This window comes from Bacillus rossius, chromosome 8 (genome assembly GCF_032445375.1).
Source record: "Bacillus rossius redtenbacheri isolate Brsri chromosome 8, Brsri_v3, whole genome shotgun sequence".
NCBI lineage: Eukaryota > Metazoa > Arthropoda > Insecta > Phasmatodea > Bacillidae > Bacillus > Bacillus rossius.
Window position 1 is genome coordinate 42,166,475 of NC_086336.1, and position 144,179 is coordinate 42,310,653.

General features: G+C 36.0%; 3 protein-coding genes across 4 annotated transcripts; 1 reads left to right on the forward strand and 2 right to left on the reverse strand.

The window, feature by feature from the left end:
* Nucleotides 1-583: 583 nt before the first annotated feature.
* On the reverse strand, nucleotides 584-63,204 carry LOC134534794 (endoplasmic reticulum transmembrane helix translocase). 2 transcript variants are annotated; one of them, XM_063373382.1, is made up of 21 exons: nucleotides 62,927-63,204; nucleotides 58,725-58,814; nucleotides 55,337-55,527; nucleotides 53,965-54,193; nucleotides 52,116-52,269; nucleotides 51,082-51,234; nucleotides 50,039-50,221; nucleotides 46,120-46,257; nucleotides 41,543-41,663; nucleotides 40,283-40,437; nucleotides 39,979-40,154; nucleotides 29,669-29,905; nucleotides 26,054-26,266; nucleotides 23,521-23,710; nucleotides 17,386-17,510; nucleotides 11,508-11,646; nucleotides 10,136-10,332; nucleotides 7,299-7,441; nucleotides 6,868-6,997; nucleotides 5,995-6,138; nucleotides 584-873 (listed from the first exon to the last, which is right to left on the reverse strand). In XM_063373382.1, the coding sequence occupies exons 1-21, from the start codon at nucleotides 63,182-63,184 to the stop codon at nucleotides 766-768; spliced, it is 3,474 nt and encodes a 1,157-aa protein (XP_063229452.1). In that variant the 5' UTR covers nucleotides 63,185-63,204; the 3' UTR covers nucleotides 584-765. The 2 variants fall into 2 exon arrangements, with proteins under 2 accessions (XP_063229452.1, XP_063229451.1); XM_063373381.1 differs by having other exon boundaries at nucleotides 11,508-11,649; nucleotides 62,927-63,194.
* LOC134534795 (uncharacterized) lies at nucleotides 31,240-38,630 on the reverse strand. The gene is made up of 5 exons (XM_063373383.1): nucleotides 35,514-38,630; nucleotides 35,150-35,320; nucleotides 34,781-34,870; nucleotides 34,366-34,476; nucleotides 31,240-34,271 (listed from the first exon to the last, which is right to left on the reverse strand). The coding sequence occupies exons 1-5, from the start codon at nucleotides 35,643-35,645 to the stop codon at nucleotides 32,484-32,486; spliced, it is 2,292 nt and encodes a 763-aa protein (XP_063229453.1). The 5' UTR covers nucleotides 35,646-38,630; the 3' UTR covers nucleotides 31,240-32,483.
* Nucleotides 63,205-66,289: 3,085 nt separating the features above from the next.
* LOC134534797 (RNA-binding protein NOB1) lies at nucleotides 66,290-85,139 on the forward strand. Its single transcript, XM_063373385.1, has 7 exons — nucleotides 66,290-66,472; nucleotides 67,426-67,558; nucleotides 69,696-69,910; nucleotides 72,004-72,447; nucleotides 74,270-74,509; nucleotides 81,808-81,943; nucleotides 84,941-85,139. The coding sequence occupies exons 1-7, from the start codon at nucleotides 66,407-66,409 to the stop codon at nucleotides 85,072-85,074; spliced, it is 1,368 nt and encodes a 455-aa protein (XP_063229455.1). The 5' UTR covers nucleotides 66,290-66,406; the 3' UTR covers nucleotides 85,075-85,139.
* The last annotated feature ends 59,040 nt before the right edge of the window (nucleotides 85,140-144,179 follow it).

The window sequence follows — 144,179 nt, forward strand, 5'->3', positions numbered from 1 at the left end:
TATTTCAACACTCTTCTGCAAACTGATTTACAGAGCCATACAATTTGAGATAATCGTAGTTCAGTAAGAGATACCATAGTAGAATTTGTTTGTATTGCAACTGCACACTCATTAGTCATTATGTTGACATAAGAGTTATTTTTAAGCAACTGTAGATTATAAAAATGGTCTGTTTACTTCAACCCACCTCTTCAAAATTACCTCTTGATGTGCATAGGTTTTTCTCTCTAAAAATAATTTCTTTAAAAATATTTTTACAAAAAAAAATTCTAGGTAATTGTTTTGTATAAAAAGGTTTAAACTTTTTACATGCACTTATGCCATTACTAAACATTGGTTTATCAAGACAAATGAAATTAGGTTTAATTTTTTGGTACTTAAATACATAGGAAATTTCCTTGCATTGCCCAAAAATACTTTACTGCACAGTCTGATAGCTGGTTAAAATACATAAATGTGAAGTTGCAATTTAAGTAATAAAAGAAAATGATAACATAGAAACGAAAGCATGTAAGATTGAACAGTTGGCTGCTAAGTTTAAATGCACTCGAATAAAATCAAATAAATTAAAACAATTAAAAACTTCATTTGGCACTCAACCAACCTTGTTTAACCAACATTCACAACTTATCACAAAATAGCTTTATACAGACTAGGAATAAAGTAAACATACATCATTAATATAAACTGCCATAACGCAGTAAATAATTTACGTTACTGCACAACACACCAAATAAAGTTGTCTTTGACCCATTCAGTAGCACCTTACTTTATCTGTAATTTCCCTTCCCCTAACAACCACAAACACACCCGATCAACGACGAATGATAAAAAGAAGTCCGCAAATAATACTTGCACTAGAAGAATTCGGAACTGAAACAGAAACAAAAAAACTTACTTAAAAACTAACTTGGAAAAATCAGAAAGTTCACTAGGCATAAAGTTAAAAACAGCGTAAGCACTATCCCCACTCCACATCATTGCCAAATCATTCAGATGCAAAATCTTGCATCTTTACGAGCTTAGGAACGTAGTTGTTAGTTTTGCTAATTGTTTACTTAAATGACAACCACTTCCCTGTTAGTTCAAATTACTGAACCACAATTAGCAGTGCACAGATGATTGCAGCATTAGTTTCTAACAAACTTTTGCCCATAAATGGTCCACTTAAGCTCGGAATCAGAATTGGGCCTGCAGAATCCTCGAATCCCACCAAATCTCCAGTATTTGAAAGATTTGAAATTCAAAGAAAAAGAGTCTAAAAAAAATTATATTGGAGTATGTGGAGTAAATTAAAAAATTCTACATTGGCAACTCTAAGTTCACTAGGCTTATTTTTGTTTATCTTTGTATTTATTCTCTTACCATTCCTTAAAATATTGTACTTTTAATATACATGTATTAAGTAAATAAAAATAACAGTACATGTCATGTACAGCTCTAGAAAACTTAGTTCATGAAATAAACAAAGATGTATTATGGACCCCAACATATAGTGAAATTTGCAGAAAACCAAAAAATTTGGCCGTTTTTAAAGTTTTCACAAAATTTCTCAACATTTTTGAGTAAACACTAAGTCTGGAAAAAAAAATACACACACATCTGTTTCTGCAAGTTAATCAAACCCATTTCTTAAAATGTCATGCAGGTAATAAATAGATCTTTCAAAAATGAAAAAAAGATTTCAGTAATGAAGCATTACACTACATCTCGAATGTAGTACGTATTTTTTACCTACTACTGCATCCATCAATTTTACTTATACATGCCACAAACGTGATAATACGTTTCTCTTTGTGCTGTGTGTATGACACAAAGTTCATATCTTTGATTATTTAGTGAAAAAGCAGGATGGCTTTTTTTATAGGAGAAACTGTTACACATTTTATATCTACACCTACCTAGTTTTACGTAACTTTCCTTTTATTACTCGTCATGACACAATTATTATTTTTTTTTAAGTGAGGAAAAACTGTTTTCTGGTAAACATCTAAACAAATGAAAAATAACACAGTAATAACCTACTGGCTTGTTTGTTGTATTAAAAGTTTTAGAAACTTTATAGGTTAATTCAAGAAATAATTGTTAATGGCATGTGAAATGTTACGATGTGTTGAATGCAATTTTAGCCCCATCCTTATGTTTTCATTTACGTATAACATCTAGAAATGTACACAGAGTGTAGGTTCTGTCCTGTTTAAAGCAAAGACTTGAGTTACTGCTTTATTTGGTACCTGCCACTTGTCTTAATGATTCAAAAGTAAAGTTATTTAATTTTTTTGTTTGAATTTTGGAAGTTATAGAGATATTAAGTATATTTATTTTTAGTTAGTTTTTAAACCCCAAAACTGTTTTTATGAAATAAAAAATTTGGTAGTTCTGAAGAACAGTCTTGTTTCTGTGGGAAAAACCTTCAAAAGTTTTTTTTTTTTTAAATCAATTTCCAGGCATGTTTTTCAATCATTTATGAGGACATAGTGATACTCTGATACTTCAAGCAGTTTGTCATTTCATCAAATGGTTAAGTTAGGTATAAATTATAAGTATAATACAGTGATATTGTGATATAGGTTTGCTACATTAAAATATTGTAAAATCATTATAAATTACCAATTTAAAAAGTAGCTAGCTAACAACATCAACAACCAACTAGTGCTATGAAGAAGCATTTGATGTCAGTAAACATCCCCTCCCCCCCATTTTTGACCCTTGGGACCTAGATTTGGATTCAAGGGATGGATTAGAGAAAATTTGGATTCAACCAATCATTACTTTTAATATGTAACATGGAAATAGAAAACTCCCAAGCTAAATTATTTCAAAATATAAAATAAGATTAACGCATTCAGTTTTCTTTTTTTTACACTACACTAACATACCAAACTGAATAAAGATTTAGGCAATTTTACATAACAATTTTCAAATATTTTGGCGTGTTTACTATTTATTATTTTTAGGTCTAGGGGATGAATAAGGAAAAATTGTAGTAAAATTACTGGATAATATAGCGCAATCTAGCTAATCTGAACATTCTGGAATCAAGTTCTGATAGCCATTCCTGTTCACAACTGCGTAACACTGAACTTAAATATTGCTTTTTTAAAACCTGAACCAATTTATAACATAATTTAATACTCTCTTGAAAGACAAAAGCAAAAAGAATTAAAAATTTTTTGTTAAATTTAGCTATAATGCATGTAGTATTGCAACATTTTACTATGCTACAGTAGAACCCCGATTTTGCGAACACGGATTTAACGAAAACAGCGATTTAACGTAAAGGTTTTAAGGAACCATCAAAAAACACCAATTTATTACAATAATAATATATATTTCCAAAAAATTAAAGTAAATTGTAACGGAAACTTATTAAAAAATACACTCTGTGGTGTCAGTAATAGAATGGAGGTACTATATATTAATATGTGCCTTTGCATCATCTGTCCAAACACGAAAAAATAAAAAAAAATTGTTTAAATTGCTTAAAAACTCCGGGTGCTGTAACTGAATTGCGTAGGTGCGTGCCTTTGCGCGCGCCTGGATAGATAGACTGTCCGCGACACATGACGTCATGAAGGGTTTCTTTGTCCGCATCCCCCTCCCCCTCCCTTACAATGGCTTGACTCACCACGTTATCTTCCAATCACGCCCGCATAGTAACAGTGCTAGCAAATAATCACACGTTTCCAAATATTCCCTTTCCCATCCTCCAGGACACACCAATACGTCATTATCATTATTCTCAGTAAGAGCTTTGTGCGCGGTGTTTAGTTTTTGGAATACATTTTTTATAAGTGCTGTTCGGACTTAGATTTTTTTGCTTTTCTTCTTGGATTTTGACTACAGATTGCGATTGGAATTGACTACACTGCCTGTTGACGACCTGCTTAGCTTTTTTATTGATACAGTAGAATCCCACTGATGTGACCACTCACGGTTTCAGGAAAAACGGACTTATAAACGAAATGGTCGCAATAGAGATTTCAGGGCCAATTTTTACACCCCCCCCCCCCCCTCCCCATTATATCCAAATATATAAAATACTCGCGCTAAATGAATTCGCGTCACGCGAGTTCGGCTATGCTAGCCGGCTGGTTATTTTCGTTCAAAACGTGTCGAAGGAACTTGTGTGGATCAGGTAGAAAACATTCGGCTATAAACGAAAGATATAAGAACAATACTATCCTGAAATGCTGTGACACGTTTTTGGAGTAGATAATCACAACGACAGACCGACAGGATGCGCTCCCGCCTTGCCGTCAGAGATGTTTATTTTGACAGCTCAAGCAATTATCTTTTACACGTCCCTTCGCAGCGTAAAAAAAAAAAAAAAAAAAAAAAAAGAAAGATACACGTTGGAATGCAGATGGAAAAGTAACTATGCATTAAATTTAATATATTTACAGCCCTGCTAAATTTTTCTATTCAATAAAATTCGAGGTATTAGTGATTTTTCAGCAGAAACTGCTGTGTGACTAATAAACAAATTGTATCATAATAACTTAAACTTATAAAGTATTTATTAACAGCGAAGGACAATCGTATAAGCCCATAAAAATATTTACTTAACCGAGAATGGACTATACAACCTGGCTTTTGTCGCACGCGTTGTGGGAGGGGAGGAGGATGCTGACAGTTTCTCACGCAGAAGGTTGAAATAAGGGAGGGAATGTGTTGAAATGTTAGTTGGTAAAAGGGGAGGGGGTGTTTTTACATGGTTTGTGGCTCTGGGAGGGATGAGCCTTGAAGAATTAGCAGGGGATGGGAGGTAAGCGTCGCGTCACGTCACGTATGACGTCAAGCCACCGCTACCGCCAGCCTGGCCGGACGAGTTTCTTACGCTCTCGCAGAAGCTACCACAGTGGCTTTTCGTGCGTGCGGGCGGGTAAGATAACATGACAGCTGAGACTGCTTTTCGTGCATCGGCGGGATTCTACTGTACATGAATTTATTTACTGTGTTTGGATATCGGCTTTGTTACGTTTTTTTGACGATTCGTTTATGTTACTGGTATTAGAATTGGACAAAACTGGGATAGGGCGGTGGAGCATTTATTTTTTTTCCGCTAAGCTCGCGTCTATTGGCTGGCTGCTGATGGAAGGTCATGAGTCTGGGCGGAGCGTTGAGTGAGTTATAATGCGCATGCGCAGCTCTGCGAACAGAGAGAGCCCGCCGGCGGCTACGCCGCGCCGTAACAACAGCTGACCGAGTACAATTAATTACCTTTCTCCGCGTACGGCGCGCTATTGACGGTAAATTTCCATCAATTTGCGGCCATTTTTTTTTTTTTAATTTTTACTGTGACGCAGTGTGTATGTAGCTCGTATTTGTTATAAACGGTGCAGGTTGCGACTGTATTTTAATAAACTTTAACGTAGTTCTTACACTTTTCATAATTTTTTTTTGCCTAATTTTTCACGGTTTCTGAAAATCTGTACGTACGAACCGGGGGCCGTACGAGCGAGATCAAAAACGTTGAAGATGGAAAGTTGACAAAGTCTGAGATAGCACGGCAGCACAAGATATCGGCGTCGACCCTGTCTACGATATGGAAACGTAGGGACGCGATTATGAGTGCGGGGGTCATTGAAAATCGGTAAATCGGAATTAAAGAAACATCGATTTAGAGTAAACATTTTCGGTAACCATAGCACTTCGTTAAATCGGGGTTCTACTGTAGTTGTTAAATGTTTTTTTTGTTTAAAAAATGTTTTTTGTTTAAAAAGATAGAGATTTTCAAAGAGGTTAATACTAACAGCAACAGATTCCACACAAGATACACTCAGAAAAAATAAGTAATTGTATTTGCAACCTGCAGAATTTTAAAAATAATTTACTGCAGTTATTGAATGTCAGGGTTGACCAGACTCACTGAAAATATCTTTACTTAAACTGAGATAAATTCATAGGAAAAATAAAACTCACAAAAACAATTAAAAAGTATTAAATCTAAGCCAACAGAAAAAAATGCAGCTAGAACATGAGTATGCTCACCTCAGTGGGAAAGTTGACTATCTCAAACTGATATGCCATGTCGGGGAAAATGCCCATGGCGAGTGCTAAGATGGCTCCTGCAGAACCTACGATACTGTACAGCAACGCCTTGTTCTCCATCAAACTCTCCATGTAAGGATGGCCCTGCAAAAAAATGATTAGTAAAATCATCAAAACCACCCTCTCGTAAACTGATGGAAACCAAAACACACTCCTTTCCTGGGGTTCCCAAGTTCTATGACAAATCTCCTGAGTTTCAAAAAATTTAAAAAAAAATTCTTTTAAATGAACTTGTTCATTCTATAAAAGTCCAAGTCAAATTACACCAATCCATCAGTATAGATTAATCAGTAAAATATGGGCCACCCATAATCTTACAATCATTTAAACTTCAACAGATATTAAATCATCTAGATGGTGGGGAAAAAAACTAAATAATAAAACATTTTGAAGTTTGATTCAAAGCTAATAATGGCACGTTATATAGAGGAGAGAAAGCGAGTGTTACAAAGCAGGGAGTATTTCCTTTGCATTTTTACAGTTATACACTACCGACTACCACATCGTAAATTGATAAAAATTCAGTCTGGCTTCCCTTACAGATGACAAGACGTCAAAGCTATTAAATTTTTTTTTTCTTTCAGTTATACATACAACAGGATGTTGTGACCATCATTCAAATTAACATCTATTTAAAGTAATCACATTGCAATACTATAAAAAAAAAAATACCTCACATACAGAGCAAAAATATTCATGTAAAGCTTTATAACGCTTTGTCACCCAACTGAAATAAACCCATCTACGAAGAGTACTACTCGTATGTAGTTGTGAAAAAAAAAAAAACGAATGACCCCCGTGGAGGGGACTCACCCTGTAGTTTATGGCGAAGGTGGCAACCTGCAAGGCCATGGATATTATGTACACCGTGCTGTTGAGCAGACTGGGTGCGAAGGCAGACTCTTCTTCCTTGTCTGTGCTCGATGTTGTCGCTGGCTCCACCCTTGCAGAAAACATTGCACCAATTACAAAAAACCCGAAACTGCCATTTCTGCTCTCACGATTCTAATTAGTAGTCTCCATTAGGGTTTTTTTCTTTCTGTTGCTCAAACTATTTCTAAATGAAGTTAGTTTATATTTGATTTTCATCAAACAGCCACATGGGATTCTTTTAAATGCATATTAAACTTAATGTTTGACTTTGAATTCTAAATAAATTTTTTCCTTTTTAAGTTTCAAAAAAAAAACTTTTAAAGAACAAGTAACCATGAACTCGCAATTGCAATCCCAAACAGCACACTCACTTAGGTGGAGACCTAGCGGAGGCCGCTTGCACCAAGTAGATGAGGCAGGCAAAGTGGACAGCAAACTGCAGCATGACCGTCAGCACGGTGTACACGTTAAATATGTTGGGGAGCGGCCGCTGACGAGACAGAGTCTTAAGGGGCTGAAAAAAAAAAAAAACGCACCACACAACAATTCTAGCTGGATGGACAGTGAATTTTGGCTAGGAAAAATGTCGAGCCGGGGTGGGGGGGGGGGGGGGGGGGGGTTGGGGGGAATATTCCATGGTAACCGAGATGGGATGGAGAATAACATAGTTACGTATTTCAAAATTGGACACAGTATTTTAGCTGGGTGGGATCCTTATTTCTCACCGGGAAGGGGAATGGGAATGTATCTTTACTGAAACTTTGGGAGGGAAATTCCTTCTTTCGGTATCCTGATTTTACTGCGGTACAATACATATCCAGATGCCAAATAGTTTTTAGCAATCTATTTTTTTGTCATTATTTTGAAGATAAAATGTTGTCCTTTTTATTTACATAATAGGCCAAAATTGAGTAATAATACATTGATAGAGGCAGGTAATTTTCAAAGACTGTAAAATACCACTTATTTAATTTAAAAATAACTACAAAATTAAAACAAAAAGACTTATTTGCAAATTGTGAAAAAATTTGATAATTTTTACACTTAAAAAAAAACCACATTCAGGTCCATGCTCTAGCTCAGCTTAAGCATAGTATTTGAATACAACGAATGGCACGTGACCCTAATTCAAGCAAATGTTTTCATGGGCTGATATGTACTTGCTGAAGCAGAAAACAAGCTTGGATTGTCACGCACACTTTCCAGTCATTGTAGTTCTATCAACTTCCGCTAGATGCCATTTGTTGCACTGTTTTACATTTGAAATGGCTTCGGGGGTGCTGCATCACACCAGGGGAATGATCAGGATTTTGCTGCGGTTTAAAAGACAAAAATACGGTGCAAGAGTGATGAATTTTATGAACAGGAATAATTTATTGCTTCTTCTTGTTCAGAAGCTGACAATTGTAGTTCTGATTCTTTGTATGAACTATCATCTGAATATTCCGATACATCAAGTTTGCGTGTAATTATTCAAAACCTACAAAATGTGATTGAAACACATTTTACCGAAGTCTAAACATACATATATTTTGAACATAATCTTACCAGGAATGATTGAATTTTATATCAGAAATGATTTTGCAAAAAGAAGAAAACATATGAGAAGTTTCTTTTTCAGGGAACCTGACCTGTTATTGACTTATAAACAAAACTGGTGTTGATCACCTTTATCAATTACTATGCTACAATCCCTTTCAAAGAGTTAATAAAATGGCGGAAAATTTTTTGATGTCAATCATAAATTCATTCATTTTGTTCAAAAAACCCAGGGCTAATGGCAACAAAACTAGTTTGGAAAGCTTCATGAAAGCTCTTGGGAACCAGTGGCGACACATGGCACTGACGACACAGACGTTCAATCATCATCCTCATCTACGGATCGATTGCTTGCAATTTTCCAAAGAAAATTCCGCCAACCGATACTGTAAAGTATGTTCCGATGTGTGCAAAGCCAAAAGTGGTAAATGACTGAGGAAGGAAACTTGTAAAGACTGTGGTTTTGCACTGTGCATGCCAGATTGCTTCCAAAAGTTCCATAATAAGTCAAATTTTTCATAAACATACAAAACTAAAATTATTTGCTTATTCAAATCTTATACTGAGGTAATTATTTGTAAATATGTGATGAACAATAACTGAAATGGATTTAAAAAATATCTTCATTACATTGAATATCATGCATGTGAAATTTTTTTATTTATGTAAAACTTAATCATAAAATTATGATTTAAATATTATTACAAAGTGAAAAACCATAAAACAAAGCCTAGTATTCTGTGATTTAAACCAGTCATAAACAGTAGACTCTAATGTGTTAACTCAGGTTATTCACTCGTTTTAGTTATTTACGAAGTTCACGTACCCATTCAACAATATTACAAACACGGTTTTGTGACAATAGTGAAGTAAGTTTAATTATATTTGTTGTGCGTTTCAAATGCTAGATGAATGCTTTATTACAATCAGAACTGTGAATATTTTTTACACCACTATAAACAGCAAAGTTGAAAATTTTGAGTTTATGATCACGTGCCTGTAATGTATAACATTTGCAGTGTTTTCTTAAAAAATAGGTTACTAACAAAAATGTTGGCATGTGGACATGGATTGTTCCACAATAAAATCAGGATAAAGGAAAAATGAATTTCCCTCACAAAGTTTCAGTACACCTAGATACATTCCCATTCTCCCCTCCCACAAAAAATAAGGATCCAGCCCAGCTATAGTACTAATATTAATAACGCATAACAATGTTTGCAGGCCTAACTAAAAAAAATGCAAAGGTTGTTATTCTCAATCAATGATAGTAAAAAGCTTCACTTATTTGTATTATTTTGTAAAATTTTTGTTTTTTTCTTAATGTTAATTTAATGACGAGGTATTATCATCCCAATCCGTGGTTTACTATAGATGTATCCATATTGCCAGCCATATATTCAATCCTGCCATATTTTTCCAATCGTTATTTGACTACCGAGATTTCAGCTTATTCCTAGGTTTAGTTTTTTTTTGTTGTTATTTGTTTTCTATTTTGTTTATGTTTTATTACTGTCATTACCTAGTTAAATTGGTTGACTCATGAACAGAAAGCTAAAACAACCATTAAAATAGTTTTCTTGTACGAGTAAAACCAACCAACACACAACAGGAAGCATTCACCAGCAGGCAAACGGAAAGCTGAGCCACGGTGTGCACGCGAACTGACCTTGGACCTGGAGATGAAGAGGAAGCACGCTGCCAGCAGGAGGCCTTGCAGCGTCGCCTGCACGTCGCTGAACTTGATGCCGTCCAGGTAGAGGACGGACTGGCTGTAGGCCAAGATCAGGGCGTTCAAGGCCAGGATTTTGAACATCTGCAGCGTCGTTACGAGCGTGCACCTGCCCTGCTTGATGATGTGGCATACTGTGGATCACGGGTCACCAAATACACATACATAATGTCAAATAAAGGCAACAGAGATACGACAGTAACTGTTGTTGATGGGCTGGACGAAACTTTAAATGTTCTAAACCTCCAATACCACTGAATCACTAGCATATGAAAGTCTTGATAGTCAACTAAATAGATCCTAAGGAAAATATTGGAGGAAATAAAACAAATTCACTGAGACAATAAGATTAAAAGGTCTAATTGTGATTTTCTTCAAAACAATCATACACCTTTTGCCTACGATATTGTACTTATAATATATAACTCTTTGTGATTCAAATTTAAGTGTCTGATGAAAAAAAAACTGGCATTTAACTGACTGAATAATTAAATCATCAATTACAATTCATAAATGTTGTGCATCATATCCATCCATCCCATTTTACAGGAATACCTCTAATATAAGAGGCCTGTTTGGTACTTAGTGTGAACTCTTGTATATAGAACTGTGTTGTGAGTTGACTTTGTGGCACTTGTACCGGGCCAAGTGATAGACACAGATTAAATCACCCGCGCCCCAGCTTTTTACAGTTGGCACCATGTTGGAACACTGCAAGTGTTGGCGTCCATAAACCATGAGAGTGGCATCCCTGCAGTGAGAAACAAAAAAACCGTCTTCGTTTCGATCGGCATGATGGCGGTAGGTCGCAATGGTGCGGGCTGATGCTATCGTGTAATTTATGTTGCATCGTCGGTTTAAACCATCTCGATACAGTCCACATGTTTGTCAACATTAACAAGGCTTTTAAATTTAGTATGCCCAAACATATAAGATGCTCTCGAAAGTATGATCTCAATTGAAGGAAGACTTTATACAGGAAGGGGATCTTGAATACAAGACCACCTTAAGTAAGGCACACAATTATAAATTACAACCTTGACTTTGAGACATTGACTTAAGGTATCTTAAATAAAAGTTATGATTTTAGTTTAATTTTGCACTAAGGTTAAGTTCAAGTAATTTGTTTACTTTGCATCTCAGTTTCAATAAATCCTATATATTTGATTAAAATGTTACACCATAAATAACAATGCTATTAATTCATTATTTTTTGCATTTTGTACAGAAAAGCACTTTCTGCACAAACCTACCACTGTTAACATGTGGACATTTGAGTACAATATTCTCAAGTAATGTTTTCACTCACTGCACATGATGGAGGACAGTTTGGAGGTGAAGGGAGCGGCAATGCTGGCATCCCCGAGCTTCACCACCTGTGCTTGGTCTTGTTCATCCATGTCCTTGAGGAGTTTCTGAAGGTGACTGTGAGCCGAGTTCGCTGTATTCTGCTGAACATACCGCCACCACTCCCCTCACAAACATTTACATTTGAACAGCAAAGATGTGCACTATAGACTATACAAACCAAGAACACATTTGCAATACAGTAGACTCCCGACTATACGGGGTAATGACTGTCAATGAGTCAATGGGTAACTGAAAAACACGATAAAAGCAATGTAAAAAAAAAGAGATTGCCATTTTTTCATCCCGATTATCTAGACAAACACTGTAATTACCCGTCCCTTAAATTAACACAGTAATTCATTCCAGTAAAACAGAGCGCTAATGAAAAAAGCGCTAGTCACATACGTTTTTTTTCTCCATAAGAGAGTATTTTAATCAAAACAATTTGTTTTCCAAATAGGTTAAGTGTGATTGCTGACTACCATTTAAATCAAGACACTACTCCCGTTAAAATTAATTTACAGTACTAATATATCTAAATTAGTAGTGTGCGGGATCCGAATTTCGGGAAAAGTTTCAGGAGGGCATTGCTTTTTTTCCCTTCGGGAGGGAATAATATTTTTCCCGGTATTTTTGGGAATAAAATTATGTTTTGAGTTACAAAAAATTTGTGACAACGGCCCGTTTGGCCTACAATAAAAGGAAACACAAAGAGATTGCCTTGTTACGGTTTAATAAAGATAACATGTTTATTAATGAAATTATTTTTTAATGACAACATATATCCATGGGAAAAAAATCCCGGAAAATGATATACATCACGATCTTCTAACCTTACATAACTTACTTAAATAAGCAGTCGGACTGAAACGCAACGCTGAACGAGACATTAATAGTTTGCCGCATTATTGGCAAATTCAGTGTATATTGCACATTTCGTAATTTTATATTTGTATTAATGTTTCTGTTTATGTACCGGAATGAAATCGTATTACAACGTCTGAAATTGTTTCATCAAAAAATCAAGACAAAAAAAGTGACGTAATTATCAGGGACAGCTGCAATTGGCCAGTGCATCACAGCCCACAGGAAATGGCAGCACCATCAGTTTTTTTTCCCTGTGAGATGTAAATGGTGAAAATAAGATTAAATCAAACAATTTACTATTCTGATGTTTATTTGAGGTCCACAATATTAAGGGAAATTTACATGGGCACGTAGTAATACAAAATTATGGTAATATATTTTGTCATTTAGTTCACGTTACCGTTACATGTTGGTTGTTTTGTAAACATGGCTGAAGAAAAGACGCGTATTTGGAACTACTTTGCTAGAAGCAATGATAAACTTAGTGCTAAATGCAAGACATGCAATAAAACTCTGAAAAAAAGCTATGGCAGCACATCAGGTCTCATAAGGCACTTGACTCAACATCCAACTGTAAAGTTGGAATATGATACACGCATACACAGCAAGAATTGTTAAGTTCACGGCGCGTTACGGCAAATTCTTCACAACCAGGTCCATCAAAACAACAACAGATTGAAGATACCTTCCATAGATACCATCTGCCAGAAACATAGTATCGGCAAAGAGAGAATCTTTATCCACTCAACACGTGGAAGAACTGGTTTTCTTACATGAAAACAGAGCATTATATCTGTTTTCTAATGGTGCTGTTGTGGTAAAAACACTCCAAAACTTATAAATCTACCTACTGGCATCCTATATAGCTTATGATTTTTTTTCCCGATTTTTCCAGATTTCAATTTGATTTTCCCTCCTGAAATTTTCCCGAGGCTAAATTTCCTTTCCCACACACCCCTAATCTAAATACTTTTGAAGTACATTTAAATAAATGTTGAATAACATTTAGAGATTAAACAACCTAAAATTAAACTTTAAAATTCACGTACTGCATTGTTTAAATAATAGGGATAGAGCATATCATTTTTTCCCCCCTATGTGGGCACTACCAATACTAACATTTCTGAGTTACAAAATAATAATGTTATTGATATAGAATATATATTTCAGTTATAATAAGAATTTAAAAAGCATAAGCTTAGCATTTTCTATTATTAGAAAAAATTATTTAACTTGTTAACGTGATTTCCGACACTGTTGTTTACTACATGCATCTCTGCCATGATTTTCCACTAGCATATCCAATTGGCACGAGATAAACTAGTCCTGAAAGCTTCTGGCTTTTCTCTCCAGAGGTTCTGCTGACATGCAGGATGGATGAATATAAACGTTTGCTGAACACTTGCAAAATATTGTTTATTCATAACATTATTAATTCATTGCATTATATTTAATGCTACAAAAGTACCATTACCATTGTGCACGCACAGAAATAAAAAGCCAAAATTATTTTTGTTTTTATGGTTTATGAAAGTGAAATATGGCACGGTTAATCAGCAAACCGGATAACCCGCACCCGGATAATTGGGAGTTGACTGTATACAGCTATATCACCTAATCTCCTACAAGTTACAAAATGTTTATGTATGTAATACTTATACTTCAATAGTATAATGACAAACATTTAAACATAAATAAAACCCTCAACATCTAAAAACTGGCACAGTTTTTACTTCTAAAACACAATCTACTTTCTTAATATACTATACATTATCAGCAGTTTGAGTTCTGTGTACAGATGGAGTGATTGAAACTCATCAGATTCGACAAATTCATCAATTCACATGGACATGATTCGAAGTAGGATTCGTATCAACATTCGTTTTTATTTTAATAAATAAAATTGTGTTCACACTGCATTTGTATAAGAATGATTATGATATGCAAAATCATTGCACACTATTACATTAGAAATGATTACAAGTAAATTGTATGCTTAAAAAGCTAACCCTGAAGATATTCCAGCTTGAGGAGATGCTGTAAAAATATTACTCCTTTGGTATATAAACCCATCTCAACAGTGAATAGCTAGAGGTACCATATGAAATATCATTTTACCACCATGTGTTTTATACGTGTTTCATCCTATTCCTTTGTTTACATATAATTTAGTTCATTTATAATATTATCTTTGAAAGATTTGTGCAATGGGAGTGCATGACTTGATGTAGGCTTTTGGACATACGCCATTGCTTATAATATAAAAACACATACATTGTGTATTTTATGTCCTGTTTATGCCAGATGAAAGGAGATGGCTAGCTTCTTTATTTAGTACTTACCCACGCGACTGCATGTTTTAACAATAACTGTTAGTTTGTAAGTTGAATTTTAAGAGTCAAAGAGAAGTAGAACTAATTAATCAAGACATGTTTGGGAACAGTTTTTGTTAATTGCTATAAAAAAAATTGGTACGGTTTAAAGGATATGCTATAGAATACAAATTTTAAGAAATAAGGGAAAAAATGAACATTAGTACTATCTTTTAGAAAAAAAACCCATTAACTATTTAAAAATCTTATTTACATTTTACACAGATGTTTTATCCTTTTTATTTTTATGCCAAATGCTTTGCACAGATTTTGCCTTATTTTAACATTGCTTTTGGTCAGTTTTATTTTAACATTTTTTTTTTTTTTTGCAATCTCTACTGGTTATCAATCTCACAACACACAATAAGCTTGCATAGCAGTTTTAGATGTTAGAGTTCAGATTCGAGATTCGGTAATCTTAGATAAGGATTCACGTATGGATTCGGACACTGGAAAAATTGGATTTGTCCCATCCCTAGTTCTGAAGGCTTTCGAAATGTTAGAATGAATAGAATTGAAATGAGTTAAAATGTAAGAATTAGTGTGAGTTATCAACATCAATAACACATGTCTGCATAAAAATTGTAAGTACATACGTACCGTAACATGGACATTAACACAAAAAAATTTCTATGTTGTAGTGTTTGCCCCCACTACCATCACTTCTAAACTGCTCTGCTCTCTGATAGTCCTACAGGCTGCAACATGCTTTTCCCCCTACCGATTTTGAGTGGTTGGTATATAGAATGTACTACAAACTTAAAAATTTACCATTGTGACAATTCAGGAGTTGTGTATATGTAGAAAATGATCTAGATTTTGATATAACAAAAGTTTGCATACACCTCAGTAAATACACACCTATCAAATAAGATGCCTTGTGGTTGCCACTTTCTAGGAACTGGGCTCAAGCAAGTTGCAAGTAGCTGACTACTGCACGAACGACAAGTTTACTTATTGCCACTAAATATTCTCAATATTTTAACTTATGTTTTCCAAATTACTGCACATTAAATTGAACACAGTATTTAGCTAATCAAGTATGTTTTACCTTTTTTGGTAGAGCTTTCAGCAGATGTACCTGTGATATTAAATCACTACCTAGGTTTCCAAAAATCTAATCTGACAATTTAAGACTATAACAACCATAGGCTGTAAACTTATTCTTTGGCAACTGTACTTCCATAGGCATCTAGACTTACTGAAAATTTTAAAAGAATAGAATAAAAAGGTAACAGAGGGTGTTTAAATTAAAAAAAAATCAGACAAATATAATAAACATACTGACTAATCTGGTGAGCTACAAACAAAGCTTGACATTCTTTTTAAGAAAGCGTTAACACACACAAAAATAATTGAATTAGGCACTCCCGATTATGCAACAAAACTTGTAACAACCTTCAACACAAATACACTAATTTCATAAACCTCATTAACTTACCTAAATAAACAGCACATAATTTTTCATAAAATGTGTGTTTTTTTTTAAAACGTGTCAATACTGCATACCATGAATTACATCAAGCTTAATGATTGGCAAAATTGCGGTTACTTATCAGATGGAGAATAAAAAATTATGTTTGTGAAAGTGTATGTGTATATCTATGAGAAAGACATTGCAATGGTTAATGAAGGCTTGTGATTTCGATCAGCTATGGTTGTTGAAATATGTATTTAAATGGTTAAATGGTTGTCATGGTAAGTGGCATACATGACTGGAAGGAAAAAATAATGTAAGTTTTTGAATGAAGGTGGTATTGCAATTAAATTTTATACGAAAGGTGAGAATTTTCTTGCGTGAGATACTTCAATTTTACAATTTATTAATTTATACACTTCATAACATATACCATTTGATTATGGTTATTTATGGCCATATGTTAACAGATACAGTTCAGTAAATAAATCAGCTGCGGTCAGTAGCGATATGTTATCATTCACAATTTATTAATTAATATAATATTTATATTTAATGCCAGATATCTTAAGAGATATGTATTTCTGTATTTAACTACATAAAGTATATGACTAGAAATATTTATACATTTAATGGTACTCTTGTTGGAAGAATAAAAAGTGCTGAAAAGACTACTGACAGATATCCATCAGGCAATCAATAAAAAATAACGTCACTTAGGTAATAAAACAAAACTTGCTTTTAATAAAAGAAATGTAATTACTAGAGACCTGCAAAATTCGCGAATTCATTTCGTGATATGCTACAATTCAAATAATTATACCTTAGCGCTGCTTCTGCAATTGGTTCACTGTTAATCTGGAGTAATGAGGGCCAATTAGAGACCCTCGCTCAAAGAAGTGTCGAATCACAGACACTCAGTCGAGACGACTCACAAGTCAGCAGCCAATGAACAGGTGGCATTTGACCGAGTGTGTATAGTGTAGTAGAGTCTATCCTGGAGGTCATTGAACCCGCAAATTTTGCAGGTCTCTAGTATATACGTACCGCATTAAGTGGCGAAAAGGACAGTACGTACTTGAATTTCACCATGGCAAACAATTTCCATGCATGTATTGTATCAAAAACATTTCTTATCATTCTGATAAGATTTGCTAAGCATGCTAATATCATCAACTTGCCTGCCTTGCATTTGCATGGGAATTCAACTGAGGCGGCCGGGTACGTTCTCGCTCTGGCCGCTCATGTCTCTCTACTTTTTTCTTCTCAGGCAGTTTCTCTGGTGCATTAGAAAGAATGGCAACACCTACAAGAAATAAAACAGGTATGGAACTTAAGAGAACACCAGTTGTTATAAAAAATAAGGTTTAAGCACAGAGGCTTGAGACGATGGGGCCACCAAGATTGTAGTGTTGTAGAGGGCTCCGAATCACTTGGGCACTCAGTGCTCATGAAACTGAGTCATGGCGGGAGTGCTGGGATTGGACACACCCTTGCTACAGATTAGTGAATATGCCCACAGAGTACACCTAGTGTTTAAAAATTTTGTTTTAAAACAAAACACTGTTATAGTTACTGTGTTTCATCACATAATCGTTGCACTGGGAATTTAGGGCGCCTTAATTTGGAGAGAGAAAAATCACGCATAAATGTTGACATGATGTTTTTGGTCCCGCTGTTAGATTCCGAGCGCTTTGTGTAGGTGTACTAGAGTCTCGTTATAGCGAGGTGTCACGGTTCCAGGTTTGATCCTCGCTATAACCGTGTCCTCGCTATAACCGAATTGGACAGATTTTGGCCCCCCAAAAATAAAAATAAACTGAAAATACCGTATTTACTTGCATATAGGTCACCGTCGCAGATAGGTCGCACCCATAATTTGTGGTCTTGAATTTGGTATTTAAGATTCCCCCCATATAGGTCGCACCCGTAATTCATTACACATACGCATTGCACCACAGTAAAAAAAATTTAAAAAAAGGGCCGCAAATTGATGGAAATTTACCGTCAATAGCACGCCGTGCGCAGAGAAAGGTCATTGTACTCAATCAGCTGCTGTTACAGCGCGCCGGCTGGCTCTCTTTGTTCACTGAGCTGCGCATGCGCAGTATACCTCACTCAACGCTCCGCCCAGAATCGTGACCTTCCATCAGCAGCCAGCCAATAGATGGGAGCTTAGCGGAAAAAAATATAAGCTCCACCTCCCGTGTACCAGTTTTGTCCAGTTCTAATACCAGTTTATTGGTATACGCACCAGTTTTCTCGCTGCCGTGACATTTTCAAGTTTACGTTCATCTTGATGTCTTGATACCAATAATTAATTAATTACGATCCCCAGAAATATTGTTAGTTTAAAAAATATGCGTCAACTGTACAATACTTCCGAAATTATAAAATAGGAAAAATACGTATAAAACAGTTACCAAGACTCCGCTCATTTTATCTTGTGAAGTTTGTCTCGTACCAGTATTTCGGCTAAGTTGTGACATAAATACAGTATCAGAACTTAACAATCAGCCTCGTTTATACATTCGTGAGTTTACGTTTTTCCCTCGTGAATTTTAGATTGTCTCCTGCTATAATTACTCGGACTTTTACACGCCTAGGCTTAAATTATTACATGTTTAGAAATAAAAGCAACTTTTCATGTTATAAAATATGTATATTTTGCAATTTTAAATGTTCATTGCAGACTAAAAACGTTACGTCTTTTACGATGTTTTTAGGCCTACTAGCTAATCTTATCTACTCTTAAAGTACCCACGGTATTTTCTGGTTGTTTAAGGTTGTTACGTGACGTAAATAGCGGGATGAATTCGATTTTTGAGACGTAATTTGCGTGAAAGTTATTGTATTGGACTAAATGGGAACTAAACGGGACCTGAAGAATATAGTGCAAATAACGGGAAAACGTAAATAACGGTAACGTAAATAAGGGGTTTTGCTGTATGTGTACATTGTAAATAAATTTGCCTATACCTATATAAACTTCTTTTTCGCACTTTAAAGCAAAATATTGCAAAAAAAATTCCTCAAAATTTTTTTAAATTTTTATAGGTCGCACTTCATTTTGCCCCCATCAAAACTGGTAAAATTGCCGCGACCTACATGCGAGTAAATATGGTAGCATAAAAATTGTGTTTAAATGTGTATAGTTGGAAAATAACAGGTTATATTAACAAAATCTTAATTTCTGTGAGCAGATGTGTGAATTCTCTTTAAAACGATACCCCACAAGTACGGATACGATCACCGATTGCGTCAAAATAACCAGAATACCCTAAAACTCCACGTAAGTATAGCATCTCAGTCCGCAATCGATTACTCGACTTGGCCCGCGGCCGACGCAGCGTTGTCCTGCTATCTATTGTCGACGCGGGCTGTCTGCTGATGGCCATGTTGGTTCGGGATGTTGCTAACAGGCGGCGCTAGTGTAGCGCGACGATTTAATTCCTTACAAAAAAGCAGGAGTGCGGCAACGCACGTACGCCTCAAACAAAATTGTCGCTGGAAAACTATACTTTTTTGATTTAAAGAAACCTGTCAACTTTTTTAGAAAATAAATTTGGGATTAAACTCAAACCATCACCACCCCCTTCCCGGACAGATACCCCAACAACTGACAGAAACAAAAGTTACAAGAAAACTGTTCCTAGCGATTCGGAAATAAATACAGTAGTGCCTACTATTTGTCAGATAGTAAAATAAATAACGTGACGTGTTTGTAAACGTGTCACAACTGAAATAATTCTAAACAAGTTATTAAATATTTGTGTATTATTAATGCGATCAATTAGCCTCAAGTATAAAGACGGCTCTGACTTTCTTGGCCTAACATAGTTATAAATAATGTTATTATGTATTCGTTAATGAAAATGTCCCAACAAATTAATTAAGAGCATTTAGGTATATTAAAAAAAAAGTTTTATGGCGGGAAAAAATAGATTTTGTCTATTTTCTAAATAATAAGAAATGTGTACAAATATATGTATATTCAAAGGCTTGGTTTATTCGACTCGAGCATACCTTGGCCTTGAAGCCAGCCAGTGATGCTGTGACCGTGAAGTCGCAGGCACAAATAACTAACGGAAGTTTGATAAAAGAAAGAAAGGACGGGATTCTATTTTTAAAGCCACGCACTTAGGTGGCGACTGCAAGGCTGAAGAATGTGACAGGCATCAACGGCAAGATGTCTATGGCGAGCGAGAGGGGTGGAGATAAAGCAAACAAATAACCAAAGCGCGCTTCAAGCGATCACGCCGTAAATTCCTCAAAAAGAACTCGTTATAGCCGTGCTCTCGCTATTACCGTGCTCGCTATAACGGGATTCTACTGTACGTTATTTTTTTCCATGTAAGATGTTTTCCATTAACTTCTTTTCCCGTATAAAACAAAGTATTATAAAGTTGAAATTTATTCTGTGTTCGGATATTAAAGCTTACTCATTTAATTAATAGAAATACAAAGTTGTTCCTATGTGTAAATTTTCTTTTAATGACATTCAAATGTTATAACTAGGGTTAGGCGTTTTCTGCACACCAAAGGCCAAAATTCTGCGATAATGAAACACAAATTCTGCGATAGAAAACAAGAAATTCTGTGATAATAAATGTAAAGTTCTGCAATTTATCAAAAATAGTTTATCACGTTTGAAACATGTATATACAGCCTAAAGAAGTCAGTTTTTACAACGAGCTAACAAAAACAATTTTGAATAGCTGTTTTACCCCCTCTGGCTTCTTTAAAAACGTATTTACTCAAAGACATTTTCATTTACTTTAGTGGATCACGATATATCTATATATTTATATTTTTTAATATGCCGTGTGGCCTACAACACGCGCCAACGGCCATAAGGTCATTCTTTCGTATTCGAAGCCTTGTATCGATTGATTAGTCGATTGATGCGCACATATTTCCATCGACTGTGACTACAGTCGTTTCATAAACGCCGGTAGGATCACTCGCTCAATGTGGTACTCTTCTTATAATCTTATCTTTGGATTCTCTGCAAACAAAATTTATTTTTCCGTATGTGATATTTTGGTAATTCAAACTTGAATTTTTTAACGCCATTGCAGCATTAATTATATGAAAACATATGTTTTATACAATGTTTGGAAATTATTCACTCTGCCCATAATAATTAAGATATTATTTGGGAGAACATAACCCTTGCACACATTATTACTGCACTCAAAATGGACAAAAAAGGTACAGCAAAATTGGTGATTCTGCGATGATTCTGCGATTATGCGGGACTCTTGTAATTCTGCGAAATATTCCGCGATCGCGGAATCGCGGAAAACTCCTAACTCTAGTTATAACTAGAGATGGTGATTTATAGCATTTAAAATAATAACATTTAGCATTTTGAATTTGAAATTTAGCATTTTGTAGCATTTTTAAAAACAAGATTAAGCGAATTCTCTCATTTTACATTACTGAAGAAAGGTATATTTTTAAAAAGCATTAAATAATACACATATTAATTATTAACAACCACAGAAATAAAGATCAAGCACAACTACAAAGATAGCCTATCTTGGCAGGTTTCCAAACAACTTTTTAGCACTTATGAGTGCAATAAATTGAATACTTAAAATTACAATAAATATTTTTTAGCCGTGTTTATGGTCATAGTTGATGTAGAGTGCACAAATAACGTTATTGAAACACGTTTTTTCAATTATTTTTTCCTTCGTTTTTTCAATTTTCGCCTTCTTTTATTTTCGATCATGCCAGAAACCGTTGCTTGCCGTTTTACCGACTATTTTTCTTCATCCGATTTCTCGGTGAATATTCTTTTTGCAGCCTGATGTCCCTCAGATTTAATGTGCTTTTCAAGTACATCTTTTTTTTTTCACTCCAGTCAGCGATTACATAAATTGCACATTAAAGATTAAAATATTCGTATCACTTTCGTAGAACTGTTCACTTTTGTATTCATTTATGCGATCGCGAATGGAAATTACGTTTTGTCCCATTTTTACCTCGAGAAATAACAGTATACAACACATTCACGAGTATGCACGTATTTGTAAACACACCACCTTCCACAGACTACACAACGCGGCTTTCACGTGAAACACAGCCAGAAAATGGGACTTACAACTGTTAGCGCGGCGAAGCAGAGATGTCGCAATATGGTGGCCTAAAAACTTGTACTCTGCAAGATGACGGACACTCTTCCAGCTAGTTGTTCTTTGCTTTGTTTACAATCGCGAGGCACGGATGGCCGTTCTTCATTCAATATTTACGAACAATAGTTGTTGTAAATGACAATAAGATACTTGTGCTGAATACGCCATAAAATGATGGTTTCTTTTGATACTGAACTGAAACAAAATACAATCGGTAAATAAATTGTGTAGAGTGTAGACGAATCTACGTTTTTTACCTTGATTTCGCATTTATCTCGGAATAGTCTAGATTTCGCATTTTATAGCGGAAAAAATATAATTTAGCATATTTTCGCATCTATTTCGCGAAAACGAAAAATCACCATCCCTAGTTATAAACTTTATAGCTCGCCAATTGCATGCAACACTTGCGCTCTGTCTAGTGCTGAGTAAAGTAAATTTGATAGCCTGCACTCTTTCATGGTTTGTGTGTACTATGATGATAGTTATGAGTTAGTTCCGGCTCACATCCGAGTCACTGAATTTCATTTTTCTATTTAAAGATAAACAAAATATGTTTTTGTCGCACGACTAATTAATTTAAATTGTTTGGCGTGCTTCTGTACCAGGCTTCCTTTTAAATAAACGTACTTTCCACGAATAGGTTTTGTTTTTATGAATGACTTTATTTTAAAAAAAAATGCTGATCTCGCATAAAAATCATACCCCTACTTTTTAAACTTGATTTTAGCATAAAATGTACAATGATTATGTGATTAATCACCGTGGCAGTTCATAACATACTGAATTTGTAGGCATATTCAATGCTATCACATGATTTACATAACAATAACTCTTTAGATTAAGTTATCATTAAATACAAAACAATAAACATCAATCAAAACAGTAAATAGCTTAATTACTGCTAGAATGGGTAGATAGTTGGTTGCTGACATTCAGAACACAGCCCATTCATTCCTGCTGACTGCTTGATGCATCATGTTTTTGGTCTTGCAATCCTCGGTTATAGCTCTTGGGAAGTACCATTACAAATCTCTCCACTATCACAACCTGTGCTCTTTACTGTAGAATCTGCCTTGATAGCAATGTATTGTCATTTGGTTTTCCCAGCTGGCCTAATTATTACCATATGATAGTAACGCCGGTGTCGTCAAAACGCACAAAGATACTCACCTACGTCGGCATGCTTGAGGGCCCCCACGTCGTTAGTTCCATCTCCACACATGAGGGTGGTGAAGCCCAGAGACTTCAGCGTCACTATCACCAATTCCTTCTGCTTGGGTGCCATTCGGGCAAACACAGAGATATGAGGCAGTACCTTGTTCAGCAACTGTCTGTGGTTCTCCATTAGGAACGTCAGGCCCTGTCACACACACATTTCACAACAAAGTCAATGTACTCTTACAAGTACAGTGCTGCACGTTGGAAACACTCTCCAGCAATGCCTGTGTTTAGTACCTCTACCGAGCAAACCAATACCAAATTCACCTCTCTCTAAAAATAGATCGGCCAGTTCCCATTTCTAAATTTATTGATTCCATTGAACCAAAAGAGTTACCACTAGGCTTCAGCAAATACTGTTTTTCTCATTTGAATCTAATTTTGAATTGAATATCACACTATTCACAAATATTGAATCTTTTTCTAATATAATTTGAACACAGTGAAATTTTTTTTTTCACACTTTACAGAAGACCAAGAAAAAGTAATCCAAAAAACACAAAATAAAACAGAGTAATTAATATACATAGAACAATTTCAAAAAAGGTATAAAATAAGAGGAAATTTTAAAAAAAACTAAACTGCAAGTGCATTTTCATAAACCAGTAAATTTTAAGTTTGAAATTTGTTCTGTTGATCTGGTTTCATACATAAAATATTTTTAAAATTTTTAAAATCATTATCATTAAATTTTAAAACAATGAATAATTTTGCAGTTCAAATCTAAACTTCATCTTAACATCATACATGTTACTTTTTTCTTATTATTAATTTTTTTGTGAATGTTTCGGACATGAAGTAGGCCTATATACGGTAACAAATAATTTGAAGAAAAAAAAATTCAATTTTAAAGTCGACTGTAATATCAAATTATTTATGAATATCAAAAATATCAAATTAATCATGAATATTGAATATTTTTTAAGTACTTGCAGACCCTTAAGTGTCCACGAAAATCTGTAATAAAATTCCCCTGAATTTACATGATCAAAATTATCTATTTCTCTTACTAATTTTTTTTAAAAATAATTGATCTATTTTGCAATTTTCTGGAAGCATTAAGGAAAATCCAGTCTTCACCGTCCATATATATATAGCCTTTGTACTTCCAAAAGAATATTGCATCGTGAGAATGACTATTGACTAAAATATAATCTAAAGAAGAAGAAAAAAAATTGGTTGTCTGTAAAGTCGGTTTACGGACGATAGTTTAACGTGACGTCATAACAAAACATTGATGAAATTATTGATCCAGAAGAAAATTAATTATCATATTCAGCCTGAGACTGAGCCATAATAGGTTTTTGCAACCAAACCGTTTAGGCATTAAAAATATTATATTCTTTGAGGAAGAAAATTTTTTTAAATTTTTCTATCTTTAGAATGATAAAATCTACCTATCTGCAAACTTTTATGAATAAAATTGAATAATTTTTATTGAATTATCACTATTTTGCATGGATACAAAGGAGGAGTGAAATGAAATCTACAATTTAATTGATAAATTTACTTTTATTTGCATTCATTAATTCAAATATATTTATTACTTTTGTAGTGTCGCGCGTGCCGTTTTTATTTTTACAAGTACAAAAATGAAAGTATTGCAGCAGCCGGGATTCGATCCGTCAACCTTTGAATTGGTATTCATCGATGCTAACCGCACGGCCACGAGGCCATATTGGAAACAGTTGTTTCAGATGTTATATATATGACTATTTATAAAAATGTTGTTTTGTGTTGTGGAAGTTTTAAAAACGTATGTAGTCCGCCATGTTTATTTCTTATAGTGGTAGGTGGGAAATTAATATCCGTACCAATTGTGCTGAAAATCGGTGGATGATCATTAAATTACATAATATTAATAATTCAAACGACGAAAATATGATTGAAAAGTCAAATCGATGGTTGTTCCAATCGAGTGGAAGAGAGATGCCACGCATGCGTACAATGAGCATAACAGGACACATCCGTAGTGGGACAATGTGTGTTACGGGACACTTTTTTGTGCGTGCAGCCGGCGTTCATCGATTTATTAGATGTTGTCACGTCAAAAATGCTTCCAGCCTGTGTGATGGAATGTGGACACCCTGTCCAACTAAAATCAAAGAAGTCAGATTCCATTTACCGAGGCAACAATTTTATTAATCCCTCCAATAGAGCAGAACCTCCATAAAGTGAACATCTCTACAACAAAGGTTTTGTATTTATGATCACAGCTTTACTTTGAGTATTGCTATGATAAAATTTCATGCCAAAAGGTATTGGTAAAATAAATACTATATCTTCAATTGTGGTAAAATACAAAGAGGAGACATTTACAGAAAAAGGATATAAGTACCTATTTTAAATTTAAAAAAAAATGTTTATTCCTTGCCTTTAAAAGTTTGGTGAATGGATGAAAGAAAATGAGATTCAAAATTAATAATTATCATTAGTAATCATCTAACGATTGCAGGTTATAGTAATTCTGCATCAGCAAACACACCTCTCCAGCGATGCAAAGGTCATAGTTGGACACCAGCTCGCGGTAGGACTTCCGAGGCAACACAGGCAGACGCTGAGACTGATCGATGCTCTCCCACACCCAACCTTCGCTGGCAGATTCTGTTAGGATGAGCGTGACAGGCTTCTGCGTGAACCGCAGCTCTTTGGCCACGTGGCAAGCAGTGAGTGGGTTGTCACCTGTGATCATCACAACCTTGAACACATGACACACAGTTGAGGAAACTCCCAGCCAATTGAGACAATGCAGCTACATGCACATTTTAACTAGCGTTCATTCCCTAGCAATTTTATATGCATAAAAACAAAGCAGACTCAAAAGTAAAGCAAAACTCTTTTAATAAGTTCTCTGTAGAGAAGTATATTGTACTATAACCAAGTAAAAGCTGGTGTTCACACCACACGCAAAATGGAGGGAAACGTATATGGTGAAAACTGAAAAAGTGTACACAGGCTAGAATTTAAGAAGCAGACTTAAGTTAAGTAAAGACACTATGTAATAGTTAATTAAAGATTAGAAAGATCAGCAAAGGATAGGAGGGTATAAAGAGTTGCATTAAACTTGACTGGCGAAAGCAGATTAGTTACATTACATATATTGAGCAAACCACAAAGGATAATAAGTCCAAATTAACCCAATTTTAATACACATCACACATATTTTGTGGCTTGTGTCAAAAAAGTACAGTCAAAGTTCTTTACTCTGGCATTCTTTGAATTTTAAAAATGATTTTGATCATACACCATTGCTAGTTTACACCGTGTCTCATAGAGAAAACCTGAAGAACAGACAAAGAAAAGATAATTGCATAAACATACACACAAAAATAAAATGGGCTCATATATGTGCCTTAGAAGTTTACTTACTTGGTGCAGTAAAAAACTTTTAATTTTGCATGCAAATAATTAAAAGAAATAAAATAATAATTAAATTACAAGAGTGATATTATCAGTATGGTTTGTTAAAGTATAAATTCAATCAAATTAAAAAAATTAAATAAATCTCAGTATTCAATATTAATATAAACATATGTATAGAATTAATTATTTAATTTAGTAAAATAATAAAGATAAATTTTAATTAGTAATGAAAATCAATAACCATGTTGAATGTTAATTCTAATTAATTAATTTTAATCATTTATTAAATAATAAAGTGATAATTTGTAATGTGGCAACATAACTTAAAAACACTCCCATGAATACTTCCAGGAGACTAATAAACCTTCCACAACCACTCCTTACCAGCAACAATGGAAGATAAAAAGCAACCTGACACTGTTGCACATACAGAAACATAAGCTCACACACACATATATAAATTCACTTGAAGTTTATAAGCATAATTTCTATCACTAATATTCACAATAAATAAATGTTTTCAATTATATGGACCAGCATTCAATATAAAGCACTAAAGTATAATATTTTTAAAGCACATACATATATAATGTTTATTTGTATGTAGCCTTTTTTTTCATCCTGTGAAAATTTTGTTGCTTGGTGTGCATGGATTGTAAAAATTTACTCGCGTATTTTTTTCATAACATGCATAAAGAAGTATAGCTTCAAAAACATAAAATCAGCCAATGTCAAATGTTAAATGCTTAGACAGAACAGTATCATAGCACATACGAAACCAGTGGACTGACGAGACCGTGCAACAAGAACAGTAAATTGAGGAAATACTTGGACAACACAGCGACAAACAGAGGAGCCCAAAGATGATTCAAAACAGATAACCAGGCACACAATGGCAATACAGTGATGCACATACGTCGTTTGTCCGTTCTTCAGGTTTTCTCTACAATGCACAGTGTAGTAATGTAATATATACAACATACTGTTTTAATTCAATCTTAAAATATCCTGGTGTTTTTTTGGATCAGCACATTCATCATATGGCACCGATATAGCCGCTAGTGTTTAGACTTTAGGTGCACTTGAGCATTTATTGACAATGGAGGTATTTTTTTTTAAACAGTTCAGCCAGTTCTACACTGGGCATGCAGAACTGTGCCATAGAAAATGTTTTGTAACTACACGGAAATGAGCTTTATCCAAGGAAAAGGAGAAACCGTGGGGCGAAGTGTTTATGGTAGCACGGCTCATGCATGCTGGAGATTTTGTATGAAATTAAACTGAAAACTTATTGTTTAAAATGTTTCATAATTTATAAAGACAGTGCAATACGTATTGCTAGCACTGCATATATTGTTAGTGATGATATATTAAAGAGAAAGCAGGAAAAAAGTTAAGGAAAAGTCAACATTGAGTAACATGACTTGGGATGTCATCTAGCTTGTGGTGGACAGTTTGAAAAATTTTGTTTGTGGTATTATTTTGGTTTTTATTAAAATAATTATGGTTGATTGGGTCCCACAACATCGTTGCTGGTTGTATAGATTAATCAATTTTTGAATGTTGCAGAGGTACCAGAACTAAAATCAGTCCAAATACAGCACGCACGAACAAACACTCTCCTTTGATGTACCAACACGGAGCAGATTGTGTTTGCATGTGTTCGAAATTACACAGCACTGTGTTATTCGCTTTGCTCACCTTTGTTTAGTTCTATGTAATTCTGGGCAACTGGTGTGGAACAGGCTTAACATAAAAATGTTTTTTTTTCTTATTTTTAGCCACTGTAGTATGTAATTTTTTTTATTTTTATATTTCTTGCATTTGACATTTAAAATCTATTAAAATCTCTAATCCTGCAAGGTTATTGTCCCGAACATGCCCGACTAGAGAGCCTTTTCTGTACTATTATTGCTATTTATTCTTAAACATTGTTCATAAATATTATGTTAAACAATGGAAATCAGTCAACAATAATTTGACAGGGAAAACATGGTTGCAATCCAGAACCATCAACTCAAACCTGTGCATTTTTCGACACAGATACCGTGTTATCTCGCATAATTGTAGCATATTTTATTCTAAAATCAAGTATGAAAAGTAGAGGTGCGACGATTATGCGGTAAAAATTTTTTTTGTTAGGTAAAGTTATTTATAAAAACAAAACCTGTTCATGGAAAGTACGTTTGTTTGTTTGTTTGTTTATTTAAAAAAAAAAAAAAAAAAACACCTGTGACGTGAACTAATGTGTAACTACCGCGAAAGAACGCGGGCTATCAAATGTAGTTAACTCGGCACATGACAGAGAGCGCGCGTTGCATGCAATCGGCCAGATATCGATATTCAACTACATGCGCGCTCTCTATACGGGAAGCAACATAACCAAACATGAATGATGCCAACTAGTGCTGGCTATACGTTTACAAGCGGTACACCGCGGCGACAAAGACAATGAAATAAAGGAAATAACGTTTAAAAAGTCATTAAAAGAAAATTTACATGTCAGACAACTTTGTATTTCCGTTAATTAAATAAGTAAGTGGTAATTTCCGAATAAATATTAGATTTCTACTTTAAAATACATAGTTTAATATGGAAAAGATACCTACACAAAGTGCTCGGCATCTAATAGCGGGACCAAAAACATCATGCGACGTTTACGCGAGAAGTTTTTTATCCCAATTTTGACGGCCAAAAATATAGGTGCGACGATTATGCGATAAAAGAGGGTACTCACAACGTGCGATGCGTGAAGGATCTCCCTGATGACGCTGCGCGAGTCGCTCTTCAGCGGGCAGGATATGACGACGAAGCCGGCGAACTTGAGGTCGCACTCTAGCTGCTCCCTGGTGAGCTCTCGCAGCTGCTGGGACGTCAGGCGGCCCATTTCCTTGAAGCCCAGGGCCAGCACCCGCGCCCCGCGCCGAGACATCTCCAAGTACACTGCATCGTACGTTTCAGGCACAGTGGAAAACTAGGCACATACAAACACCCCAAACCTAACACACAGGCAGTACTTACGAGGACACATGCATAGGGAACAAATCAAGGACATTTGCATTTTCTATAATAGACCAATTTCATTTTTTACACAGATTATTTCAAAGTTGCTGTTTTTATTGCTATGAATCAACCAAAATGACACTTGGGTCAATCCATATCAAATGTCCCAATTTTAATTTTTCAGGTTGCTTGACCTTTTAGAAAAAAATAATTTTGTGTGTGTGGCCTCACTAGCATATAATAATGTTACGATCGCGCTTGGCTGCAGTGCTGGCGTCGCCACGCTCGTTCGGCCTGTCTGCGCCCCCTTCCACCCGCATCCTCTCCCTGGTATCTCGTGTCATACTATCGCGCGACATCCTGACCGTCGCAGCGCGCACCTGCCTCAGATCGGGTTACTTAAAAGAGGCCGCACTGCGGAATAAAAGGACTCAGACGCCTTTATCGGCGTTCTTAGAGCAGCCACCGCGTCCTTCGAGGACTCACGACGCGTTTCTGGGCATTTCGACGGCGAAGGTCGCGAGATATCTCGGAGACATGCCCGATTGTTCTGGATGGGAACCCAAGGGCTATTTAAGGAGGTTGGGCCGACCTTCGAGTCAGTCAGTCAGTCAGTCGGTGACTGAGTGAGTTCTCCCGCGGCGGAGTTTCCGGGCGATAGTGCCGCAGGTGCGGCAGAGTGGCGAAGTCCTTGGACGAAGGTTCCAGGGCAGGGAGTGAGTGAGTTCAGTGGAGTCGGGAGTTTCCGGGCGATAGAGTCGCGGGCGCGGCGGAGTCCCGAGTGAAGTGGCGAGTGAGGCGTCGTGTGGGATCTCGGCGAAGGGTGTGACGGCGGCGGCGGAGTGCGGCGACGGAGTCCCGCGGCGGAGACCCACGAGGGGTGCTGCGGTCAGAGTTGCGCCGGAAGTGCGGCCCAGCGAGGTGTGTGAAACGAGTGACTGGGGAATTGGCATTTCTTTAAGTGTAGTTAATTATTTCCCAATTTAGAAGATTATTTGTAAGTGACAAGTAGTGGTAATAAATAAAACTGTGTGTGTGAAATAAAATCTATTAATTGGGCTATCCTTTACGAACCCCCGCAGGTAAATCGTAACAATAAGTTTAAAACCACAATAATATAATTTTACCATGCTTAGTTTATTATTGGTTGCTAGATTTACATGATCGGGTGCGGCAGTTTCGACGTTTGCAAGACTTTGGGGGAACTCCAATAAATTTTTATTGGCTGCTTCCGGAATTATGAATTAAATAGCACTGTACTGAGCATGCTTTGAAGTAACTTTATATTTAGTAAAATATATTTATTTTATTTTTTTATCTACGAAAATGGGGTACAAATATAGTCAAAATTTGGGTCAAAAATACGAGATTCAGTGGTGTGTAGTGAAAGGAATACTTCAAGTCTCAGAGTTGAAATTCACACAGGGAATTCCTTTCTACCAGTAGTCTTTGTATACCAAAAATGAAACCTGAGAAATATTTCCTTTAGTTTCTATGAGCTCGTCAACTTCCCACTTTTTGCATTTTTTACAAATTGTACACCTAAATATCTCTGGTGGGCAAACTGATAAAAATTTGGGATTATGCCAGAATGAAACTCTATATGAGGGTAAACTCCTGTAAAAATTTGGACTTTGAGATTTATCTGTGAGTGCATAAAAAACAAGTTTGAAATGTGGCAACTATGCACATTAAACTATTATAACATGCATGCGTACAGATACGCGATGTATCATATTACATATTTACAATACATGTACTTTACAATCTTAAGTGTTTAAAACTTAACCAAAAATCAGCAAGCAAAACTGTTAAGCAACACAGAAATTTCATCACAAAGAATGTTAGAAATGTTGTGTGTACGTCCCGTGGATGTTGTAAGTTCCTGTGGTGTAAGTTTCCTCAGAATTCTGTTAAATGAATGGTGTTATGCAGAAGCCATCCATGCCACAAAATTTCAAAAGAGAGAACACTAGCTTTAAAGTCACTGCTCTTTGAAATATTTTGAGACTCAACAATGAATATGAAATTTAAATTAGATTATTAGGATGAGTATATATGTTGTTCTCAAAATTATTTAATTAAAAAAAAAATAGTCCTTAATATTTTATTACAAGTAAATGTGGGTTGGTCTTTTTCTGCAAATTTGCTGAATCCCAGTAAAATATGTTCTGCAGAAAATAGTACCTATGTAATTTGTGTACATGTTTCCTGAACCATCACATATAATTTTATAAATGCCGAATCTTACATAATACACAGTTTAAACATTTAAATACGGGTTGAAGATCTTTAGTAAATGCATATTTTTATAATACTGCAAAGTAAACCAAAACTTGGCAGTTGGAATTATTTTATTCCTGTTTAATTTTTATAGTATTAAGCAAATATATTCACAAAATAATTTGGTTTACAACAAAAATTATTTGGACATAATATATTTTTTTAAAAATACTGATCTCTTGACATTGAATAGTCTAAGGAATATAAATACACATTAAGCTAGAGAACATCAAAATTATAACACGAAATACATGTTAGCTAACATTTCACTCCTGAATGTCAAAATCCAATGTATTGTTGAATCCATCTACATCATCTTCCTGAGCATCATTGGCGGCCGTAAGATTTCTATAAAAATCTACTGCATCAGCTGGAATGAGATGTTTAATGGATTCGATGTCAGCCATTTTTGCAGCTGTTATGGGTTTTCCATTTGGCCACAGTGGAATCAGCTTCCAAATATCATCAGCTTTAGGCCTTCCCCTAGTACTTTTTTTAATATTGATTACAAGTTCATCTTCACTTTTGAAATCTGTAGTGATGTACAGAAGGAATGGTTCTTCGCGCTTTAGTGTAATTTGTCTGGCATTAAGCCAACTGACTTTCCGATTGTCTTCAGACATTTTCCTATTAGTAATAGAACCTTCAATCCTTTTGGTTCCAAGAAAGTCTCCAGGGTTCATTTTGGAAACAATGAGAGGTTTCTTTTTTCTGCATGTCTTCATAACATCGATGTAATCTGCAGGTGTGTAGAGCCTTTGTTGGTGCTTGAGTGCTCTCTCAATATCTGCGAAATCCCTATCATTAGGGAGAAAGCTATGCCCAGAAACCAAGTACCTAAGTATTATCTTTTTCAATCGTGGATGATTGTGTAAAATTTCTTTCATCATAAGAACCATCTTGATATTACGGTTTTGTCCACCGCAAGAATCTGACCACAGGATTAGTGTTTCTACATCAGAATTTAATGTACTGGTGATGTGCTTGCGGAGACAAGAACCAATTTCCTGCGCTCCTCTACCTGCTTCTCCTTCTAGCCATACATAACAGTAACCATTTTCATCTTTGCCACTATGTATTCCCAAATTGTATAACCATAACTGTCGTTTATAAAACATTATACTGGTTGGGATACGAGGTAATGGTAATGTTTTCTCCATATCATAAGTGAGACATTCAATATCAGCACAGTCCTTTGCAAGTTTCATGTCACTTTTCAACATGGTTTGTGCATCAGTAGCAATTTGAAGATGATTTTGGCGCTCTTCTTTAACTTCGGCACTGTTTTCGTTGCCACACTGAATCTGGTTATGTAATGTATCACATTTGTTACACGTGTCTTTTTTTAGAGGTTTGATTTTTAGGTCAAATTTATCGTAAAATACTCTTTTGTAGGTGGCAAGGCTCACAGGGTATTCTGTTTCACTTTTGTAAGCACTGTACATCTTCTCCAGTGTCATGTCTCGTGGCAAATATTTAGAAGAAACACTGTCCCTACAATAGTGTGAGGTGTATGTTGGTACACTTTTAATATGGGCTATAACTTTCTCCAATTTGATGTCAGATGTTTTGTTCCAGCCTCCTTGCTGAACTCCTCTTTGATCATTTAAAGGTAGGCGACCATTCACTTTTTTAAGTGCCGTGTTAACCCTGCATGGAGAGATAGCTATTGTCTTGCAGAACATATTTCTACATACTCGTACTGATGATAAACGAAAAATTCTCGAAAACTGCTTCTTTTTCGGATCACGTCCATACTGTCGCTTTTTAGGGTATTCTGTTACAAGGCTCCCTATATATGTATTTTGTGCTGTGTAATCACCCAACTTCCAGAATCTGTCAAATTCCATCTTCCTCTCTTCAAGACCCACTTTCTGATTGCACTGGATAGGGCAGTGACATTCATAATCTTCAAACACTTTATGTGCTACATGCTTGTACTTGTAGTTGTAGTAGGATTGGTTGCTATTTCGTTTCCTCTTCCTTTCACTCCTAGACTGATCTTCAATTTTCCTTTTTCTTCCTCTTGACTTTCGCCCTGTTTTGCAGTTTTCCTATAAACACACAAAATAACAGAAAATTATTATTTTTAAATATTAGTCTCATGACAGTAAAGCATCTCATTATTAGAAAATAGTGCCAACCTACCTCTGGGTTTTCCCCACCACTGGAATCAAATGATGAGTCACCAGGAAAATGATGTAGATGACTTTTATTATAATCAACATCATGACTGACATTAGACTCAGTATCATTTTTCTGAAACACATAAGTAAGGTATGCATTAATATTACTTGTGACAACATAAACTGAGGTACTTTAGCATGACCTTTTGTAACTTTGCACCACCTGTTATATTTTATTTAATGTAAAAACTATAACATATCCTAAACGATACACAGAAATTTTGTTTAGCATAAAAATGTGAATTGCAAAGCTTATATAATTTAAAGGGGCTGCAAAACTTAAATCAATATTGGCTGTACATATAGTAACACCAAAATGGTGTAAATAAAATACAATCAGTAATTAATAACTTTAGTAGGTTTGGAAATAAATATACCTCTCCATTTTCATCAGCAATGGAATCTGACACATGTACAGGAAACGCATCTTCTACATGTTCAGCAGATACGGGAATGGTCTCAGTGTTCTGTAACATAAAGAAAATGTGTGCTATTGAATAATCACAGAAGAGTACTGAGCCTACGATAATCTGTTTAACTGTACATGACGTATGCTTGTAATAGATTACAAAATTATTACTTCGTAAGTTATGAAGTTATGTCCTTTTTTAAGTTTAAAACTTTTGTGAGTTTTTTAGAGACCATTCTGGGTCTTTTAAGACAGCGAATGCATTCAGTTCAACTAAATTACCGGATAATATAATTCCCGAAACCAAAGTACATAGAAACTAAGAAAATAAATTAACCTCTTGAAATTCTTCTGTTGGTGGCAATGAGGTATACACTTCTTCCTCGTGAGTGATTAGAATACCTTCTTCATTTACAACACCAGAAAAAAGTATCTCCTCTTCTTCAAGCACATTTTCAAAATGTTGGCCTACTATATGTGACTCATGTGACTCCTTGTCTGGTACTTCCTGTATAACGAAACAAACCGTTAATAACCAAATTTTTATTTTCATTAAAAAACAAAATTCTTATTTCAATTGTAACTGTTTAAAGCTATTGTACACAATGAGGTTTAATGAAGTTTAGTTACCACATTGAAAATAAAATTAATAAAAAAATTAAAACAACACAATCCCATCATGTTTAGTAAGTTATGCTTACCTGTATTATTAAATTTTCTGGTGAAATATCTTCAGGACTGTCATTACTTTGCTCAGGACTGTAATTACTTTGCTCAGCAAATGTTTTTAAGGCAAGCTGTACAAGAAATTTTCCTCTACTTTGTGCATCCATTATAACAGACCGGTTTAGACTATACAGTAAACAAACTTTCCCACCAAAAGTAAAAAAGTGCTAGCAACATTAGCAGTGCTGGCAACATTTACATGAGCCCACAAGAAATTCCATAGCACATAATTCATTTATATTACAATATTAATTAAATTATGGAAATAATAAACATAGATAAAATGGGTGTAGGTGTACTTAAATAGGCCAGTGTGTTTAGAAGAAACAAACCAAACCACTTGGATGGAATCTGAAAAATTCCAAAGATAAATAACAAGGCGAAAGAATGATCTGCAGTAACAGACCAACCCACTTGGATAGTTTCTGAAAAATTCTGAAGATAAAATAAACATGGAATTTAATCAACCAAACCACATGGATTCTTTCTGCAGAATGGCATGTGAAAGTAGTATAAGTAATTAGTTGACCAAGGAACATGGATGGTTTATGCAGAATATTACTCTACGAATGATATCAATGTGGGTTAGTTTTATCGAACACAGAAGGCAGCACAATGCAGATATGGGTTGGGTGTTTTTTGCAGAATACAGAATAAAAATTTAACTTTCAAGACATTGTTGTAACCCATTTTTTTTATTTTTGAGGGTTGGTCTCCTTCTGCATAACACCATTCAAATGGCACCCAGGTAGAATCATTAACATGTTTCTTGAATGATGTACTGGGTCCTGATGGATGGTAAAATTTTACATGGATATCCATATTTTCATTGCTGATGCCATCAACTTCAGCCAACCACCATTGTCCATCGTAGATACATGCAACTATATCACTTATGTCCACATTCAAGGGAATTGTTTTGCTGACTTGAAAGTCTTCTAAATTTTCTGCATTTGAAGTAACATAACACCTTACAGTGCTCTCATTTACAGGCACAAACCTATGGTAGCTTCTTATTCCAGTAACTCGTTTGCAGTTTTCAAATCTTTGTTCCAGCATTGTGGCAAGATTGTAGATCTCTGTGCTTGACACATATATGTAAGAAATACCAGTTATTTGAGTGCTGCAGTACTGAAACATTTCTTGAGGAGTAAGTATCTGGTTATTTGCTGTTCTTTGAAGACTTGCTCGTGAAACTTGTCGTTTTGTAGTGCCACCAACTCCATCACAGGCATTCTTACCGTGTGAAGAACCAAAAAAGTTCCATTCACATTGCAGGTCAAAATCTTTTTTATGATTGCAGACATTAATTAAATTCTTTCTGTTCTTTTTTTTTGATTGCAGGATTAGTTTCAGTAATATGTTTCAAAAGATGAACTTGAAATGTGTGAACTGCCAATGTGTTATGTTCCAAACTGTCACTGATAATGCAAACACTTTTGTGTTGAATATTTTCTCCGTTCATGTAGTAATAGACAAATGGATGTAGAGTGGCCTGTTTTTTTGCCCAATGAGCAGATTGTATTTCATCTTGAATTACAAATGTGTAATTTTCAGCAAAATCAGCTAGGACCAGGCACTCGTATTCAGTCAAATTCATCTTCCTTTCTTTCAAGAACTGAGATTGAGTTTTGCTAATATAATGATGTTTTTTCAAAGAAACTAACTTTCCTGCCAGATCTTCCATGAATTCATGTCTTGGCTTCAAAATTGTGACCATTTCTGCTCTATCAACAGTAACCCACTGTTTGTAGACAATATTGTCAGGTAAAGAATCATTTTCTTTAAGCTCAGCAAACCACTCTAAGAAAACTTCTTTTCCTGGGCATTGCTGGCATTCACCCATCATACACGAGTAGTTGTTGGAATCACACACTATCATATTGAGCAATTCTTTGTAGTGTACATTCAGCCGGGCTCCATCAATCATTAGTTTAGCATTCTGATGATAAAGACACACACATACTGTGTGTGTACCTGACGAACCTGCTAAAATGCACCACTTTGGTCTCAGCTCACAAAATTTAGACCTACCTATCTTGAATGCTGGATATTCATTCTTAAACTGTAGATACAGTTCATTTAGGTTGCTCAAAATGAGTCTTTTTTTGTTTGTGAACTTTTTCTCCATTAATTTTCGCAGCTACAAAGTCTTTTTTTCCAGAACATATACGACTATTCTCATCATCTTCATAAAACCTCTCTACTTCTTTTGCAATGTCATCAATAATTCCAACACCTTTCTTTTTTCCTAGGTGAGGTAAAATTCCTTGTTCTTTAACTAGCTTCCTTGTTGTTTTCACAACACTCTCTGTAACTTGAAATTCGTTCATTATTTTCTCGCAAGACCAAGAGTTAGGGAGAAGACTGATGATTCTTACTGTGTCTTCTTTGTTAGCTGTAAGAGTTTTAGTTCTTAATTTATTGATTAACTCATTATATTCTGATGAAGATACTCCACAACTGTCCTTATCTTGAATAACTGAATCATTTTCTACAAAACACAATCTCAACTTCTTCTTTACTTCTTCTGATACTCTCTGTGCTTTTGAACTGATTGCTAGATTTCTTTTGTTGGAACTGAGTTTTCTGATCTTAGAAGTACTTGGCGAAAGTTCCAAAATATTAAAAGCAGAGTCTAGTTTCTCTGCAACTTCTGTGATGTTAACAAATTCATCAACCTCTTCCTCATCATTTGCATTTTCTTTGGTAACAAATATCTTACTGTAGCATGTTGGGCAAAGAGATTTTCCAGGCACAAGACATAACCTCAAACTTACATCTTGAAAAGTATGCTTCAACTTAATTTCCCTGAGTCCTTTTGATATTACCTTCTTGTGAACTTGCATCGGGTCACAACAAACACGACCGAAAATATGATAATACTTGCATAGAAACTTGATCTCATGATATTTACAAACTGTCAAAATAGCCTTATTCACTCTCAACTGCAACAGATTTTTATCTTCCTCACTGAACTCACTTATCAATTTCATTTTCATTGGCACATTACCATAAACATTCTTGTGACATTCTTCTGAAGTAAAACTTCCTATTGAACAGATATCCTCCATACTTATAACCTCTCTTTTCTATGCTTATAAGTAAACACCATAAATAGGACAAATTATCCAAAGATAATACAAATACTAATTAATGTGCAGTGCTCCTTGTAGTACAGATTAATAGTGCATTATAATACGTATTGTAATATTCTAAATGTGATGATAATATGAATTTTAATTATTTATATGAAATTGGTTGATACAATTGATGTTTTTTTAATGGGTGGGTAAGTAACATAACCCTAGAGTATAAAGGCAAAATTCCACACATTAAAATTTTTTTTTCTGCATTCACAGTGCAATCTCAAAGTCCAAATTTTTACAGGAGTTTACCCTCATATAGAGCTACATTCTGGCATAATCCCAAATTTTTATCAGTTTGCCCACCAGAGATATTTAGGTGTACAATTTGTAAAAAATGCAAAAAGTGGGAAGTTGACGAGCTCATAGAAACGAAAGGAAATATTTCTCAGGTTTCATTTTTGGTATACAAAGACTACTGGTAGAAAGGAATTCCCTGTGTGAATTTCAACTCTGAGACTTGATATCTTTCTTTCACTACACACCACTGAATCTCGTATTTTTGACACAAATTTTGACTATATGTGTACTCCATTTTCGTATATAAAAAAATAAAATAAATATATTTTACTAAATATAAAGTTACTTCAGAGCATGCTCAGTACAGTGCTATTTAATTCATAATTCCGGAAGCAGCCAATAAAAATTTATTGGAGTTCCCCCAAAGTCTTGCAAACGTCAAAACTGCCGCACCCGATCAGGTAAATCTAGGAACTATTAATAAACCAAGCATGATAAAATTATATTAATGTGGTTTTGAACTTATTATATGCTAGTGAGGCCACACACAAAAAATTATTTTTTTCTAAAATGGTCAAGCAACTTGTGCTGGGATACTTGATATGGATTGACCCACTTAAATTTATCTCAATACTTATTTCACCAAAATTGTGTTATTTTGACTGTTATTCATGATACATTTTTTACAATAAAGTTCTTTGCAACAAGTATGTCTATGAAAATTATCTTGAACAATGAAAATGAATCTGCAAGCATTTGTATGCTTGAAAAATGTACCAACTCAGTAAAGTAACAAATTCAAGTTTTTTGATGTTACAATTTCTGTTTTATCAAAACTCACAATAACATATTTTGGCTAATAATAGTTCCACATATGATCATATAAGAAATGGAATGTACCAGCTAAATACAAATTTGGTGAACTAAGAGAAAGAATGGCAGAAATTAATATTGCAAGAACATGGCATCAAATTCAGAACTAAAACAAATAATGAACAATACTGAGTGAAAAAAAAAAAAATCAGACAAGATTAGAAAAAGCGTACTAAATTACCATGGACTTCAGCGTTTCTGGGGCCCCTTTCACAGTTGCAACGTACGTCGTATCTGGAGTCCCTGGAAGAGTATAGCCAGCAACTACGGACATTCTCTTAAGAGCTGAAGAGAAATGGTGGCGTTGGTATATTTTCATACCCGGTGCCTTTCCCCGCCGTGGTATAACAACATCACCTTAAAAAAAATACAAAAAGTGTTCTCAATTAAAATGTTGACTCAAACAGCACCGTGGTTTGTCAAACTAACAGAAAAAAATAAAAAAAGTCACTGTTCAATGTTGAAAGAAATGAATGTTTGCAAACCTCTGGTGAGATTCCAGTCCACTGCCATGAGCATGGCCTTCTCCAACGGATCGCCAACCAACCCATCCTCCAGTTGGGCTAGCGAATGGCAAGTTGCGAGGACCTGGACACTTTCGAGTGGAGCATCTGACAGCTGGATCACGCCCGGCTTGTCACTATAAACCATACCACAATGCATAATTACATTAGGGGCCAAAAAATTAGCATCTATTTTTGTGGAATTAGCATTTTCTTTAAGGTATTTAAAACTTTAATAATAATTCTCTAAATTGTAAAAACAAAAAAAAAAATAAGTATTTAAGTATACCATACTACCAATAGCATAAATATTTAATTTTGTACAAAAAAAAACACATTTGATTCAAGAATTTCTGTGTAAATACCCCCAAAGCCAATTTATTGTAGAAAATTCATTCTAGAATATTTCTTTAAAAAAAAAAATTAAAAAAAAAAAATTATTTTACATCAAGCTTTCTTGCAACCTTACTAAAAACTACTTCCTCATTTAGATTTTAAAAAAATTAGGGACAGTTATCACACTCAAAGTGCTGTGAGAAGTTCAGCATTAATTTCTTTGAGTTTTGTTCTCCTATTTGTTACAACATTATTGTAATGGGATAAAAGTCTCTCGATATCAACAATGTTTGTTGGTGTCGAAACAGCTTGAAGACAAGATTCACAAACGCTCCATAATCTGTAGAAACAGAATGCAAGATTCGCTCCACATCGACTTTTCCCCCTTTCTTAACAGCATTTTCAGCCAAAGTCTTAAACTCCTTGTAACCCCTGGAAATATCAGTCTGGGGTAGTTCTGAAAATCCTCTCACCTTTCTTACTCCTGCTTCTTCCTCATCTTTGTTGTACAGAATAAATTTGGGGGTTGAAGGCTTGTGCATTCAGGGTATTCAGTAATGAGTAGGTTCAAGTAAAATTATTTAACTTAAATAATTTCAGATATATTTACAGTAACACACACACTTTTTTTTTCCAAGTATTTGGCACCGCTTTTTGTGTTTTTAAGTGAATTTTAACACCACTTTTGCTAATTTTTGATGACGAAATCTGAAAATTTTTTTTTACCACTTTCAGGGAGCCCTAGTGATAACGTTACCTAGTCTAATAGTATATTTTTTTAACCAACCAATCACACAAACCTTAAAAAAAAATTATTTTACAAGTACATACAAAATAGACTGCAGATAAATAAATAATTGTATAATTTAATATAACCGGCATTTGTTAAAGTGGTAATATACTCACTGCAAACCTGTGATGCCTTCCACCACCAAGTTGTCGCTGGTGAGCGTGCCCGTCTTGTCGAAGCAGCAGACCTCCACCTTGCCAGCGAATGGGATGCGGAATGGCTCCGTGCAGAACACGGCTGTGAAACCACGTCCCACAAAATCACTAGGTGTGCAGAGTATCCTGCAAATGGCGTTGGCAAGGACTACGCCCCTCCTACGAGTACCATGTGACCGATTGCCTCAACTCTCCCACCCAGCCACACAATATATTCAAACCTCCTGCCAGCATCAATATCAATATCAGTTGCTCATTTCAAATTGAATTTGGATAAAAATATAAAAATATTCTCAAATACATAAAAATATTTCATTTTAACAATAATCTATTAACCTGAATATAGGCACAGGTTTATATTCACAAAAACAGCTCACGTTAAAACACATGAGGGCTTGGGATAGAATCTCTTCCAAAATCCAAGTATGTGGATATACACATAAAAATATTTAAAAAAATCATATAAATATGCTTTATTGTTTGGTCTGTGTGAATATTAGTTTTTTAGTTCAAATTGAATAAGAATATCAAATTATTCACGAATACGAATATCAAATTTGAATATAATAAGAATGAGAATTATAATTGTACTACAATTTTTTTCCACATTATGTAACAACTTCTGGAAAATTTGACTAAACTACTAAAGTGAAAGGCTGGTTATGATAAGTCAGCTACAATATGTACTTATTTGGAAAATGTTTGTTAAAATATTTAAATTATTTAAGAAATAATGGTTCATTAATTTAATTATGCAAATAACCTAACTTAACCTAACCAACCACCCTTATATTTTCCAAAACATGCTACTCTGCATATTGATCCAGAAAATTTTCACGAACTGCAAAATACCGTGACATTCATTGCATTGTAATCTTGAATGGTGACTTTTTTTTAAATGCTGTATTCCTAAATTAGTGTTTAAATAAGCCCATATTCATTTATTTATACCCATTATTCATTAGTTTTTATTAACAGCAGCCCGTAAAATTGTATTTATGTTCAGCAATATTATATTATAAACATTTTGGCCGAATTTCATCTGGAATCTTAAACCATTATTTACATTTTTTTATACATAGAGATGCAACGTCTTTTTCGTCATAGATACATACAGCAAGTAAGCTGCTACTGTATCAAATGGTGTGAGGTCAATTGTGACTACCTATTGATTTATATACCGTTGAAAATACGTATGAAGTTTACTTCTTTTAATGCCTATCTCAATGGAATGTCCATGTTTTGTGGTGGTGTAGTCCTTAGTTGTTGACATTTATTTTTTCTCACTTCTGGTGCAAGGGACGAAAAGAATGCATATAATATTCAGTTTTCAATTTTAAATTACAAATATGCAGTGTTTTGAATAGTTTACCTGATTTTTTATAGTTACTGTTTAGTGAGACAGAAGTGAAAAGAAAAAGAAATGAAAAAAAAATTTACTACTTGTTGCATGTTTAAAACGTTGCTAATTATGAAGTCCCGTTAAAATGCCAAAAGAAAAAACTGTATTTATAGTGCATAAATGATAATCTCAGCAGTGAACGTTGGTATATGACAAACACAAGAGGTATACTATGTCAAATATTCGTAAGCAAAGACATACAATTTGTTATTTTGAAGTGTTAGTATTAAAGGTGGAATCGAATATGAATAGTTTATTATTCGTATTCGAAAATTTGAATATTCACACAGGCCTATTTATCATCAATAAAGGTGCCAATTTGATTTATTACGTTGATTTAGCATGCCTCTTTTAATCACTTTTATTTAAAATATTGCAGTGATATCAAATGATGTATGTTTTTTTTCCTCTACAAAAGGGTGGTGAAAAAAGGGCAGGGGGTGGGGGGAAGGGGACGGCAGACGGACATTATATGGTTTCCGGATAACCAATCTAATTACCGTGTTTATTGCATAATCGTAGCACATTTTATACTAAAATCAAGTTAGACAAATAGGGGTGTAACATTTATGCGAAAAAAGCAATTTTTGTTGAGGGTAAAGTTATTCATAAAAACATAATTTATTCATGGAAAGCTATTATTTAAAAAGTAGAGAATATAAAAGCACATCAAAAAAATTAAATACAGAAGTCATGTAACAAAAATTTTTTTGTTTAACTTCAAAAAGAGGAACAAAAACAGTGACCAGAACATAAGCAGGAACTAACGCATAACTATAGTCGTACACACTAACCATGAAAGAGTGAGGGCTATCAAATGTAGTTTACTCGGCACTGTTGCATGCAATCAGCGAGCTATTGATATTGATATTCGACTATATGTATGTGCACACTCTATACGGACATCAACGTAACCAAACATGAATGATGCCAACTAGCGCTGGCTATATTTTCGCTACACAGTGATGATGAAGAATAACAGGTCTTTAGAAAATTTACAAATAAAACTTATTTCTGTTAATTAAATAAGTAACCTGTAATTCCTGAAAGAAAAAAAAATATTTTGGTAAAATCTTACATGAAAAATAAAGTTTATCTTATTGAGAAAATGGCAGGACCGAAACATTTGATCATACTGGACAGAAAATTTTATTGTGCATGTACACCTTAAACATGTATTGTAATTACTGTATTTTCCCATGATAACTATCAAACTGCCTGACAGCAACTTGAAAACAGATTGCTGTTGCTGTTGCATGGTGATTTATCACGTCAAGTTAGAAGTTTACTACCCACAAAAGCGCTCAGACTCTTAACAGCAGGTCCAAAAAAATCATGCAACATTTATGCACGAATCCCCCCCCCAATTGTGACATCCTAAAATAATGGTGCAACAATTATGCTGTAAAAAACAGTAGAAAATAATATGGCAACTTAAATTAGGGCCTATTCCATTACTTCCAACTTCCCACAAGTATACAAAAAATAGCAAATCCAAGAACAAGTTTTCGTATTTTGGTACCTAAATGGAATATACCCATAAATATCAATATCTTATGTTAGTAAGATTGTCTAGGATTTAAAATGATTATTTTTTCTTAAATGCAGCACTAAACTAAATTGTAGATGAGTTACGCTAATCAGAATTTTACTTTTAAGTTTTTTTCAGAAGCTTAGGATCACTATTGTGTCAAAAAAGTGGTGTAACATAAGCACCTCAGGTTCCAAAAAGAGAAAGAAACTCTTCTGATAGGTATTACAACCTTAAAAGTGTTATGCTAAGCCAAAAAGACTAACCAATGTGCAGCAGCATGCCAACATAAATTATGCAAAAGCAATGTGCGGTGGTGAAGGATATCAGAAAACTAGTGGGTGAAAGAAATTCCAATGTAGAGGAAAAAAAAAATTGATTTTGATTTTTCGATGGAGCAACACCAAAGTTTTGGGGTAGGCTTGTGTTTGAGGCTCGGCTCTATTCGGAAAAATACTGTAAAAGTTGGAAAATACTAGAGTTCCTTTTTTTTAATATTTGAAGTCATAATTTCATTTACAAATACTGTATCAAATATTTGTATTACACATTTCTTAATGGTTTTAAACACTTAATACAAGTATAAAAAAAATTATTCTTTTAAATTTTTACTATTTTTAGTACTTTTTTTACAGTGGTTGCAAGTAGCATAATGCTATTTGTTTGCTTGCATTGTTTGTAACTTAAAATATATTTCTGTATTACAGATTGTCCCCCAGTATGAACATTAATAGTTCTGTGGTTCACAATGCCCATGTTCAAAAAAATTCTGGGTAGTAATATCAGGCACATTAAATTATTAAAACTGGGATGAAAACATTTATACTTCCATATATATTACTCTTAAACCTCAATTTTAATCATTATACAAGATTATAAGAACCAGCTTCACTTTATTTCACATTAAATACGAACAAATATTTATTATTTCAAGTGTAAGTATTTTTAATAGAAATAAATTCTAAATAATAAACTAATCATTTTGAAATTTTAAATCTCCTATAGACCTTATTATTGCTCACAAACCGCATATTGTTCAAAGTGACAGATTTAAACAGCAAAGCAGTGGTGTCAGGAACATTGAGATTGAGATTGCTTTTTATCCTCATTCCATATGACATCACAAATTCAAAAGTTTATTGCATGTTAAATGAAGAAATTTTTTAAAACCAAGAATTAAAATTTGCCAGTTAATTAAAAAATACTACTTAAAAACATGCTTCACATATAAATACTTTCAAAAGTTTTATTAGCTTTCAATGTTTCCTGTCTAATTTTTATGTTGTAAAGCAGTTTAATTTTTTTAATTTTTTTAACAGTATGCATTTTCATCAGCACTACCAGGAATTGTAAACACCAGACGAAACATTCCAAAAGACTCATTTAAAAAAATGTGTTCACTGTACAGATATTCCACACACTAACTTCAAACGCTACAATTACAAATAATTAAATGTTTTTATGTAATTGAAAATTATTTTAAAAACTTGTGTTTGTATTCTGATCAGTAACATTTCTGAAAAACTTACTGAGGTGGTACTAATCAAAGCAGATTTATTTTGGACAGACTATACTATGAGAAGTTACTCAAGATTTCATCAGTACCTAGCTTGGACAGAGACAGCAATGATGTGTTGACAGCCAGCGACAGCTCTATGGGAAGTTCAGGTGGCACCACAGATGTCAGGATTAGAGCACACTCCAGGAACAACTTGTAACGGTTACGAGTGGGGTCCTCTGAGCCTGCAACAATATATGTAATATTCATGTAACAGACATGTTTCTACCATCACATGTCTGATACAAGCTTCTGAATTAGTAGAGTTACATGAGTGCATCTTGTTTGTTTTAAGGTTTCACATATATTAAATACACACACACACACAAATATATATATATATATATATATATATATATATATATATATATATATATATATATATATATATATACACACACACACACACACACGTATATATAAATCAATAATTTAACCCTTAACAGTCTGTATTTCTTACTGTTGCTAAGAATAATTCCAGCTTAAAAATTCAATCATGTATTTGTTTAATTAACACACACTGTTTGACTCATTCGATAATTTATAAATTTTTCTGGCTAGTTGGTAATTATTATAACTTTTTAGTACAGTAAGATACTTATTGATTTTATTCAAAAACTAGTAAAACCATGCAAGTTCCAATTAGTTTTTTTTAAGTGATGTACAATTTTATTTTGTTTATTTTTAATTTATTTTTTAGCCACAATTGTTTTTGTTTTAAAAAAAAATAAATGCATTAACACTTGGTAATAAAAATAATTAATACAGTATCATTTGAGATTGGCTTTGAATTATAAAAATTAAATTCTTATACTTCTCATTGTAAACTACATTTTCAAACTAAAAACATAGCAAGGTGGCGAACTGATAAGACATAAGACTCTTAAGTGTTAAGGATCAAAGCCTATATTCTGGTCCGGCCATCTTGGTATCAGTTTCCCGGGTTTTCTCCACATCAATTATTCACAACAGACAATGATCCCATGATCAATTTCTCAACCTGTGTTGCTGTGTTTGATCATCGGATGACTTTTTTTTGTCAAAAAGACATTAAACCCAACGTGAAGCCCTATTTCCAAGATAAACACTTATTGAAAATTAGGATTTTTTAAAACTGAAAATAATTTTCCAGGTGTTGCATGAGTTCACAGGACCTTTATTAATATTTTATATCACAGGGTTTTATATGTACACAAATATATAAAATGAGAGCAGACCATATATGTTATATTACAGTACGACCCTTTAATAATATTCTGGCCTGTAATGTTTTCCTGCATATAATGTCATATATTCTTCAAATCCTAACATTTTCCACTTTTCCTGCTTATAATGTTTTTCAAAATTCAAGCAACACATAAAACATTTTTAAAAGCTCTGTGTTCACAGGTGCATATGTTCACAGTTATGTGTCTGTTGACACCTTCGTCTTGGAAAACTAAATAACAAATCTCTCCATTCCCTGCCATTCTGGTATGTTTTCCGATGTACGTACATAGTTCTACAATATTTTAGCTTGCCAACTGTTCTGTGATGGCACAAAAAAAAAGCTTTTTATATTGCATATAAAGATTAATTTATTTAATTCATAGATAAAAACACACAAAAAGAATGCTCAAGTGGCAAAAGAATTTAACATTAGTATTTCCACTCTAAACACTATTGTTGTGAATTGTGAAACAGTTTTACAAAAATGTGCAGTCTGTAAAGACAAAGAAAGTAGAAGCTGGAAGCACCCTGAAGTTGTAGTAAAAGTGTTGCCTTGGTTAAAGCAACGAGTATACCCAGCAGTGGTTTTGACATGAAATATGTTTACACAGATTGATGAGTCGGTTAGTAAAAAATTCACACACTGAAAAATGCTAAATTGATATTTCCTGCTTATAATGTTATTATTTTCCCTTTTGCTCCGTTGAAAAACATTATAACAGGGTTCTACTGTATTCACAGAAACATACTGATTCTCAAGTTAGAAAACTAAAACCTTTCCAGAGGTAATTTCCACTTGATTTCAGTGGGACTACACCTATCCCTCACTTAGCACAACTAATTCGCTCCTAAAAATGCTCCTTTTATTCGAAATCGCGTATTCTGAAGCATTAGATTCCATAACAATTGTGCGCACAGTTGACTTGCTTAAAACTAAAGTGCGACCAACATAAGCGTGGCCTTCATGACAATCTGCGTGCTGTAATACTTCTAGTTTTGTCTCACATACTTGAACACGATGCATTATGAGTGATCAGGCACGTACAGTTACCGGCAGCTGAATGGGCAGACGTTGCTTTTGTTTGAGTGAATTCTCTGCCACTGGCTCGACTGAGTTCACGGCCCGGTTTGTGGCCAGGCGACAACGGTACGGTACGGTACGGTACGGTACGGTACGGTACGGCACGGCAGCATATGCGCGGACGTAAAAACATTTGGTCCTTTACACTCCATAGCAGCAATTTAACTTGCCATAGCTGATGTTTGTACAACAGCCGATAGCTAGGGCCTGGAAAAATTAGCATCTATTTATTACATAATTAGCATTTATGATGTTGAAAATTAGCATCTATTTTCCAGAAATTAGCATCTATTTTTGAGAAATTTGCATAAGATATTAAAGTTACATAACAATACAAGAAGTTGTAATAGTGTTTATACCCATTATGACGAATTTTAACACAAACCAAAATCATTAAACGGTATTTGTAAACAAACGTTTGACCACTAGTAATTTCAGATGGAAACAAACTGACGATTCGAGTTGACCAACTTCAGTACGCTAAATGTGCACCACAAAATGTATGATTTGTCCCTATGTAAAATATTGATCAGAAAAAAAATTTGAAGACTAAAGTGATTATCAACGAATGTAAAAAACCGCGTACTAAAATATTTGTAGTAGTTTTCAGCATTTAAAATATTTTCATTTTTATCTTTGCAAGTTCACTACGATCCCGTCAACGACCTAGATATTTTCTAGGTTGTTGGTTTCCGTGATGCGCTTCCCGGGAAATTTTGTTTTGTTAGGTTAGATACTCTTCATGAACAGGCAACACACGATGCAATGGCGAACGTAGGCGAACGTGATGTGATCTAACAAAACAAAATAACTGCGTCGATAAGTAGTGTGAACATTCTTTTCTAAACAACATTCAACGGTATCTTGAGTAAATCGTAAAGAATAAATTTACAAAATTACTTATTCTATACTATCATGCGTGATATTTGGTTAAGGAATGTTTTATAAATAAAGGTTAGGATTCGGATTTTATTCCTTCAACAAGCCTTGTCAGAAGCTATTGTTTACGGTAATTGTGTTATGGTGGCTATTTTCAAAAAAAATACTTTGAGGAATGTGTGTTCAAGCCATTTTGTTGCATTCTATAGTGGTTTTTCGCCCGATAATGGCAATTTTACCGCGATTTCGCAAATATAGCATTTATAACAACAATTAGTAAAAAATCGCATCTAACCTCAAAATTCGCAAAAAAATCGCATCTATCGCAAATTGCGAATTTTTCCGGCCCCTACCGATAGCGTATAGACAGACCTGTGCGCGCATCTCTTCCCCCCTTGTTTGTCTAACTGTATCCCAGGGCACATCTGTTGTTTACAGAAGTTGAATCAGACTTCGTGGCGTCGTGCTCGACTTTTTTTTTTTGCTTGCAGAGATTTTGTGCTAACTGAAATTTATAGACATGCTATTCAAGACTGGTGGCAGTAAAATTCACATCGTGCTAAATGAATCTGCGCGATCTGAAGACGTGCTAAGTGAGGGATAGGTGTATCTACATTAAATCTGCAACTATATAGACTGAAGCGAGTCATAAAAAAAAACAAAAGGCGAGCTAGAAAGAAAAAAAACTTCCATAAAATTGACGTTCTGAGAGTTCCAGCACTACAGGTGCTGTTTATTTCGAGACTTTGGTGAACTGCATGCACCCTTAGCCTTCTCTGCGGATCGAGCAAGCATACCTTTGATCCAGACGTAGCTGGCTGCGGCGATTGCAAACACCAGCAGGAACAGGATGAAGCCGAACGTCTCCAGGTTGTTGGCGGTGACTCTCTTCACCCCGAACAGTATCGTGCGCAAGAGCTTGCCCTGCGAGGTGTTGAACCCTCCCCGCAGCACGTACGCCACGCAGCCGTTGTCCTGCGCTGGAGCAGAACTGCACTTCAGGAAGCTGCACCCTTCTCAAGATGTGCTGCAAGGAACACTCAGACTTCTGACAGCTGAATGCTGCGACGACAGTGACGAGTCAAATCCGTTTTCGTGAAATCAGATTTTCGAAGTTGAAATCATAAAAGAGTACCTCAAACATAACCCCTTCAATACGAGTGTAGGATCAGAAATCCAATATGCAAAAAAAAACAAGATAAGAAAGAATCATTCAACCCATTAACTTGTAATTTCAAAAATAAAATTTTAAAACATACTTATATGCTTAGGACATTAAATCATTTCTTTGTGCCAAAAACAATCCCGACAGTGCTGAACATTTCCAGACCAATAGAGCTGGTGCCAGATAAAACATTCCTTTTAATGGCTTCTGTAGAGATAAATAATAACAACCTGCGTTAACTGCATATTTGCTAGTGGTGTTTTAAAATCTGAATTTTTCCTGCCTCAAATATTTGTGTTTAAATATTATTTTTTCTCAGATATTAAAATATTTCAAATACTAAATATTCGACTGGCCCACTCCTAGCAATACATAAAAGAAAAAAATATTTTTGTGCTGCACACCGCAAGCCAGATGTTACAGTAGATTACCGCTAATCCCCGTTTGTCCGAACATTGGTTCATTCAAGATTTAAAAGAGCAGGATTTTTGTTTTGGTTAACTCTACAACAGTCCATAGGTTAACAACTAAGTCTGTGCATACAGTAGTACTGAAACTGAAATTAAGCGGCAGGAAAAGTTATAATTATGAAAGAAAAAAAAGTTAAATATTATTTGTATTTTAACGTAAATTCCGCCTGATCCGGACGTGGACCATAGCAAGTGTTTCGGGTACCTCTGAGGCCGCCCGAGGTCTTGCTGGGCGGAGTGTGCTGCACCACCTTCGTGCCCCCGAACAGGACGTGCAACTTGCCGTCCAGCTCCAGGTCCAGGGTCCTGCCCAGGTCGCAGTTCTCTATCGGTTCCTTCATCTGCGGGACGGACTCCCCTGGAACACAGCGGGGCTTCTTGTGGCGTCGGCCGCCTCTTTCCGTGTGCTCCGACCGCAAGTTATACTGTTCCCGCAAGTACATTCAAATGACGACGCGTACCTACCCGATCTAATGGGTTTGATTTTATTCAGTTATTGGTTTATAAATAACAGTACATAATGATTTATAATGCTGTATGTTGATTAAATTTGATTTGTTTACATGTAGATTACACTTGCATATATGTAGAATGTAAACGATGCAACTAACAACCATCATGTTAGTTAAACAGATTGTTAATAGATGGCACCTCCCACGTGTTGGTTGAAAATGTGGTTTTTATAAAAAAAAAATTCTGTAGTAAATTTTCCAAATAAAATTATTTATTTTAAAATGTTTGTCTATTTTCCGTCAATAGTGGGGAACATAATCTTTAAAATGATTTTTGAAACATTTAAGAATTAAGGGAGATATGTAGTTGCCACAAAAAAAAACACCTTTGAGAAATAATATACGTATATGATTAACTATAGTGTTGAAACATTTAACCCTTTAAACTAGGTTTCCAGAATATCTACATATTGTAATTTTAATCATATAATTACATGTTATAAGTACAATATCTTGGAGAATGGTAACAGGATAGGTATGTAGAAAAATACTAACCTTGTAAACTTCAGAGATTATCAGTGTAGAATTTTAAAATTAACTTTAGTATCTTAAACATTTTTCTCAGAATCTTTTTCCTCAAATATTGAATCCTTCGAATACTAAAGATGTGATGGTTTTTGAAAATTAGATTGGCCCATCCCTGGTATACTTATATAAGAAAGTTACAGTACTATACATGAAACCTAAGTCACTCAACGTTCTGAATAGCTGCACGTTTGAAACTTACCTGTAAGCATGCTTTCGTCTACGATACACGGTCCTCGCAACAGCAACAGGTCACAAGGCACCAAGTTGTCGTGCTGAGACCTTGCTATCGACACAATGTCACCCGGCAGCAGTTGATCTGTGAATATAGGACGCCACCGCCGATTGCGATAAACCTGCGGCGCAAACCAGATGTTAGTTTCCATATACCTGACCACAGGGTACAAACTGCATTCCATCAATGGCAAGCCAAGCAATTTTACACTGTAACTATTAGAAATTTAGTGAAAGCTACCAGGGTTGGCTGGTTTAAACCACAAATGGTTTAAACTACAGTTTAAACCATGGTTTAAACCAAGTGGTTTTTATAAAAAACCAAAGGAACAGCAATAAAAGTCAGCTCATTAATGTTTCATGTGATTTACAGGAACAAAAAATTATATAATAATCAAGATTGTATCATTTAAATTAATTAGTGAATTGTAGACAGTGTAAAAAAAAGAAAAGAAAGAAATGAATTTATTACTTTAAAAAATTCCTATTTTGTGGGAAATCCCAGACTACTTTAAATCCCTATTCTGTGGGAAACATGCTTTCTATGGAGAATACTCTTCATGTAAGGAAATAACCTCAGTCAGAAGTGCAAATTTTCTGGACTTCAGTTCTTTGATGTTATAACTTTTTTTGTTCAACATGAGTGGCAGAAAAGGAATGTTGTATGGCTTTCATTTGAACATGCTGAGTACCAAAATAACTAACATAATACTGGTTTAAACAAAGAAGAAAAAAAACCCTCATCAAAAAAAAAGTTTTTTGACACATGTTTTTTTTACCTGGTAGATACTAATGTTAGATATAAAAATTACAACCTATTGCAACTGCTTAAATAAGACATGGTGAGACAGACCGTTGTAAAGGATTATATAACTATTCACCAAAGAAGTATACTTATAAAAGTAAAAATATTCAAAACAGGACTGAAAAAATTCTGAATAAAATAATGGATTTTAACGTTAAGCTTTAAGTGGCAATAACCAATAACTATAAACAAGATTTTATGGATATATTTTCAGGCCAATTTTGTTTGAAAACAGGAGATTTCAGTGTGATTGTTTTCATTTTATATGAAATCAGTTTATTAAAAAATAGATCATATTACTGAACAATTATGATACTTAAATGTTTCACGATAATTATTTCTCCAAAACAGTGTCATTCTGACTGATACATGATGCACTTTATTAATATAATGATTTGTAATAAGCATGTCTAACTTTTTGGAACAAAAAATAATATAAATCTGTTAAGAATTCTGTGTTTGGAAAATGTTCATGGTCATAATGTAAGAATTAGTAACTAATGATAAAACTTTTTTCCAATTTTTTTTTTATTAAATTGTGTTATCTATGCCATGCTAAATAAATTATTGCTTTCATTGAATTTAATTACGTATTTAAATGATAGGGTACTTGTCATTAAAGTTATATTTTGATTGAAAATGCAGATTAGTTTAATTATTTTGATTGCATTTTGGTGATTCATGGTTATTAACTTGAATCTGGGTGTTATATGGTATACTGACATGCTTTGTTATTTCGGTTATATCACAATTCACCATATAATCTTGTCCCTACCAATAAATAACTTACAAATACAAAATTCTATTTAATTTCTTTCCAAACACAAAATAAGCACTGGCTGGATAGTCCTTTAGTCTATTGTTTAAAGAAGTTTACACAGAATGTTAATAACCAATAACACACACACATATATATATACACATAGTATATGCTCGTTACTTAAAAAAGAGAGAGAGAGAGTGAGAAATGCTCTAGTCTATTGTTTTAAAGGAGTGTGTTCCGTTCACATGCCTGTATGGTGTATGGCTTGTTGCCCATCTTGCGTATCTCAGCCATGTTTCGCAGCTGTTGCTGCACCAGAGTGCACTCGAACAATATGAGCATGACGAGGGTGAAGAGGGAGTAGTACCAGTACTTGTCTAGACACCACAGACCCACACACAGAACTTGGAACACAAAGAACGGGGCTGTCGCTCTCTCTTTGAACAACTCCATGAACTCTGGTACTACCATGTCTAGTCTGCAAACAAAAACTCCAAACATTCACGTCAAACAATAATAACTTCCTTTACAACAAAAACTTAAGTGTGACATACATGTCAATAATAAGGTACGCACACCTTTACTAAATGATGAAAATAAATGTGTACATAAGTATTAGAATTTGTAAATAATTAGTAGGTGCAAAGTGTGAAGACTATGAAGATTATTAATTAACTTAATATAGATCACTTCTAAGCAATTATAATGATAAAAAAGTACACATATACAGAATTAACTTTTTTAAACATCACAACAAATCACCTAAATTACATAACCAAACAAACACCTACATTTTTCAATGATGAGAACCATTAAATAAATTTTTTTTTAAAAATCCAGATTTTTGACATTTTTGTTTATGATAATGTAGGTACAATAAAAATTTGATAAGCAGTCATTATCTGGACCAGGGCTGTGACAGGTAACAGAATAAACGGATAACAGACATATTTTAATAAAAATGTACAATAATGCGATTTCACTGTGAGTTTGGAATGAAAAAAGTAAATAATACATAACTATTGTATTTAATTTTACAAAAGATCAATATTGACTGCTTTAGTATGGGTTTGTGGACAATTAGTCATTTACAGCTTTATACAGTAGGAGTAGGGTCTAAAAATAATCCATGAAAAATTTTGAAGACGTCCATCTATATGTTGATACACTTTTTATTTTTTATTTTTACACAGACAGACATATAACAGATACTGGCAGTTAAAACGAGTTACGGTTAACCAAAGTTTTACTGTATAAGCAAAGGAACATGAAATCAGTAAAATTACAGCTCTCTTCTACAGCAATGAAAAACATAAGATTACAAAACTGAAATTTCAGAATATAAAAAAAAACACCAAGTGTTATCTTTTTTTATTTATACACATTTAGCAGACGTGTAGTGAAAGCCTGTTAGTGTGGCTGGCCATTGCCCAAGCCTTGGCCAGTAACCATGGACCGAGTAACAAAAAAAATGTTGACGAGGGCAGAAGTTTGTGGTGATGCCTGACCCCTTTTTTTAAATAAATAAATAAAAAGGCGGTTTGGACATATTTTGAGGCACCCCAGACTGGTTGGCTGGGCAGCGGAGGACACGGCATAGGGTGTTGCAGATACCACTCACTGGTTCCTGCTGTACTTCATGTCTGCCGCTGCAACCTCGTCATCGTCCTGGTAACCCTTCCACTCCATGTAGTCCCCGAACCTGAGGTGAATGGGGAACTGCAGGCCACTGAACCGTTTCTTGTTCTCGTCCCAGACATACTTTGTCTTTTGGAATATGAACCAAATAAGAACACTACCAGTTGCTTCGTTCTGAAATTAACCAAAGGAGAAAGAAAAAAAAAAGTCACGTTTACCCTTTCAACTTCCGCGCCGAGCCAGGTTTTTCATCTTTAAATTCCTATTACAATATTTTGTTGAGTCTGGGTTTCCAAATACCTGGAATCATGTAATACTGTTCTATTTGAAGTAATTCAAGAGATTCAAGATCCAGACTCAACAAGGGACTGAAACAGGAAATTAAAGATTATCAGACTGGCTCAATATTGGTGATCAAAGGGTTGAAAAAACACCCAACAAACAAACTCACTTTGTTACCCACATAAATTTAATATGAATAGAACCTCTATGTGCAGGCATGAACATTCCTGTTACTATGTTAAAAATTAGTTGACACAATCCATCAAATGGGGTGCATCTCTAAGCAGCGCACTCCTTTTTAACTCTGGTTTACACAGTTATTTTGAACTGGATGTTAAACTGTTTCATAGTTTTCAGTGGACCATCCAAGAATATGATAAAATTGATTTATACCTAGTTCCCGTTTAATTTAACTATAATTTGAGCATGATTTTAATTCTGTAGGTTAAACAAATTTTGATATTGCTTCAGACTTTTTTACATTAAATAACTGGTACACTACTACATTTTTTGATGACTGTTTGTAAAAGTGAAAGTTTTAAAGTAAGAGTATTATTTTTTATTATTTATTATATATTTGGTTTGTATAAAAAGGAAATGTAATTTAAAAATGTATCTGAGGTCTAATTTTGGTGCATAATGAACTCTGAAATTTCATAACGAAACTAGGGAACTCGCACTTTTGGACTCGTGGTGTGCCAAAGATTTTTGATGAAGCGGCGACAGTGGTGTGGTAGTGTCTGAAAGAACTAGCACGGCCGTGATCAAACAAGGATTCTCTCTGGAGCCACCGTGGCGTGAGGGTGTGTGAGTGCCGCACGCAAGATACCGGAGTGGGCAGCTGCCCTGCTATTACGGACAACAAACAGCAATGATCCTGAGACATGCTGCGGGCATGTCGTTTATGCAAAAGGCAACATTTTTTTAAATAAGTTATGAATAATTATTCATTTCGGGCTCTAGAGACTTTCCAGTTTCTCAGCGGAAGGGAGCACTTCACCGACAGTGGGTGTGTAAGTAGTTTATTTGATTGTAAATGGAGTTACAGGTGCCTAGAGGGCACAGCCTGTGACATCTAGAAAGCTGCGCAGAAGTTGTGCCTGGTGTACTTGGCGTGTCCAGACAAGAAGCCAGTGCAACAATGGGCAACTGTACAGGCGTCCCATTTGTCTGTTTCGCACAGTGGCGAGCTGGGTATTGCCGGCTGCAGATTTGCGGAAATGTTTCAAACGAAGAGAAAACTATAAGTTTATGAAAGAAGAACTGGCAATTAGAGTAGTAAATTGGAAGGCAAAACGATCTGCGTGTACCCTGCCCAATGCAGGTAGGGATAAGGCAAATCCAGCGAACTATGAACCAGCTTGACGTCCTGTACAGGGAAAGTTATGGAGAGGCTGGTGGGCAGGTACACGGTCGGAGTAATGAATGAGTTAGGTTGGTAGGACGATAGACAACATGGATTCAGAAGAGGGTTCTCATGTGAAACACAGATGGTGGGGTTGCTGAAAGATCTGCTGGAGGCAATGGACAGAGCGAAGCGGATTTTCTTTGAAAAGAAATTTGATAAGATACCACACAAGAGACTAATGGGGAAGCTAGAGATGTTGGTAGAGGATAAGAGGGTGGTAGGTTGGGTAGGAAACTGAGGGATAGAAGACAGTGGATGAGGGCAGGAGGAGAAAAGTTTGAAGAGGGGGAAGTAGCGTCAGGGGTGTGTGTTGGGGCCCCTGTTGTTCACTATGATGAACGATATTGGATAGGGGATGGAGGCCAGGATGAGTGTATTGGCGGATGATTGCACAGTGTACGAGGTGGTCGGGGAAGGGGTACATCTGTAAGGTGACATGAGCATAATGGAAAGATTGAAAGTGGAGAATAGGATGTCGCTGAATGTTGGAAAGACAAGGTGGTTAGATTCACGAGGAACTGGAAGGTAACATGGGAACGGTATAGCTGGAATAGGCAGGTATAAATAAGGCAGAAGAGTATAAGTATCTGGGGGAGACGCTACAAATTAGCCTGGGATGTGCGAAACAGGTTCAGAGGGTGGAGATATAAGGGGAGGAGGGGGCTGGGGCTGCTTGGCCGGACCTTACAGGAAGGAGGTTAAGAGGTCAGGCCAATGATGGATTACCGGCTGTGGTCTGGGATCCCAACCTAGTGACTGAGGTAAGAGAGCTGGTGAAGGTTCAGCGCAGAGCAGTGATGTGGGTGATGGGTACGTGGAGGGGAATGAATGGACAAGAGGGGGAAATGAAGTAGCTTATCTTCTGGATTCTAGCCGTGTCCTTGGCCTCCCTAATGGTGGCGACTCCAATGTTGACTGAAACGTCGGTGAATTATTCAACAAGGACACGGCTACAACCCAGAAGCCAAGCTACTTCAGACAATGGTCATGAAAGCCTGCAAACATGCATAGTCTGATGAAAATGATTAAGGAGTTGGGGTGGGAAGCATTACAGGGTGGAAAGGTTAGGCAGACTGTATAAGGTGATAAAGCTGGGAGCTGGGAGCAGCTGGGAACTAGGAACTCCATCATAGAGGACAGAGAAATCACAGGTGGAAGCTCCAGAGGAAATGGAGCCAAAAGGAAAGAGGAAGGCATGCTTTCCTTGTAGGGCCAGGGAGGGATTGGAATGGGCTGGAGGAAGGAATGCTGGGGGTGAGAGATGCAAGGGATCTGAGGAGACAACTAAAGGGGTGGATGGGGGAAGCAAGAGAAAGGGGAGGTCTCCTCGCCACCGAGTGAAAGCCTGATGGCAAGCGTAACATATCAATCATTCAATCAATAAAAATGTACACAATATTAACCTACCTTCATTGAATTTATGTGATGAAAAACCTATCTTAAATGCTCATGTTTGATGGTACATTTACACATATTTTTGATATGCCATGCTGGGATTAACAATGGATGGGTCTTAAATAGGGCTTAAATAATACACTTGCATTGATTAGATTTTAATAATAAATAGTTCTCGAGCCACTCAATCATTTTAAAACTAAAAAATTTTCAATTCCTTCTAGGGTTACAATATAATCAAATAAATATTAAATCATTGCAACGTCACTTAAAAAAGTTTTCTTACCTTATGATGATGGATCCGCACCAGTTCTGATGAACCATTATTAGCTGTTGGAACAACTTTGGCAACTTCTGCTTTTAATGGGTCTTTAGTCTGGAAAAGTTTACAACAGCATTACTACCAAATACTGATTCACTCCAAGCTGCAAACCAATAAAAGAAAAGAAAAAAAAAGTCAGGATGATTTAGAGTTTAGTTACAGATATAGATCTTATCTTCTTGGATTTTGTTAAATTAGCTGAAATAAACATTTAAAAAATTAAAATTTTCATCTTATACAAAACTACAAAGCAAATGATCAATCCCAAACCAGGCACATAAATGTCGTCGGGGTAAAAAACAATCAGGTATGATATAGTACTTCATATACCTACTCTTTTGTTTTGTTGGTGACTTATGGCATCACAATAGCGTAGTGTTGCTTTGTCAGAAGTATTGATTGATAGACGTAGACAAGAAGTAGGCACATGGTAAAAGTTCTATCACATATTTAAGTTTATCCCTTGATACTGATGGCATGATTATATATACATTAATCCTGTGGTAAATGATGCTTGCTATTTTGATTTATTACGTTGAAATATCCTGGACATCACAAAAGATTATGATATAAGAATGAATTATTATCGTAAGTTGAATATAAATGAAAAACATTTCCACAAGACTTGCCAATTTGTTTATATTGTGAGCATTACGTACCACAGGATCAAAATTTTCAGGATCATTCAATTCGGATCAAGGGATAAAATTTGATATGTGATATGGAACTATTACCAGATTCTGTTATAGAGAAAGGTGGGACAAGAGAAAGTTGCATAGAATGCAGAGGAGAATGAAGAGGGTAAAGTGCTTATTTCTAGTGGAATAAGACAGAACAGGCAGATGTTTGAGATTAGGGATATAAGGACATGTAGGAGGAGACAGTGAGAGAGATGTAAGGGATTTGAGATGGGTGGGCTCCTTGCCACCAGGCAGTAGCCTAATTGAAAAATAATCATAAATAGAATATGACTTAAATGCAAACCAAGGTGTGTATTTATGAAGTAGTAAACAATGGCCAACATAAAAGGAAGTTTGGCAAAGCTAACAAGTAGGTATTTAGATAACAGTTACTCTAATGCCAGTAAAATATTTGAATAGAAGATGCTAATTTAAAATGCAAGTTTCCATTAATTAATTAAGATATCTGTAATTTTAAGCATCTAAAGTGGAAGTGCATAGATTGTTCTGCAAAAGACCCAGAATTGAAGTAGCTATAGTAGAAGAGTAGCTGCAGTTGTATATGTATACTGTAGAGTCCCGAAAACTCTGCACTCGATAACCTGGCAGTCCGGAAAACTCGGGCACAGCCTGGCAGGGTGAACAAACCAAACACGCAGACCCTTTAAGGTCCGCATTCATTGTCTCGCACCACACTCCTCCACCAATGGATAAACTTTCAGTTTGGTACCGCAACCAGTCACATACCTGGATGAGCTGTGCAATTTTCAAAGAATGGTTCCATAAAGTATTTGTTAGATCAGTTGAGCAGTTTAAAATTTAAAAACCTGCCAAGGATGGCTATTCTGATTTTGTACAATGCATCTTTGCACCCAGACATTGAAGAGTTAAAAAATGGGGGCATACAAGCAATGTCACATCGTTATGCCAGCCAATGGAGCAAGGAGTTTTGGTTAGTCTCAAGAGAAGATATAGGCGCAAGCTGTTATCCAGAACTTAAAGAAAATTAACTTATTGGATATTGTTGGATGGGAGGCGGACGCCTGGAACGATTTAGTCATTAACAGTAGTTCATTCCTGGCTAAAACTCCTTGATCAAGAGGGAAATGAGTTTGTTGAACATGGTGATGCAGAAAATGTAAACTTAATTGACCTTCTGAAAAGAGTTCCTGGGTGTACAGAAGATGATGAAAATGACGAACAGTTGTTTCAGAATGATACCGAGGAAGACATAATGTCAGATGAAGAAATTATAGCTGCTGTCACAGTTAATGAAACAAGGACGGAAATGATGAAGACGTTGACGTTGAGGAGTCCACTGTACAAGATCCTAAAATATATCATTGTGAAGGACTAAAGGCTGTCGAAACCACCCTTCAGTATATTGAACAACAAGGTGCGTCTGTAATGGACTTGCTGTTCCTTCATCATCTTCGTGATGAAACAGCAAAACACAGAGTGTAGTGCGGAAGACAATAGGACATTACACGTTTCTTTAAAAGAGGTAGCCAGTTTTTGCAAAGTCGGCTAGTTAATTTCCATAATAGAGAGCTTTATGCCTTCATAAAGTTTTTTTTCTGAGGTCTGTCTTATCAGGTAAATTATTGTACATGATGTATTCATTAATTTTCATTTTAATGAAGTAAAGGTTATATGCCTACATAAAGTATGTATGTACTTTTTCTTTGTTTAAGGCTATTTGGGCAGTTTATTCTGTGTTATATTCTCAAGCAAACATTACATACAAATACAGTAATGTATTTGCTGAGAAACACTCATACTTATTCATTTTTAACAGCATTCTCAATAATCCGGCATTTTCACTAACTTGGCCCCCATTCAGTTCACATTAGGCTGAGTTTTCAGGACTCTACTGTATTAATATTCATGAAAGAACATATGGAGGCACACTATATTGAGACCATTGTAGTTATAAATCTCATTCTTATGGGTGACATTGTACTAGAAGCAACAGCAAGCCTCGCACATCATTCCAACCTAACAAACACACTTAGCTAGGCAAATTCTAAAATATGAACTGGTTTCTTTGTTCTACTTTGTTAACATAGCAACCCATGGAGCAGACACTAGAAACTGCCCCCTTGAAAAGTGTATTGCCATTGAAACATCAGAATGGAGAGGGAGAAAAACTTGATGGTAATTATAACAATAGGGGAATGGAATGTATTGGATGAGGATTATGTAATGGCAAGGAGTGTGGCTGAGTTCAAGATAAGAGTGAAATGAAAGTAGGGTGAATACTTGCCATTGGGCTTGTACCCAATAGCAGCATTCTCCACACTTATGCTGGAATTACAATGCCCCGACGGGTCCGACACGACAGGCCTGACAAGTTCAATAGCCAATGAAATACAAGCTCGCCGTGACGTCAGCCCGACAAAATACGCAACCCGACGGCCTGCAAGGAATAGATTCTATTTCTAATTTCGTCGTTTCGGGCTGCCCGACAGAAAAGAAAACTGCAATGGAAAGGAAACAGTACAGAACTAAATTTCAATAATATTTACCTACTTGGTAAATCTTTTTGCTGAAAAGTGAAATTTCATTTTACGTGTGGGTGAATTGAAAAATTTGTAGCTTGCCTTAGTCTGTTTGTATAAACATAAACAGATATAATCGTGTTTATGGTTAAAGACGTTATTCTTTCCGTTTATTTTTTATTCTTCGCACAGCTAACATCAGGAGTATTTTTCTGTCCCTCATTGACATATCTTTATCTTGTTTCCTTGTAACTATAATAAACTACTCTTTGTTTTACGAATCAACTTAACCTTACTTCGTATCGCAGACAACTAAATATTTTTTTGCACTTCAACCGTCAATAATAAATAAAAGAGCCTACTTTGTTTTTAGCGCATTCTATAATGCATTTTAATTGAAGTATTTAGCTTGGCACGATTTGCCGAAGGCCAAATTGAAAATCATCGGGTTATTTTTGTCGTGGTATTGTGACCCTACGCTTTTAAATCTGTTGTGCTGAGATGCTGCACGACAGTTTGTCGGGCCTGTCGTGTCGGACCCGTCGGGGCATTGTAATTCCAGCTTTAACCTTGTCTGTATTCTTAATTACCAGGAGACAAATTCATTCTAAAGCCATCCCATATTAATTCGAGGTTTGCTATAATACACCTCTACTTGTTTTTGTTTATTCTCACATCGGTTCTCACAACCTTTACACCAACACCTTGACTTGTCCCTAGGAATGGATCCCAATGACACCTAAATATATATAAACCCCTCCGCCACACCTCTATCTCCTGTCCCTTCTACGCATAAAATGTCTTTAAAACCGTCTTTTTTAAATTAACCTTAACTATCCAATAACCTCAATCTGGAATACACAACCATACTAATTCACGACATGTATTTAAAACTAAAATTAAAAAAAAAAATACAACTGGAATCAAAATTAACTCAATAACATCTCAATATCTGACAATGTAGCCAGTTGGCACACATACTTACACTTTGACACGTGAAGAAACACTGAACATGTACCGACCAATGGCAACAGAGACAACTTAGCACTTGCAACAGGCCGATCACAGCAATTCCTATAAAACCAGCTTCATAATGTTCTACATTATACACATTTATCCACAAATAACCCCAAACGCCATACAAAATTACAAATGGTAAAACGTATCCATGAAATAATAATTTACGAGGAATGTGTAAAGAGACAGATTGAACTAAATCATCAACACACATTGCACCCGCCATCTTTACTATTTTAAGCAAAGATTACTAACACAAAGCAAGAAACTCTCAATGGGAATTATTGTCTTAATAATGTGAAGCCTGCTGTCGTTGGACACAAGCCCAATTATTGGCAGTGCCTCTTATTTTCCTTTTACTCTTCTCCTGAACTACATCCATACTAGCACATTCTCCTCATTTAAATTATTTCTTCCCTGTATCATCATATTCCCGGCCGGCGAGTGTGTGACTTCGACATCAGGAACTATTCCTTCCTTTTATTTTTGATTTGTTATGTTACGCTCGCAATCGGGCTTTCACCCAGTGGCAAGGAGCCCTCCCTTCTCACATCCTATTATTCGCATGATAAGAATTAAAAAAAATATACTTTTACACCTCTAACTGAGCTTTCGCCCTGTGGCAAGAAATCCTCCCCTTCATTCCCCCATGCCTTTACGCATGTTCCATAGGTCCTTAGCACATATCATTTCCAAAACCTTCCCTTGTAACCCATTCCACCCTGTCCCTGTCCATATTATGAATGAGTGTTTTCTTCTTTTCACCACCACTCCTTTTTTATCTTCCACCCATGGTCTCTCAACCCTCTATAGCCTCTTCTCTGCAACCTGTCTCTCAGCTTCCCCCAGCTATTTTCACATGGATCACCTTGAATTACTTGATCAACTTTCTACTCACCCTCTCCAGGGGCGTAGCCAGCGGGGGTTTTTTTAGGGGATCAAACCACCCCCCCCCCCCCCCACCCTCCTGAGCAATAATTTTTAATTAAATTTCTTATTCATCACTCAAACAAAAGGGGGGGAAGGCATGCTTCAGAACACCCACCATACAAAAATCCTGGCTATGCCACTGACCCTCTCCCCAGGAGACTTTTCCATCCTAGTTCCCTAATCATCACCAATAGTCTATGCTTCCATATATCCCTTACCTTATCCTCTAAATACCAATGCCGTCACCCGCGGTCTCGTGATCGAGACCCGGGGCGGTCCTAGTGGTTTTCAGTGGCTCTTAATTAAATCTCCGGCGGGCGCCAGGTTAATTCGAGGATTAACCGAGGTGGTCGTGGGTTTTTTGCCCCTGCGTGTTCCACTAGGATCGGCGGCTGTTGATGGTGGGAGGGAGTCCCTGCTTTTAATACGCACTGGCCCTAAACAGTGTAGAGGACTGTTTCCTACTTGTTCGGGAGGCGTCTACGAAATGAAAACGGTATTTAGTTGTTGGTTTTAATTCCGCATCTCACAGAGTGTGGATGGGCACAAGTAACACAATTACACTTGACAAAATACGCTGGCACTATACACACTCGCACTGAATAATCAATTACGTGTTACGTTGTGGTACTTGCAAATAAGATCCCTACATGGGTGTGAGGGTCGTCGAAGAGTTTGAGTGGATTAACGGCCACTCCCGTGATGAACTGGAACTAGCTTCGTGCCCGGGCTCACCTGTGTGAGTCGCGGGCCCACGAAGGTAATATTAAGAGACAAGTCTTTAAGTTTGTAGTCGGCAGACGTATGCTTGAGGAATTATATTAAGTTCTGTTCACGGGAGTCGGCCCGGACCGTAAAGTGACTGCGTCGCGAACCGTTGTTGCGCGACGAGCAAAAATTAATGTGGCCTGGTTAAGCCCTGCACTGGAAAAGGGCACGGGTGCACGCGGGGAGAGGAAAAAGAGGTTTTAATGAATTATGATATTTACCACTATGATGAATCAGGAATACAAAAGTTGAAGTCTCCCCACGGGATCACACGTCCGCCCCGGCCCGTAAGTAAAACTCTACTGCCGCTTTGTGCCGGCTTGGGAGGGGGGAAGCGTCACGACGCGCCGAACTTTCTAATGTGCCGTTATTCCAAATTTATAATTATAATTAGACATTATTATTTCTAGAACCCTCGTAACTTAATGACATCTGTCTGAATTAGTTGGCGGAAGGCCTATAATAATAATACATAATAAAATTGAGATTAATAATATTTGAAAATCAAAAGTCAAGCTGGATACTGTCTGTCACTTGTTGACTACTCCAGTGGCTATTTGCAGGTGAAAACAGGGAGGTGAATTAGGTTGATTTATGCTGTGGTCAATTATTGGCGGAAGGCCGCAAGGGATGTTCCGGACGTTTATTAATTGTGGTTTCCCACGGGGGAAACCGCTGCACCCCTACGACGCACTTTCACTCTTAAGGGTTGTTTTGTTAATTAAAAATCACTTAATTACTCCCAGTAATTAATGATGTAAAAGAACTGTTGTCATATGGGCGTAATACGTATAAACACTCACCGACGTCGACGGCTCGCTTGACTCACTTGACCTGGACTAGGGTTGCGTTCCGTTAGCGGGGTTTAATACTGGCGGGTGGAGGCCGGGCTTTATGGCCTTCGGACGGATGATGACACCCATTACCCATCTCGCTGCACTGCACAGTACATTCTATAGCTCTCTTTTCTCCGTTACCAGGTATGTGTCCCAGACTGCTGCTGTTTATGCCATCATCGACCTCGTAAATGTGGAATATGCCTTTGCTAAAGCATTACATATTCGAATCATTAAATACGATGGCAGGGTACGAAGGGTGTGATTTTAAATTAAGTAGTTGTTCTCAGTCCAGTAAAATGTAGTCAATTATGCCATTTCTCTATCCTTCTTAAGTCCAGCTAGTCTTTTTTCCTTCCCATTCTCCTCTCTCTAAAATATTTTTGGTGTTCTCTCGTGTTTTCAGATTATCTCTTCTCTCTACTCTATGAACCAGTTTTCTCCTCATAACATAACAGTATGTTATGTGTGCATTTATTAAACTAACTTGAAATATTTGCCACCGGAAAGTAAGGAAGATAAAGAGTCACAACTCAATGTTATAACTAACACTCTTATTTTATTTGAAAATGAATTAATTGTACGCTATTTATCAGCAACCTAACAACCTTAAAGTCGTTAATTTTTCGTAAGATGTTGGTATTTCACAAATGCACAAATTTTTTAGTGGTCCAATTTTGTTTATTCAGATGTGAACCCCCCCCCCCCCCCCTTGGCATCTTCCAAATTAAACAGATAGTTTAACCAAATACTGTATTTGGTTTAACACAAAGCTATTTAACTAGTTAGCTCTGACTTTTACAGAAGTGGTACCTCATGTCTCCTATTTTCTATGGAAGCCTACACGTGTTTACTTTTTTAACGTAAACCGAATTTGCCATTTAGGCGTGTAACAGGCGTGTTTATAGGCTAAGATGGGACCTAAAGTAGAGTATTTAATAGCTGATACAACAGCATTTATTAAGAGTTATTCTCTACAGGTAGGCAATTCTACTTTAAGAGTAAAAATATATAAATTTCCTGAATGCCTTGCACGTGGTTTTAGTTGGGATACAAATTAATATATTTCGTATACAGGAACAAATGTGTGATATTTACTTTTTCTCGTAATTATTTAGAATTATATAATACTTCCAAGTTCTTTTACTTTTCCAAAGGTGCCCACCCCTTTCACTCTTATTGAATTGGTAAATCTTTACGCCCCAAAGAAACATCAATTTTACCATATTTGTCGTATATTATATGCGGGAGTAGTCTTAGATACAGATTACATAACAATATTTCTGTCACAAACATGATGTCGCTTAAGCTCCGTTGTAATTATTTCTGGCCTATTACAGCTGGAACATTTACATATTTGACCTCAGTAGTGTGTGGTAGGCAACTCGAGGGAGGTAAGCTAGAAAGAAGTATTTGATCTAAATATTCAAACAGTTATCATTTTCACCAGTTGAGAACTCAACCTGCTGAAAAAAAAGGTTCATTTTGATTTACACTAAGACTATATATAAAAAAAAAAAAGCATTATGACATTGAATAACTTTGCCTTGCGAATTGCTACATTGTGTAGTGTAGATAAAAAATGTTTAAGTTAAACTGTCATCATGTGCAGTGATATATTTTAAACGGTTCTTTTCACATTTTTGTGGTTGTGATGAAAGAACTACAGATAGTAAACGTAGTCATTTAAATTAAGTACAAATTATATTTTTATATGGAAAAAAAATTATTCAATTAAGTTGAGGTAAATTTTTTGTGCTGCTTTTCTTCTCCGGTATTTTAGTATGTTCAAATAGGTAAAAGTTACCTGTGCTATGTTTTAGCATTAATGAGTTATCAATATAAGTACAAGATGTAATTTACCTGTAGCACACTAATGTATAGGCTGTAGTCACTTTATGCTTAATGTGGGCATTGTTTTATTATTTTTCAGGAACTAAGTGAGAAGATATTTACTGTCCAAGAAGTTGTTGATGAAATAAAAAACAAACGACAATTGCGCAGACTTGTGGTATTACCATATGACCTTCAGATCAAGGATGTCTTTACAGAAAATATAGCATTTAGTAAGTTTAACCATATTGTAGTCCAGGTAGATCTGGGGGATTCATTGAAGCAATATCTTTTTCTTGCAAGAAGAAATATTTAAAATAGCAAAAGTTATGCTATTCCAGTTTATATTAGGAAGAGGAATTTAATTTAGTCTACACAACTCATCAAATGTAAAACAACCAAACACACAACATTAATTTCATTCAAGTTGCTTTACCCAATTTGTTGCAATTAAGAGTTTATTGTACTTATTTTGTTTAGTTTACGTAAGTTTGGTACATGCATAGAATCCAGTTGCTTGTTTTAGTCTAAAAGTTTGCACATATTTAACAGACAAGTCATATGTTATACAAAAATGCAATGTTACAATAACAATAAGTTAAAACAAGTATATTTTATTATTTTTTATTTCGTTTGTCAAACTACCACCATCTCAGTTATCTACGTGTGTAAAAAAATAAGTGAGAAATATGCTGTGATCACTAAATTACGAGTACATTTTGTGTATTCTGGTATTATATTGAAAATATCCTGAATCGCGGCGTGCAGTGAGCTTGGAGCGGACGAAACTCGTAATTAAAAGCGTCGTTAACGAAAGAAAGGTGAGGTGGCTTCGGCTCTTGAACTGAAAGGTTCCGAACATTACCGAGGTGCTTGTCGAGGAAGGCAGACTTTGATATCTTGAAGTTGTTGGTACTGCCCGATGTCAACGCGACCTACTGAGGTGTGGCTGAACTGAGTATAGATCGACTCGCGTGGGTTGCTGGTAGTAGCATTGCACTTATGGGGCTGACGGAGCCAGCGCTCTGGTGGCTTGTAAAGTAACTACGTGGACTGGTTACCGCGGGAGACGCCAGAGGGCAGTGTTCCGCAGGCGTTCAAACTCCCAGGGGAAGTGATTCGCAAAACTACAGGTGGCCTAAGTATGTACTTCATATACTACTGTCGTGGCCTAGGGGACAGGCCGAGCCTGGCTGGGGTTAGTGGCCGGTCAAAGACCCGGGGCGGTGTTCCCATGAAAATTTGGAGAGGGGGGAGGGGTTAAAACTGCGATGCCAGTGGGAACGATGCTCTACAGGACCTGGAGGCGTGACTATACTTTGGCGAAGATGATTCGCGATCATGCCAAAAAGTGCTCACGTCAGGCGAGGTCTAGGAACTGGCCGGTCCTAAGAGCTTGCAGGGCCTAGCAGTTCTCGTCACGAATCGGGGACGAATTACAGGAGACATCCGTGCATCAAGGCGTGAATAAAAGGATCGCCATGCTGGGTCATTGAAATGGTAAGGCTGGGAAAACTTGAGGAGACAAGTCTGACAAAGGTTGGATGGGAGTGTACAGGAGGAGGAACAAATTTAAGTTCTTGCAGCAGAGGAATAACAGGTGACATTAATTAAGTTAAAAAAAAATTGAAATTTAAAATTCTGCTGAAAATACTAGTTGGCGGCACAACTCTTGTGTTTCGGAAACATGTTTCTTGTAATTCTCGAAGCAGCTTATTGTTCATATATTCTGTATCTTTCTTGCAGATTTAAGATTATAGTTGGTCTCGAGATGAGCAGTTCCCAGTTTGTTTTCTGCCAGGGAACCCTATGATCGAATTTTTTTTTTTTTTTGCAGAACCTCAACTCCTTCAAAGGAAGTTATTTGAAAATAATCGTGCCTGCTTTATATGACATTCGTCCTGACTCACGGAACCCCTGTGACCCTGCCACGGTACCCCAGGGTTCCGCGGAACTCCTTTTGGGAACTGCTGGTCTAGATATTTAATGAAGAGATCAATTTTTCTGAAATAATTAATCGATGCAAATTTAAGTAATGAGTAGCTATAATCATTTGCTAGGTATAAGATTTTAGAGGATTGAGTTCACAGGAACAAGATTCATGAAGTTACATTATTCTGACAGCTCTCTTTAACATACTAAACCCTTTTGTTGTATTTCTTCATAACAGTAATTTTGTAGGCATAATGAAGCCACTTTAACTATAATTACACATTCATATGAGTTTTAGGTAGCTGAGCATTAACATTTTGTTTGATAGTTAATATGTTGTGTCTTTTGAAAATTTGAAAATATTTATAAAAATTTAAAACTTTAACTTCATTGCTTTTCTGTGTGAGGGAATTTGATGTGAACGTAATGAATGGACAGTTACAGATTTTGCAAAGAAGACAGGTGACTACCCAAGTTTGTCAGCGACAGATATTAAAGTGATGGCTCTTACGTACCAGCTGGAGAAGGAGAAAGTTGGCACCGAACATTTGAAGCTAGAGCCGACTGTAAATCGAACAGTCAGCTTCTCTGCAGCAAAACCAAGCGATACTTGCCCAGAAATGCAGGCAGGTTTTTATCTTTCACATAAAAAGGTAAGAAATACTTTTCAGGACTCTCGTAAAATGCTTATACTGTTATAATTTCAGTTTAACCATTGCATCAAAATGTCTGCCTGGCTGGGCTACGAAGCTTGGAGCACAGTCATTTATAAATTGCTCAAGATTTATTAAATGGTTCTCATTACAAATAGCATTTAAGAACTATTATAAAATATTGTAGTAGAACATTAAATGATACTCAGTCCTTTTAACATGGCTAATGCTGGCGACACCCGACTACAATGATCCTAGCGGCTTGGCTTGAAGAACACCTGTGAAATTCATTTGCCAGTGTATTACAATGGGCAATCTCGGCACAGATTTTCTTTCATAGTTTGAAATCTTGTTGTCGTAGAGTAATGTATTAAACTCCATATATTTGTATGAAAACAGTTCATTCATAATCGTAAAAAGTTTTCGTAATCTACAAAAATACATTGACTGAATGATCATGGAAAATGACATAACTTTAAATGTGAGATAAATCATACAACTGTTAACAATGAATCATACTTAAATTTAAACTTTTTTTTTGTAAATCTACTATTCCGAAAAACAATCCATGAAATATGATAATATTTATAAAATTTCAATTCCTCCTAATATAGGTGCTCATTTTTATATAGATATGTGTGAAAACTGCAAAAAATTCTATTTTTGATTATTTTTGTTGTTAATATCCCGGTGAACATCATTAAGTGCTTTTACTGTCTCTAAACTATCGAACCATTTACAACATTTTACAGCCTTTGAAATGTAGCTAACCTAATCATATCAACTGTTCAAAATTGTGAACTATTGTTAAACTACTTCAAATATTGGTATGCTGTTTAGCAGTCATCAAATAGAATGAGAGGTACTCAAAAATACAATTTTCATTATTTTATTTAATTTTTTTTTAAAAAGAGCACATGTTCTATAAATTGGTATTTAATATTTAAAAAAATGCTTTTAAAAACGTTATTATGTACAAAATAGTTCACTCTGAATATAACTAATGACTGTTTGAAAATGTAAATAAATTTGTGTTTCAGTGGTATTACAATGAAGTTTTAAGTTACAGTCTAATGTCATTTACACTCTTGGCTTCATTTAAGTTCTCAATAATGGGAAATGTAACGTAACTTAAAAATTACTGCGTAGATTTATCACTTAAGTAGCAATTCTAAGTAAAATTCCGTAAGAAATTGTCCTGTTTATTTCAGTTTATCATACATACCTCGGTAGTTTAACCATCATTTTTGTGATGGTAGATTACAATAAGTAGCTAACACTACTGATATACCTTAAATACATAATTTCAGTATGGCATCTGGTCACAGAAGAACATCTTAAGTTAAAATGTTTAAATTTGCCATAAGATGTAGAGCTGACATTTGATTGGCTGGCAGCTACGCCGACAAACTGTCTCCAGATGTAGCAGACCTAGAAACCAAACATAAAAATGAAAATACAAGTGTCAAAAGTTACTGTTTTTACAACAAAAATATTTGCTAATATTATAGTATGTTATAAATAGTTCATTGTTTGAATCGTAACCCATTTCATTGACTCCTAGAGGGGTGTGGACAATTGGCTTGCAACAGAAGATCTGTATCCATAGAGCGTGGGTCCATAGATGTGCTCAATCTCTCATCATAAAACTGCCTTTTGAAATAGAAATAATAATTAAAATGTCAATATTTAAATAAACAAAAGCGTTTAAATGCTACTGCTGTGTCGGTTTCGGCACAGAAGGAAATTTTTTTTTACATAGTATTGTTATTGTAGGCAGTATAGCTACATGTGAGAGCCTTTATTTTTAATATTCCACCATAAAATGATAAGGTTACCACTTAAGTTTCACAGAGGCACACATTTCAGATGTGAAGACTGCACACCTAGCATGTCGAGGTGAAGAGGCATTTGATGCACGAGCAAATGTAGCCCTTAGCGCACCCATGGTTTAATATCTTATGTGGCCAGCCGGCAGGGACTGCAATACTGCACCTCCTTTTTTCTGTTCTGAGATTTGAATAAAATTGGATAATGTTTTAGCTGATAATGTCAAGTGTTCTAAATATACTGATGGCAAATTCTTGTGGCAGGTTTCAAAAGTCCTTGATGAAGAGGTAACCGATAAAATGGCTTCATTGAACTGTGGGACGAATGAGGATCATTGCACAACTGAACTGGAAAGTCGGAACTTGTCTGAAAGCGATGGTGAAGAAGGTGCCCCCTATGAAGATGCTGAAGACAGAGTTTTGGAAAGTGATGATAGCTTTAGAGATTGTCGTGAAGATTTAAGTGGTTCTGAAGTTGAGGAGGAAGATAGCTGCTTTGATGTGAATGACATTTTAATCCCGGTCACCTCTCTTGATGGTAGCTCAGACGATTACGACTACGAAGAAGAAGATAGCGATTCTGATGGTGAAGATGCATGGATTACACCAGGAAACATCAACCAAGTGAAGAAGGGTATGAATTTTAAAGGAAATGAAGATGCAAAGTCTTATGTTGTTGCATGTATTACTTCAGATTTTGCCATGCAGGTATGCATATTTTTAACTTGATTTTCTTTTGTCTTTAGTTTTTTAAAATATTGTATGGATAAGGTTATTTGCTGGGGGATGGTAATGACAAATAATAACAGAAAACTCTACATGTACATCGTTTAAAAATCACGTTACGAAAAAATGATTGGAGTGAATTTTCATGATAACGAATGCACCATGCAAAATATTTTCACAGGATAAAAAAAGACTTATCCAAAAAAAACATGGCAGACTCACGAGTTGCAGCATAAACCCATATAGTATTTCCAAATTTATAAACACTGGGGGACACACCAATCATATTGGTTTACCAAATGAAAATTTTTATTAGCAAAATTATTCTCAAATTCAAATTTGTAAACTTAAATAGTCATAGAAAAATGTAATCGTAACTTAAGAAATATTTTAGATAATTTAGCATTATTATATTCATTACACATAATCTCATTCAATTCATGTTGTGCTTCTGTAGCGCAGTGACGAAGTAGCGTAAACAAAATATTGCTGTTTTGATTTGGTTTAATTCGGCCTTCGTAAAAAAAAACTTTTTTTTATATAAGTAAATATTACAGCATACAATTTGTATTTTAAACAAAAAATAATTAATGCATTTTTTTCCTTGTATTTAATTGCTGTAATAACTTTTAATACATAGTTCAGTTATTTCATACTGTGAAGTCTTTATTTGACCCTTATATTAAAAATAAGTATTATAAGCTCAAAAACCTTGGACAAAAAAGTTAACTCTATAATTGAACACCTACATTTGGAAGTACATAAGTTTCTATATATTATTCATGGGCTCATGGCTAAACAAAAATAATAATTGGAACTGAACCCTTGTTAAATGGAAAAACGAGCTGGTTTTATTTCACCAAGGATTTAAGAATGATGTGAATTAATATTACATTAAAATGTCCATGTTGCTTTGTCTCAGTTGATCATTTTTTTTTACAATTTTTCGAACTATTTTAGTAAGTAAGTAATTAGACACAATTCTTAAAAAAATCAATTTGGTAGCATTTTGATCTCGTAACATTAAATGAGCACGATTATTGCTGTGAATGATTTCGAAGTGACTAATTGCATGTAATGTTATAGTTAAAAAAAAAAAAAAAACTACATTAAATTGGACCCAATTTCCTCTAGGCACGTTATGAAAAAATGATGAGAGTGAATTTTTACAATGTGTGCGCATCATGCAGGAAATTTTCACAGGAAGAAAAAAAGCCTGCATACAAATAAAAATTATTTATGTGCTTTTAAATCTTATACTGGTCCGTAAATTTTAACAAAATATATATTTATTGTGAATTTTAGTGAAAGAAATTGTGTTTAAGAAAGTATTCGAATGTATTTTCAAGTTATGTTCCTGTATATATAATTTATTGATATTATAAATTAATACATTTTTTAAATATGTAATTAAAATGAATAAAATAGAATAAAAATTCATCATATTTATTGGTTTTCATAAATTAAAATTTATCTATATTATTTTACTAAATTTAATTAGTAATTTTATACATGTGTGTATATTAATATTGAAAATTTAGTATTTATTTAAATTTTTTAATTTGATTAAGTTTATATTTTACTAAGTGTATTTATATAATAATTCTAGTCCTAAAATTATTTTATTTAGGCCTATATTGTTTTAAGCAAAATTAAAGTTAGTTTTTTATTATGCCATGTAGGTATAATTTATAATTAGTATACATAAATTCATGCACCCATTTTTTTTATCATGTGAGCTCTCTTAATTAATTTTTTATTTATTATTTATTTAGTTAGTGATCGCTGACAATTTTTTTTACAGAATGTATTGATGCAATTGGGTTTGAAAGTAGTATCGGTGGATGGTAAAATTATTCGTCACCTACGCACATTCATTCTTCGGTGCTACGGATGTCATAAGACCACAAGCATTATGACAAAGCTTTTCTGCCCTAACTGTGGCAACAAGACTCTGAAGAAAGTAGCAGTATCTATCAAGGAAGATGGAACTCAACACATCCATATCAATGCCAGAAGGCCTCTTACAGCAAGAGGTAAAAAGGTAGGTGAAGTTGTTTAGGTGTTATATAGTTTCTGTAGGTCCACTTTATATTGTTACCGTGTTTTCTCGTATAATCGTCGCACATTTTATTCTAAAATCAAGTTTGAAAAGTAGGGGTGCGACGATTATGCGGAAAAAATTTTTTTGTTAGGTAAAGTTATTCATAAAAATAAAACCTGTTCATGGAAAGTAGGTTTATTTAAAAAAAGGTGGAGTATACAATAACATGCCAAACAATCAATATTAATAATTCCTTAAACAAAAAACTTTCTTCAACTTTAAATAGAAAAACCAAAACTCTAACGCGAACGCAAGCCACTTGAATCTGACGTGAACTAACGTGTCGTAGTACACACTTGCCACGAAAGAATGCGGGCTATCAAATGTAGTTAACTCGGCACCTGACAAAGAGTGCGCGTTGCATCCAATCGGCGAGATATCGATATTCGACTACGTGCGCGCGCTCTATACGGGAAGCAACATAACCAAACATGAATGATGCGCTGGCTACATTGGCTACATTGGCTACATTTTTATAACGGTACGCTGTGGTAACGCAGACAATCAGATAAAGGAAATACCGTTTAAAAACGTCTTTAAAAGAAAATTTACACGTCAGACAACTTTGTATTTCCGTTAATTAAATAAATAAGTGGTAATGACCGAAATTAAATTTTAGATTATACCTACACCGCGGCGACGGAGATGATCAGATAAAGGAAATAATGCTTAAAAACGTCTTTATAAGAAAATTTACACGTCAAACAATTTCTTATTTTTCCGTTAATTTATTTAGTAAGAGGTAATGACCGAATAAACATTAGATTTCTACTTTAAAATACATCGTTTTATACGGAAAAGATACCTAGACACAAAGCGCTTGGCATCTACTAGCGGGACCAAAAACATCATGCGACGTTTACGCGAGAAATTTTTTATCCCAATTTTGACAGCCTAAAATATGGTTGCGACGATTACGCGCGTGCGACGATTATACGATAAAACAGGGTATTCTTTTTTTTAGTCTGCTTTGTACTTTGCCTTCTGAATTTTTATTTCTCTTTGGCTGGTTACCTAATACATACATTTGTACATTGTTTGTCTATCTTGAGTCACATTCGTAATATTAGTCTCTCTATCTTTGGAATCAGCAGAGGTAATTAATAGAATTACTGAAGAATTACTTAGCATAATCTGTTAAAACACACAACCAGGGATTAAAATATTATTAAGATTAATAAATATATGTAAATCAATAAAAAAGTTATTTCATTCCATTGACGGTACTTATTTGTTGTCTTCCTACCTACCATGGACCAAATCAATCTTCACAAGTACCAAATTGATTATGATACATCGATATTGATTCAGTGATTTTATAATCGTTTTGAATCTATAATGAACAGGTTAATTTTACAAATCCATAAACGTTAATCTTTTATTACTGACTCGTAAAATGCTTTAATGTCATGTGAAACTGTAACCACTGGGTCTTTTCCTTGTAGCTGTGTCTGCCACATGAATTCAGCTAAGTAAGATGTCAGGAATTCCCTTTTTGTTCCTCTTCTCTTTTTGTTGCCCCATTTTGCGGTGCCCCGCAATCTTTAAATTGTTTGAGTGTGTTTTAGCGTTTTCGGATCCACGGAGCTGTAACTATGATTCACAGCATAATGTATACGTGTGTGTGCATGTGTGTGCGTGTCACAGTGCTGTTGTACATGTCTTGGATCTGGTACCTAAATAAACCTAACTATAGTATGGACCAAACGTTGTGGGAGTACTTAAGAATTTATGGTAAGAATTAGTCATATGATTGTCAATCATTACACTCGTTTACACAGTCATGTTTTAAGGACAGGGCTAATTCTTACTATCGACTCTTTAGTACTAAGTCATAAACTAGCTTTTGCTCATCTTAATGTGAGTCGCGCGTTCATTCTTTTAAAAGCAGCTGAGAATTAAGTCCCAGTCAGGTCAAATGCCGGGATCCCAAAACACTTTAAGGGGAGTGGTTTAAGGTCAACGGGCAAACTGGCCAAAAGGTGACTGAAACAATGTTTTATATATTATAATTATTTATATTAACCTATGACTCATAACTCCAAATCGGTTACCTGCCATCGCGTTTTAATTAGTCCCATGAAATTAAATACACGGTGTGAGATTGAGGAGCGTCAGAAGCATGTGGGTTGGAAGGGTAAGTATGGGCAGGGAATACGTATCGGTGGGCATTGCCAGGGAGGTTGAAAAATCTCCTTGGGTGCGACATTTTTCTTCTAGAGCAAGGGTCTGCAGGCTTTCAAGTGAGATGAGTCAAATATTAAGTAAACAGTTTCTCCAATTTCTTAGAGAGCAGCAACATGCATTTTATCTGTATCTACGTGGAATTTTAATATGATAAAAAAAATATTTTATTCATAATTTTCAACATAAAGTCTTAAATATAGGGTACTTAAGGAAAAAGACACGTAAATATAAAAAAAAAATGTAGTAGTCAATATTAGATCTCTTCTGATAAACCAAGAAAATCTAAATTATTTCAATTAATTAATTATTAAAATAAAAAAGCACCTGGACGAGTGTGGTGGAAGTTGCGAACGCACAGGTAGAGGACATACCTTGTGATTGTGCTGTTTGATATTGTTCAGCATTTTTGTTTGTGCTATGGCAGTGCAGTGAGTTGTAGAGCTGTAAAATCCTATGAAAAGAGCCGCATGCGGCTTGCGAGCAGCGGTCTGCCGACCCTTGTTCTAGAGTTATACCATTTCAAAATATGTTGACCATGTATTCCTTAACGAGTGATACTTAAGATATACGCACCAGCGTTGAAACAATTTTCGATGTATTTAGAACAGTTGGTGTGTAACCAGGCCGTGTTGAGTCGGCACTTTTTGGTTCAGTGGGGCTCTGCCTACTGTTTTGACTACGTCGGTCTGTACCAATCTTCTCATTTCCATAAATTTGCCCTGCACAGACATGACTAGGGATGCAAAATCGCTCTTAAAAACATCGATATCACGAACATCGATGTTCAAACGAAAAAGCATCGATGTAAAAAAACATCGTTCTGAGAACCGATACATCGATGTTTTAACCGATGTTTTTAAATATCAGGAAAAACATGCCAAAATGATTTAAATTATAGTATGTAGCGAAAAACCATACCTACTACAGGTTCCTGACCATAGGCGTGCGCAGGACTTCAGTATTGGTGGTGCCAGATTACACAACAGCCCTGTCATTCACGGACCCCGAGCCTAAAGCGGGTGGTCCGGGGGTCCTCCCCCGGAAAAACTTGGATTTGAAAGCGCAAAATGGTGATATTAAAGGTGTTTCCGAACAAAAACATTAAATACACAGATGTAAAAATTTTAACATTTTTTATGACAAATTATGGCTTTGAATGTTATAATCACCAGGAAAACTACTAAACTATTTACAGTTTTAAGCTTTGTTGAGCCATAACGTAGAGGTGGGTCGAAAAGTATCAACCTGATACTTTGTCACTGATACGCGCCTGTATCAGGAACGGCAAACGAGTATACTTGAAAAGTATCAAGTATTTTAGTATCAGTTCAGAATTCGCCTGAAACAACACCACGGCCAATGTGCGCAGAACCCGATCGCAGATGACTGTCACTTGGGCGGAGCTTGTGAAAGGGGAGGGAGCAGGAACGACGAATAAGGGATAAAGAAGGGAAATAATGTAGGGGAGGAAGCGCAGGGGAAGGCGTTGAAGGAGAGGCGCAAAGCGAAATTGTTACGAGTCGTTTGGTTATTGTCCCACATCAAAGTACGCTCAGTGCGCAGTGCGTGCACAGTCTCGTTCAAAAATAAAACTAATAAAATTTTAATATTAAAAAGTACATTAATACAAGATATAATATTTATATTTGTGCACCTAACAGCTATGAAAATGCAAATAAATTCTTAGTTGACACTAATAACAGATGTAATCAACATATGGACTTTTTTTTTCGGAAACAATTAGTAACTAGTGTTTTCATACATTAAAAGATTACGATTTTATCAAAAATAAAAATAAAAAAAAGATACGTACATTAGTGAGCATACTATATCAATGTTTACGTTTCAAATGTTTCTTCAGATTAGTCGATGATGATTTATAACTCAGTTTTTGTTTACACAAATTACAATTAGCAAACTCATTATTTTCCGTAAAAAAATTCCACACAAATGAAGTCTTTATCCTGCACTTATCCATTCCTTATTTCACTATAAAGATACTAACTACAAAGCATGACAGCCCGCAACAATGTACACGGTGGTAATTATTAATACACGGCCAGGACGAACTGCAGTGAATGTTGAACTGATTGATACTGGCTGTATCAGGCGGGCATGAGAGTAACAGAGGTAGAGAATTACCGGGCGTGGTGAATAATGTATCAGAAACACCGATACCTTTTTACGCCGGTGACGACGGCACGGAGGATGTGTACCCTGTAACGAGAATGCTGATACCTTGTCGCTTTCTGGGACCGCTACTGCTCTGATACAAAAGTATCAGAGACTTGTAACTAGGTACATTACTGTATCAGTATCAGGTTGGAACAGATACCGAAAATTGCTGTAACAACCATCTCTACCTTAAAGTAAATTGCACAAATTGTTTGCATGGAATTCATGCTGGTGGCTTTGAAAAACCTTAGGTACTTATATGTTTTCTGAAGACACCAAATAAATGCTAGAAGAAACATTCTCAAATGTTAAGTTTTAAAATCAACAAATCAAGGGAGTTTTTGTAACATACCTAAAATATGTAAAATATTAAAATAATAAAAATACACAAATAAGAGTGGGCAAAAGTTTTAACTTTTGGAATACAACAAAAATGTTTTGTCGGCGACTGCATATAAGTCATTGAGTAAGCCTATCCTTTTAACTAACTAAACTCTCTCCCTTTTTTTGAAATAAACCCTGGCGGACGGCGGCTATTATTCCGTGCGCCTGCCGAGTGGAGTGAACAGTGGACACCGAGCGCGCATTATATGTAATTCGAGGAGAACTAGGAGAAGTATTTACATTTCAGAAGTTTCGTAGCCGCTGCCCGCGTGTACAACACGAGTAATTGCAACTGGTTTGTTTCCGTGTGTATAGTTGGTTCGATTGATAATTGATATACTGATTGTGTTATGAGCACATATCTGTAACTCGACACGATTGGAAAACATATTTTTTTTGGAAATAATGCGGATTTTTGTAAGTATGTATTATTTGTGCTTGTAAAAAACAAAATAACGTTAACCCTAATGGTGGTGCCAAGGCACCTGTGGCACCTACCGTGCGCACGCCTATGTTCCTGACCACAATATAGCTGTGAAAGTTGAGCGGTGACCGTAAAATTATATAGCGGAGAAATAACGATAAAGGTGTACTGCACTGCCCTTAAGTGGTTTCAAGATTCTGTATCGGTTGTTTTATGCCTAAAAATTACTCCAAAAACACGCCTTTTAGCCATTTTCACTCTACTAAAAACACAGTTTAAAAACTTAATCCGCATTCAAAAGTACCTTTCGGCATTCAGCGAACACTTAAATGCTTTTCGTAAACATAGGCCTACCCCACTCGGATATCTTGAGTAGTTTTCAAATCACGTTTTTCCTGAAGCTCTGTGCACCGTATGCAGGGGCGTAGCCAGTAGGGGGGGGGGGGGGGTTAGGGGTTCAATCCCCCCCTTAGCACCAAATCTTTAATTAAATTTCTTATTCATCACTCAAATAATTTCATATTAAAAATTAATAAAAATTTTACCATTACAATATTTAAATTTAAGTACCGAAAACTGCTGAAATAGCACTATTTTACACCTTAAAATCCAAATTTTCCCGGGGGAGGACCCCCGGACCACCCACTTTAATACAGGGGGGGGGGGGGGGGCCTAGCTTCTTAACACCCCCCATACACAAATCCTGGCTACGCCACTGACCGTATGTGTGCCCGGACAGCCTGCAGTTAAGACACAGGCTTACTTAAAATAAAATTACCCTTATTTTTTATGTTTTTAGTTATCATTTCGTGAATATATTGTAAATAGTACAGATCATGAGAGATCTATCCATCCAAAAACCATTGCGATACGACATTTAGTTTTCAAGAAACTTTTTTTTTTAAATTTTCGATACTTATAAAACTTACATTTTTAAGTATAAATAAATGTTGTAAACGCTAAACCATTTTGGTTGGTATCCTTATTTTTTTACAGTATTTGAAGAAGTCTATATTCATTAAAAAAAATAACTATTTTTTTACACAATTTATTTTTAATTGGAAAAAAATTAGGGAAAAAGCATGAAGTGTATGTGCAGGTTTAAAATGTAACATTAATTTTCTCGATAGAGCTAGCGAGACCGTATCGGTACCAATTAATAGCTTGTATGTACAACAAGCTATGAAATTGTCTATAAAGTCTCGCTGCTTTTATCCTTATATTTTTCAAAATTTGAAAGAAAATTCGTGTGTAAACAAATTTTTTTAAAGGTACCTATTTATTTTTTCCAAATGATTTTACACATCTTAAAGTACTGGAAAAAAATTGATACTGAAATCAACCAAATAGTTAAGTAGGTATTTACAACATTTTTGATACCTACTTAAAAATGTAGGTTTTTATAGTAAGTATAGATAGTTAAAAAATTGTATCTTATCTATCGTAATGTTTTTTTATATATTCAATAAATATTCATGAAATGATAGCCAAAATATCATAAAAAACTAGGGTAATTTTAATGATGAACGATGTCGATGTTTTAGACTTTTTTGTCGATGCATCGGTGATGTATCGCTCTTCAAAACATCGATGCTAACATCGATGTTTCATGAACGATACATCGATGTTTTGAAAACATCGATGTATCGTTTGCATCCCTAGACATGACATGTATGTTATTTTATAGAGCTTAAAGGATTGTGTAAGTTACTATGTTTAAACTTGTCGGTTAGATTACTGAATGTGTTAACATTAAAGGAGAATAACTTAGAGTCTTTAAAAAAATGCTACCACATCTTTGAGACAGCTATATTAAAACTAAATACTTCTTTTACGCAGCCTGTAACAGTGAAACATAATAAACCTTGTTCTAACAGTGTGGATGGAAATTAGAATGACTATGATAAGAGTATAAATTATGTCCTGAGACCTTTGGTGAGGGTTTAAAGGCATGGTGTTGCACACAAATGAACGATTACAGAAGAAAGTATTCAGTAAAATGGTGCAAACAAATAATACTTGTGCACAAGTCCGTCTGTAGTGTGCAGCAAATTGTGTGTTTTGCTAGTTCTCGCTGCCCATGCCGAAAGGTGGAAAGCATGCCAACAATCCAATCCTGGTTGAGGATCAGAGGCTACCCCAGCAGCATGCCTCCCGTCTGGCCCGTCAGAAGAATGATCCCTTGGCCCCGGACTACATAGCAGGTATGCCATGGCATTTGTGCCTAGATTTTTTTTTTTAATTAAGGAAGACTGCACCTTGTTAAAACCTTAGTAGAACCCTGTTATAATGTTTCTGCTTACATTGATTTACTGCTTACAACGTCATATTTTTCAAGTCCCAACATTTTCCCCATAAGGACAATTTATTTATTTCCTGCATATAACATTTCACAAACGGTGAAAAAAAAGTTTTAAAAAACCTAATAATTCCAACAGTTATTCCATCTGTGAAGTTTACTTTACGTACCATAGATGTAATTGTTCAAATAGGATTGTATGCAAAAACAAAAAAATGTAGGTGTGCCAGAACACTAGCGCTACATGATAGTGCCGGCTAATGCTGTGCATTCAATATATCGAAGGTACATAACGTTCGTAGTTACATGTCTGTTGGCACCCTTGGTTTGGAAAAAAAAACCAATACTTCCGTTCCTTGCCATTCTAGTGTGTTTTCAGATGTACGTAGTCCTACAGTTTTAGTTAGAGAACCATTCTGTGATGGCAAAACAAAAAGTTTTTTTTATTGCTGACAAAGAGTTTAATTTATTTTTTCATAGGTAGGAATTCCATACTTACACATTTTCAAGTGGCAAAGGAATTGGAAATAGGCATTCCCACTATAAACGTCATCATCATGAATTGAGACCATTTTACAGAAATGTGTTGGTGTGTCTTTAAAGACATATAAATTAGAAGCTGGAAGTGGATTGAAGTTGAAAATTGTTGGCGTGGTTAAATAAATATGAGCATCAAGTGTACCCATCAATTTTTTTTGTATTAAATTTGGTTAGAAGTTCAACACTGGCAAGTGCTAAATTGATATTTCCTTATATGGTTTTTTTCTTATGCCCCCTTGAAAAATGTTATAACAGGGTTCTACTGTATCAGTTTTTTTGTGGTTAAAACATCTACTTTGTATTATTTATCCTGATGAATCCACGACTAAGCAATAATTAATATCGTTTCAGACTTTTGAAGTGATGCGTCTTATAACTGGTAGGGTAAGTCGAGGCATTGACTCATTAGAGTGTAACCGAAAGTGCATTTCTCAGGACTAGGCTGCTCAATGGTGTAAATGGGGAGGGGAAAGGGGAATCTATAAAAATAAAATATTTTTTCTGTCAGTGGTTCTCGTAACACGGGCGGAAAGGCCTAGAGCGGTGATATTTGGTTCATAGGTTCTCAAGGGGGGAGTTCATATGCACGTAGGAGCATTTGTTTTCAAAACTCAATTTTGTTTATATTATTTAACATTTTAGTGATTTTCAACATGTATAAAATGAAATTCCTTCTGATTTTATAAATTTCAGTAATTCTTATATTTTAGGTGAAATTTAATAAAAAATTCTGAAATCCTTTTAACACAATCTTCATTGAAACTATAAAGTTGAATATATTTCCTTTTTCTAAATTCCAAGCCTGAAAGTTTTTTAATGAATGGAACCTAATAAAAGATTGAACATTTTATTGTGTTCATTGATTTTCTCAAGGATGTTTGTAATTTATGACATACTTTTCTTACAATCCTACAATTTTAGCACTACCCTTGAAACTTGCTTGAGCTAGTAAAAAGCATTATAGAAGCTGCTGGCTGGTATTATTCAAATAAAAAAATAAAGTTTAGAGGCAAGATAGCTGTGAGAGACATTGTAGGAGTTTCATCACCAGAGTATTTGTTACTATTGTGAACCTCCATTGCGTTACTTTATTGTTTGTTTTAGTCCAGTGACTTATTGAAATGCGAAGTTTCACTTTGATCTGCATGGTGACCACTCACCATTGGTTTTTTTTTTTTAAGTTGTTTGGGTTTTATTATCATTGTACCAGTACTGCCTGCTAAAGCTAATATATAAAAAAAGCCAGAGTTTCTGTAACCCATAACCAGTTATAATGGAAAACATCAGGGCATTTGATAAAACTGATTCTCTTATTATATCTTTGTATCCATTTATAAAATGTAAAGTCCACTTTGTAGACCTACTTGATGTGTAGGAAAGAGTGTACATCAGGTCTCAAAGTAGGTCATGTTTTCCACAAAAAGTCACTTGAATTTTTAAAAAAATTACTTATGGTCACTAAATTTTGATTGAAGTCACTTTTGTTACCTTTTTACCAATAATGAAATTGCTGCTAGTACCAAATTAAAGTAAAATTAATTGATGTTTGATTTTAGTTTGGTTTATTAACTTCAATAATGGCATATGGAGACCATATCCACGTGTATACTATCTACCTAAACAACTTGACATAACTTGCTGTCTAGCAGTGATTTTTTTTGTGATGCTGTGCAATTAAACAAACTTGAACGTATTCTATTGTGTAGCTGTAAACTCGATTTTGCATTGAAAGAGCGTTTTGTTATAATTATTGTAATTGTAACCATGAAGATACATGATACACACCTAAATCATTTTAATAATTGTTTTATTACATGATTGGTACTCCATTCACTTAGGTGTTAATGGGTAAGGTGAGTTTATTTGTGACAAGTGTTTTCATTTGTTTCTTTTAACCTAACTTTGATCATAATGCTGAAAAAAAAACTGTGTTGTATTTAGTAAATGTTAGACATCATTGTTATCATCTCATTTCGAAACTTGTTTAGGGAGCATATGTATCATACATGTATTTTTAAATATTTGTTGTGTTTTATTTTTTATATATATTTATTATATAATTTTGTTGATATTTTGAAAGAGAATCCCTTTGTGAAGTTTTTATGTTCACAGGTTAGTTTTTGATAACCACTTTTGTAAATGGTAGTCACTTTTATAAACTAGAAAGTCACTTTTTTTTTCACTATTTTAGGGGAGGTAAACTACTTTGAGGCCGGGTATTTAGAACAGCCCTGAAGTTATTTATTAACTAGCTGTCAATTATGTAGTTAGGTTATATTTTAATTTGCTGTTTTTAAATTTTACTTTTTTTGCTCTAACTTAAGTTAGTTCAGAATTTCAAACACATGTGCTAATTTTACAGGATTTTCTCCCTTCATAATGCGAGATGTGAGCTCCAGATCTGCCATGCTGGGGATACGACCTTCAGAAACAAAGCACTGGATGCGTAAAAACCCTAACGAGGCTAGAAGAAGATCCTCCAAGAAAAAGAAATGACGTGACTTTTGTACCAACTGTCTTTTGTAAAAAAAATATTACGTGAAATAAATTATGTTTTTAAATTTGTGAGTTTTTTCATACTGTAAATGAAGTTTTTTTATAAGATCTTATGCATACATAGGTAACAATTTTGCTGTTGCCTAGGGATAAGATAGTAGATTATAAAAATTGGATATGTGTAGAGCCAAGGTTTTTAGTCTTATAACAAGTTTAATTTTATCAATAAAATATCAATGTAAAAAATTAAAACACATGTAATTAATAATTATAAGTACATATCAAGCACAATTACATTCATCAACTGGCTCTATAATTCATGTGTTCATAAGGTGTATATAAAACAATGCTATATAATATATAGCCATATTATAGTGGTGAAAGTTTAACAAAAAAACTGCAGCTAAAACATTCAATATACTTCTGTAATGTTTCTTAGTTCATGAGAAAGATGTAAAAATATAAAAAATAAATATTACCAATAAATGCAATGTCTAAGCTTAGATTTTATGGTTTTATGTTCTTACAACTTTTTTTGTTATTTTAATTTTAAAGTTGTGTGTATTAGTCAACATAACATCAAATTAAAATGTTACTCTCTTGTCTCTTGTCGTATTCAATTCAATGCTTTTAATGTGATTAATAAAATCAATATGCATTGTTAAAAGCCAAAAATAATTTTATTTTCATGTTACTCTTTAGGACTTAATAATGTCTGTATGTTATCAGATATAGATTGCTTTATTTACATAACTTTTAAAAAAACCATACATAGTTTTACAAGGGGAAAAAAAAGTTTAAAGGTTTTTTTTGTAACAGTTTCAATTTAATGTATAATATTGAAAAAAATGTGTGTATAAATTAGTTTTAAACACATTAATTTTATGTGAATAAATAAATAAACAAACACACTTTTGGTTATATGCATATTATTACACATATTTTTTTTTTTCATTCATATTTAAATCATCAAGAAAGTTTTGAAAAATAAATCCATAATGTGTTTGAAATAAACACCATTAATTTAGTAGGAAAACCTTTTCAAGATTAAAATAAAAGGTTTTGATTAAATGCTTACTATTGCATAGGTATATGTAATCCACAATTAGTATCAAAATTATGTGGGTAGTTAGATGTATGATAAATTTTAAATAAAAAAATATATTTTAGGAACAATTATTTCATAGGGAAAATGAAAAACAGTTTTTATTTATTAATTAATATAGTGTTATGAACGCGAGAGACAAGACCGCGATTTATGCCAGTTCGGAGCGGGCTGATGACCACACACGGCCACTGATGTCACGCGCCGTTCATTGACATAAGGCATGCCACTCGTTCCTGGCCGGATGTCAAGGGTCCTCGCTACCCACCCCTCTCCGCTCCCTGCACACTGCCCTTCCTCGAGCCAAACTCTAGTGGAAAGTGTTGATGTTTCAAGGATCAGTGTGAGACTAATGGTTTTGGACATAAATCTTGAGTGCAATAATTAAATTTATAGTGTATACATTAGTAATGAATAAAACTGTATAATTAATTAATTTGGCTATCCCTTATGAACCCAGTTTTTTCCCCTTCATATGTAGTGATAATTGCATATAAGTACCTCATTAAAAATTATTGTATAATTATTTAATACAGTAATTCAGAAGTGTTATTTTTAGTGAAAACTGGTACTTACAAGGAACATGGATGTTAATAAATAGAAATTTGTTTCAAATTAAATGTTATTACATACAAGTATTCTTCCATTAGTGTTCAAATTATTTAGATAGTATTTATCAATAGTTTCAGGTGTATTACTTTAATAAAATCCATTATTTTACTAACAAAATCATTTCAACGAAAAATTTAACAATGGTTTTGAAAGGTGTATACATATTTGGATATGTGTATTCTCTTATAAGTGTGGACATTGTTTCAGTTGTTTTCATCAATTATTCAGAAATTTTATTTTTAATAAACTCTGCCAGGTGCACAAATGTGTAGGGCTTACGCGGCCCCCGAGAGTAGTGCACATGGGGTTAACTGACACATCTCTGGATAGGGTGCTTGTTTTATTTGAACATATTTTAGCCAACATGTATGCAATAAGCAGAAAAAAACATTGTTTAGACATAAGGAATAAAGTATTTTCGAGGGGGGTTGATAAATAACAATTTAAATCAAAAGCATCATACTTAACACATGTGTTCCTTTATTAGGTGTAAACTTACTTAGATAGATTTTTATGTATAATTTTAAAAGTTTTATTTAAAGAAAAATGTTATTTTAAGGAAACAAACATTTTAAGTGTGTTAATGGTTACCAGTTTAGATTTAGGTAATTCATTATGTTGTACATATCTGTTCCCTCATTAGTGCCAAAATTATTTATATAGCTGTATGAACAGTTTGAAAAGTGTCATCTATACTAATATGAAACTTTTTAAGGTAAAAAGTCTGTTGAGTAGGTGATAGTGCAAAAAAAAAAATCATTTGGGAATAGCTATTAACATTCTTTAGAACTCAGAAATGGAGTTTTTAAAAATTTTGTTGTGTTAGTTTGTATTTGTTTGGGCATAAATCAAAAATTTCTTGACTGATTTTGATAAAATTTAATTGAGCAATAAATATATTGGGTAACAATAATAAACATACCAAAACTATCAACTCCATTTTTTACCACTACGTAAAATTCTACCACGAAGGTGTAAGTCAATTTTAAGAAGAAACATCCATAATTCAGAAAATGCTAGAATTAGAGGTAATACACAAAGAATGGGATGCAGGCATATAGAGTTATGTATTGTATATTTTAATGTTTTTTGTCCATAACGGGAATTAAAATATGTAAGCTTCCTTTTATTTAAAAAAAAAAAAAATCTTAAAAATTAATTAAGCAGGACTTACAGTATTGGATAAAAATGTTAAACTTAATAAATCTAAACATTTTTATACCATTTTACGAGATCCCACCCTTGAGGACTGTAAAAGGGGTAGGTATATTTTAAAGAAGAAAATTGTATAATATAAGTTTACAAAAAGTAGAGGTAAGTACAAAGTTATAACCTACACGCCTACATTGTAAAATCATGGCCCAGATACAAGGGCGCCCATATGATAATTTGAAGGGGGGGGGGGGGGGCAGACTTAGGGGTATGAAGTATTTTTAATATTTTGGAAGACTAACTGCAGCTTGTTACTAGCCATAAAATAGTTCCAGTTCTGACCCTGTTAAAAATTTTTGTCCTGTTACTAAAATACTTGACCACAGTACTCATTCGCCATAAAAAACTTTATTGGCTACTTTATCAATTAAATATTAACTATTTTATTGAAACAAGTGAATTTTTAGCAACACAAATGCAGGAATACAGTCCTTATACTTTTGCAGCGTCTCGGGTACACAAATATCAAGAATATAGTCCTTCAACTTATTGCTCTCTTTACCCCTAAATAAATGTTGCGTGCAAATTAAATTAAAATAATTATAAAGTTTAAAACGTGTTGGTCAAAAGATTTAACTTTGGGAGAGAAACAATTTAAATATGTTATCACAGTAAGAAAATAGTTGTTTTTAAATTTAACGCCTGAACTATGCTTATAATTATAGTCAAAAATTGTTTCAAACATTTTTTTAAATTTTCAACTGTTGTTTACCTTTACCACGGCGATATTGTATCACACAAAATATTCCCTCGTTCACAGTTAAATGAATATTAGTATGTTTCAATATGAATCATAATTGCTTATCATTTATAATTAGCACAGATGGATTCAGTAGTCGAGGAATAGAAGTTTATTTAGTGATAGTAAAGCTTCAAATTACAAATGTGAAATCTGTTTACAATATTCAAATAAGATAAAGTTAGGTACTATCACAAGGAATTGTTTCAAATCATGTAACTTCAATCTCAATTTAATATTATCAACTCAAATCATATCAATGAGTGCCTTTAAACAGTGCTTACGGCTATTTTTGCTCAATGGTGTCAGCAAATTGGACCACTGGATATGAACTACACTTAAGGGACAAGGTAAATTCTCAAAAGTAAATTGCAAAGTTAAGTTATTATCAAACAGCAACTTCTAATTCCATCTGATCAGACACAAAATCAACATTATAGTTAGAACAAATTAAAATTTAGTTCATGCCAAAAATTATTCACAATAAAATTAAATCGATGATGAACTTCTGGAAAATTAGTGTGATCTCAGATTATATGAAAAGAAAATAATTTAGTTACCTACTTGATAATCGATAGTTCAAGGGACTCTCGAAAATTGTTCAAATGCTATTCAATACGACGATAACCAACCTCCGTCAGTACATGCGAAAGTATGACGATACAGATGACCTCTGGCTCTGCAACACAGCTGTGCGTGGTCCGGGAACTATGGCTGCTCACTGCCGCTGCTTCCTTCCTCGCAGTGGGAAAGGTCTTGTTCGGTACGCACCAATGGTCGACTTCGAAGTTCTGTGTGAAACACGGCGCCCTCAACTGCTTCTATATCACCATTGCCGGTCAATCGTTGGCCTTCCTTCCTTCCGGCTGGAGCGGTTTTGATATGAACTTGCAGAAATTCTTCTCCTCAGCTCGATTCTCTTCAGTCAAAAATGTTGATCGCTGGCATTACAGCACGTTGAACAGCGTCAGTAATCAGTCTTGCAGGCTGTAAACTTAGTTGACTGGTTTCATTCGTTTCCGTTGTGAAAATTTTATAGTTCGTTTCAAAGCAAGCAATATATCGTGAATAAACCCAATCGTGGTTGCAGTTTATCGCATACGATGATTCAAATTTGATGTCACAATAATCTAATTCATTAATACTACTTCTGCCACATTGATTTATTAGTAAAAACTTGAATGTCAGTCGAAACTATAATAAAATCTTGCAAAATTGATATCTCGTGGATAATCAGAAGTAGCTAGGCTAAATAACGATGTCTCTACAAAACCGTGGTAAAACGAATACTACTCCATTCTAAAGAAAGTACTTTTCCTTTGCTATTTAAACGACTTTCAGATGTCAAAACACAAAACAAGCTGAATGTCCTAGCTATCGCTATTCACTGGATATGCTAGCCAATCATTAACTTTCTTACAAGGTCATCTTCTTATAATAATTAAATTTATTGTTTAACACATGAATTTCAATGGGTTATTTATAAAATATGAACATTTTATGAAACAAGCAAAGATAAAAAAGAGGAATTTCATATCAGTGTCTAAACACAATCATAGAGGATTAACCTAATTTAAGTTAACAGAATTGTTAAGTAGGAATAAAGTATAAGAATTTAGTTTTCAGTATCTTATGCTTCTCTACCTTCATAATTTAATACAGAAAACAAATTAAAAATGCACACATCACACGATTTTTCACTGGTATTGACATAAAAAGCAAATTTTAAGATACATTATTATGCATAAGTTTGATTACGGATTTGACTCTAATATTTATCTGAAAAAGCAAACTGTAAATTTATTTTCTTCTTGCCGAAAAAGTCAAGCACTTTGTCCTCGAAACCAGGGTTTTTCACTCTTTTCCTGTGGACACTTAGAAGGCACAAGCTGGACAGACGGTCCTCGCCAGTAGTACTTCTCAGCCACGTCTTCACTTTACGCAGTGTGCTGAAAGAACGCTCTATTGTGCAAGTTGTGGGGGGTATGGTTTGGTAGAATATAAGCAGTCTCCTTACTGCTGGGTAAAACATTGTTTCTGAAAGTATATCATGGAGCTTTGTTTTTTTTTCAAACATTCCTTATTCGTCCAGACGTCATACCATAATCTGGCTTCTGCTTCCAAGTTGTCGATTTGATAAAACTTTTGCAAACTTTTTATGTCTCTCATGAAATCTTCTTTCGTATCCTTTTTCATCAAATGTGGGTGAAGAATTCCACCTTTGAAAGGTATGCCTTTATCTCTTTCAAATCTTGTAGTAAGTGACATAATTATAGAATCCATGTACGGATTGTAAATTGCAACTTTGAAATAGTCTTCAGGTGATGAGCACTGGACATTCACGTTACATCTGTGGGTCTACCTTCCAGCCAATATTAGGATTTTTATATCTATGTCAAGCTCATTACAATCTTCTTTTACTGCCTTGAAAATGGTTTTGAATTCGTCATTGCTTTCTCTCTGCTTTTGAAAATTTTCTAGCAGGTCAGTATTGATGTATCTGTCACCACACAATAGTTAACATGATGCAATGCGTGGTGCAACTGTGGTTAGTCGCTGTGAGGTCACTTTATATCACTCGTGCAATGAGGCAAGTTATGGAATGTTAAAAAATAAAAAGGGGAACGCAGGGGAGGGCAGAGGGCAGACGGCAGTCATTGTTTTTACTATTTAATATTATATATATTCCGTTCAATAAATTATAAAATGTATCTTCAGAGGGTGGGGTGTTTAAAATTTTATGAAGATAACGATTTTACGAATGCAATCCAAGCGACCATGAGCGTACGTAAAATCGGGATTCCAGTGTGAATTGCTTCCGAGTCTACTGAAGGTAGCGGAATCCTTATCCTTTTAAACACTTTTGAAGGAAAAAAAAAGGTTTTCCTCTAAATTCAAAATTCCAACATAAATTTTACGTTGTAGACTTTTCTCAACAATAATTCTTATTTGAGTAACTTTAATGGTGTAAGCTTACCTTAAAAATTGTGAATATTCTGAGCGGATGTGACGAATGAGGAAAACTATGAAACAGTAGAACAGTACATAGGCTAATAACAATGGTTTTTATCTTTACACTTTTCTCTGATTTATTTACACTTAAGTTATTTATACTGACTGACTACACTAAACTAAATCTAGACCAGATGCATAAAACTGTAGACCTAAAGACTATTGAAAAATCTCTGTTTTGAGATGTTATTTGTGAACATACACATTATTATGACGAAAAAGTAGCAAAACATTTCGCCGTCTGCAAGCACATGTCAATTGTCGCGTCGTCTAACTCTGACTGGTCTAAATCTGTTGTGTTGTGTTATCGCGTGAGCTTGGGCAGGATTACGAAGGGGAATGACTCGCCACGGGCGTTGAGCTTGCCCGCATTTTCTCCCTGTACACAACACCTTATATTGCAGCAGCAGAAACTAATGCTTCAACTAACATAAAAAATGAAGTAGACATGTAAAAAACGATATACAATAATATCTTCGTGTTGAACCACTTCTACATAATACCGAATTAAATAATTTTCTTTAAAGTAAAACACCTGACTACACTATATATATTTTTTCCTTCCCTGAAAGCTAGGGGGGGGGGGACACCACCCCCCCCCCCTGCCACCGTGTATGGGCGCCCTTGGCCAGATACACCACCCGACCTTAAGTCGTTTAGAAGGTTTTCGATTTATTTTGTCGGGATGAACCTGAGACGGTCGATTTCAGACTCGCTCTGTGAAAAACAGACGAGACCAGCCCGCGGATAAACGAAACCCGCTAAACAATCGTGGCTCAGACCACGACCGTGGTTGCGACGTGGCTAGCGTCGCAAAGGGGAAAGTTGCCTGTGCGGAGGGGTGGGGAGAGGGTAGCAAATTGCACGTGTTGATCAGACCGGGGGCAAACAGTCACCGGCAGATGGGGGTGGAAGGAGTATGGGGGAGATGAGTTTGCGCTCGCTGATTGAGATGAGCCAGGTTTCATTAAGCCAAGGCAGTTTCACGTTGCCAGACCACTTACCACTCAAGGTTATTCAAACATTGTACTTTTTTTTTTTACACAGAGACGCCTTCTCCCTCATTCTCCTACTCCCCTAAAAAAAAAATACAAAACACGTGCGGGAAATCCCTTCCCCCCTTTCCCAGAAATGGTTGTTATGTGAATGCGTAGATTTTACATATTATGGATAGGCATCATTGTCACTCTATCCTTTCTGGGGTGAGGCCCGATATAACCAGCCCCCTATTATTTACAACATTATTGAGTTGATAGTTAGTAATAATTCATAGGAATTTAAACATATTTAGTTGATGACTTTAATTTAGCATCGTCTTTACTTACCTACAGGTTTCAGGAACTGACTGGACGCTGACCGGCGATAGCAGTCACCCACCATCAGAGGCGCATGCGTCACTAGTTACCAAACCCAGCACCGTCCAAAATATCAATGCGCATCCGACCGTCGTATGGCCGTTACTATTCCGCCCAGCCAAACTCTTCCTTCGGACCATCTACCTGACCTGACCCGTGCCTTAACTAGCAGTGCTAAACTATAATTAAGATGGAGAGTTAAGCCGGAATTACAATTAGTCCGTGGGTCCTGTATGTTCGGTCACCCTCCGTCGATCACGTGACCATCAGTCAAACCTGTGGCCCGAAAAATTCCACCCGTCCGTCAAAAACCTGATAATTTAAACCGTTTGACGGACGAACATGATAATTTCAAAACCTCTTGGTGTTGCTAAAACATTTTACAAGGTCTCTTGGTCCTTTAGTGTTTATAAAAATTTTCACGATGGTCTAATTGACTGTAATTAGCTAACGACGAAGAAGTTCATGAGGTCCGGAAATGACTAGCCTATACGTCTGATATTGTTTATGACTCGGTCTCGTGATCCTGAGACACTTGGCCTTTATGTAAGACTTTGTACATGAACGGTTTAGAGGTTATTCAGATTATAAAAAAACTAGACTTACATGTTAGGTAATGCGACAATGTACTTAATTCGTCGGACAGGTATATTGTCTTGAGTTTTATTTATGTAGAGTGAATGATTAATAAAATCCGCGAAAGGTAATGGAAAACATAATCTAAAATTTATTTAATATTTAGTTACACTTGTCACTGGTCAAGTATCGAACCAAGGACAGGAACCGATCGAATTAATTTGTAGATTCGTTGTAATTTTTTTTTGGTGAATTTTGGATTTTTTCCCGAATTTCTAGCTAAATAATTACACGATTCCAAGATGGCGCCCCAAATTTCAAGATGGTGGGCACCTCAGTAATAATAAATGATTACTGCGTTCTAGCAGGTTAGAATAAAACTAGCATGATAGTAATTCACTCTATAAGAAGAGTACACACACAAGATGGTGTCTCCAGCAGCCAGAAACAATTGGTGGCAATGTCCTCTAGCAGGTGGTAGCTACTGGTAACATGTACTGAACACAAAATGTCGGACCCATGATGGTCGTAAAGGTCAAAGTCAAATTTCAAGCTTAAAGTAAAATTTCAAGGTCAAGGTCAAATTTCAAGTTCAAGGTCAAATTTCAAGGTCAAGGTCAAAGTTATATACCAACAGTTGAGGTCAAAGGTATGGTGAACATAAAATAATACTAACATGGCATCAGCACACTCTAGCAGACGAAGGCAAGATGGCAGACATGACATTATACCAGCTGACGATATATAGGGCCTACCTTGTTATTGGTACTGGTAGGTTAGTCTGTAGGTTGCTTCCATGGAGGAAGGATCTGTAGTTTTTTATTTTTTGCTCTTACCGGTTTCGAACCAAGGACTGGAATCGATATAATCAATCAGTATTCTAATAAGTTAATTATTTGATTAATTTTGAACTTTATTTCATTAAAATCGTATAATAATTAAATATTTTCAAGATGGCGTCTGTAACGATAATGATACAGTGGTGACATAATTCAAAATGATGGGTGTGCTGTAAGAGGTTTTTATTACTTTTTATTGAGAATTTTTTAAATACATTAATTAATCACTGGTTTACTCTCGATGGGAATCGAACCGAGGATCAAAAACGTTTAAATAACTAAACATTTGAAGTAGACAATTTTTAAAATAATTTTTGGATTTTTTTCGGAATTCCTAGCATTGAAATTACTGATTTTCAAGATGTCGGTCGTAACGAAATATGCAACGTTTTTTAAAAAGATTTTTTATTAAAAAAATATTTATTTATTTTATAAATTTTAAAACTTTTTTTCATTAAAATCGGATAGTAAATATAGATTTTCAAGATGGCGGACATGTCATATTTGCTGACGATACATATACCTTGACATAAGTGGTGGAAGATCAGTCTGCAGGCAGCTTCCGTGGAGGAAGGACCTGACATAAATTTTTTTGACCTCGTCGGGTTCGAACCGAGGACTCCAGGTGTACATTTAATTTTTTCGAAATAATTTTTTATTAAATTTTTATTATTAAATTCGATTATTTATTTTTTATAAATTTGAAATTTTTTCCCGATTCCCTAACATAATAATTATGGATTTTAAAGATGGCGACCGTAACGTAAATTGCAACGGTGACATCATAATCCAAGATGGCGGTCATGGTATCCTTATTCCTAGAAATGGCTTATCGGAGGATTTAGACACGAATGCTTAAGCCGTTTATAGGACATTGTGTTCTTTCTAAGGCAAAAAGTATTTTGAGGTTTTTCGAAATCCTAATTTTTGAATTTTTTGAGAAGTTTGGACGGTTTTTTTCCAAACAAAATCGAAATTTTGGCGATTTTTGGTTAAATTTTGGCTAATTTGGGCTAATTTAAAGATCAAAGGTCAAGGTCATCCAAGATGGACGCCGTGACGTCTCAATCCAAGATGGCGGTCGGCTCCCGGCTCCACGCGCCAGCGCCAGTGCCCGGACATACTACTATACACCATATGTGTAACATTGTTAACATGTTTAACATCGAATGAGTATCCTTATTTTATCAGTTGATCTCTGAAACTCCTATTTTATGGTTCGTTGGTCGTGGTCAAGATCCCTGGGGGCTGTGAACTATAGTAGTAAACTTAAGTGTCGATAAGTTTTAACTTAATGCGTTAAAATACATATTTGTGAATAGAAAAAATAAGCGTACATAGTACGTTATATCAATTAGCAGCATCGAATACGGCTGCTAGTGACTATCAAGTTTACTTCTTGTCAGTACTCCATGATTTTTTTTTATTGAAAATAAGAATAAATTATTTTAACTTTCATTGTTTGCTCAATGTTTTTTTAAAAACAATTCTTCTTTAAGCTGCATAAGTCAATTTTATTCACGAAGAGAATCCTAATAAGTAGAAACCGTTGATACATATATATACCCGTGCGGATACAAATGCATATAAAATGTTCGATCGGTAGCGCGGGCCCTGTGTAAACAAGGAAGTTGTTAGCACCCAATTGATTGGTTTGATAACACGAATTCATTTTAACTCCTGCCGCCATATGTGTGTTTCGATGCCCTCCCCCCTCTCCCCAGCTAACGGGAAAACTGAAGAAAAAAACTAATGAAAAGTTGCAAAAAAAAAAGTACGTTTTTCGCTCTCTTCACATACATAGTGGTTGAAAAAGATTGGACTACAGCTACAATACGGCACAATCACCATTTTGTTTAATCAGATCCTACCTGCTCGTATTCATTCGCAGCGAGCGCATGTACGTACGTGTACGTGATTCATCGAATAAAAATAAATATGAGGGGGATTCTTGTGTGAATAGCAAAATTCTTTTTTTTTTGCACCCCATGAATGCGCGAGAAAAAAAAAATTACAAACAAACAAAGCACATCCATAACCCTATTTCTCCCCTCCTCTCCAACAAAATGTGCCCCGTCTCATTTCGCACATTTCGTTAACGATAGATACTGGCACTGCCGAAATGGACTTACTTATCAGTCGAAACAGTGAAAAAAACGATCGAGTTGCGTTTTAAAAGCGCTATTCACAAATGGTTGTAATTGCATTTGTTCTCGAAAGATTTATTGGTTAAATATGCTATTGTGAACGCGTTAAACCTGCAGCTCCTAAAAAAAAAAAAATCGCATCGCCGTTTCAGTGTCCGAATACTCGGATACAATTGGTTGACAGAGTCTCATTGACTATTTTAAGCAAACAAATTTTCTCTTCAGTGCATTCTTTTCTTTAATTTTAGGATGAAGCATGCACATAAAAGAAAACTATGTCCCCTTAAAGTACGTTAAATAATTCGAAAATAAAGCAACAACAAAATTGGGTTGTGGTTTAAAGAGAAATAATGTGAATGTTAATTGCGTTTTATGTTTTTTGAAATCCTGCTTAAATAACCAGATTCTTACGACTTATTTTAAACTGGTGTTTACCACTACCTGATGTCGACCTACCTAAACCTTCTCTTAAAACTAACACACTAATATTACTCTCTCGGGAATCTAACTCGGGACCTCCAAAACCTACACTCGGCTGGACGTGTCGTGACATACTCCCACGTCTTCATTTCAAGTATCGCGCATGCAATTTGTAAGGATCGGTGTGATTTTTAACATTTTTTAAAAAATGTTTTGTATCCACAACATATAGGTAGCTTGAGATATTTTTCAAGTTGTACTTCTCTAGGAGCGTTATGGAAAAAAAAAAGAAGAGAGTGAATTTTTACGATGCGCACGCACCATTCTACGAAATTTTCACAGGAAGATGGCGGGTTCACGTGTTGAACATAAACCCAAAAAGTAACTTTTTTTTAATTTATAAAAATAGGAGACATGCCAAACGTATTGGTCTGCCAAATTAAACTTTGCCATAGTGAAACTACCCTGGAATATATTTTGTAAAACTCAAATAGTCATATTAAAGGGCAATTTAAAGTTAAAAAAACCTAAGGATACTGGTATTACAGCAAGTATAATAATATTCTCCTTTCAACTTCTTGTCAGGCTTCGTGGCGCAGTAGTATAGTACGTGATTAATAAGTTGAAGGAACATGTTACGAAACTCGACGGGTAACATTTTGAATTTTTTTTTAAAATTACGATTAGTGTTTTAAGCAGATATATATGAATACATTTTATGTGTTTATAGTATTGCTATAATATTATTAAATACATAGCTCAGTACTTTGGATTGATTATTTCATACTAGGTAAGCCTATAGCCTCTATTTTTACTTAAAGTAATATTAAATAAATTACGTACTATGTTAGGAAATGTATTTCCACGAATTCGCGTAGGTAACAAAATAAAATCTTATAGTAGAACGACTACCGTTTAGCACTTAATTATTTAGTCTATCTTTGTCATATAACGTGCGAGGTAACTATATAATTTAACTTTTTAATGAATTTTAAAAATTTTAATACAATTCCTTGTCAAAAATTATGTCCAAGCCGGGGTTTGGTATTTTTTCAAGTTTTTGTAGTTTTCATTGGAGACGTTTCATTATATAATCTTTCGCTCTGCAAATCGAATGATTCGAAGTCAACGCAGTGGCTCCGGTAGCGAATTCTGGAGGCGGGTGTGGAACTAGGTGTGAGTCGCGTTCAGAAATTTAGGGATTGATATTTAATACTTTTCCATACAATTAAAAACATTTATTTAGTGCAAATATTAATGATATAAACTGTGTTTATATACTTTTTAAAGTGTATTTTTGAATTTATTTATACAAGTTACGTTATGTTCCCATGTGTATAATTTATTTACATTAGAAATGATAAATTATTATTTATTATGCATTTAAAATTAACAAATTAGAATAAACGTTAAGCATTTAATTTATTTTCAGTACTAATAAAATTAATTCCTATTATATTAATGAATCAAATAAATTTATACACATTTTTGTATCGATATTGAATTTTGAATATTTATTTAATTAATTAATTTTTTGTTACAATAAATTTCAAAACAGTTCAGTGTCTTAAATTAAAAAAAAAGAATTATAACTTTTAAAGAGCTACATACGTAAACACAGATTTTTTTTTTTGAAATATTTGTCGCGGAATTCTGTTTGAAAAATTAATCTGCAGGGAGCGAACAGTTCAAAAAGAATCGCTCGACGTTGTAGTGAAACATGAAAGCACCGATGATGACAATAACCGCCGCGCTTGCGGGGGGGAAGGATGTCCGTGTTTCAACAGGTGGCAAGCGTTGTTCCGTCTGAGACGGGATGACGGATACTTGTCCAGCGGATGAAGAGGGGGGGGGGGGGGGGGGGGGGAGAATGGCGCATGGGCGGCTCGTCAGAGACGGATGATATATACACATCCCGACAACGGATGGGTGTCGGATGGAATCGGGGACGGCCTGAATAGAAGGGAATTTGTGAAGTTTGTTGTAAGGAAAGCGGATGAATAGCCGGTGGTAGGCAAAAGGAAGAGAGAGCGAGAGAGAGAGAGAGAGAGAGAGAGAGTTTGAATATAAATTCGGTGCTCCAAAACGTACTTTTATCAAGATAGAAAAGAAAGAAGAAAAAAAACAACCCGTCTCCATCCATCAGCCGGAAGTATAAAAATTCCAATAAAGCGCGCACTTCGGTGTTTGCGAACGTATTTTGAAAGCGAAACATCTCTTACCCAACTGGCCTTTGAACTACGAGTCTTCCTTCTTATACGTTTCTTCTTTTGGACGTTCGTTGTACCGTGACACGAATTCCAACTGCTTCGTAAACAAATCGAGCCACGCGTTACTTTCAGGTCCCGCGTGGTAGAATGGCGTTGAAAAAAAAAAAAACCCTTGTTGACGAGCAATGCTGCATCGCTTCGTTTGAATGCATTACAAAAAAAAAATAATAATATCCAATTTTTTTCATTCTCTTGCATAAAAACTGTTCCGTTTGTAAACACATCATAGGTTTATTATATAGTTTTATTTGCGCTATCAACTGTCAAACCGTCATTTTCGGTTGACACATGGGATAAGCAAAACCACTTTTAACAGCTGTACCAAGTTCAGTGTAAATTTGTATGACAGAAAAATTACTTTGGGTAAGCGACCCGCCTAGTTATGTGTTTATTTGTGATAGTGAGACGGGATGATACATAAGTGCGACGCTTGTTGGTGCTTCTAGCACGATATCGCCTCTAAGAGCAAGACTGTGGACTTACGCGCAGTTTTTACGTCGTGTATAGGGCGAATATGTTATTTGAGCGGTAACCATAACATTATTTGGCAGATAAATGAATATGAAGTTATAATGCAAGTCCCTTGAGTGCTTTCAAGAATCTGTACAGCATGCCATGCCTAAATATTACTCTGAAAATACGCATATTAGCCATGATCACTCTTATAAAAGTACAGCTAAAAATGAAATACAAAAAGAGGACTACTTAAACGTCCTCAGCGTATTCTTAATTGATGTTACTAAACAGACACTATGATATTTTGAGCAGTTTTTAAAAAACGTGGTTTTATCTGAAGCTCTGCTGTATACCACGGGGCTCAATTCACGTACTTTGTAACTCTCGCCTTTTGAAATTTAAAATTAAAGGAATAATTACTGTTTTGAAATAAATTAATAACAAAAAAAATCCGTACGAGGATAGCGGAACATTTCCCCCCCTCCACACTTTTCCTGAACAGATACAAACGGGATAGCTCAAATAACTTTTCTGTTTCGAAAATTTGGTAAAACCAACAGGTGTTAAAAATATAACTCTTTAAACAACAAATAAAACCATTAAATATTCTGTACTGTACAGAACTCTCGGTTCACATGTGAAACTCTTACTCGCTCGGTTTATTTAGCTACATACATTCTAACTTCCTTCAACGCCGCAATGAGCAGCGCACTTATGTTCGGCAAGTTACCTGCATCGCAGGCGTTAGCAAGCAGTAAATTAAATGTTGGGTAAACACTGAATAAAGGGGAGAACAACGAATTACTTAGATAGACTGTTAGCTATAGTCATAAGTAAAGCCAACTGCGTGTTAAAATTTTGTAGCATTGTCTTTGTTTCGCGGTTGCCTCGGTTTATTTCTGGCACATGTCTACTGTCATCTCACCAAACCAGCGTGGAATCAAATGCGCCTGACTGGCCGAGTTAAATAGGGCAAAGGCTTCTATTGCAGACGGACGCCAATTACAAGGAAATAAATGTTAGAGCAGGCATACTTTATAGCAATCTAATAAGCGATTAGAATTTTTCGCAAAAAAAATACATGCCCCTAGTCATACAGCCGGTTATACAATGACATGGAAACGGAGACGGGTTCACGTAAACGGAGACGGATCTACCGGTACAGAGTTTCTACAGCGGCACGCATACGTAGACGAACCCGTATGGATTAGCTCGGAAATACTGAGCTCTTCCGTTTACGTCGCTCCGTGCGACCAATAGAAACCGAGTACTTGGCTGCGGTTGTAGACGTGTTTGTTTATGTTCTAGATACGTTCAAAATTGTTTCAAGTACAAGAATGTCTTGTGTTATATTATTAATTTGTCGATTATTTTTTATTATATATGTAAATTCTGTCCGTGCTATGATCTCGAAGAATTTTTTTTAAAATTTAAATTAATATTTCGTAATATTTAAATGCAATCTCATTGGTTGCCATTTGTTATGTTTCCGTGCTTTGTGCAAGCAGCAGACGCGATAGTGAAATGTTCAGGTGGATCCGTCTCAGTTTCCGTGCCGTTGTAGAACGGGCCTAATGAAATGTGTGAGAAAATGTAACGTGGGAATGTACATAACGCATTAAAGTTAAACAGCTTATATAAAAAATAATAAATCTGTTAATTTTTTCCGAGTGTAACAAAACTCTTGTGATATGTTTTCGACTTGTTTGACAAAGGTATGACTCCGGTAGAAACAGAAACCGTGAATGGTATTTAATCCGTCTCTTTTTTGGGGCTACGACAATGCCGGATTATCGATTTTTCCGTGTAATCGAACGCCAAAACAATTTGAAGGAAATACAAAATGTGAAAATGTGAAGTATAATCCACTAGAAAAAAAAACAGGTACCACTGGACTGAAATATATATGTAGAGCACCACTACAATAATTTAATTATTTTGCGTAATTCTGAATGAAATAAAGACAATCCAGCCTCCACCATCTCCATATAGCTGTACTAGGTCAAACAGAACCTTGCATACGCCATTTTACAGTGTGCTATGCTTTGAAACACCACCTGGAAACAATAATTATTTCTTTAAAGCCTGGGTGACGGTATACCAGTGCATGAAATTTACTCACCAAATTACTATCACTGAGGAATTTCCATATATTTTCCATGTTCTATAGTAAATTCCCTGACTTTCCCTGGCCACTTTCAACTTCTCTGACTTTCCAAACTGTATAGAAACACACACATATGCACATATACACACACACGCTTCACGGCAAAGCAACGCGTTAAAAAAAAAGGGGGGGGGGGAGGGTGAAGTGCGTGACCAACACTTGCGTTACAATTGAAGTTTCACAGAGACGAGGGATAGGAAATATTAAGGGTACTCTAATATTTGAAACACGCGTAATCATGCTTTAAAATATATATTTATTTACTAGTGCCTGTCCATGTCTTCACTTCATGGGATCATGCCAGCTAAAATATGATACATAGCTCTATTGGAAATGTTTGTACAATTTACCACAACTATGATTTTAACACCGGATCCTACTTCAGAGTTGAGGGTTTAGAGTTGAGAATTACGAGTTGCAAAACTATGCAAAAGTATGAGCAAGTATATAGACGTCTACAAAAGCATTGGAAAGTAGACGAAATCAAATGCTGCTTCTGCCACCTGTAACCGGCTGTAAATATGTTTCAATTCAAAACATCCCCCCCCCCTTGAAATTCCGTGCCATCAAGCGAAATTCGTTTCACACGATTCATACTTTACTCACGTTAACTCCGTTACCTACTCACTTTATTTACCTACCCTGTGATTGAGATTTTACTCTTGCGACAGTAAACTACTTTACTTCAATAAACGTTTAGCCATTCGCAGGCTGATTCTTTTGAAAGAGGCCCTGAAGAACACGTGTGAAAAGAATGAGTGAGGAAATACAGAACCTACCTATAGGTGGTGCTGTAAACAGGGACGCAAATCTCTGTAGGATACGCAAGGGTTGACCAGCCGTGGGTCGTGGGCGAGGATGGGGGGGGGGGGGGGGGGGGGGAAGGCCCGCGTGGGTCGAGAGTTCTGCACGTGGGGTTTACCGACACAAGACATCTCTGGATGGTGTGCTTGTATGTTGTGCACTGGCCATATTTTGGCCTACGTGCACGCAATAAGCAGAACACTTTAACGTATGTAGGAATTTTTTTCCATGAAGCATAGTTTCGACATCAAGCCCGTTTCACAGTCAGGCTTTTAAAAATGAAACCGAACCTCCTCAGTGAGGGGCTTCTTATTTCTTCCCCCCCCCCCCCCCCCCCGGATCTACGCCCATGGCTGTAAATATCCTCCCTTCTTGGTAGGTTGTTGTCACATTTACTAAAAACTTGTTCCAAGAGAACCTCTTTTAAAAGACTCATATTGTATAAAATCTTTGAATATATATACTGTATAGAAGTCGCCAGCCCAGGTTAAAATTTCTAATACGGTTTTGAGGTAGTTGATTAATTCACCGCCGCAATCGCCACCATCTCCAGGGCATCGACTTGTGGTGGTCCCTAGCGGACAAGTGTCGAACTCTTCAAACACCCCTTCCCCCTCCCACTGAACGACCTCGAGATGCAGTGTATGATAGGTGAGGGGTGCGGGGAATGACAGTGGGCGACAGAGCTGCGATCTAACGTGTAAATAACAACTAAGACGATGCAGGGCGTTACGGCAGCGCACTGCAGCGGTGAAGTTCCCAAGCTGCTCATCATACGCTTCTGAAAAACGTAGAGTTAATCCTATCCACTCACGACTTCTATACAGTATATATATTCAAAGATAAAATCTTTCTTGCCATCATTGCATACGCACAACATCATCGTGTCAGGGCAACTTGGGAAACCCTAGCTAATTAGCATTGGTGACGCGCGAGTCACGTTCCTGCCATGCTTTCTAGCTATATTGTATCTACTCCACACCGCTAGATGCCACTACTGTAAGTAGTGTCAAGTACTTTGAACACATGTTTTACGAAAACGTAGGGAAATTCCACGCCGCCAAGTTCACAGACATCACTACACTCGCGGTTTTTTTTTTTTTACAAATTTCCTCTATTGTCCCTATTAAAATAATTTATACGCAACAATCGTTCAACCATTAAAGTTTACAATTTTTTTTACACATGCAGTTTGAGAAAAAAATATTTTTAATACAAATTTAAAATGCATCCAGTAAATTTCCTGTGCGGGAACACATTTTGGCGAATTCACAGATAAAATTAGTAAACAAGAGCTTAAGAAGTACTTGAATGATAATAGCTTTACCATTTCATCACTCTAACCAACTTTCAAAATAGAAATTCCGAATCTCATTTCAAGAACGTCGCGCCCGCGAATTTCGTCGCGTCGAAGTCACAGACGTGTCGAACGTGACTGGTTGGAAAATTATTATTATATCCACGTCGCGTCGATCGCGACGTCATCCGTCTCATTCGTCCGTCACCCGTCCGTCCGATGAATCACGTCACGTGCAGCCAATCAGATGACCCGGAAAGTTCCATCCATCCGTCCGTCAAAACCGTACCTAGCTTTAACGTTCGTCGAATGAAATAACCTCCAAAATGTTAGCAAGATACCTATTGCCGGCAACCTTCGCTATCTTGAAAAGGTTTTTAAGTATATTTATTGTTTTTAACTGCTTCCATTAAATGATTTTAACTTTCGTTGAACATATTTTAAACAATTAAAAATATATTAATAAATATCAGAGCGAAAAAAAATTGAGGTTTATGATTTATTAAGTGCTTTACTTTCACGTTCGTCAAGATAATATATCCATACAAGATCAATTTTCACCAGTATTTAAATTTATAGTCTGTTGGCAGCACTGAAAAAAAGTATTTGACGGACGTGCGGACGACTGTGAATGGCTCGGCTTGTTGACGGACTGACGGAGGGTGACGGACAATGACGCGGAAACGGAGACGGATCTCACGGAACATTTCACAATCGCGTCTGCTGCTTCAACAATTCACGGACACGTAACGAATGCCAACCAATGAGATTGCATTTCAAGGTTACGAAATGTTAATTTAATAAAAAAAAAAGCTTCAAAATCATGGCCAGAGTGAAATTTACATGAATATTAAAAATAAACGATAAAGTCATAATAGGACACTAGATATTATTTCACTTAAAAAAATTTTTTAACGAATTTTTTTAAACATAAAAAAAAACGTGGCTACGACTGCAGCCAAGTCCTCGGGTTTGTATTGGTCGCAGGGAACAACGTAAACTCGGAAGAGGAGCCAGCATTGCCGAGCTAGTCCGTACGTGTCCGTAACCGTCTGCGTGTTGTAGTAGTGGGAGCGCTGTTCCGACGAGATCCGCGTCTCCGTTTATACGCGCCATCGCGGAACGGAACGACATAGCGCGGGCGGGTGAGTGCGCTGCCGCGCCTTCGTGCGGGTAACGGATCACCGTCCACGAACGGCGCCGCAGAGGTCGGACGAGAGCTTGCAGAGTGGGGCGAAAGGTATGAGAAAAAAAAAAGAAGATGGGGGGAGGGAGGGAGGGTTTATGCATCCAGCCTCGGCCGGCGCGAAGCCACCCGCTCGCCTTGACATTTCGGGTCGTCGTGGGGAAAAAATGAGAAGGGTAGGGGGGAGTGGGCAGGCGAAGGAGCATCTTCAGGCGAAACGGTTAACGGGTCACGTGGGTCAGCGGCCCACGTGACCGCGGCTGCGTCCCTCACCGCGCGCCATGCCGGGCTTCGCTTCGTTCACAACATATTGACTGTTGGTAACGTCTCTTCTAAACGCACAGTTTAATGGCGAAATCAGCAAACAGAACTACTCGTACAATTTCAGTGTATTTTTAAATACTTTTCATAAACAGGCACCTCTAGGATATCTAGAACAGTTTTCAAAACATATAGGCTTAACCCCACCCAAGGTCATTAGATACCAGGTCATCTCATCCCGCTATTTTACTGTTATTGGTCAATCGCGTCTGACGTACATGCTAGACCATATTGCCGCGGGAATTCAAATTAATCACGTGTCTAAATGGCACTTTCTTAAATTTTCCGATTCACATAGACTGATGTAATTTATGTACATGTTAAATGTATCACGTGTTTCCGCTAGTAATATATTTAATCTTTGTTATGTTGTCAGTTATTTAATCGTAAATTAGGCTCAAATGTGTATTTTAAAATCTAAACTGGTGTTGTTGGTAAACATTGTGATGCGTGCTGTTCTTGCAATATTCACAACATTGTGTTATTTAATGCTAGTTTGTTTATGCTTGTTACCATTGATAAGTAATTATATTCAATATTAAATTTAGCTTCCTTGCTAGATGTTTAAGTGTCAACATGTTATGTTCATTTGCAGTAGTAAACAAACTTTGTAAGTGTATTAAATATCATACAATATAACAAGTTTTATGGTAATGACTATCCTCCAAAAAATATTCCAAGAATATTTAATGGCCCTTTAACTACCAAATTTCATATTTGTGTGCAGTAATATGATTTTGTCTAATCCATTGCATTCTAACCTGTGGATCTTCCACATGTGATCCCTCTGCCCTTTACCTATCTCTGAGCTTTCCAAAATCCCCTCCCTTTGATTACCTTAACCTATTTCACCATTCTTTCTTTCTCCTCCTTTACAGTGTGTCCCACACAAGCTCCATCATCATCACTGATGGTCTATGCATCTTCCTTCTTCCGTCATCATTTCTCCTCCGATATTTGTCACTTATCTCACTACATTGCATTGTACCTTTATAACTCTTAAATGTCCATCGCTAGGTACGAGTCCCAAATTCCTGTGGCGTATTCCATATCTGGTTATCACCAGCATGGAAGATGCCTTCTCATTGACTTTTATTTCTCTCCTTTAGTGTCATAGCAGTTAACCCCAGACCCCTACTCCCTTCTTCACCGTCCGCTATTTTTTTATTTTTATTTTATCTACTCATCATGCTTTCCCAGACATATTTCATTATGAACAGCAAGGGCCCCATGGCACTCCCCTGTGGTACGTACTCCATGTCACCACTCCCTCTTCCTACCATTAATTTAATATTAAGTGAGCTAGTAATTTTGCATAGAAAATTTTATTATAGACCTGTCATTTATAATTATTAATTTAAGTAAAAAAAATTAAACTGCACTCTAAAGCTGTCTGGCCTACTATTAACCATGTCCCTTTCCATCACCTGTAATTCTTAAGAATGGTAACTCCTGAGTAACATGGTAAATGATCACTATGTGAAAGGTTTGCTAGGTTAACTAGGATCTGTAATTCTGAAAATGGTAGCTCTAAGTGAAAGATTTATTAGTGTACAATAATAACACAATTATTTTTTTAAAATAATTAATTCTTTAAAAGATATGTATTTCCCTGCTTAAATTCTTTCATTTTAATCCTTACTCAACTTATTTACCAAAAACTAATAGTCTCCAAAATTACCACATATACTATTAAATTTTGATATAAAATCTCAAATTAAAATTGCAAAACAAACTCCCAGATCATTTACCATGATAAAAATATTTTGGTATTTTGGCATTCTTGGCAGGTACATGTTTCCAAGCTGGTATTCCTAAATATGCTCCTTTCCCACTACGGCCACTACTTACGCACCATAGTGCAGGCAGTAAGGCATACTCAGTTTCTGATTTACCTGAACACTTATTCTGGAAGAAAACATGCCTAAAACACTGAAACACTTTATTCCTACCTTGTGATACTTTCCAACAAGTGGTCCGCAAATATGTGGCTTAAAACACAAATATCACAGACCATTGTTCAAAGTCTTTATTACATGATACATCGCTGGGTAATTTTATTTCATCTCTTAACATTGGAACGTAAAATTGTACTAAGCCGTTAATGAGAAACAGTATCACATAAACATCATTTGCAGTTTAGACAAACATAATTTTTTTTGAACGAGAGTAACTAGAATAAAAAAATATATTTTTTTTAATTTGTCAGAAAATTAAACTACTGGTAGAAGATGGAGCATGAGAATAGTTCTTTTTATTTTGTGATCAGATGTTCACAGTAGTAATCATATTTTGAACTGTTAGTTACAAAAAATTTCACCACAAAATGCCAAACTTCTGCTGTAAGAGGTAGAAAAAGAGGCAGGTTTTTTAAATGTGTAGACAGTGACATTCCTCTAGTTTCAAAGGTTAAATGTGCAAAACTTTATTTTTGTAGAATAAAATTGTACATTTGTATATAAAAAAACAGCATGCAAACAAACATATACACTTAATTTGTATCAATATAAATGTTTATTTACATGTTCGTAATTAATCTCCTTGATTGTGTTTGTAAGATTAATTTTTTGTTACAAGTAAAAAATATATAAATTTTGTAAGACCACCTAGTGAAAAATGACCAAGCTAATAGTAATTACAACAATTATGTGAACAAATAACCATCAATAATATAATCCACTATAACTCTAGTGTGTTAAAATGTAGTAAAAATTTATGTACCTACTTAAAATAATTCTTAAGTGACAGGATTTAAACCTGGAAACTTGTAATCCATAACTACGTACAAACCACTGAGCCAAATAAACATAATAATTTACTGTGAAAAATATTTAATTGTAGGTAAGTGTTTGTATCCTAGGAGTGTAACATCTTTTAAAACTTGCAATATTTATTTTTGTGACTATTAAATTTATTACTAAATGTACTCGTGATTATATTGATGATTTGCATTTCGAAGTCACCATTAATTTAACAGATTTTCATTATTTTTCATGTACATAACACATTTCTCCATATCTTAAATTGTTTTCATTTTATTAGATGCAGTCTGTATACTCTCATCATAATTCTTTACTGCTAGAAACAGTAACAAGGTAATTTTATTCAAATAATTCATCAGAAATATTTCAACACTCCAAATCTGATCCCAGAACATAATTCATTACATCAAAATTCAGTATTTAACAAAATATATTGGTAATCCATAATAATCTACATTTACTTATGCCTATTATAAATTGTGGTGAGTAAGAAGCTATAAAAGAAATACAATTAGTCACTATGTTCTGTCATACAAACTACATCAATTGACATGATTTTTCTTTCTAAATATTTCATCAACATAAATAGGCACTTCAAGTATGTTTTATAATGAACACATATTTGAAAGATAAATAAAAAGCTGACAAAAAATACACAAAACTTTATTTTTTACTACAGGCATTATCTCATTACTATTTTGCTTTAATTGCTTTTTTCAATGCAGATGTGTAGGAATTGTTTTCCCAACTTGTAGCTGATCATTTATTACATTAATTTACATAAAAAGTAATTTAATATTTTTTCTGTAATTTTTCATATTTGCGAAGTTTCAAATGGTTTAGCGTTAAGTCTTTTGTTACCAAGATATTTATGTAAATGATATAACATTATTTACATGTTGGTTAATACCACCTCTATTAAATGTTAAATTTATTTATTATACTGTTGCCATTATTTTTTTTATAAAAGTCATTTCGCACAAAATCCTGGATAAAAAGAATTAGTGTGGCAGCTAGCCATGAAAATTAATACCATATTTTCTTTATCTCTGAAATTTATATGGCATATGTATGTATGTGTGTGTATATATATATATATACATACACACACACATACATTACTATATATTTGTACGAATAAAATATAAACTGCAAGGCTTTCAATATCATCACACTTTAATGTGATTGTTAAATGGACAAAGTCACAAGACCCACTTGGCTGACCCAGCCACAGGCTGGAAACAGTGGATGATGATGCTTAGTATAAATTTTGGTGTGTGGTAGACAAATACAGGTTATAAATTGAGGTAAAACTAAGCATGACTCCCTAAATACTTCATTTGGAGCTAACAAGACATATTTTACATCACTAGATTATTACTTGTTACCATGGGCACCCATACCTGGGGCAAAGCACCTCCCCCCCCCCCCTTGATAGAGAAAGACAAAAATGTAGTTACGTATAAGTCGTCCAACACTGAAATATTTTCACGTAGAAGATTTTAAATATATGTACCTACTTACAAATCACCATTTGTCTTCCAAAATATTTAAAACACCATATACCTCCAGATCTCACTTCCCCCCCCCCCCCTCTAAATATCACATGGGTGCACTTGCTTGTTACATAAGTATACAAACACATTTGTAACTTTTCCATGCATCTGAATTACTTAGTTTGATATGCTACATATTTTCTATTCATGTTGAAAACAACTGTGGTTAGGTTCAGGTTTTTTTTGTTAAACTGCATTAAATCACTGTGGCCCAATTATGACCACAAAACATATTAAAAATTATAAAATGCACAAATATGTAAATATAATAAGAACATAGACAATTACTTGTGAATGTAACAAGGGACAACTCTTTGCAATATGACCAGAGTTATTTATTTAGTTTCAATTTAGTGAAAAACCAGAGAAAGAAAACAATACAATGAAAGAATGAGTGATCTGACAAGCTATGGAATGTTTGCTATTTAAAGATAAACAAAGCAATGACAAATTAATTAAACCAGAAAATGAAGTTCATTAGGTGTGGTTCACATCAAACATGCTTTTATTCAATGAACGCTGAGAAATATCAGGAGCCTTATTGTTTTCCTACAAACATAATACATCCAATAACATTTAGTCCTGTCAAACAGTTTTAGAAGTTCTATCTTGCGAAGTCATAAGTTTTTGTTAAACAATTCTGTAGCAAACACACATTCTGAAATTATCCATGACTGCAATTCACATGTAAATTATTTCATATGAAATACAAAAGATTACTATCACTCCAAACACACCCCACAATTTTTTTTGCTAAATCTAAATTAAATGACACTTCCTTCAAAAAATCTATAAGCCTACTATTTATGTTACAATTTTTTTCATTTTCTTGCACACTTTGTTGCTGCTTCTTCCAACACGTTTTTTACTTAGCTGTCGATTGAAATTATTCAATCTTAAAAAAGTCCATATTCTTACAAATGAAGCAACCAATTTCTTCTCAACAGCAGGCATTTTTACATTACTAAACCACAGCACGAAAACAAAATCAAAACATGCACGCAATTTCACAGTTTTGTTTACTTTGAAGGTCTAGCGGATACGTCATATCACGGAAACACCCGAACGACCAAACTCGTTTTTCTTCTGTTGAGACGACCTGGTATCTAATGACCTTGACCCCACCCAACATTTAGGATAACTATTTACTATATTGCCGTCTTAAATACATTTCCTACCGATGTTTCACCATTCAAACATTGCATATTATCTTTTGTCGCAAACTGCAGCGAAGGCATCGCAGACAGGGGCTGCCCCAGAGGCCTGCCAACCGCCCAGACCCGTGACGATCAAGGCCCCACACAGAAAATTCTTTTTTTCTGTTCTCTTACAAAAGACTCATTTGAAAACCATTTGCCAAGGAATAGTTTGTAATGCTACCAGAAATATATAGAATATATATTTGGATGTTGGTATGTATGACGTCGATAAACTCCAACGCCGTTTGACCGATCACCATGAAAGTTGACACATCGAAGTGTTTTCTTTCATCTTTTTTTTTTTATGTAGAAGGTTTTTATGCTATCCGTTTTGCCGTAACTCGCCGCTAGATGGCGCTGCAGCGCATCAACTTCTACACAGCCGTTCGACCGATCACCCTGAAAATTGGTGTGCATAGATATTTGAACACGATCCATAGTTCGATGCCCGCTAACTTCCAGGATGGCAATACGGTTTGCAGCACGCCCTGTTGCGGCGTTGTCTCTTAATTAGCAACTGGTTCGAGCCAGCAGCTAGTTTAAGCACTGAGAAAAGCTGACCTAAATGCTTAGCGGAGAAAAATCTATTTCTCCCAATAAATTGTACACCACTTGACTTAAAATTAAAAGTATTATATTTTAAGCGTCAAATTAAAGCTGCTTCTGGATGTCATACTTCATAAGAGCGTTGAAGGGGGAAATCTTTGTAAGCAACGAAATGTCCGCACAAACATACAACGGAAATTTAACACGATGAAGTATAATGCGGATGTGCGTTTCGTCAATTTGTAGGCTATGCGAACACAAAATTTACAAAGTAGCACGTAGTTTATTTTACAAGTTACGAAAAACAGTTGTAAAAACCAAGGGTTGTATATAGAACTAATAGCTACAACTTAAAGTTCCTTTTTTTTATAAGGAAATACATTATGTCGATTAGATAACACATTTGTTTGTTCTCTTTAATATAAATAACACTTAACTATATCTTCCTTCAGTGTTTTATTTGATCAAGCCACAGAAGCGTAACTTCCAACGTGCGCACATAAGCACACGCACCGCTTCTATGTGAGTATAGGGAGCGAGCAATTTTTTTTTCCTAACCTAACTAAAACTAAGTGTATTTTGTTTGGGAGGGTCTGGGTTAGGGAAGACTCTAGGTGCGTCCCAGGCCGAAGCCCTTACGCCTAATCATGCTGGGTTTAAGCCATGCAGAAAGGGAGGCATGCATCGTGTGCTTTGCACGGGGATTGGCCAGCCATGGCCGCAATTGGCGCCATGGCTAACTCCCCTATCTTAACTCTAGACTAATTACTAGATAAGTTGGGCCCAGGTAAAACCTCCATAGACAGAGGGAAAACCCTGGGCACTTTCATGCGGGATGCAAAAATATCATGCATTAATAACAGGCAGGTTGAGTACAGGAAAAGAAGGATGGTCCTGGAAGAAGAGTTGGACAGATAGAAAAATTCTACCAAGCAATTTGGGAGCTTTGACCTTTTGTCCGCATTGTGTTTGGTTGGTAACTGGTCTTTAGGAGCAACATGTTGTTGTTCCCACCAAGCTGCCAGTCAGCTCGCGTACCTAAACTAAAGGAAGAATGTAATATGTAGTACGTAGTGTACGTTCGTGCTCGCGCTGGGAGACTTCGACGCACGAGTAAGAACGTGGCACCGCCCGGGGAGATTTGGAGAGGGTTTGGTAGGGGGGGAAGGGGGGTTTCCGGTCGCCCGCGCCGCGGTGGAATGCCGGGAGTGAGAGTGTCTCGGACGAGAGACGACCTTTCACCCGATCCCTCCAGGCGGGCGTGCAACAACAGGTTACCTCACCGCGGTGTCGGAAGATGCCCTGACACGCAGGTGACTGCGTTCCGAAGGAAAGGATCACACGGGGTGATTTGAGTGGCGTGCCCATTTTTTCCCCCCACCATAACTAAAACTCGGTGTACTTGTTTGTGGCGTGGGTTAGGGAAGCCTATACGTCTAATCATGCCGGGTTTCAGCCATGCACAAAGGGTAGTATGCATGCAGCGTGTGCTTTGTTCGGAGGTGGGCCAGCCATGGCAGCGGTTTGACGCCATGACTAACTCCCCTATCTTAAACTCTAGACTGTAACTAGTTAAGTAAAGCCCAGGTAAAACCTGCATACACACAGGGAAAAACCCGGGCTCATTCATGCGGGGTTAAATTATTGCAAGCATTAAGCAGACAGGTTCAATACAGTACAAAGAAAAAAAGTTGGTCGTGGCAGAAATTTTTAACGTGCTGGGGTCGGTAGCTTGGACAGATGAGGTCCACACGGGTGTTCTTTTGTGCGTGTCTGGGTTGGTACCACTGGCGGTGAGCGACCTCATTCGTCGCCCTACGGCTGCCAGTCAGCACGCGTGCTTAAAATTATTGAAATGAAGACGACGTTGAGAGTTTATTAATAATACTTATTGTAAGTTCAATTAAGTTAGTTAATCGCGAACTGGCGCATCGGGTGTAGCATGCCAACCTCAGTTACGTAATTGTACGCACTGCCGGCTGTGAGTGCGAGGCTCGATTCCAGGTCGGGGGGTTGAACAAGGATTCTTTTTACTAGTGGGAAACGTGGCGGATGTTGCCATGAGCCAGCCACGGGGTACACCTGTTTTTTTTCCCCTACACTCATGCATTATAGACATATTTTACGCGGAGATTACTTAGGTTTCTTAACTATATTAAATTGATAATGTTTAACGTGTTTTAAAGAGCGATTAATTTGTCAGTACTAAACTTTCTCTTTCCTCACATATTCATAATAATATATTATAACGCAGCAGCATCAGGTGACTGACAGTTAAAATTTAGAACCTTTTGTACTATATTAAACCTATGTTTCCCAAACATTGCTTATAGAAAACAATTTAATTACTTATTCATATAGCACTATTTAAACTTCAGAAAATAACATACTTAAGCACTTCTATATCAGCAGGAAAACATTTCCTGTGGACTTTTCTACTAAACGTAGGATAATCACTGATTCCTAAGTAATGATATGTGCTATGCAAACGCAATTTATACCCCCAGAAATCTAAATGATAGTCACACGTCCATCAAGAAATGATAACACTTCACAGTGCAAAATAATTTTGAAATTGTACAACTGGCCTTGGTAGAATTTTTTTTTCAAACAATTCTTTTCTTTATTTAAAGTGTTCGATTTGCGTTTGAAGTTAGACTAAGTATTGAAGGAAACAATATGTTACGATTATAAAACTAAGAAACATTTTACTGCTTCCCTGACTCATTCGAAATTATGAGATAACGAATTACCAGAAATATTTCCCAAATGCTCTACTTATTTTTCAGCACCCAGTCACAGGCTCGAAAGGCCTGAGACGAAAATAATTAGTTAGTTACGTGAAATACTCGAAGAAAATATTTGCGAACATGTTTGCACTAAAAAGGAAGAAATAAATTATATGATCTTTAAATTAACCATTAAAAGCATAGGCGTACCCAGGATTTTTTTTCGGGGGGGGGGGGGGGGAGGGGGCGGGTTCTTCCAGATATTTCTGGGGGGGGGGGGGGGGTTGGTGAAGGGGGCTTCTGATTTTTTAAGAAAAACTCCATAAACACCAAAAGATAATTGTTTATAATAAACTTTTTTAAGCCTCCAAACGTTTTACAGAAGAATTCTTCTATTATTATTATTATTTTTTTTATTTATTTTTTTGCAAATTCCGTAACCACATTTTCCGAGTCGATGTGGATGTTGTAGTGGACATTCAGTAAGACCAATCCATTCAGTCTGTCCTGAGATGTGGTGTTCCGCAGATATGATTTTAATCTTCTTAAGCAAGAAAATGTCCTCTCCAGAGTTGCCGTTGAGACGGGAATGGTCGCCAAGACTTTCGGGGGTGGGGGGGGGGGGGGGTGGTTTCAACCCCCAAAACCCCCCCCCTGGGTACGCCTATGATCAAAAGTAATTTAAAATTGTAGGCACGCACGCAGTCTTAATTTTGGAGAAAAATATAACCGTATTGCAAACATAATTGTAGAATGCAGGCTTGTATATTTTCAAGTGTTATCATAAATAACGAGTTGCAAGCGTCAACGTACCTAAATACTACACTTTTGAAGTCTGCGGGAAGAAAAATGACATACTACTGAAAAAAAGTATTCTATTGATTTGTTTCTTACGTTATTAGGACTTGAATAATTTAAAACCATAAACCTGGAAAAAAACTCCCTTTTTTAGGATCTTTTCGGTAATTTTTTTTAACAAATAAGGATTAAGCACATGTTCCATTAAACTCAAATATATCTTATTCATTTTTATATTTAACAGACTATCCTCCTGCAACACGAAAAGCTACATTTTAATTATTCCGCGGGAACTATGATTTTTTCATTGCTTGTGAATTCCGTCATAACTCATGCACACAATTTTTTTTAGGAACGCTGTAAATATAATTTTACCTCATCTTTCCACAATAAAGAAAATATACCCGTCCATCAAGAAGAACAAGAAGATAATTTCTTGGAACACTGTAGGACAATTATCATTTATTAACGAAAATAAATCGTTTTATAGTTTGATTTGGTGGAAATGTAGTTGGTACGACAGCAGCTAGTGCCATGGTTACTAGCCTTTTATCGCTGGACGAGGATGATGTTTAGATTTGACCATCAAAACAACTGTTGAAATATACTTCTCACTAAACTCAAGATAGTATAACAGGGCAGGAAGAAATTAATCATTCTGTTTATATTGTTACAACATACTGTGAATTATATGTTAAAAGTTTGTTCGGTAACAACAGAATTGTTTTGTGCAATGAATTAAAAAATTCTAACAATACATTAATGTTTTGTTAGAATTTATTTTAAATTTTGTGTGTATTTATGTTATGTACATTTAGTCAAACATTTAAAGGCTATTTAGATCCTTATCACATATGGAATCAGTGCCATGCTAAAATAATTCAAGTGATAATTCTCTTCTTTATAAAACATTCTGCTGACACACAAAAAAGATTACGGAGAATAAATGGAATGTACAAATTTTAGTTTGGATTACTTTTAGTTTATAACTAACTTCTTGACAAGTGAACTAAAATTCATTAAACCTAAATAAATTATAGTTTTCTTGCGAAGCTTGCTGCTGTGATAAAGTAATCTGTAAATATTTCAGTTATAAAACTAGCACTGCTAAGGGTAGGAAAAATCTCACAAAATAAACAAAGTGTTATTTTAAAACACAATAAAAAATATATTTTGCACGGGAAAAAACTACCACCGCACGTAGAAAAAGCGGGAGGATATTTAGTTAATAATTATTTGGTCTTATACGTTAATCCTATTTTCTCTTTCATTCGGTTTTCGGGATGTTCATCTTAGATGCCACGATTTTTTTTTATGCTTTAAACGTTAAATTTAACACCAACGTGCAGTTAAATTGTATCTGCGTGTCATATACGCTTTAATGACATGGGTCTAAAACTATTTCAAACAGGATAATACTTAGTGTGTAAAGATTTCTCCTACAAAGATTTCCCCCACTGCATTCGTCACCCAGCCGTTATATCGCATCATTTAACAAAGTTAAATAATAATAATCCACTGACTGCTGTGACGTGATATGTGAGGACTGTATAGCGAGACAGAAAGATAAGAAGATCAGTTGCAAGAAAATAACAAAGAACAGCAAACAGCAAGTAGTTGCATCGCTGCGAAACAGCAACGCCGGCAGGGTCGGAGCTTTGAATATATATACTGTATAGAAGCGTATGATGAGCAGCTTGGGAACTTCACCGCTGCAGTGCGCTGCCGTAACGCCCTGTATCGTCTTAGTTGTTATTTACACGTTAGAGCGCAGCGCTGTCGCCCGCTGTCATTCCCCGCACCCCCCATCTATAATTCACTGCAGCTCAAGTTCGTTCAACAGGAGGGGGAAGGGGTGTTTGAAGAGTTCGACACTTGTCCGCTAGGGACCACCACCAGTCGATGCCCTAGAGATGGTGGCGATTGCGGCGGTGAATTAACCAACTACCTCAAAACCGTATTAGAAATTTTAACCTAGGCTGGCGACTTCTATACAGTATATATATTCAAAGGTCGGAGCAAAGGACAGTTCTCGATGACGTCAGGCGCCTAAAAGCAGGCCTGGGGTACGGGTTGGGGGGGGGGGGGGGTGCCGCGGCCCCGTCGCGAGGCGCGACCCGACATTTGGTGCGCCGTTCCACGGCGGGACTTGCCCAACCTCGGAGGTAAGAAGTCAGGGAGTGGGCATGTGCCGAACCTTGCTGTCTTCATAACTGAAGCCAATACCCCGCTACCTACCTTTCCCACCTAGGTAACAAAAAAAAAATATATCGTCTGTGCTGTAATGAAGTGCATGTAACACTAATTCTTTGCCGACGTGGTGTTGAAATCAGGGCCAGCCACTAGGCGAGTCAGGCGAAGAGAAGGCCAAAAAGGAAAAAAAAGGGGAGGGGGAAATCCAAAGGTTAGCAGATAGATGACACCACTATATTATCACCTTTATTTTTTAAGTTAAATTTAATTTATGACGTTCGAATGCCATATTTTCATAATATTTGCCTACACAATGTATTATATTATATATATTTAATTTTTAGTTGATACTTGAGATAGCGTTTTTTTTTTATCGAATTTGTATTGAGGAATTGTGACTTTTTGTTCACGTCTAAAGTGTCCTGTGTTTTGAATTCGCAAAGGTAGTGAGTGACCTTAGTTATGGGAGGGGCGGCAAATGCGACTTTCGCCTAGGGTGGCAGACCTGGTGGCGCCGGCCCTGGTCGAAATCACTGTTAGATACAGGCATGCTTAGGTATATCACGTTTGATGTACAACAAAATCCACGGATGTTTCCGTGCCAGCTGATTGACCGTGCGCGCGCCCCGCACCCGACCTTCAAAATCTTCGTGATTGTTTGCATAAAATGTTTAAACATAATGGGAATCCGTATTTTGTTAAAGTTTGTTTTAAAAAGATAATTTTAATGCCAAGTGTTGCCGCTCACACCGCTTGCAAGCTTGCTTCCATTGTGATTAGTAATGACTAGCATACTTTATGGGGGCTTATAACTATAATTATTCCTACAATGGTAAAACCAATAGTCATCTTTATTCAACGACAAAAAAACATCGTTTGCATTTTACTTTGTATAAGATAGGTAGGCCATGTGTTAAAAAATGTTTCGGTAAAACATAAAAGAGTAACATTTTAAGCTTATGTATAAAACTTCAAAATTTTAAAACGATTCGGAAACGCAAAAAAAAAAAAAAAAAAATCATCACTCTGACAAATGCAGCTCAAAACATTTCATGCGTATGCCTTGCGCACACAATATTAATTGAATCTCGGCTAACGATCACCGCAATAAACTCTAACGGGCGGAAAACATCTAGGAAGACGGCCAATATGGCTGTCGTGACATCCCACTGGTAAGAGTGATAGGAGTAATATATTTCTTGGTATCAGTAGTTGGGATCTGTCTGCTGGTAGTTACCACGGAGGATGGGTAGGTTGATACTTTTTTTTAAAGTGATATTTTGAATAGAAACGAGGACTCCAAAGGTCCATGCTATATGTACTTTTAATTTAAATAATTTTGTAATTTTGTAATTTTTTTATTGGTATTGACAGGCTGTAACTGGGGACTACAAGCTCAATGGAGAAATAACGTTTTTATTAAATATTTTATATAATTATCAAAGGGGATTTTTTAACAATAATTCTGATTTTATTGGATAATTTTTAATTTTATTGCCAACCGTGGTGTTTGAACCGTAGATTATTGTTGTGATGACGTAAAACTTTTTTTTATTATGCTGTTATTAAAATTTTATTATAATTATTTGTATTTTTCAGTTTTCTTATTTTTAAATTTTTAATTCAGGATGGTTGCCAGGATGATACCAGCTGGTTACTGGTTGCATGCAGGTCGAATTTTTATAATTTTTGGTGAGAGCTTTTCCCTGGAAAAGGGAATATTTTTCTCCAATTGGAGCATTTTGAGCCTTTATCTATGGGGAATATAATGTCTTCTTGGGGACTATTGAAGGTCAAGGCCATCCAGATGGCTGACTCTTCACTCTGACGCCTAACTTTTGGATCTTTATGGGTAGTTTTCAAGACTTTTCATGGCTGGCAGCCCCAACGGATTTTCTTGGATTTGTCATTATATTAATAGATAGACGAATAAGTTTAGTACCTATATTTGATATTATTGCTGTGTCTATCTCTACGAAAAACAAATAGGTAAATAAAAGTAGGAAGCACTAAGAAAAGTCATATATAGTTGTTTATATGACTTCGCGAAAAATCAACAGTTTTGAAAATGTTTTTATTTTTTATTTTTGTTTATCGTTACTTACTTCCTTTTAGTCGGCGGCTTTTCAAAAAAAAAATTTTTTTAAATTCTTTTTTCGATTACAACGTTTACATCGGTCGTGGATTTTTTCAAAAATTTGAATTTTGTTTTTTATTACATGAACATGCAGTGAAAACATTGGTTTTACTGATTGCTTTACTAAACTAAGAGAATAGATTAATTTGATTCAATAAGAACTTTAATAATATAAAACTGAAAATTAATTTATTTAAACGATAGGACACGCCTGTTAAAAAAAAAATCGTATCAGCTGATTCCGACAGTTTTGATTGGTAAATCGCAACGTAAAGTTGGGGTCATGTGTAGAAGATAAAAATTTGGTAATACAGCCATCATTACTCTATGATTTATGCACTTTGTCGATTTCTTGTAGCTTACTTGTACTTCATTTATATATTAACACATTTCAATAAGGTAACTTTATTTCTGTATTAAAAATAACAGTGATAGTTCTAGATACCATCTTCTATCAAGATTGTTCTCCTCCAACGTGGCGTATTCGCTAAGCGTTTCGAAACGCACGCTCCCGAGGAGAAAATAATCCTCAACATAAAAAAATCCAGGAACCGGTACCATTCGCGATGGACATTCCTCATCCTCCTGGGTTCTCGCCAAAGAGGTGCAGCGACTCAAGGGTAAGGCGATGCTCCTTGTAGTCGATCCATTAGCCATCCGTGTTTTATGGATGTAACTTAATCCGTCGACTCCACGTTAGCTGTTTGACCGACAGAAAGCGAAAGGTGAAGGCTGTATATAAAACGGCTATAAGGGGCCAAACCGGGCACAAATACGGCGAGAAGAGCTTCAGGTAAAAACCACGCGTTTTGGAAACTGATCATGACGTCTGAGCGGTGTTTGTTTAACGAAAATCATTTAAGACTATTCTGAGGGTGGATGAGTAGTCTATGTTTTCGGATCGCGATTTTAAACTCTATTTTTAGAAGAGTAAAAATGGCTGAAACGCGTTTTCCCCCCCCATAGAGTATGAAACATCCTCTACAGATAATTTAAAAAACACTCAAGGTGATTGCATTACACATTCATCTTCATTTCTCCGCCATATAATGCTATGGTTACTGCTCACTTCTTTTAGTTACCCTATGTACGACGAAAAAAACTGCATGTCAGTCCACAGCACTGCTCTTAGAGGCGTCACCGCGCTAGAAGCACCAGCGAGCGTAGCACTTATCATCCCAACTCACTAACACACAAACACATGACCAGGTGGGTCCCTTATGGTGAAGAGACCTTAAAGGTCGAAGTCGTTTGGCCTACTGGGCTGTAACAGAGAGGAACGAGGGTAAACCACAATAAAAAAAAAGTGAACAAGACTTTCAGTACTCACTAGTGATATGTATAATCTAACTTCGGATAACGAGCATATTCATGTGTTCTCATGTCGCAAATAAACTTTATAATACGAAACTCGGACATGAGATTTAACGTATAATTCTTTAAAATAATGCTGAACGTGATAAATATACAAAATATGTGTTTTCAACTACTGTACATTTCTTGGCGCGAATCACACGTAGTTTCCACACCCGCCGACAGAATTCGCTGCCGGAGCAGCTAAGTCGAATATTGCATCATTTGATTAGCAGATCGAATTTTTAAACTATATATTGAAACGGATCATATACAACCGATAAAGGCTAAAATAAATACATAACACCGGCTTTGAACTTGATTTTAGACAAGGAATTTGATTAAAATACTGCCCATTTTATTAAATTTCATTAAAGAGTAAATACTTTAACGTTTCACCTTGTCAGTGTGAATTTTGGCGGGGTGTGTGGGTGAAGGTGAGGGTGGGGGACGGTACGAATCACACGTAGTTTTCACACCCGCTGCTAGAATTCTTTGCCGTAGCAGCTACGTCGAATATCGAATCATTCGATTTGCAGAGCGAAAAGTTAAACTAAATAATGAAACGGTTCCAATAAAAGGTTAAAGACTTGAAAAAAAAAATACTAAACCCTAGCTTTGGACTTGTTTTTCGACAAGGAATTTAATTAAAATACTGCCCTTCTTGTTAAAGTTCATTAACAAGTACAGTTAATACTATAAAGTTTCTCTTGTGTCTTTGTGAACTTCGTTTCACGCCCTTCGCCACAGATGGTAGCACCGTAATTACACATTCCGGTTCCATGTGACTGCCTTTCCATTGTGAAATTACTCCTACCAGATTCCATATACAAAGAGCTAAGATTTTACAAACTAAAAACCTGACAACAGCAGAAATTATTTACTCGTGAAACGAGTAAAACAAAAAGTATACTCACAGTAAAAAGATATGACAAAGCCTTTTGCAGCGTGTGCAATACGAAATTGTATCAGATATAAAGAACGTGTAAAATTCGCGTTAATTTTATGGTACAAAGCAACACTACACACCTGTACTCAAACATGTCAAGGTCTTTTGTTCATTGGTTATTGCCACAGTTTACTTTCCATCCGGATTGCTCACAGTTCGATCTTATGAAGGGCTCTGGAATAAAGTGGTGTAACTCAAAATTATTCTGCTTTGAGTTAGCTACATATTTTACTGCCGAAACGTTCAAATTATAATTTGGTATGGCAAACTCAATCCTGCAAAATTCAAAATTCACGTCTTATACCTAGGGGTTTGTAATTTTCTTTTGCGAAAAAAATTCTTATTAGACAGTAATTAAGTGTGCTCACGCTAGCAATTGTTTAATTGAAATTGGCGACCGTCTGAAAGAGAAGCCACTGCCCTACATATTTGGCCTGGCCATCAGGTGCGTTTGCTTCCGCGCTATGATTAGTGAGCTGAACAGTCGACATTTACCTGAAATAATCCCAGCCAACCATAAAATACAGACAATGGTTCAAAGTTTTAACACACTTTTTTTTCTGGAGCGTCTCATATAAATTTGGATAATTGATTATTGGTTTCTTGTGCTTATAGACGTGTCGATCTATCCATGACCCAAAGAAAAATAGCCAAGATAAAGTATAATTAAATACAAACTTTAAAGACATAATTAAATACATATGGGTTGCGATTACACAGAAAAAAATATTTCTGTACATTTACAAAATATCCCTTTGAAAACCAATTTACAAGAAATTGTTCGTAATATTATGAGAATTACCACTTTTTACAATTCATAGCTATGGTTATTTTTGCATGTATGAGTATTTCTTACGAAAATTGGCGCAAATTTGTATATTTTTAAACCATGGAAAAGATAACAGAATATTCAATAATTTGACTATATTTTGTTTTTTTATTATGCTTATTAATGTGCGCAGTAAATACTGGAAAGCTATTCAGGGAACGGTTTACAAATAACTTTAATTTTATCGGAGGTACTTGTGACAACATAAAAGCATAACTGCCCGGAATAAAAAAAAATAATCGGAAATCGGTATTTTGTTTTCATGTATATGTACGAATATACATACAAACATCTTTAATTTTTTCCATGAAAATCTTTTGTTTCATTTACAGCGTGTGAGAGAACGCAAGAGTCCGTCACAGGCAGTGACGTAAACTTCAAGGAGAGAATACGAGAGATAGCATAATCGCGTGGGTAGGGGAAAAGGAACCGTGGAAGATGGGGGGGGGGGGGGTTTATCCTTGCTCTCTCTTTCCGGGGATAACTTTCCCTGAGTACGCTTGTCCGCCGTTGCACCCTCGTCTCGCCTTCCTTCAGCGATGCGATCTGCGGGGATGCTGCAGGGGTTGGGGGGTGGGGGGGGGGGGGGGGTCGGAGGGCAGCGGCTCCGTAGATCCGCGAGTCTGCACGAGGTTCAAAACCTTCCAGGTCGCTCCGCGGCTAGGTTCGCCAGACAACCCACTTCGGCCTTCTCTCTCACTCTCTCATGATCTTCATTTCACGTCGAACAAGACTTATCACGATCCACGGCACTGCAAGTCCTCTCACAGCCTGCCCTATACAACACATCATCATCATCATCATCATCATCATCATCCCAATCTCGGCGTGCTCTCGGTAGCCCGCCTCCCCCTTTCCCCTTTGACACGACCCCGCATCAGCCATCAGCTAAACAATCGCCCCTCTTACGATGGCATTCCCACCGAATATAGGACCCTAGCTCAATGCTACTTTGTTGAGCCACAGTCACCCACAGCTACACTCCGATCGGGAAATATTCACGCCTCTTATATTTGAACTTAACGTATTTACGCGCTCGTGGGTTCATAATTAAAATACGGTAGGTGATTTGGTTGATAAAATAATAATTCTTGACGAATAATTACCCTGTCACACTAAAGCGGGGAAAAGCTTTATACCAGGAAAAATAAAATTAGTTAAACAGCTAAAGCGAAACTCATAAACACTGTTTATCAATACACAAGCAATTACACAAGTAATTAAAATTATACGTACTTGAAGAACACCATTTTCTTCCAAATTTGCCCGTGGCGCGGTGCACAACAATAAGCCCAAACCCAGTTGTGTTGCCCTCTGCCCAAACACTCCCTTACTAGATGCCAGCAAGTCTGGGTGGCGTTAGGCGCAGGCGGGTCCCTACCGCCGTGACCCGCCTATTTCATAGAAGTTTCACTTCAAAAACCTTTATTCTACTTGGGATGCCTACTCTATTTAGTCCGTAAGTGGAAGCGTTAGTAAATTAAAACTCAGTTCAAATAGTTGAAAACGACTAACTTAAGTTTTAAGTTAAGACGATATTTTGTGTCTATTCAACAGTGCATCAAAATTATTGTTGATTGTTATAAAAGATTTTGGGAAAGAGGTTGGATACTAATATGTCGAGGTTACACGTCCCCTATCAAAAAATAAATTTCAACTCAAATCGTTTTGTTTCATTAATATTGGTTTATTTCGATACCATTTTATGTAGTTTCACTAAATTTCATTTATTTCGAATTTTAATGCAACGTTTTCGTGAAACATGGTTGGGAACGGTTTCTGACGCGAGAAAGACAGAGAGTAGGCATTTGGTCAAACAGATATAAAGGGATAACTATGCCTAAACGTATCTGGGCTCGTTTATGTTCTCCTAATTGTGCGATCATTCTTTTCTCGCCCCCCAAATAAAATAGAACCGAGAGAGATAAATGAACAAAAGAATAAGACAAAGGGTGTGCGCATTTGTTTGTTTTATAAAATAGGTATAGGTATCCTATACAGTCAGCTGTGAGTGCCTTGGTATTTTATATTTGCTACCAGTGCGCTTGCGTTTCTTCTGGTTCAACTAACAGCGTAGAGGGCGCTGTTGATACAGTCCCTGTATTTACCGCATGGATAGCACTAACTGTTATGAATTTAATATTTCGTTCAGTGATTTGGCGTGTTCCAAATGGCAGAATTGTTTGAAGAAACAAACAATAACACGAACAGTTTTTTCTCTCCATATGGTATTAGTATTTCAACAGTGAGTAATATCTATCGCTAATGAATTATTATTGATTGATCAATAATTATTGATACGAGCAGTTATTTTTGTTAATTCATGTTTATTTAGAAAATTGTCTTCTTTCTCTCTTCCTTTGAATTGCCAAAGAAGTTTCACTTTTATCACGTGTACTGAGTTACACACACACACACACACACACACACACACACACTTTTTTGGTTGCCAATACGCAAAACATATTTGCAGGGGATAAAATACTTGACTTAACATTACACTGTCAGGGGGGAAAAAAATATTGCTCTTATTTTTAGATATCTGTTTCTTTTAAGTTTCCTCTTTTTTTTTTTGTGTTTTAATCATCTGGTGACTCTATAGTCATGCTAGAGTGTTTTTATATTGAAAAGTTAGACTTTAATAAAGCGCAGAACTGTCGCTGATGACATCCATCGGCTGTTCGGTCTCGGGAGCTCAGGTGGACGCAGTCCCGGGTGCTGACGTCACGCGAAGAGTTCCACGGGCGAATGTGCACTTCGCGCGACAGACGCGACACTCCGCGATTTGCGCGCGACGACCGCCGTCGTCATCCGTCGTCCGCCATCGCCGGAGCCCTTCCCGCACTCCTCTGACGACCCGGGGCCTCTCGAGCGCGCGCCTGCGTCACTGCAAGACCCGTCCCACAACGGCACGTGAACGGAGACGGATCACGTGAACGGAGACGGATCACGTGAACGGAGACGGATCACGTGAACGGTGACGGATCACGTGAACGGTGACGGATCACGTGAACGGAGACGGATCACTTGAACGGAGACGGATCACGTGGACGGAGACGGATCACGTGAACGGAGACGGATCACGTGAACGGAGACGGATCACGTGAACGGAGACGGATCACGTGAACGGAGACGGATCACGTGAACGGTGACGGATCACGTGAACGGTGACGGATCACGTGAACGGTGACGGATCACGTGAACGGAGACGGATCACTTGAACGGAGACGGATCACGTGGACGGAGACGGATCACGTGAACGGAGACGGATCACGTGAACGGTGATGGATCACGAGAACGGTGACGGATCACGTGAACGGAGACGGATCACGTGAACGGAGACGGATCACGTGAACGGAGACGGATCACGTGAACGGAGACGGATCACGTGAACGGAGACGGATCACGTGAACGGAGACGGATCTCCCGACACATTTCATCATCGCGTCTGCTGCTTCTGCAATGCACGAAAAAGTGACAGTTGGCAACCAATGAGACGTCATTTAAAGGTTACGAAATATCACTTTAATTAAAAAAAAAATTACTTCGAGATCATAGCACGGACACAATTTACACAAATAATAAAAAAAAATGAAAAAATAATAACAAAACACCATATAGTATTGTGTTTGTAACAATTTTTAACATATTTTGAACTTAAACAAACATGTCTTCTATTGGTCGCACGGAGCAAAGTGAACGGAACAGATCAGTATTTCCGAGCTAATCCTTACGGGTCCGTCTCCGTTTGTGCGCTGTTGTTTGAACTCTGTTTCGTGGTGTCCGTCTTCGTTTACGTGCCCGTCTCCGTTTCGTTGTCACTGTAATACAGGCCTTGGGCCGGGTTTACGAACTACGCAAGAAACGCAATACGCAAAAATTTCAATAGCGGCGTTTTCAAATACCCGTTTATAAACTACGCAAGACGGAAAAAAAAAAAAAAAAAAACCCGCAAACATTGGCCAGATTTCAAGATTTCAACATCTTGTGTTTCGACATGCTTTTCAGCTTTCCATATTTGAATTGAAGTGTTCCGAAAACTTGTAAAGACGCAGACGTGAAATGCATACAAGGCTACGTTCTTGATTTTACTATGTAGGTAGATATACCACGTTTTCACTTGTTAAACTTTTACACAGTGAAATTAATTAACACTTTTAAATGAAATTAATGAAAATGATATAAGCCCGGGGAGGAAATGCGTTTCTACTGTTTAACATTTTCATGTTTTTCGGTTGGTGACAACTGCGAATTTCTTGCGTTGGTTACGTGTTGCGTTGTTGCGTTCCTTGCGCAGTTTATGAACCCGGCCTTACAGTCGCTGGGATGTCGCTAACCCATTCCGGGAAGGTGCTTGTGTAATTTGGGAACGGTTTAGGTGGAACTGTCAACTGGGAGGAGAGCACACAATCATGTATGCAAAATTTGTTTAGCAATTCAAATAGCCCTCCTTACTGCCCTCGCCCTATCACACAGTCCTCGAGCAAGGAACTCAATGGAAACATCAAACAATCTGTTTCACTTTCACGCTCGCTTGGATTTTACCTGCCGATCAGTACCGAGTGTTTTGGGTGCACATGTTGCTGAAACGTAGGTTGGAACATTTTCCAACAAAGTAATGTGCAAACGCAGTTTGGTGCAGGATGCTACAGACATTGTAATCACGAGTCCAACACACCTCACTTCTCTGAATCCAGCCTGAACCTTTATTATTTTCTGCTCCAGAATATGCGTCGAAGAAATCACAGATCTTATATAAGACGTGTTAAACTTAATTCTTAAGTGCAGTTAATTGATATGTAAAAAAAACCCATCAGGGGCGTAAATCGGTAGGGAAAAAAGGGGGAAGAGATACAATTTTGCAGTAACGATTCTGCAAGTGTAAGCTGGTCCCCCAAAATAGGAGATATTTAACTTCGGGGGAGGGGGAGGGGGCATACCCCCGGGATCTACTCCCATGTCAACTAATATGTCAAACTAAGTATCAGAGTGATGGCAAGTCATTGAACAAATATGCAGATAGCTGCAAATATTGGATAATTTATGGTTATAAGGTTCTTTTTATGTCCTACTAATCGTAGCCTAAACTTACAACTTATATATAAACTAGCGACCCACCCCGACTTCGCACGGGAGCAATGCTGATACTAAATATACTACAGAATGTCTTTATATACAACGTTCACAGGTTTTTTGTCATTAGACAATACAAACATGTTTTCTTTAGAGGTTACTCTTGAAAGAGAAACATATAATTGTCCATGTGAAAAACACTCAACGCTCAAATCTAAGCCTGCAACGTTGAAAGTTTGACCTTTTTAAGGTGTACAATACTGTAGTACATTATTTCGATCTATCTCGTAGGGTTCAGCCAGCGTTTGCAATGTAAGCGCAAAAAAAAATGTGTTTATTTTACGACATCACATTAGAAACCTCTGAAATTATCAGTGTATCTCTCCTATATTATGCATGTATTATACATATAAACCTTCATCTTGAATCACTCTATCGATTAAAAAAACCGCATCAAAATCCGTTGCGTGGATGTAAAGATCTAAGTATTCACACGGACAGACAGACAGCGGGAAGCGACTTTGTTTTATACTATGTAGTGATTAAAAAAGTTTTTATGTATGTTGCTCAATAACGTCTGCATTACTGAAACGATTTTTATGATTTTGAAAAAGACGCAGTCCGTTCAACAGATAAACTTATATATATATTTACTTGTATTTAATTTAAAAAAAAACAAAGTTATTTAGGGAATAGTTATAAATTCCATTTAATCAGTTATTTTCACAGTGATATAAATAAATGCGGAGCTAAGTGCATCAGAAAGCTCTGCAGGAACGGAAATCAAACCAGTCAACGATGCGTACCACAGATAGTTATTCATACTTTTTTTTTGGTGGGAATGCCATTATAAGAGGCAACAATGTTAGCGGAATACAAGCAGACAAATGAGTCAAAAGTGGCCAATTTTCACGGAAAATTGAAGAAAGATGAGAGAAGATTGCAGCTCGGTACATACACAAAATGTTTTATGTACTTTTACAAAAGATTCCTTAGGAAACCAGTTACCACAAATAGTTCGTAATTCCACAGGAAATATATTGTAACTACGTACAACACAGGGCTACGGTTATTTTTGCATATATGAAATACGTTTTCCGATATAAAACTGGGTGTTTATTACGAAAATTGGCACAAAAATTTATATTTTAATTGATGTTTCATTCAAACCTAAATATTTTGAACCATGGCAAAGATAATCAAACAATAAATTGGATTTTATTTTGTTTTATTATGCTTATTGCGTGCATAGTTAATACTGGAACGCTATTAAAGGAACAGTTTTACAAATACCTTTTGGAGGTACATGGTCAACACAAAGCATAAATGCCCGGGTAAGAATCCAAACCCGGTATTACTGCGAACGCTATTTTGTAGTGACACAGTTGTTTTTCATGCAAACGTACGAATGTAAAAATATCTGTAATTTCACATGAATATTTCTGTTCCTTTTACAAAAAAAAAAAAGACCGCGTGGTCACTCTTTTTTCTTGGCAGAAATACTCGGGAACGCGAAGGAGAAGAGGAAGGGAGACATGTGGTTATTTGTCTTCACTTAACGGGTTACATGTTTACACCCGTTCAAGTCTCGGTACATTCCAAATCAAACTTGTTTCATTCACGCCAGAGGCTTGTGAATAATCGGTGTGTTTTGCTTGGGAGCTGAATGACATACCGCACAGATCTCAAACTTGGAGGACCAGGGAAGATCATTGTACCCTACTAATGACTTTCTGGGTGTATGGATATATATATATAATTATATATGTGTGTGTGAGTGAGTCTTTCAATACCGACACTGATGTTTAACATCTTAACTCGGTATCGAGAAAATTCATGTGTTCGCACGCTGCAGACAAACTTGCAATACGAAACTCGGACACGTAATTTAACGCAGAATTCTGTGAAATAATGCCGAGAGTGATGAGTATACGCAAACTGTGTTTTTCAGCTACCTTTCTGGACGCGAATCACACGTAGTTTCCACACCCGTCGCTAGAATTCGCTGCCGGAGCAGCTACGTCGACTATCGAATAGTCCGATTTGCAAAGTGAAAGGTTAAACTATATAATGTTACTGCTTCGATAAAAAGCGAAAAAGTCTTGGGGAAAAAAAAATTTATGACCTCGGCACTGGACATGATTTTCGACAAGGAATTTTATTTAACATTTAAAACAATAAAGTTTCCATTTTGACTCTGTGAACTCAGGTTCGCACCATCCGACACAGATGGCAGCACCGTGGTTGTTACACACTTCCGTTCCTTGACCTTCGTCGCATTCACGAAATTACCCCCACCAAATGCCGCATGCCGAGTTCTAAGATGTTACACATGAGAAAAAAAAGGGTGGGGGAGGGGGAAACTCATATTTCACTTCTTCAATAATGATGCAGGCGATCTTTGGTCGGAAAACTTCCCGATATTACCGAGAGTCTTATAGTCCGCATTAATGCCCCCCTTGGGATCCATTCGCCCGACCTCCAACCTCGCCCGCGCTCGATATACCAGCAGCGATGAGCCACGAGAGATGCCGCTCGGCGTTGTGAAGTTCTGCAGAGACAATCTCGAGTAACCTCGCGGGCTTTTACATAAGGAGGCCGCCCACGGGGGTCGCTAAGGGTGACAATGACTCGCGCAACGCACGTCTCTTCGCCTCTGCGCGTGCAGTCTTCTCGTCGGCAACGCACCCCCTTATGGGACTTCAAGCAGCGACCCTTATCACATTATGTCGGGAATGTTAAAGATAAAGACTACCCGGGTTTTTCTTTACCACTTGCAGCACCGCGTTTAGAAAATTTTTCTCACATAAAAAAGTCCGCGAGAACACCCTTTCTTTTTTGCCTTTATCGCTGTCCAAAAAATACATTTTAAGGACAAAACGATGGAACGATTCCTGTAGAGACGAGTGCACTGTCTCTAATATGCTATTCGTAATCAAACAATTTTAATAACTTTTGAGTGGTTTTGCAAATGGAGCGGATCTCTGCACGTCGCTTGGCGGACCAACTCCACTGTTGAAAAAACTTTCACCTCAAATTTACGAAGAACGCTGGTTACAAATTGCCCAGGTATCTTCGTTAATATACAGTTATCTTCGTGTAAATTAAAGGGTAATGAATTCACTTACATTAAACACGAATCTACAAGAATAATCTTGGTATACAAAAAAAAATCAAAAAAACATGTTAAGCCAAGAGCAAGAATATCCTTATTCCTTATACCTGCCTGTTTACCTCTTTACGGAACTTGGAATTTGGAATACGGCGTAGATTTTAACGAAGATTCAGTTATCTGAAATTACGAATAAATAAATATTCTTTTATTTCAGAAAATTTTCTTCGTTATAAGGTCCATAAATTTAAAGTAATTTCTAACAGTGCAGGTGGACATCTTAAAAGCGATCTTCAAGCCACGCGGGAAACGGTTTAGAATTAAAAGTCCAGCTTTTACGCCAGAAAGGTATCATCAAAAAAAGGTTAACACTTCAGACAATATAGCCTGGCAAGAGACGAACTCTTAGCCGCGTGTGAAGTGGGACATCGCTGTTTTTGGGCATCCTGAGATGCGTTTTTCCTGTTCACGTAGGTTTGAAAAAGGGGGGGGGGGGGAGGGGGGAATGCTTTCTGCTGAGTGCGAGCCTTCAGTAGCGTAGGTAAGGGAGCGGTGGTATATAAGGTATATGTATAAACCCCCCCCCCCCAAATTTTATGAAGTTATGAACAAAATTGCATGGCTAATGTAAGTGAAGCACGCCTAAAATGATAATATAACCGACAAAATCCATTGTTACCGTAAGTTTTTGAAAATACTAAAATTCTAATTTTATTTTGTTCAAATATTTCCCCACACCCTCCCCCGGAAAAAAATTTTCACTATACGCCACTGCGTGTCTTCTCGGGTCATTACAAAAAAAAAAATACACCCTCGGGCGGGAATGTGAGGTCGCCTAGGGGAATTGCCACACGCTGAGCGAAACTACAATAACGCATGTACGATTTTAAGAACGAATATTCACTGAAATACATATAATGAATTTTCACGGAATTGTTATTTTTGTATGTTTTGGTTTTATAATTATTATTATTATTATTTTTTGTTTACGTGACCGTGGTCCAGGCGTTTGGTATAGTGGTCCGCACCCCTGATTGGCAAAGACAAATGTTCTCGGGTTCAATAAGTGGGATGTTCATTTTCAGCGAACAGGAGAGGCGATTGCGATGTGCCGCGGAAGGCAGCGGGAACCCACCGCGGAAGACGCTACCCGAGCAGATGCTGCAGCCCGGCAGGCGATGTCTCGTGATCGCGCGGGGCTGTCACGTGTTCGTGACGCCACCCTGTCTGGCCCTCCCCCCCTCCCGCCAGGAGCCGGCCTAATTGGCGGCGGCGCCGACCGCAGCCCGCGAGGAGCGAATCGGCGATCAGCGGCGTCCTCGCGGGCCGGTCTGCAGGCAAATGTCGTTATTTTCACACGGCGCGGTGCGGCGCGCGGCCTTGACACGGTCGGCGGCGAGTCGCGAGTCGCCCGTGGGAAGAGTGTCGTCGAGCTGTCGACGTGTCGAGGCGTCGGTGTCGGGGTGTGGAGGGGTCGATGTGTCCAGATGTCGTTGTGTGGATGGGTCGAGGCATCGATGTGTGGAGGTGACGTTGTGTGGAGGTGTCGAGGTGTGGATGGGTCGATGTGTGGAGGGGTAGATGTGTGGAGGGGTCGATGTGTGGAGGAGTCGAGGTGTGGAGGAGTCGAGATGTCGATGTGTGGAGGTGTCGAGGTGTGGATGGGTCGAGAGGTATCGATGTGTGGAGGTGACTTTGTGGATGTGTCGATGTGTGGATGGGTCGATGTGTGGAGGGGTCTATGTGTGGAGGGGTCGAGGTGTGGAGGTGTCGATGTGTGGATGGGTCGAGGTATCGATGTGTGGAGGTGACTTTGTGGATGTGTCGATGTGTTGAGGGGTCAATGTGCAGAAGGGCCGAGGTGTCGATGTGTTGAGGTGTCGATGTGTCGAGGTGTCGATGTGTGGAAGTGTTGATGTGTGGAGGGGTCGATGTGTCGAGGTGTCGATGTGTGGAAGTGTTGATGTGTGGAGGGGTCGATGTGTGGAGGAGTCGAGGTGTGGAGGATTCGAGGTGTGGAGGAGTCGAGATATCGATGTGTGAAGGTGTGGAGGTGTCGAGATGGGTATTGGGGCGTTTCGTCCTTAACAGCCTCCAAATCGCGAAGAAATGGATTATCCATTTGCCCACCGGCTCTCGGGAGCTCGTGCTGTCCTGTGTTGTTCCACCTCTGCAACGGGAGCTCATGCACATGCTAGGCGCGTTCGAAATATATTGTGGTAAGGTAATGTCAAAGTCGAGGTGTCGAAGTGTCCAGAAATTGCCAATATTTACACTCTTTCCTCACTGTGGCGTCAGACCATTTTCGAATGCTGTAAAGGTGTAGTATCAATTTTTGCATTTTAATACATTAAAAAATTCATAATGCAAATATTATTATTTGTTATTAACTTAAGAGGTCATTTGTTGCTTTGGAAACCTTAAATTCAAATTTACATTTCACTATTAGAATGATTTCCGACCATGACGTACCAATCGTAGTTAGCCTTGTCGTAAAAATCTTTATTATTTTTATACCAGTAAACTGTAAAATCCAGGTTTCTGCAATTTTTGGTGGAAAAAATGTCAGTGATTTATGGTCACCATCCTAAAAATAATTTGATGTTTAAGGCTGCATACGAACGGTTAATTGAAAACAATAAATAACCCACGAATTTATCTTTTACGAGCTCATGCTTGGTTTTAAATATAAATTAGTCTTACACAGTTACTAAAAATTACTAAGTAACCATTTTCTTAATTAATAAAACGTTTAATTATAGTTTTTCCCTGAATTTATTAAATATCTTAAACACATGAAAATATCGAAGCATAATAATGAAAGACGAAACCCCCGTAGGGATGTTTCGCAACCAGCAACACATTATTTATTTTTACACGAGACTGCTCTTTGAAGATTTTTTGAGAGAAAATAATTGCTACGTAATAAGCGGTCGTAATTAATTTTTTATCCCTTTTGGCTGACTACTTCTAAAGGAAAACAAACTGGAATACAGGACTGATTATTTAATTATATAATTATAATGTATATAAAATAATTAATTTAATATTATCAAAGGGTCAAAATTCTTAAAATAAAATAATAATTATTTTTACGCTAAAATATACATTATGTCATGAAGTTTATTCACCTGTTAAATTTCAACTATTTAATTCGTTTAATTATTTACCCGGAACGTACAGAAAATGGTGCTCTTGACAGCTAATTATGCAAAAATAAAAAAACTACGGTTATATTTAACGTCAAAAAACATGCATTGGTAAAAATTTTACTACAAGCGCATGTTCCAAATAAATATTATATAACTAGTTGTGATGTCCATCGCTGATGCATTTGATTCCCGTTTCTTCACAAAGCACTCTGATGAACTCGACTCCTGTACTAATAATAAAACTATCCGAGGCAAAAAGTTGTTTATTTAATGAAATTATAACAAAAAACTGTTAGAATTACTAATTACAAACATTTAAAACTCAAAAATATAATTTAAAAAAATTGTCTGATTGTTTGTTTACTTATGTCTTTGTTCCGATATCAATCAAAATTTACATAACAGATATTGAAGTAACATTTTTTTTATTGAAAAGGTTTTTGACTAACTTAAACACTAGACTATATATAGTTACAGAATTCCACCCTTAAGATGATGAAAAATGGGTACATAGAGTTTTAAAATAATTAATTATAATACCGATTCTAATTAAAAAATAATAAAATATTGTTACAATATAATGTGGGGGAAAAATGGTTTCGTAAGGGATAGCCCAATAAGTTTTAAAATTAATTTATATTACAATTTTATTAATTACTAATATTTACATTAATAATAAATCATTGTACTTAAAAATGTCCGATCACAAATCACTGGCACTTAAAAATGTTTATTCTCGAGTCACTCGATGTCTGTCAAGATCCGCAGTTCGCACTCCTCACTGGAGCTATGTAGGCTCAACTGTGGTTCGCCCCTTACCTCGAGCCTGACCACACACACAGTCTCGCGCCACTCAGTAGCACTATCACGATCCACTCGTTCCACGTCGTATAACTTCCAAGGGGGTCTCTCACCTTCTTCGCCGATGTCACACTTCTCTTCACTCGCCGAATTCTCCGAGCTCTCCGAACTCGCTCAGAACTGTCGCGGAACTCAGCGCGTGACTCGTCGCGAAACTTGCGTCACTGCTTAAGTACCTGGGGCGCCCTTCTCGAACCGACGAGAGCGACAGTGGCGAGTCGCGTCATCCCAGGCCGACCTGATGCCCGAAACATCAAGAAAGGCGGTGTTTATTCTCACCACTCCGCGCGGCGGCCCACGGAATTCCCGAGGCCACTCAGCGATAGATAACAGTGCCGAGGTGGGACGATGTGATGGGAGCGAAGGGGGGAATGGGGTAGCGATAACCCTTGTAATCCGGCCAGGCGCGCGTGGTATGCTTAACGTCAATGGACGGCTCGTGACACGGCGTGTGACACCAGTGGCCGTGCAGAACCGCTAGCCAGCTCCGAACCTGGCATCACGGTCTGGTCTCTCGCGTTCGTAACAATATATTGGGTATCAATATCATCCCAAACTCTCAACCACAATTTTACCATTTTGCGAAATTCAACCCATAACGGGTGCAGAACGGGCAAGTTTTGTTTTACAAAGGACATACTTCCGAATCTATTAGAACTAAAGGTAAGTAAGTTAAAAAAGAACAAAATGCATGTAGAGTTACGTATCATATATATTTTTACATTTATTGAAATTCGTCTTTTAAGAGAATGAAAAGGGGGAAGATTTGATTTAAAAAAATCATAACTCCGAAAAAAAAGTAGTACATAAATTTTTTGGTGAAACAATAACCATAATAATAAAAATATTATTAGTTACTATTTTGTGACATTCCACGCCTAATGGGTGTAAAAGTTTAGTTTTAAGGGGAAAAAAATGCATACTTCCGAATCTACTAGATCTAAAGATAAGAAATTAAAAATGAACTACATGCATATGAAGTTACGAATTGTATTTTTTCCTACAATTTTCTAAATTCGTCTGTTAAAGTGTTGAAAATAAGATAATTAGTTTTAAAAAAACTTATTATCACTGAAGGAAATCCAGTGGAAAGTAAGAAACGGAGCATGACTAACCTACATTATATGAATTAATGGCAAGTTTTTTTTAATCACTTTTCTATATTCGACCACAAAGAGGGTTGGTTAAAGGTGCCCAAAGTTTTTCGTTTTAAATCTTACAAGTATTTTCGTAGTTATTCAAAATTCACAATCACAAATTTTCAGACAAACTGTATAGGGTTAGGAATCTGTATGGTGTTAGGAATCTGTACGGGGTTAGGAATTTGTACGGGGTTAGGAATCTGTACGGGGTTAGGAATCTGTACGGGGTTAGGAATCTGTATGGGGTTAGGAATCTGTATGGGGTTAGGAATCTGTATGGGGTTAGGAATCTGTACGGGGTTAGGAATCTGTACGGGGTTAGGAATCTGTACGGGGTTAGGAATCTGTACGGGGTTAGGAATCTGTATGGGGTTAGGAATCTGTACGGGGTTAGGAATCTGTACGGGGTTAGGAATCTGTACGGGGTTAGGAATCTGTATGGGGTTAGGAATCTGTATGGGGTTAGGAATCTGTATGGGGTTTAAAATCTGTATGGGGCTTGGAATATGTATGGGGTTATAAATCTTTATGGAGTTAGGAATATGTATGGGGCTAGGATAAATTATTTTATATATTTAATCCGTTAAAAAGGAGGGATGCAATTTTTGAATTCAACCTTTATCGTGGAGGAGGAATGTCTGTGATGTCATACAATAACAAAAAAAACAAAAAAACGACGCGCGGCTTCCACGCGCATTTGAAGTGAAACTTCACAGATAAGAAGGATGGTTATCTTGCATTGAAAATGAATCGTTATTTACTAGTGTCTGTTCGTGTATTCAATGGAATTTAAGAATGAATCAGTGGGTTCGTGATGGCTAAAATATGATACATAACCCTATTGGAAATATCTATACAAATTGTCACAATTCTTATACCAACACCTGATCCAACCTCAGAGTTGAGAGATTAGCGTTGCAAATTACGAATTGTAAAAGTATGCACAAGTATGAGAAAGCATGTAACTTATACGTTTTCACAAGTATTGGAAAGTACTAGAAATCATTCACTGCTGTTGCCATCTGTAGCCGGCTGCAAATATGTTTAAATACAAAAAACTATTTTTAAACCCAACGTCATAGAGCAAACGCCAGTTACCTCCACCAAAAGTTTCACTTCAAAACTAGCAAAATAATTAAGACAATTTACTAAAAACAATTTTGAACGATAGTTTGTGAGTAATTAGATATTCTCTAACTACAACTCTGTGTTATTTTTCCCCCTTACCTCTCCCTTGATACGCCCTTCACTGCAAAATGTGTTGTGCTTTTTACAAGGAAAATCTGTGGAAACTCAGTTGCCAAAGATATAACGTATAAAACTCCATGTCAGAGCTTTGTAACATTGAAATCTGTACATATCTCTGCCTTGCAATCTTACATGTGATATTGTAGGGAACTGAGTTTCCAAGGACGATCCTTGTAAAAGTACAAATTTTTTTTCCAGTGCTGTACTTCACATTTGCCTGGAGGAAGTGTAAATATTCACAAGATAAATACCTTCAGTATGTAAATTCATGAGTAAGTATTCCATATGTTTAGTCAAGTTTAAATAACTTACGCTTAAGTCTCGTCCAAGCAAAATTAAAACTTCCACAGCTTAATAAAGATAACTTCAATTACGGTACGGTACATAAAACACAGTAAAATAACCTTAAAGAATTTCAAAAGTTAATTCAGCTATTAGTTGTTGTGCCTGTCGTTATCGGTGTTGAGAGTCCATATAGTAAGATTTTCAATGCATTCCGCCACACCGAATTATAATTTGTCATTTTTGATTTATTTATTTTTTCATCAAATCGGTGAAAAATTTCCTGTACTCACATAATTCATTATGAAAAAAAAAAAAAGGAAACAGAATCACCAAAATGTCGAAGAAACAAAATACTTAGTAAAATTTTTTAAATTAGTCTTAAAATTAAATGTTCAAAGCTCAGTCTACATTTAATCCCCAGGTAATGTATGGTTAAAAAAAAATCTCATACATATAATATTATGCACAGTGTGAGTATAGTACTGCTCTCGTCTCTTCATACTGTCAACAATTATTTTCTTTTCTTTATGAATAATAATTTATCCCTCTTAAGTTTCGATTTTGATGTGAAATGTAATTACACGCGCACACACAAACACACATATGTAAACGTTTGACATCATTACACTTGCAGATGCGTCATGTTGAAGTTTGATGGAGTTTATAACAAGATGGCGGGATCGTGGTCTCTCGGTGAAAGAGTGCCAGGCCTGTGATGGAGTCACGTAACATTTTAACCCCCCCGCGCGAGCGAAAAAAATGCTACTTCTTTCGGAACAGGACGCACCCTTTCTCCTGCGTGCTCCCGCCCTTGGAAAAACTCGTCCGGAATTCGGAATCTACCCCCCTTCCCCCTCCAACAATTCCCATCCGACGCGTGAACGAAGTGCGTACCGGTGGCCCTCTCTTAAGGCCCTGCCACACCACGAAGACGCCGAAAACGGCACTAGCTCAGCCATAAAAAAAAATTTTGTATTCATATAGGGCCGGTTCTAAATTTAGTTGGGTATTTGACGTAATCAGTCGATCAGAATCGTGCTTAGCGAAAACGGAAATGGCTTGAATTTTCATCTGAACCAATTGGCGAAGGACACACAGGGGAGATTAAAAATGTCATAAATGTGAAGAAAAAAAATTGTTAATAAGAAAGTCGTATATAGCTGACAGTATTTTATAAGTAAAATGAAACTCATATGGCTGTGAAATTTAGAAGATCCCAAGGATATCCATTTTACTACGCAACATTTCAGATGTTTTAAATCAGATCGATCGGGGGAGAAAAGGATTAGACGTCGCACATATTTTTTTTCCATGCTTACAAACTGAAAACAATCCTCTGATTCGGCGACGGACTCTACAATCGTCAACGTGTTCGGCCGAATGTCGCTTGATCATCGGCCGGCCGACTTGCAAAAAAGTCCCATCCAAACTGGGCTGCCTGCTATTAGATATAAATACATGGGTTCAAGTTTCCCACCTAGAGATACTTTATGCATCATTTTGATTTCGAAATAAAGAATTAAATCCGAGAAGTTTTAGGGCAGCTGATTCCCATTTCGAACTTGGATGGCGCGAAAAAAAAAAAGGATTGGGAACATGTTTGAGGTTATCTTTCCAACTTATTTCGATGGATGAATTTTGTCCACGGATGCCGCTGAAACTTCAGTTGTCGAGTGTAGCGGGAGACGGAAATTCGGCAGCGTGGAGGGGCTTCGCGGTTGGTGGAAGGTAGAAGGGTGAAGGGGGTTGATGGAGGGGGATGGCGAAAGGAGGAACGGGGGAATGGAGGAGACCGCACGGCACAGTCTGCACACGGCGTGTCGTTCCGCGGCAGGAAGCTAACTCTGCAAACACAGCCCACTCCTGAGGAATGTTTGCCAAGAATGCCGACACGCACGTCTCGTTTCCCACTCCCGCGCTGAGAGGTGGGAAGGTGTTTTTTTTGAAGCGAAACTCTTTTACAGCCGCCGGCGCCGGTAAAGTAACGTCAGAACCCCAGGTCAAAAAAGGAAGTGAGAATAGGTAACCGAGTTAACGCGTGTAACTTACGTAACGTCTTATGTACCGAATTTTGCTCGGTCACGCGGGGTTAAAAAAAAAAAAGTTAAATTGGTTGTCTGTAAAGTCGGTTTACGGTCGATAGTTTAACGTGACAACGTCATAACAAAACATTGATGAAATGATTGCATACTTTATGAATAAAATTGAATCATTTTTATTTTAATAATAAAAGAATAATAACTTTTCACTTCACTTTATAAACAGTCGAGTTGAAGAGAGATAGATGCGGCGCAAGCGTACAATGAGCGTAACGGGACACAACGTAACGGAACAATGTGCGTAACGGGACACTTTTTCGTGCGTGCAGCTGACGTTCATCGATTTATTAGACGTTGTCACGTCAACAAGTTTTTGAATTGAAACATATTTTGCAGCGTGTTATAGATCCAGCAGCAGCAGCAGCGCATGATGACGTATACTTCCCAGTACTTTTGTAAACGTTTAAAAACTTTCTGCGTACTTTTACATCATTTGGCAACTTTTAATTCGCATCTCTGAACTCTCAACTTTCAGGTTTGACGCGTGGTTAGCATTGGAATTGTGACGATTTGTATGAATATTTCAAATAGGGTATGCATCATTATACAGCCATTAAATAAAACACACTGGTTTATTCTTCCGATTCCATTGAAGACATTAACAGACACTAGTAATTTAAGGTCTAATTCCAACCCATGATTACTCGTGTTTAAAATATTAGAATGCCCTAAAAATTTCCTATTACTCTTCTCCGTGAAGTTTCACATCTAATGTGCGAGGAGGTCACGCACCCATATTTTTGTTTCTTGTAGTACCTTAGTAACCGTTTGTTGATCTAATTCTGACTCATCGTGTAGAAGATAATTTTATACTATTCATGGCCCTTTGAAGTAACGCCCAAATTCGTCACAGGAAAACAGAGTGATAATCAAAACAGAGCCAATAAAATACATTTGTTCTCATAAGACTGCACTTTAATAAAAAATAATTCGTTTTTCAACCATTGAAGTCGGCTTGTGGACTATTCTTCAAATCAATATAATACTCCCGTTAAAATCAGTATAAAGTACATTTATTTAAATGCTATAATTACATTTTTGTTTTTAATAAATATCATAAAAAATTTCATGGTCCACGTTGATTGTATACATCGGGCCAAAGGTCAAATGTTAAGTTGAGCTTTGTGAGAAATGTACTGTGAATTAATTTTTTTGGTAAAATTTTAACGTCGCGGCTTTTCAGTAAATAAAATAATACATTTCCGACTGTTTTTTTAACACCAAGGACGTTCCGCTAATTATCCTGAAAAAAGCGTTTCAAAATTCCTACAGGTTTCTGAGTAATTACCGTTTATAGGTGACATGAGGTAGCATGTGCAATAAAGTTATTAGCATAACCGAGTCTATTTTCCACGATAGATTGTTCTAATCGCCTGTGCTTTATGTTAACAGATTTTTTTAGGAATACAGCGTAACTGAGGCTTTTTGTTTTTATAAAATACAGGAATGTTTAATGTCACTACGTTACAGCTGGGCCCAAGACTGTTTTCCACCCTTTTTAGCACAATTAGGGTAAAATATCAATTAGTTTGGAAAACAGTGTTGGCCCCGGCCGTAACGTACTGACATTAAACATCCATGTATTTTAGAAAAGTCTCGACTACGCTATATTCCTCAGGATCTCTAGAGAAACACAGGTTTAAGTTATTATCTTTGAAAGATTTGTGCAATGGGAGTGCATGACTTGATGTAAGATTTTGGACATACGCCATTGCTTAGCAATGGCGTATGTCCAAAATCTTACATCAAGTCACAGGTTTAAGTTGCAGTTAGAATCAAATAAACATTAGGGTAGCAACAGCAACCAGGTCAATCTCTCGTGGGAAACAGTCTTGGATACGCTAGCAGAAAAATTAAGCACAACATCGTGATGGTCGTATCATTGCACAAAATATCTAATACAACTTATATTTAAATGGTAATTTCTCAAAAGCCAGTAGGAGTTGATTTTTTTTAGATATTTTTTATTTTTTACGAATAAGCCGTGACATTATAAACTGACCAATTTTTAAAAAATATATTTAGATATACTTGACTCGAAATTTTATGTATCCTAGTTTAGCGTTCAGTGAAGTCGCTGACACTAGTAAATAAATATATTTTTTCAACGCAATAACACATGTGTTTCAAATATGTGTGTACTCTACAAATGTCCTATCTATCAGTGAAGTTTACTTTTACGGTGCTTGACGGCAACGCTAAAATAAATTTCCAAGTGATTTGCAAAATATCGTATCTTTGATCTTAACTGGTACTACTACCTAAACTTTTGTTTTCATTTTTTTTGTTAGTTTTAAAAAAGGTTAACCCTTTAGTATATTGTATAATTGGGCGCAAATATTAACGATTTGAGAGCTTTATACCAACCACGGAAAAATATTTCCTCCTTCAAAATTTTTTTGTGATTAAACCGACGTCTACGTGTACAAATACAATAAATTACAAACACGATTCCCCTGGAAGTCACACTCGATAGTGGTAAAGCGATGGTTTTGTAAGTGCACCTGCTCATATATTCTACATTGTAATTATGAGTTTATAAGCAAAAGTAAGATTTACTCAAAGAGGTCCGAAAATTCTTATTTAAAGGTGAATCAAATGTGTGTTTGTTTGGTTATGCATGAAAAAAAAAAAAATTGTGAGCTACTCTTTCAGCACTCGCCAGAGGCTTGTAACATCTAACCTCGGCAAAGAGCAAATTCATGTATTCTCATGTTGCAAATAAACTTATAATACGACACTTGGACACGAAATTTAACATAGAATTCTTAAAAAAAAAAAAAAATGTCGAGCGTGATAAATATACGAAAATTCTATTTTCGAGTAGATTTCTTGTCGCGAATCACACGTAGTTTCCGCTCCCGCCACTAGAATTTCGCTGCTGGAGCAGCTACGTCGACTATTGAATCATTCGTATTGCAGAGCGAAATGTTAAACAATATAATGAAATGGCTCCGATAAAAGCATAAAATACGTTGTAAAAATATACTAAATTCGGCTTTGTACCTAATTTTCGACAAGGAATTTTATTTAAATACTGCTAACACCTTGTTAGACTTCATTACAAAGTTAATACTATACAGTTTCGCACACGTTTAATGACTATAAATTATTTAGTAATAAAGAACAGCTATACAATTATGAATTTTTAGTTTTTATTACCTATGGGAATTCATGGAAATTCATTTCCTAACAAAAGTAAATATTTTAATATTACTTTAAGTAAAAAGAGTGGATGGACGCCTACCTAGTATGAACTATTTAATCAATTCAATAGACTGAACTATGTATTTAATAGTATTATAGCAATTTAAATAAAAACATTAAATTTAATAAAAATATTCATTTAAATTTTTTTAAAATAAAAACGCACATTATTGAGTTATCGGTTCGGACGAGATGAGGTCATTCGATTAAAAATGGCGATGGCTCCTTCCTCCAAAGAAGCTACCGACAAATTGACTTCCCACCACTAATTCCAAGGTAGATATTATGGAAGCTATTATAACACTATTACAGCCATCTTGTTTTCATCTGCTAGAGAGCACTACCACCGTCTTGGATACGACATATTGTTTTCGTTTTCTAGAGGGAGCTGTCGTCATATTAGTTTAATTTTTAACCGCTAGAGTGCAGTATTATTTAGTACCTGGACGTCCATCATCTTGTCGGACATTTTTCCCGCCATATTGGAAATCTGTAATTTTTTAGCTAGATGTTTGGAAAAAAAATTGATTGTCTGTAAAGTCGGTTTACGGACGATAGTTTAACGTGACAACTTCATAACAAAACATTGATGAATGATTGCATACTTTATGAATAAAATTGAATCATTTTTATTTTAATAATAAAATAATAAATACTTGAAAATATAGCTACTAGTAATCAGATTTTTAAAATGCAAGAATAATTAACCTTTATTGCCGAAATTGTTGTTGTAATAAGCAATGAAAACCACATTAACTTATCACTTCACTTTATAAACAGTCGACGAAACAGTTCACGTGTAGATGACATGTAATTAATTTTAAAAACTGACGTTTAGCTATAAAGTTTAAATATAATTATGAACAAGTTTTCATATAAATAAACTTAAATCAACTATCTATCATCAATTATATGAATCACCATAATTTTTTAGTCAATTGTAACATAACCTATTATTACTGCACTTGCCGACAGATGCTACTTTTTTTTTAATAATAAAAGAATAAATACTTGAAATTATACTAGTAATCAGATTTTTAAAATGCAAGAATAATTAACCTTTATTGCCGAAATTGTTGTTGTAATAAGCAATGTAAACCACATTAACTTTTAGTTTAAATATAATGATGAACAAGTTTTCATATAAATAATCTGTAATCAAATATCTAACATAACCTATTATTACTGTACTCGCCGACAGATGCTACTTTTTTTAATAATAAAAGAATAAATACTTGAAATTATACTAGTAATCAGATATTTAAAATGCAAGAATAATTAACATTTATTGCCGAAATTGTTGTTGTAATAAGCAATCAAAACCACAGATTAAAATTCGTCGAGAATTTTTTACGCT

What these genes read in the sequence shown, in the direction of transcription:
- LOC134534795 (XM_063373383.1), bottom strand. Translation starts at nt 35,645, where the DNA reads ATGGATGCACAAAGTAGAGGAAAATTTCTTGTACAGCTTGCCTTAAAA. An exon ending in CAACAGAAGAATTTCAAGAG is followed by an intron (nt 34,871 to 35,149) that starts GTTAATTTATTT and finishes TTTATGTTACAG; the next exon opens with AACACTGAGACCATTCCCGT. An exon ending in GTGGTGGGGAAAACCCAGAG is followed by an intron (nt 34,272 to 34,365) that starts GTAGGTTGGCAC and finishes GTGTGTTTATAG; the next exon opens with GAAAACTGCAAAACAGGGCG.
- LOC134534794 (XM_063373381.1), bottom strand. Translation starts at nt 63,184, where the DNA reads ATGGCGGGTGCAATGTGTGTTGATGATTTAGTTCAATCTGTCTCTTTA. An exon ending in ACAAGCCATACACCATACAG is followed by an intron (nt 52,270 to 53,964) that starts GCATGTGAACGG and finishes TTTGCGCCGCAG; the next exon opens with GTTTATCGCAATCGGCGGTG. An exon ending in CCTTCGCCATAAACTACAGG is followed by an intron (nt 6,139 to 6,867) that starts GTGAGTCCCCTC and finishes ATTTTTTTGCAG; the next exon opens with GGCCATCCTTACATGGAGAG.
- LOC134534797 (XM_063373385.1), top strand. Translation starts at nt 66,407, where the DNA reads ATGGGACCTAAAGTAGAGTATTTAATAGCTGATACAACAGCATTTATT. An exon ending in TTAAGAGTTATTCTCTACAG is followed by an intron (nt 66,473 to 67,425) that starts GTAGGCAATTCT and finishes ATTATTTTTCAG; the next exon opens with GAACTAAGTGAGAAGATATT. An exon ending in GGCCCCGGACTACATAGCAG is followed by an intron (nt 81,944 to 84,940) that starts GTATGCCATGGC and finishes CTAATTTTACAG; the next exon opens with GATTTTCTCCCTTCATAATG.